The 144179-nt window shown below is 28.9% G+C and overlaps 7 protein-coding genes and 4 long non-coding RNA genes across 12 annotated transcripts; 8 read left to right on the plus strand and 3 right to left on the minus strand.

The window, feature by feature from the left end:
- Positions 1 to 18629: 18629 nt before the first annotated feature.
- LOC135959015 (uncharacterized) lies at positions 18630 to 19098 on the minus strand. The gene is made up of 2 exons (XM_065509999.1): positions 18876 to 19098; positions 18630 to 18793 (listed from the first exon to the last, which is right to left on the minus strand). The coding sequence occupies exons 1-2, from the start codon at positions 19090 to 19092 to the stop codon at positions 18780 to 18782; spliced, it is 231 nt and encodes a 76-aa protein (XP_065366071.1). The 5' UTR covers positions 19093 to 19098; the 3' UTR covers positions 18630 to 18779.
- Positions 19099 to 49695: 30597 nt separating this feature from the next.
- LOC135958868 (probable WRKY transcription factor protein 1) lies at positions 49696 to 59354 on the plus strand. Of its 2 annotated transcripts, none has more exons than XM_065509801.1 (3): positions 49696 to 50875; positions 53271 to 54825; positions 59165 to 59354. In XM_065509801.1, the coding sequence occupies exons 2-3, from the start codon at positions 53442 to 53444 to the stop codon at positions 59209 to 59211; spliced, it is 1431 nt and encodes a 476-aa protein (XP_065365873.1). In that variant the 5' UTR covers positions 49696 to 50875; positions 53271 to 53441; the 3' UTR covers positions 59212 to 59354. The 2 variants fall into 2 exon arrangements, with proteins under 2 accessions (XP_065365873.1, XP_065365874.1); XM_065509802.1 differs by having other exon boundaries at positions 49696 to 50858.
- Positions 59355 to 60138: 784 nt separating this feature from the next.
- LOC135957489 (uncharacterized) lies at positions 60139 to 61044 on the plus strand. The gene is made up of 2 exons (XM_065508238.1): positions 60139 to 60445; positions 60509 to 61044. Exons 1-2 carry the CDS (start codon positions 60151 to 60153, stop codon positions 60763 to 60765), a joined length of 552 nt encoding a protein of 183 aa, XP_065364310.1. The 5' UTR covers positions 60139 to 60150; the 3' UTR covers positions 60766 to 61044.
- A 4390-nt stretch (positions 61045 to 65434) lies between these two features.
- Positions 65435 to 66194, plus strand: LOC135957110 (uncharacterized). The gene has a single exon (XM_065507785.1). It carries the CDS (start codon positions 65481 to 65483, stop codon positions 65979 to 65981), a length of 501 nt encoding a protein of 166 aa, XP_065363857.1. The 5' UTR covers positions 65435 to 65480; the 3' UTR covers positions 65982 to 66194.
- A 4165-nt stretch (positions 66195 to 70359) lies between these two features.
- LOC135958229 (uncharacterized) lies at positions 70360 to 70947 on the minus strand. Its single transcript, XM_065509117.1, has one exon. It carries the CDS (start codon positions 70940 to 70942, stop codon positions 70421 to 70423), a length of 522 nt encoding a protein of 173 aa, XP_065365189.1. The 5' UTR covers positions 70943 to 70947; the 3' UTR covers positions 70360 to 70420.
- A 10455-nt stretch (positions 70948 to 81402) lies between these two features.
- On the plus strand, positions 81403 to 81925 carry LOC135956720 (uncharacterized). The gene is made up of 2 exons (XR_010576382.1): positions 81403 to 81686; positions 81758 to 81925. It is a non-coding gene; the product is annotated as an uncharacterized LOC135956720 (long non-coding RNA).
- Positions 81926 to 86832: 4907 nt separating this feature from the next.
- LOC135959014 (uncharacterized) lies at positions 86833 to 87395 on the plus strand. Its single transcript, XR_010576490.1, has 2 exons — positions 86833 to 87118; positions 87233 to 87395. It is a non-coding gene; the product is annotated as an uncharacterized LOC135959014 (long non-coding RNA).
- A 1766-nt stretch (positions 87396 to 89161) lies between these two features.
- LOC135956276 (uncharacterized) lies at positions 89162 to 89716 on the plus strand. The gene is made up of 2 exons (XR_010576369.1): positions 89162 to 89434; positions 89514 to 89716. It is a non-coding gene; the product is annotated as an uncharacterized LOC135956276 (long non-coding RNA).
- Positions 89717 to 94672: 4956 nt separating this feature from the next.
- Positions 94673 to 96104, plus strand: LOC135958913 (uncharacterized). The gene is made up of 2 exons (XR_010576474.1): positions 94673 to 95023; positions 95869 to 96104. It is a non-coding gene; the product is annotated as an uncharacterized LOC135958913 (long non-coding RNA).
- Positions 96105 to 99133: 3029 nt separating this feature from the next.
- LOC135957963 (uncharacterized) lies at positions 99134 to 99884 on the plus strand. Its single transcript, XM_065508811.1, has 2 exons — positions 99134 to 99667; positions 99736 to 99884. Exons 1-2 carry the CDS (start codon positions 99253 to 99255, stop codon positions 99738 to 99740), a joined length of 420 nt encoding a protein of 139 aa, XP_065364883.1. The 5' UTR covers positions 99134 to 99252; the 3' UTR covers positions 99741 to 99884.
- A 13587-nt stretch (positions 99885 to 113471) lies between these two features.
- On the minus strand, positions 113472 to 116579 carry LOC135959275 (uncharacterized). Its single transcript, XM_065510401.1, has 4 exons — positions 116355 to 116579; positions 113849 to 113962; positions 113639 to 113791; positions 113472 to 113576 (listed from the first exon to the last, which is right to left on the minus strand). Exons 1-4 carry the CDS (start codon positions 116577 to 116579, stop codon positions 113472 to 113474), a joined length of 597 nt encoding a protein of 198 aa, XP_065366473.1.
- Between the last annotated feature and the right edge of the window lie 27600 nt (positions 116580 to 144179).

Here is a 144179-nt window from a genome sequence, read left to right on the forward strand (position 1 = left end):
ATCAAATATTTTAATTGGTTTAACTAAAATAAATGAGAGTGTTGGTGTTCGCTTGTACTCATTATGTATAGTGTGAATGCTCATGCATTTGACTTTTCTGTTTCTATTAGTTTTCAATAATGATTTGTAATTTAAAATGTTTAATTCATTTTTGTTTTAATTTGCCGTAGTGTCACGTTATTTAAATTAGCGGTTTTTTATAATTAGATTTCAAATTAAATGCTTAAATCGATTGTGGAAATTGGTTGTTTGTTATATTGACCATTTACGCGTTTGCAGTATGTGGAAATATGTATATGGAAAATTAAAACAATTAATTGGTTTTCAGGTAGCAATTGAGCAGAAAAATAATAATAAGAAAATTGCTATTTAATTTGATCTAAAATGAGTCATACATTATATTATATTTGTATATCGACTACCGAAAAGAAGGGGGAGAAAATGATTTTGTATTTTCCGTATAAAAGACGATCTAGCTATGTCCGTCCGGCAGTACGATAGGGCATGGAAGGAAAGATTATGGACTTAGGAGGATGCAATATTCATCGCTGATCACAAAAATGCCACTGAATGGGATTTATGTAGCAAAATTTGAAACAACCTCCAAAAAAATTAATTTTTCTTTATATAGCTCTATAATATCTCATAGTCTGGATACAAATTTCTTCTCGAAATATTTTCCAGCATCCACAACAAAATTCAGCAAACATAAGTTTCATGTAAAAAAGGACATCACAAAACGATTTTTTAATTTGGATCTGTTAAAGTGTAGAACGGAGCCCCTAATTGGTAATAGCCCCCATAGAACTTCCACTTCCTAAAATCACTTAAGTTATCAGGTTAAAATTCGATACAAATAACACAGGTCAAAAGCAAAAGAAAAGGCTTGACTAACCACTATATAGATTTATTGCACCATGGCTACCAAAGTACCAAAATGGTCAAGTTTTTAAATTTTATATATAGATTTTTTTTAAAAAAATGTGTAAGTAGAATTATACATTTTGTTAGACTTTTCACAACAAAATTAATGATAACTCTAAAAGTGTTAGTCCGATGTTACTAAAATGAACTTAGAAAATTTTAGACTTACATAACCTATAATCCGTTTATATATTGCGTTTCCATTGGCTCAGTATTTTCGAAGATATAATAACAAATTGAAGCAAAAAACATATTTTTTATGAGAAAATAGGATATAAAATAAAAAAAAAATAAAATCACGGTTTATTGTTGGTGTTTTGTTTAAGCTTTTATATTTTTACAAATAAAGCATGAATGTCTGTAATCCTCAAACACTCTATAGTTTTATTTGTATAATATATTTAGTTTTTCTAAATCCTTTTGGGAAAAGGTTTCCTGAAGATCTGGTCTAAGCAACCAGTGAAATGCGCATAGGAACTAGTTTATCCCCCAACAACAAATTTCAGTGAATTTATCAAATTAAAAATTGGGAATTTAGCATAAAACAATTTTACTAAAATACTAATTTTGTATTCCCGAATAGCCTTTTAACGGCAAATTGTTTTGTTCTAAAAACTCATGAAAAACCGAAAACAGCAGAAATTGCTCAGCTTTATTATTTTATCGCAAAGCCAATAAAATGAGATGTCGATTAAAAAAATCGATTAATTCTTTTCGCATTTATTCACAATTAAGTGAATTCTCTCATTTTCACAAAATTTTAGTTTTTTTGTTTGATATACATAAAATTGAGTAGTTAATGATCCTCTTTCAAATGATTGAATTTTGAAAGCATCTTCCCCATGCTATGTTTAAATTTTCACATATATATTTTGTTTCAATTGGCTCAGTAGTTTCGGAGTTATAATAACAAATTGAAGCAAAAAATATATTTTTTTACGTGAAAATATAAAGTGTTTTTGTTTTAAAAAAATCATGAAAAATCGAAAACTGCAGAAATTGTTCAGCTTTATTACTTTATCGCAAAGCCACGTATAATAGGAACATTAGGGTGGCCCTTAATAAACGAAAGTTGGATTTTGGCCATTCTCACCACCCAGTTTGGTGAACATTAGTAAAAAAATCATCCTGAAAAAATTTTAGGTAAATCGGTTGGGGTTAAGACGTGCCGCAAGCACGTAATTTAGAATTATCTGGACTATAATATTCAGAATAATTTTTGCTTAAAATTCATAAGAGTAAGGAAATAGAGCTCATTCGCCTAAAAATTGCCAAATAATTGGTTTTTCTCGAAAATTTCAAAATTTAAATCGCAGGTACGGAAAAACTATAAGAAATGTTTTCATAATTTTTTCACATTTTTATTCCCTATTATATTCTTAATAAATCACAATGAGATGATCAAAAAATTCTGAAATTTGTTTAACAAAATTTTTAAAAATTTGAAAATGGAGTTTTGAAACTGCCGTTAAAAAATTTTTATTTTTTTCTTCATACCTACGAATAGGTTAACGATATCCTACGAAGACAAAAACTCATATACAAGTAAATATAATATGTCCATATTTACTTGTATATGAGTTTTAAGTAAAAATGAGCTTTTATTTTAATATTTATCAAAATATATTAATTTTGTTCCTACCTTTCTTGTTCTAGTTGCCTGAGACACGTTAATGGCCTGGCGATTTTTTAATAACTTTAACATTTTTTGACCAATTTCTGTTTTTTATGTCTCATTAGAACGACAATTGTGTACACATTTCGATTCATTTAAATTAAGTTGCAAAAGTAATTTTTTAATGGCAAAATTTTTACAAAAACTGAAAAAAATGCATTTTTTCCCATTGTAAATGCATCTCAAAACTTCAGAGGGCTTGCGGCACGTCTTTTCCCCAACCGATTTACCTAAAAATTTTTCAGGATGATTTTTCTACTAATGTTCACCAAACTGCAGGGTGAGAATGGCCAAAATCCAACTTTCGTTTATTAAGGGCCACCCTAAGGAACATATCAGATATCGATCATAAAAATCGATGGATTCTTTTCGAATTTATTCACAATTAAGTGAATTCGTTCATTTTCACAAAATTTTACAAAAATTATTTGTACTACTGGAAAGTGAAGGGTATGTAGAATTCGACCATCCGAACTTGTTTTTGTTGCAATCACTTTTTTAAATTATTTTTATTTATTTTCTATTGCCAATAATGTACGCCAAATTCAAACGTATGCAGTATGTGTATCTTTTATTATTTATTCATAAATCATACGCACCATGGTACCAGCAGCTTTATCTATCTCATCATTAGTAAATATCCATTTGCACCCAATACATCATTATAAATGACAAAATTTATACACAAATTTGACAATATTTGAAAAATTTGTTTCACATGCTGTCAGAAGTTTTTTGAAAATGTTTACAAATAATTGTGTAAATACATACATGAACCGACATAATTTTTCATTAACACTCAAAAAGTTCACACCTTCTTTTGTCGTGTTCAAATTCGTAACATTATTATTTTTAACCGTTCAAAAGTGACATGTTAATTTAAAAAAAAAACTAAAAAAAGGAAACGAAATAAACAAATATAAATACATTTTGTGTTGACAGTTAAATGAAAAAGAGAGAAATATACATATGTACATATGTATAAATGAAACAAAAAGTGAGGAAGAAGAAATAAAGGGAAATGAGAATAAAAATACACATTAAAACGTACAATTTTAATGACTTGACACACGTTAAAACGTGATTCGAATGTATACGATGTTGTAGTAGATTAATGAATATATATACAGAAATACAAATAAAATTTATTTACACATGTTTAAAAACATAGTACGAGTTAATACTTTGTATGCATGTTACTAGGATAAAGTCATTGAAAGTTATAAATCGAAATACATCAATAAAACATGAACAGGTTGAAAATTAATATTTAAGAAAAAACAAGCAATTTTTTATCGACTTTGAAGTATTTAAATAGAGTGTATCCCTTAATGATATTTGATTTGGTGTTCTTTTTATGTATGACTAAATAAAATAATTAAATTAACAAAATAATATAGAGAGGAGACAACCATTTTCGAAAAAACTTACCCGTTCCAAACTTTTGAAAACTGATTACACAGGTTCTTTATGATTGCTCAAAATATTAAACCAAAAAAGCAAAGAACATTAAAAAAGAGATCTTTCATTTTCTATAGACTATCTGATTAAGTAGATAGAAAAAAGTCAAAGTGGATCTCGAGATAAAAACTATTTTCCTATATATCAACAAATAATCAAAAAACTTCAAATGTACATTGCAGACCCAAATTTTTTTAAAATTTCCTTTGTAAAATCTTTAGAATAGTGTTATCTCCTCTTTTTATGAAAATTAAGATGTTAATACGAAACATTTCGTTTTTTTCTCGTGCTATAGTGTGGAATGCAAAAGTGCTTAGTCCATTTTATTTTTTTAGAGTGTCACAATTTTTGTTATCACTGCTTTATTTAAGCACCAATTTAACAGCTGATAGTAGCTTTTTGTTTAGTTTGCTTCGAAATTTCATTTGCTGAATTCACAACAATTTGTATCGTGTATCTTGTATTAAATACAATTTTTGTTTATTAGTTTGTGAACACCCATTGTATATTGTATGAATGTTTTTGAAAGCGTAGTATGTATAACAAGTAGACCGACTCTCATTTTTTCAAATTACTCTCTGACATATACGGGTACTATGTGCGCTCAGAGAAATTTATAGCTGTAAACCAATACAACTTTTTAAAAACATACAAAATAAAAGTGTATACGTGTATTTAATTTCTGTATGAAAATTTCCAACAACAAGCTTACACTATTGTATTTGAATTCAATAATACACTCGATACAATGATACAAGGGGTTTTGTGAATTCAGCAATTATGAATTTCAAACAACCATCGTATGCGCCGCCAATTCGGCGAATGGGCAGAAGCTAAAATTGATTTTAATTTTCCATTAAAAATTGTATTTTCCGATGAAGCCTATTTCTGGTTGAATGGGTACGTAAATAAGCAGAATTGTCATATATGGAGTGAGGAGAATCCACAAGCTTTTGTCGAAACAACATTACATTCACAGAAAATTACTGTTTGGTGCGCTTTATTGGCTGGCGGTGTCATTGGCCAATATATCTCAAAAACTATGATGATCAGAATGTTAATGTCAATGGTGAACGATATAGGAACATGATTCGAAATTTTTTCGTACCTCAATTACGTGGCATTAATCTTGCTGATATGTGGTTCCACACAGCGGGCACTTCAATTGATTAAATCAAAGGAACTTTTGATGAAAAATAATTTCTCTTAATGACCCAATTAATTGACCACCAAGATCGTGTGATTTAACCCCATTGGATTATGTTCTTTGGGGTTGTGTTAAGTCACATGTCTAAGTCGATAAGCCACAAATAATTGAACACAATTTGAAATTTGTAATTAGGAATCCCGCAATTCCCCAAAAAAAAATTAAAAGATTCCAAAAATGGTATTTTTTAGCTTTTCGGCTATTATATCCATACCAAGGGCGAACATATTTTTCCATCTAAAAGAGGTTACTATATTTTGATATCGACTATGCAATTTGAAATATTTGCCCTAATATTGAATTTTATATAAATAATAGGCGTTTGGATGAACCTGCTTCCCACGCTATCAAAAATTTTAAAATTTGTTTAAATTTAAAATATTTAATGTAAAGTTAGTTAAATCCCTAATATATCTTTTTAGCAGTTTTTTAGATAACTTAAAATGAAAACAAGTAAGAGAGCTATATTCGGCTGTGAAGAATCTTATATACCCTTCACCAAATTATACTTAAAAATATTTTTTTTTTTAAATATTTTTATTTAAACAAAATCAAAATTTTTTTTAATGTTTTAAAATTTTTAAAAAAATTTTTTTTCCAATTTGTTTTTTAATTTTTTTTAAAAAAAGTTTTTTCAAAATTTTTTTTTTAAATTTCTTTAATTAATTTTTTTGGAAAAAGAATTTATGACAAAAAAAAATTTTTGATGAAAAAAAAATTCGGGTTAAAGGATGACCCATTGTATGTCCAACTTACTATGGTCTTATATACGTCGTTGCAAAGGTCTTTGAAATATCTATCATTACATATCCATATTGTCTATATTAATGACTTAGTAATCCAGATATAGGTCAAAAATAGGTCAAAAATCGAGGTTGTCCTAGTTTTTTCCTTATATCTTATAGCCATTTGTAGACCGATTTTCTCGATTTTAAATAGCGACTGAGCCGGAAGAATTTCGGAGATATTGATGTATGAATCGTGTATGTAAGTTATTTGGGGGCTTCGGAAAGTTGATTTCAACACACAGACGGACAGAGGGACAGACGGACATGGCTATATCGATTCCGCTATCTATAACGATCCAGAATATATATACTTTATGGGGTCGCAAATGAAAAATGTGGAAATTACAAACGGAATGACAAACTTATATATACCCTTGCCACTCATGGTGAAGGGTAAAAATACTTTTTTCCCAAAAACTAGCAACATTTCAACTGTTTTCAAATTTTTAATTTCAAGTACAATTACTTTGTAGTCAGTCACGATTTTCAAACAATTCTATTTTTGTTTGAATATACATTGGTTGTTAGTCCAACAAAACAAAATGGAAAAATCGGGTTATATTCGGAAACGATGTTATCAAACAAAATGTTGAAAATTTAATTTTCAAATGCGAAGTTATATGAGATAATTGATAGCTACTCGTGAGGAAATTAGTGCTCGTGAGGAAATTCTATATGTGTAATATTTTTGAAATCGGAACACAGACAAAGAAATAGAATCGTTTTAAATATTGAACATACCCGAGGTGACCTACTTTGGGGACCTCTGGCCATACCCCTTGTGGGCACATGCGTCCGTACGTCTGTACTTCTGATCGTTTGTTAATCTATCTATCTGTGAAAAACAATTTTCGACAAATACTCTCTGTTGAAAAGGTTGGTTTATTTCACCTAGGCCCCATACTAATGTGCCCCCCGTAATACTGTTTGAGCAGTCATAAATATGTTGATTAGTCTATATTAACATATTTTGTTGATAAATATTTATGATATAATATGTACTTATGACAATTAAATATATTCCTTAAATTCCTCAATAATAAGTCATCGAAATATATAAAATACATTTAATCAATAATACCTGCATAGAAATGCAAGTTCAATTATTTATTACAAATATTTATTAATGGATTTCTTTAAGAATTTTCTTTATTTTTTTCCTTATCGGACATTGTTAAGTATGAAATCAATTTACCACCTTCATTGAAAAAAAATAAACAAACAAAGTTCTTATGTCTTTTTTTACAACTTCAATAAATAAACAATTTAATGTTCTATGCATTATTTTTATTGTATTGTATTTAGTTTTTGTTCTTGTTTTTTTAATTTTATTGCAATAGTTAGTTTACAATTGAAACAATCATTAAGTATTTCAATAGCAGTGCAGAGCAGAGTGCACTGAAATAGAGTCGAGTAGAGTTTAGTTCATTCAAGTAGTTTTGTTTTAAGTTTTGTTCATTTCTTTTTGATTTCAAAGGTATCATTAACCCTTGAATTTATTTATATATATTTTTCTCTTATAGTTTTTTTATAATTTTTTTTTTTTTTAATTTCAACCACTACAACTTCTTTTCAGACTTGTTGTTCAGTTTTATATCTAGTAAAATCACAAACTGTTCATTTAAAGGTGAAACAAGTAGCAACATAAAAAATGGTGGAGTTGGAAAAAACGTATAAGGGATGAAGGCTTATTCTACAAATTTCAAAGGTAGATTCTAGAAATTACATCATTAAAAAATTAATTATTAATTTTATGAAATTGATATGTTTTAAAAAATCTTTCAAATTAAAATTGGTTAAAGATTGTTAAATATTTTTAGTTTGGTTTCATTCCCTAGCAATTGTGTTCAACTATCGTTGTTTTTAATAGTATTCTATATTCTATAGTCATCACAAAAAATTTTATAATAAAAATAAAAACTCATTGCAGTCTTTTATAAAGTTAAGTTTTTCAAACTTCATTTATTTTCGTTTTGTTAAGAGTTAATTTCATTTCATTTAGATTTTTCTATGTTTTTTTGTTTTTCTAAAAGGAAATGATATTATGTTACAAATGAAAGGTAATACTTATTAAAAAGTCTCGCAGATAAAAGACAAAGATTAGAACATGAATTAAATATAAAATAATTTAAGGTAATTCAGGATATTTTAATTTAAAATTTTAGTGCTAAAAGAAGAATTATTAATATTTTCATAAATTTTCTTATATTCTTATAAACTATCAAATTATATTTTTGGCATATTTAGGCATAACTAAATCATAATCATACCTTTTATACAATTTGTTAATAAATTTATTTAATCGAAATATTGAAACAGTGCTATAAAATTCATCATATATTTATAGCTCTAAATATTTGTAGTAGTAAAACTATTACAAATATCCAACCATCTGACCTACACTGTTGTCGTTATTATTATGACAAATTAATTTGTTAAAATTCTATATTTATACCCTATACCACGTTAATTGGTTTTGGCAGATGTGTGTAACGCGCAAAAATATGAGGCTAATTTAAAGTATACCGATCGACTCAGAATCACTTTCTGAGTCGATTAACCCACGGTTAGTCGCAACTGATCTTGTTGATACAGGCAAAAATTGTTTTATTGTAAATTATTTTAAACACCCTAAGTTTTAAGCTATTTTTTGAAAAAATTTTATTTTTACTGCAATTTTATTTTTATTATTCTTTTAAATACTTTGAATTTAATATTGTTTTATGTTTTCGAAAAAAAGGTGAAGAGATTATTTTCAAACGTGCCTTTCTTTTGTTGATATCAATTTGATACATTACGACTAGTCTCGATTGAAAATGATTGTTACTAACGGAGGGTTAAACGATGTCCGTCCATCCGCCCATCCGTCCATCTGACTGCCTGTCAATGTAAACTTTGTGCGCAAAGTACAGCTAGCAATTTTGAACATATTTCGATAAAATTTCGTACTTACAAGTTTTTCGGCCCAAAGAGCCAGCCTATTGAAACTGGCTGTAATTTGTCCATCAAATGTCCTCCCGAAATTGGACTTTATCGGTCATATATGTTTAAGATATATGGGTATCTACACTAGTTTTTCTCCAAATAAGTTTTATATATACAGAATTCATGTCACCAAATTTTGTTACGATCGGTCCATAATTACTCATAGCTCGCATATAGACCCGCTTCGAAAATCATTTTAACATGCATAAATCTCTTAAAAATGTTGGTATACATAAAAAATTCAACATAAATAACATTCGTATAGACATAAATCACACGATCTAATTTCATTGTGATCGATTCATAATTGATCATAGCTCCCATATAAGGCCCACTTCCGAAAATCACCCATGAATATTAATTATTGAAATTTTAAAAGAAAAATGTTTTTGCTCATTTACTTAGTAGGATATTATATGGTCGGGCTTTCATACTTGTTTAAATAGGCATTACTGATAATATTTAATATCTAATTTAAAGAACGTCATGTTTTATAAATCATTCGCATTAAAGCAACAACAAAATATTTTCAATTGTTAACATTTTTAAATCAGTCATAATGAAATCAGTCACTAGGACAGGTAATATTAGCAATTAATTGTAATACAACGTTGAATTTCATTCAATAAAAGTGTTTTAAAACGTCTGCTAAATTGATGTTTAGTATAATTCTTCTCCCAAACAAACACTGCCGCTGCTGCTTCTCTTATTTCTACATATTATAAATTATAGACTCTCTAAAGACTATTTTGTTTAACTCCATGTCACTAAATAAAACCAAAAACGAAAATATAGTTAATCATTATTAAAATGGACATTTAAAGATAAAATCACAAATACTTACATCGATTAAAATTTAAAACTTTTCTACAACGACTTCGATGATCTAGTAAGTAACCTTTTTGGCAGGGTTTGCTGAGATTCTGGGTAACAAATAGCTCTGAAGTAATTATTAAAGCTTTACCGTAGAATATCACTTTCTTGGCCTCAGTTGGGGCATTTAAAGCACCAAATAAGCAGATCGCCAACAAAACACTTTTACAAACGTTTAAGAAATGCATTTTTTTATAAATTTTTATATTAATTTAAAATATAAAAAAAAAAATCTTATAAGATTTATTTTTTAATTGGACTTTTAGGAAACTTTTACACTAAGCAAGGTAACGATAAACTTTTTCTAACGAATCGCGCATAACACCTTCTTCTGAGTGTTATTATTATCGTTTAAATACAAAAATTTATATTGTTCAGTTGTAGGCATTTTTGTATTTATAGCCTTAAATGTTGTATATTGGTTACTTTTACGGGATATGCCTTTTTTAACATATGTACATATTTTACATAATTTAATAATTATTATCATAATTTGTTTTATTTCGATTAGATAAGGAAATACAAGAGCTGAATGACATATGTTCTTAAATATTTAAAGAAATTTATAACACTTGGTTAAATTTAGAAACAATATATTTCAGTTCTTCATTAACTATTATTAAAATTATTATTACAAATAATCTCTATTGATCGGAAATGTTTGGTATGAAAATGAGCGAAATTGAAGAATTTTATGAGTTATGAACCAAAATGTAAGACCACCCAAAAATTTTTATATTTTTTTAAAATATTTTACTGTTTTTTCTAAATAAATAGCAGATAAAATGAAATTTTGGACACGTTAATTCTACAAACCCTTTTAAAAATGGTAGGAATCGGTAAATATTTTTTTTTGCCTCCATACAAATTTCTTCCCGAAATATGGCTTTACGTACATAAATACCCAGAGAATAACAGTATTCATAAAAAATTCAACAAAACTAAGTTTTTTTTTCTTGGACTGTTCATATTTGACCATAAAATCGTTATTAACACGAAAAAATTCATTAATTCGCATAAATGTCGATATAGATACAAAATCCATAACTATACATAGCTATTTCCTAAGGACCACATTTTGGCAATACATTACCCTAAACCAAAAATATGGTTGTCATTCCGTTTGTAACATATCGAATTATTGGTCGTAGAACCACAAAAGTATACATATATGTATAATATACATATATACTTTGTTCCTATAATAGTGGCTTTGCGATAAAGCAATAAATCTGAAAAATTTCAATTTTTCCTGAGTTTTTTAAAACAAAAAAATTTGCTGTTTTCACATAAAAAATATATTATTTGCTTCAATTCATTATTATATCTCCGAAACTACTGAGCCGATTAAAACTCAATATATGAATAATTAAAGGTTTTGTAAATTCCAATTTTTTTAAGTTTACTTTAATAACGTTTAATCGTTTTTGATTAATCAAAAAATTTTACTTTTTAAAAAAAATCCGTCATAAAAACCGATTTTCACAAAATTTGTTGGTGCGAGTTCGGCAAATATAAAAATTATTCGTGCTTAATATACTTTAAGAATTAAAAACAAATCTTTGAAAATAATGTTTGTAAAAAAATTTTAGGTGAAAAAAACATATGAAAAAAATTCGCTGTTTTTTGCTTATATCTCAGTCATTTATGAGGCGATTTTCTCAATCTAAAGGTAGGGTCAGACTACGCAAATTATTTGACACAAGATGTTTCATGTGTTTGATCAAAACTACATCAAATAATTCATGGGTTGATTTTATGTTCACACTGTACACATTTATTTGCCATATTTGTTTAATCAAACTACACCGAAATACTATCAAACACACAAAGGGGAAAATATATTTGACTTGTGGTCACATTTATGGTAATATTTGTTCTAAATAATTATTAAATAAAGCTGCAAAACAACTTTAATTTCTTTCATCAATAAATAAGACATTTCTAGAAAGTAAAATATTACCAGATTTTGCTTTACATTTGAAAGAATTATGAAATTTCAGTACTTTTATTTAAGCGTCAAATATTTTATGTTTCTAGTTTGAACACAAAATATTTTTGCACTGCAAACAAGAAAACGGCTGAATTTGGTCAAACAAATTTATTTGCCAATATGAAAACATTCTTGTAATGTGACCAATGTGTGACCACTAAACAGCAAATATTTTCCTGAATTTTGGGTATTTTTTTATTTGATCTTGCAATTCATTTGCAAGATCAAACAGCGTCAAATAACAGCTGTTGCATCATGTGTTATCGCAAAAGTAGTGTTGCTATATCTTAAATTAAAAATCGCTAAATAATGAAAACAAATCGCGAAAAGAACTCAACTTGAACAATTTAATAATATAATTATTAAATGTTTATTTATTAAATTATATTACTATCACAATTCATAATTGAAATTGAATGGAAATGTAATCATGTTTTATACTTGAAAAATATTTGAAATATTAAATATTTTTCAAACAAAAAACATATGGCTTGAATTTATGTTTCCTTTTTACTGGAGAATGCTATTGAAATAAAGTGTAATACAACTGTAATTCAATTGCTTGACTATAATTCAAGGCTTGAATTACACTTGCTATCAACTTGAATTCCAGTAAAAATGCTTATTGGTTTTTTAATACATATTATTAATCGAACACGACTTTTTCCAAATTTTTTTTATTCAGAATAAGAACATGTTCACAAATATTGTTAAATTTTATGGAAATGTTTACCTTTTTTACATAAATTTTTAATTAATTCCAATTCAATCGCATTATCTAAAAATTTATAATAAAAATTTTTGTATGATACTAAAATCAGAAAAGTGAAAAATGCTATTAGACATATTCTTCTTCTGCAGTAAAAAAAAAATTAAACAGATCATACTGTTTAAGAATTATTTTTTAATTATAATCAATTCATACTATTTATGTATGTATACAAAATTGTCTTTGATTTTAAATTCAATCTGTATATGAGCAATTTTAAATTTTGAAAATAGACAAACTCCATGTGTAAATAAAAAATAATCAAACATCAAACTATGTTAAACGTATAAAAATATAAATCGCATAAAATTGCAAAAATCGCAACATAGACTTCATGTCTTCAATTAGTTTTTCTCCCAGTATGTCATCCTAGGCTGAATGACTTTTATGTGAAGAAGAAGACTTCATTTATTGATGCAATTATTTAGTGAAAATAATTTAAATAACAAATATTCAAGAAATATTGAAGATGTATTTATGTTTAAAAAAAAAATAGTGAATTTGTGTCTTTAATTTAGTACGAAAAATATTTAAATAATCTCCTCTTATTTTTCCGCCATGCTGAGCAAATAATTTTCTGTTTTTTTCTATTTGCTCAAACAATTATTTTATGAAAGTGTTTGATATAGTGTGACCACACGGCAAATATATTTACTGATTCTTTTTCGCAGCAGTTTGGTCAAACAAAAAGTGAAAAATTAAATTCAATATATGATAACAAAATTCAATAAATCTCTAATAAAATGATTACTTTACAATTCGAAATAAGTGCTTTAACCTTAAAAATATTTACAAGATCAAATTATATATTTTTTAGGTATTTATGTAGCTAGTGGTCACACTTTGTTCACATTAAGAAAATATTTTGTTTGCCGACAAATAATTTTGTTTGACTAAAATCATCTGTTTTGTTGTTTGCTCTAAATTTTATTTGTGGTCAGATTCAGGCAATGAAATATTTGACGATAAACGTCAAATATTAGCTGTGTGTGACCGTACCTTAAGGTGGACAATATAAATACATAGATGTATAGGTTATTTTGTGGCTTCGGAAAGCTGATTTCAACATACAGACGTTATCTATAACGATCCTTTGGGAAAAATTTTTTTTTGCTAAAATCCATTTGTATTTTATTAGTTTTTTCCTTTTAAAGAAAAATAACACTCTGCTACAAAATAACACTTTTTGTCAGAACTTGAAAAACCACCTAATGGACGTTGTAGGCCTAGGTGAGGACATACTAAAACCGTTTTCAAAGATTTTGAAACACCCTCAAAATTTTGAGTTATTTTAAAAAAACTGTTTTAGGGTAGGTCGTTCGTACTTTAGTACCTCTAACTCACACATTTTTAGAACGATTTAAAAATTTTAAACAATTATGGATAGGCAAAGAATTAGTCTTTCATAAATTGCATGCTTAAATTCTATATTTTAAGAAACTGTGTAAGTTTTTATAAATAGTTTCGCTATCTTTTTTATTTCTTTTGTAATTTTTCAAATTCAACAATAGTTATTTAAATTTTTTTATATGAAATCCTATATTTTTTGCACAGTATTTTAAAGAAAATTTTATGTAGACAAAAACAAGACATTATTTGTTAAAATAGGTTTATTCTTGCAAAAGTTATAAAACTTTTTCGAAAAAAGTTGGACAAAATTTACCTTATAAATTAAAAATTGTAATACATTTTTTTTCTATAGTTTTTTGTTTTTTTTTTATTCAATATTAAAAATGCTCTTAACAAAAAGTTGAATAACTTTTACAATTTTCATCCGATTTGAATAATTAAAACCATTTTTTGTTAAGAACTAAATTTCCTTTATACATTTGTATACATTTTTATAAGCTTCCATATCAAAATAAACAATGAATAGCGACTAAAATTAAAAAAGTTGATAAATTTTGTTTTTCTTTTAGATATTCTTAACAAAAACAAACCCGTTAAAAAATATAAAGCCAGACAAAAACTGACTGAGTTACAGATCGATAAGTTGACGAACATCACTGAAAACTGTTTTTTTCAGAATAACTTCTGAATTTGGGGGTGTTTCTGAAATTTTTGTGAACCAACTTTTGAAATCAATGTCTTCCGGTATGAAATATGCACCAAGGTTAGTCCTATTGGATAGTAATTCAGACACAATTTTTCAACAAAGTCAAGAACTCTCTGAGTTATATGGGGTCAAAATTTAGCAAAATGTGTCCCAAATAGTTTAGATTTTTGAAAAAAGGGCCCATTTTGAAAAAAACAGTTTTTTATTTCGGGAAAAAATTTAAAATTTTTTTTATTTTTAATTTTTTTGAAAGATTATTTGGGACAATATGTAATAAGTGAAATGGATAACCGATCTTGTTAAAAAATTGTGTTTAATTTACTATCCAATAAGACTAACCTTGGTGCAAAGAGGTTTGTCATATTTTAAAAGGCAATATCCAAGCAGGGGCTTAATTTACAACATGTAGTCCCTCTGTTACAGGTCATGGAACTAACTCAATTGTTCTTAATTAATTGCGGTACAAATCCTAATGAAGCCAGATTTAATAAGTAAGTTGTTGATGTTTTATTAATATTTTAGGCTTAATTTAAGTTCTTACAAATTACATTTAATTATTATTGTTTTAAGAAGTTTTCTATATTGGTTATCACAACAAAACCTATATTGAAAATAAAAACTCATACACGTCTTTTAAAAGTTCAGTTTTTCTAATTTCATTTATTTATTCGTTTCGTTAAGGGTTAATTTCAATTAATTTATTTTTTTCTTCGTATTACTTACATAATTAATTTTTTTGTAAATATGTATAACGGGAAATAATATTAAATTACAAATGAAACTTAATACTTCTTTAAAAGTTTGAAATATTATTTTAAGAATTTTAAAATGAATTTAGGATGAATTGAAATTGAAATACATATATATAAAAAAATAACTTAAGTGTCTAAATCATGTAAAATCTTCAAAAAAAAAATAAACAATTGTTGTAATATAAAAAATACTGTATTTAAAAATATGAATAAATATTGAATTATTCTAACTAATACTACTAATAAATACATTTTGTTCAATTTCATAAATACATACATCTATTCTTATAAATAAAAAATAAAAAAAGCAATAAATATAAATTAATTAATACTATTTCGAATTTGTTAATTTTAAGTCAGCAGACAAATTAAAGTATGACATAAAAAAGGTATAAAATTAAAACTATTTTGAAATTTTTATAATTGCCATTGCGATAGAAACACACACACTTTTATGATAATTTATATAAAATTTCTGACAGCAAATTTTTATAAAATTAGAGTCACATGGCTAATATTAAATCAAGAAAGCGTAAACACTATTTTTAGCACAAATTTGGTTGATATTGTTTACTCTTACAAGTGTTTTATATTTGTATTGAATATTAAATATTTGTATGGAATTGTATTAAGTAAAAGGAGTTTTTGAAATAAATGAATTAAAATATAATTTATTTAGTGTTTACGATTTTTTCCTCAAATATTTTCCATGTGTGTCCCTCCCTACCTTAATTTTTATGAATTTTATTGCATTTACTGGTTATTTAAAAATATCTGTACTATTCCGTTGAATTTATTAGCTCTTAATAAAACATCCATCATATTGTTTTTTTTAACTAATAACAAATTTATTTGTTTTTAACTTTTTCTCTTCTATTTGTTTGTATTTTTGATTTTGCCAACACAAATTAAATCAAAAACAATTCTCGCTCATATCTTTATAAGTTTATATCGCATGCGGTCATTTGATATAAACAGACTGATTTTTGTATTTTTCTTATTACAGTGGTGAGCAAATCAGAAGCACTTGAAATAAACCAAAAAATTTACATTGTTTAGCATTTTCTGTTAAGCTCTTCACACAATGGAGTATTCTATCAACAGATTCTCAAAAATGCTGTTTCTCTGAACACTAATTAAAAACTGTCGCAATTTTTACTTAAATTTGTAATACTTTTCTTTAAGGCAGATTAATAAGAGAAAAACCATTAGTACTATACTTTTGACATCGTCCACTTTCAAAATTTTACAAAGTGGACGAAAACAAAATTAAAAAAGTTAATATTTTTTAGGTTTTATTAAAAAGAACTAAATATTATTGGGTGTATGACTTAAAAATGCGGGATTTTTTCAAACGTTTAGCTTTTATTTGAAACATAAATTTATTCAAAGCATTGTTAGCTATGAACTTTTCCCGACTTTCTGGCAACATATGGATTCCGATCCAAAATAACTACTCATCTTTTGAGGCCAAGAACGAATCAAGCCACTTTTGTATACTCTGTCCTGAAGTAAAGCTTATCCCAGAGAGAGTGTTCTGAATCTATCGAAACAAATAGTAATCGGACGGGTCACGTTCTGGACATAAAGCGGGTGAGGAAAAACTTCCCAACCACTTCAATCTATATACTTTTTACTATCCAATAGGACATGTGGCCAATCGTTGTCATGATGCAATATTTATAACTTTTTCATGTCTGACTGACAAATGATCGCTTCAAACGAATGAATTGCGTTCGGTACAGGTGATGATCTGGCCATATTTCAGCAGCTCATAATAGATAGCACAGTTTTCACACCATATACAGAGCATTACCTTAGCGCAGGCACGGATCCAGGTCAATCATTTTGGGGGGGGAAATAAAGTAAAATTAATTTGTTATATGAAAACTGACTTAGCGCCATGGATATTTGGATTTGGTGTCGATCTGGGCCTCACATACGCTTCGAGTTATCGTAATGAATCCATTTTTAATCGCAAGTAATGATTTTCTTTTAAAGCGTTCTAGCATCATTGCGGAAATCGTCGTTCAAGGTCTCTCGGCTTCAATTCGTATGGTACCCAATTTCTCTACTTTTGGATGAATCATGCTGCTTACAAACGTTTTGAAATTACTGCATGGGTTGCTCCTAATCCCAATCTTCATGGAGTAAAGGCCTCAATCCTTGGTCTTTCAAACTTTTTGGGTTGCCTGGGCGAACTTTGTCTTCCTCGTCAAAATCACCACCGCACAAACCATATTTTACTAAATTTTTAATTAAAGAAGTAAAGCAAAACTTCCCGCATTTGACGATTCGTTGGTAACAAATTCGGCATTTTCAAAGGCAAAAAAACGTTGTTGTTATGTTAATGTTCAAGAACTAAGTGAGAATAAATGACAGATATGTATCTTTCAAAATGTCATATAAGTTATTAAAAACAAAAACCGCGTTCAAAAGATACGCCATTTATTGTAAATACCGAACTTTTCGTCATACACCCAATAGTTTTAAAGATAAAACTAGTTTTGGATACCATTAATAGAATACAAAAACTTGTATTATTTTGTAAAATATCGAACCAATGATCTAAAATTCCAGATCAGAATTATGTTTTTGTTACTTTTTAATCAATTTTAAACACACCTTTTACAAAATATCAAAACATGTTTCTTTATCGATATAATACAAAAATGTTCCTATCTTTATAATGCCAATAATGTCTGAATATAGAAAGAAGTACTTAAAATTCTACTGCGGAATTTAACAGACAATTTACAAATATATAAATTCACCTCAGAAAACGATAAAAATCAAAAAGTGTGTTTTTTTTCATGTGGCGTACAAATGAAATTTTTCTATTGACAGTGTCACTAACCTACGATATTTTCGCTTTTATCAGGGCAAATTAAAATGTAGAAATTGTCTAATATTTTATATATTAAAAAAACACTTAAGATAATATTTAACATCTAATTTACAGCAGAAGCCTTTGAAAACGTCCATTATAAGTGGATATGTTTGTTAAAGTTTCTAATAAAAACTTCCGCATTATCGCAGCCACTGAATATTTCAAATTGTTTACCTTTTTTATAGTTGTCAGGTTGCAAAAAAAATTATCGTCTTTTAATATTTGCAATTCATTTCAGCTATGATTGAATTTCAATCAATAATAGTATTCCAACGGCTAGTAAATTCCAGTACAGGGTTATTTTTTTGCTAGTCACCAACAAAAATACCTTAGAATACCTTACATCCGCTGCTGACACATGTTTTTCTTATCACTAGAACATAATTAGAGACTCTTTAAAGGTTTTTTAGCTGCGTGTTACTAGACAAAACAGAAAACGGAAATAATAGTAATAGTTATTGAAATGAACTTTGGAACCACAAAGGAATTCACAAACACTTACTTCGACTAAATGTTAAAACTCTTCTGCAACGATTACGATGATCTAGTAACTGGCCTTTACCGCAGGGTTTGCCCCGATTTTGAGTGATCAATAGCTGAGAAGTTAGTATTGAGGGTTTACCAAAAAATATCACTTTCTTGCCCTCTGTTGGTGCATTTAAAACACCCATTAGTAAAATCACTATCATAAAACTTTTACAAACTGTTGAGAAATTCATGTTTTCGGTAAATTGTTAAAACTTTTTTTTTGTATAATTAGAATCTTTGTTTCTTTGGAATAAACTTGCACACAATTTTATTTAACTTTCGCAAAAAATTCAAGTTAATTAATTTGTTTTATTTCAGAGCCGTCCGCAACACCTTTTTGTGTGTGTTCTTGCGTTTATAAACTAATTTTAAATAAATATTAGTCGCGGTTAGTTGAGTGTATATACCCTTAAAAGTTTTCTTAATATTTATTATTTATTTTTTTGTTTGTTTGTTTCCAGACCAGACCTACATATCATGAAATGTATTGATAAAAATGGTAATAATTTCTTTAATTTTGATTAGATAAGAAAATACAGTATTTGTACTATTAATAATGTTTAGTGGGGTTCTATTGAATTTTCGCTGACTTTGTGTTAAAATTGTCGCATATTCATTGGCTTTTGTCTGTTTCACACTTCTTTTTTCGTACATGTTTCTTTATCATTAAGTAAATCCCAAAACGTAAAAATTCTTTAGATAATATTGTTGTTTCAATCGATGATGATTGCCTTGCTTTACACTTTTTCATCACACAGTACAACGATTTATTTATTAATTTAGCTAAATATAATATTTTTTTAATATTGTTACTAAATTACTTTATGGAACATTTATTGTATTTTGTTTGAACATTTTACCAAAATGCAATTTTTAGCAATTGTGACTTGCCAAAAAATTTAGAATGCAAAAGAAATATCAAAAAAGTAACAAATTTGGTTTCAGAAGCCCCATATGAGCAAATTCATGAATATGTATGTCAACCACGACTGGAAAAATAAAACCCTTGAAACCATAGAATAAAATATACATTGAAGCGTTACTGAGAGACAAAAAACCTGTTATCAGAAACCAAAGTACTTGATGAAGCGATTCTGGACGTCCAATTTTGGGCCACTTTTTCGAGCATAGCCGGCCGTATGTCATGAATAACTCGAACAATGTTGGCCTCCAAGGCTTATCAGCATAAATCAGTGACGTGATCACGTGGTGCCACATGAAATAATCAAGAGGTGTCAAATCGCACGACCTTGGATTCCAATTGACAGGTCCATTTCTCGAAATTAAGTTATCGCAAAATTTTGATATCAATATGGCGCGTGTCGCCACCCAGTTGAAGCCACATCTCGTCCGGATAATATCATCGATATTTTCAAACAAAAAATCATTCATTAATGTGCGGGAACCATCTTCATTGACAGTAACGCGAATTCCAGCTTCACTTTTGAAGAAATAAAATCCGAAGATGTCACTAGTATGGTTTCACTCCATATGTGGCAATTTTGTTTATAGGGCCCATACACAACACCATATAATTGTGCAATCAAGTGATTGTGCCAGCTGATTGACCGTGTATGAGCTTGTGGTGTGATTGTACCAGCTGCTGGTGCTTTACCAAAAATAGTTTGATATTTTTTTGATTGTATCAGCATGATTGAATCGTGTGTTGTAAAATTAGCTCATAAAATTTAGATCGCCATGGCATAAACATCAACAAAATAAAAAAAAAATAAATATGAATGCCAAAGAAAAAATATTTTGGGGAGCATTTCTTGAACGAAAACAATGCCTTGCCTATGGAAAGTTAAAAGTACGGAATGGTAGAACAATTAAAAGAGGTGGACCAAGAAGCAAATAGAAAAAGTGGTAAAAAGAACAAATTTCAAACAAACTACAAGTTTTTCGACCAAAAAAAGTGAAAAATCTGCTGCAGGAACAAATTTTTGGAAAATTAGAAATGTTCCAGAGAAGGAAAATTTACCATCATCATCTGCGCTGATTGTCAATTGTTTTAGAAGCTTAGTACGTTCTAGTTCCCCTTTGTTTTCTATCCATTTCTTCATCCAAACACGATTTTTTTGCTCATCTTTCATTTTAGGATAATAGCAGTAATAAGTGCACCACAAATTTTATCATTATTCATTATAACCGTTTCCACACAATTTTTGGTAAAAAATTAAATTTGTACCAGCATGCTAGTGTAATGTGTGCTTCTAGCTTAATTGCACAATCACTTGATTGCAGCATCATGATGGTATGGGCCCTATTATTAACAATCCCGTTAAGCCAAAACTGAGCCTCATCGCTAAACACAATTTTGCTATAAAACAGTCTTCTATAAATTATGCGAATCGATGACTGATTTTCAAAGTGAGCTCAGAATGACAGTTCATTTGACAGTTACGCTCTATCTGACTTAAAAAACAACCTTTAGTATGTATTGGGTATAACTTAAAAATGGGGGATTTATATCAGATGACTTTTATTTTTAACACGGTTTTGGTCTTTAATAAATTGTATGTTTTTTTAAAGGGTACATATCTGTCATTTATTCTCACTTAGTTATTGAAAATTATAGTGCAAATAACAAAGTTTTTTTTTTACTCCGAAAATATCGAATTTTCTGCCAAAGAAATTGAAAAAAAGCTTATGGTGAATATGTTATATCAGTATCAACAAGCGAGATTTTTGCGGTGATTTTTGATTTTGAGGATTTATCAAAAAGCTGGGAAATTGGATACCATACGAATTGCAGACGAGAGACGTTGAAAAACGATTTTGCATTTCCGAAATGATGCATGAAGGCTATAACAGGAAATTATTTATCCGCCGTGATATTGTTTCCCAAAATTTTATTTCACAAAAAAATATTTTTATATCAATGCTCAACACTGTGCTGCTATTGTTTGTCATATTTTGTGTATAGGCATTTAACTCATACTCATGCTAAAGTAAGAATTTTAATTTACAATAAAAAATTCTTTCATATAAATAACATTTCAATTTCCTCGGTTGAATACTCGTAATATCTATTTCCGATTTAATAGTTATAAAAATTATAAAAGAAATGCTATCTCATGGCGTGCAGTCAAGTTACCTGACGCCAATTATTACGTATTGTACAATATTTATTTTTAAATATTTAGTGACTATTATTCTAAAGAATTTAACTGCAAAATAACTTATTAAAGGTGGGAGATAATGTTTTTATTTGCTTATCAGTGACGTTAAGATTGTTTTACTTATGGGTGAAAACTATTAGCTTGACAACAGGGTACTTGGAATAGGAATCCCCGCAATTATGTGAAATAGATAATTATAGAATGATGTTCTTATAATACTTATGTTGTACTTTGGAATGTTTACTTTCTTACTTACTGCACATGTTAAAATTTAATGAAATGATTAAAAATGTTCAATAAAAACATAAGCATTTTACTTATTATCAATTTCTATATTTTACAAAATCGTTTAATTTCAGTTATATTAGGGCAGAACATAAAACTTTATCAGCTTATGAGGCCATGGTTCTAAAATTTGCATTAGTTAAATGCACTGAGTTTAGTATATGTAGCATAAAAAAATCATAGTGAATTGTTATAACCGCAGCCATTTATGGATATGCTAATTTACAAATACAAAATTATCGAATGAATATCTGACATATATAGTCGTATGTTGTGAGCACAAATAATAAAGTTTACGAAACCTTCAAATATCTTAGGAAAACTTTGTAAAGCTTGTAAGCTGTACAAATATGGACAGATTTCAATGAATAACAATTTCCAATAATGTAAGAGCGAAGGTAAATAAATGCCAGTTTATATTACTAAGTTATCTCTTATATTTTAGAAGATGTTTAATTTTAAATTTTGAAATTTTTGTTTTTTTACCTTGACTTTTTTTCGAAAATATCTTCGGTAATGGATATTCAAATATTTTTCTAAAAACATCTTCGTATACAAAAATTTCGAAATAACACTTAAAAAATTTGTTGCCAATATTTCAATCTGCATAGTCGTGAAAAATAATCAAATCATAAATTTGGAAATGAGTTTGAAAAATTAAAAATTTTTACAAAAATGGAGCTTAATTGTTTTAAATATTTCTCAAAGACTTTTTAAAAAACTTGTAATATATTTACATATTTTATAAGACTTGGATTTAAATATTACTAATAAGAAATTTTAAAGTCATCCTACGATTACAGGCAATGGTCGAAAATAGTATTTTTTAAAAAAAAATTCTAATTTTATCATTAAAAATGTCACATCTAGTTTTTAATTTTATTGGAATTAATCAGGCATTTAAACGATTGCAGCCCATTCAAACACGTGGTCAGGGGAGCACATTTTGTAAAAATAGTAAATTTTTCAGTAGCAATTTTTTAATTACTTTTTGTTATTTATTTTATCTAAACGGTCATTTTGCATGAGCTATCAAATTTTGATTTCGGAATTTAAAATGTAATAAGTTGGAAACTTATTTTGTAGACAAAAAGTTCTTAATTATAAAAACCGGATAACCGATAAAAACAAGTAAGAGAGCTATATTCGGCTGTGCCGAATATTGTACTTTAAAATAAATATTTTTAAGTAAAGAAAATTAAAATTTTTTTTTTCGAATTTTTTTTTAAAAAGTTTTTTCCAAATTATTTTTTGCAAATTATTTCCAATTTAAAAAAAAAAAAAATTAATATTTTTATTTTTGTAAAAATAATTTGACTAAAAAAAAAAATTAATGAAAAAAATTCGGGTTAAAAAATATTTTTCGCGAGTTTGACCAAATTATTTTTTGTAGGTCCAACTTACTATAGCCTTATATACATACATCTTTGCAATGGACTTTGAAATATCTATCGTTAGATATACATATAGTCTTTATTAATGACTTAGTAATCCAGATATAGATAAAAAATTGATCAAAAATCGGGGTTGTACCGAATTTTTCCTTATATCTCAGCCATTTGTGGGCCGATTTTAAATAGCAACCGAGGCGGAAGAATTCCTGATATATTGATATATGTAAGTTATTTGGGTGCTACGGAATAACGATCCAGAATATACATATCGATGGCTTAATAGAAAAAGGCCCTAACTCGAGTTTTTTTTTGTAAGTCCAGATTTCCGTTTATTTCGATAAATGGTCCGATCATATATCATAATTAGCCAAAAAAATCTCGACTTAAAAAAGCACGAGTTAGGGCCTTGGTTTCGGGTTATTAAATACTCTTATAATGAAGTTATCAAAATAAATTTGAACAAATTGTAATTCGATGACACTTGAATTTTTCTGATGGGTCTTTTCGTCACTATTTTTGGAGATCAACTTCGTATATTGCTTTAAATGTATCCACTAACTCTGAACAAATCCAAATGGCAAATTTGAATGTAACTGCATCTCCTCTGTATTTACAAAATTCGGAAAAATGGACTAGGCAAAAATATTTAATTTGGCACGAAAGGGGTAAAAGTAGCCAGCCTAGTGTTTATATTTGATGAATTCTTTTTAATTTTCATTTCCTAAGTGATTTAATGTGAATAAAGAACAAAATTTTGTATTTCATTTTTCAATTTCTTTCACATATGTATATACAAATAATAATATAATTAAATATATAAATTTAGTTACTGAATGCGCATTTTAAATTTTGTCTGTGATAAGTCAGGATATTTTGTAAATCTGACCTCAAGCTGATTTAAAAAAAAAAAAAATAACAAATACATTGGCGCATATTCAGAAACCATAACTTAAGTCGGAACTAGTAAAACAGAAACTAAAAAATAGTTCATAGATAGTTGTAGATCTTATTCACAATTCATAACTAGCTTAGTTACTACTTTGACATATAGAGAAAACTAAATATCGATAATATTTTGATCGATATATACTGTAATTAATTAAAAGGCTTATAAAGCTATTAAAAACTATTTTGGTTCTCTAAAAAGTACATACAAAATTTATAGTTATAGTTTGTATGTAAATCAATTAAAATAAGGGCATGTAAAATTAAATTTTTCAATCGAATGTTGTTGACAAAAAAAAAACACATCTCTAGATTATTTTCTTTTTGTATACATTTATTAAAATGAAATCAATCATCTGTTTTTTTGAATGTATTAGTAGTTGGCATTTAGTTACAACTTTACCCATGATTAAGTGCTAACTAATTGTGCTGAAAGTAACCAATTGTGAATAACTTAAATAGGTACTTAAAAAAGTCAACACTTGGTGATCGTTTATGAATATGCGCCATTTAAATTAAGTAATTAAATATTGAGATATTTTTTTAAGTGTATAGTTCCATTTAGTTTTCCGAAAAGCCTAAAAGTATACTAAGTAAATATAAATATAATAATTAAAATAATTTTTATTTGTGGAATGTATTGCTGAAAAATATCCACGAAATTTTATGTGACTGATTTTTAATTACTGATCAAATCATAAATCTTCACAGCGAGTCTTCAATAATGGGTTAATTAAATCTTAACCAGTTTTATGTATTAAGCATATGTCAAAACATTTAAAAAATTAGTCAAAAATGTTAAATTATTTTTACACCACTAACTTGTAGTTTAATTTAACCAAAACTTTTATTATGATTAAATTTGTAACATACAATTTTAAAATAAATATAAATCATGTAGTTTGTGGTAACTTCAGGTTAAGATGATTGACAAATATACATATAATGAAATAGTTATTGTGATTAAGTAAATAATTTTGTATTTCAGCCATACTGCATTTTCTCAATGTATAGTTTGTTCTCAATTAATAAATACATACAAACAATGGACTTATCGTATTACAAATACGATCCTTTAATGGTCACTACCTAATAGTAATTTACAATCATTTGCTAATCTTTAAATATGAAATATGTATTGAAAACATATTTTTAAAACCATTAAAGTGTATTTTCAAATCAATTATGCGATAAGGCTATCTTCTAGTACATATGTTAGTCTGTTAGTAGCCAAGTCCAGTTGAAAGCTTGACGATTAATCGTAATAAATTTACGTCGTAGGTAATGACATACATATTTCAAATGCTTAAATGAAAAAATCATATTCATAAGATAGAGTGGCTAGAAATATAATAATTTTGTTAATCTGAATTCAGTAAATGACACTAGCTTACAAGGTTTTTGTTCATATCGTGAAACATATTAAAACAAATCGAGGACATCAATCTTATAAAATTTGGAACAAAAAATTAAAAATGAACAATATTAATTATGTTTTTATAAATATTTGCATTTATCTTCCTCAATTCACACTCCAACAATAGTCATCTAGCATATGCTGGTCTCAAAAACCTTGATAATTCCGTTCATATGCGGTACAGTGGAGTCGATGGAAAACTGCGGGTTCGAATGCAAATTATGTGTAAACCAATCATGCACGAGAACATGAGCTTTCCAAATTTAATACAAGATGTCAAATTTTAAATACTTACACTAACGAAAATTGCATATTCAATTGTCAAAATAATCAAATTCAAAACTCAAAATTCAATAGAAAATATCAAGAAATTTTGTTTTTGAGCAAATGAATACTTGATTTAATTATGAAATAATTGAAACCAGTTCAATATGGGATAAATGTTTGAATTGAAATATAATTTTTTCTGTGTATATTTTCTCAACCTGTTAAGAAAATATATATTTTATGAGAAAATTCTTTTCGAATTTATTCATAATTAAGTGAATTCGCTCATTTTCAGAAAATTTTATGTGCTAAACGGATTAAAGGTTATGTAAATCTCAACTTTTCGAAGTTTATTTTAATTACATCAGACTAACCCTTTATGTGGAGAAACGTCTAACAAAATTTATAATTTTATTTAAAAATTTTTTTTAAAAAAAATCTATCCATACAATTGAAAAATTTTTTGTACTTAGGTAGCCATGATGCATCAATTATATGTAGTGGTTAGTCAAGCCTTTTTTGCTGTTGACCTGTATTATTTTAGTTGTTTTATGATTGTTAACTGCTTTTTTTATTTCCAGTTCTGCAATTACTTGAATTTTGAATTCAAATATTGTCACTGACCACATAAGTTATAGTTTTGTTCATTAACAACACTATGCACGAAATTGACACTTTTTTTCTGTCAAGAGGGGTATGCTGAATTCAGTGGTGCTAACCATTTTTTTAGGTTGGCTCGTATTTTCGAGATATACCGTTATTTCGAAAATGGAGGAGATTGCACAACATATATTCGCGTAACTCAAAAACAGTTCAGTTTATTGAATAAACTGAAAAAATTAAATTCCGCAAAGAAATTACCTTCAAGAAATGATTAACATGTTTATAATCTTCGCAGTCGTTTTAGAAATATAAATTTTTTTTTTGCCAAAAAAAATAATTTTTTAGAAAAATTTCGAAATTTTTAGCTTTTAAAACGGCATTAAAAATTGAAAAATGCATATACATTTAGAAAACGAAGTTCCAAATAAAATAAGCTCTAAATAATTAAATTCTGTCCACAAAAAAACTTACACACATAGAATCTCCTCATCGAGCACTACAAAAAACCTCATCTATCAAACCTCATCGTGGCTATCTCTTACAGCTTAGGAGATATTCGCATTTTAAAATTAAATTATCAACCTTTTTACCCACCATACTCCAGTTTTTTGATAAGAGCGGGTCCAAATATTTCCCGATTTGCTCATTTTATTTTATTGGACTAACTACAAATGTATATGTCAAACAAAAAAAGAATTGTTTACAAATCGCGACTGACTCCAAAGTTATATGCATTTGAATTTAAAAATTAAGAGCGTAAATGCATTTTCCAATTTTTACAAAATTTCGAAATTTTTCTAAAAAAAATTATATTTCTAAAATGACTGCGAAGATTAAAAACATGTCAAGCCCTACTTAAAAGTAATTTTTTGGCGGAATTTCGTTTTTTTCAGTTTGTTTAATAAAATAAACCGTTTTTGAGTTACGCGAAATAACGGTATATCTCGAAAATACGAGCTAACCTAAAAAAACGGTTAGCACTACTGAATTCAGCGTACCCGAATTAGCTTAACCCATCGAGTGCTCCGCTAGACAATTTTTATACCCTACACCACCATAGTGGGGAGGGTATTATGCGTTTGTGCAGATGTTTGTCACGCCCAAAAATATTAGTCTAACACCCACCTTAAAGTATACCGATCGACTTAGAATCACTTTTTGAGTCGATTGAACGATGTCCGTCCGTCCGTCCCTCCGTCTGGTTGGCTGGCTGGCTGTCCATGTAAACCTTGTGCGCAGAGTACAGGTCGCAATTTTGAAGATATTTCGATCAAATTTGGTACATATTACTTGTTTGGCCCAAGGACCAAGCCTATTGAAACTGGCTGAAATCGGTCCATTATTTCACCTAGCCCCCATACAAAGTCCCCTCGAAATTGGACTTTATCGGTCATAAATGTTTAATTTATCTATGTATCTACACAAATTTCGCTCCAAATAAGTTTTATATATACAAAATTCATGTCACCAAATTTTGTTACGATCGGTCCATAATTAGTCATAGCTCCCATATAGACCCGCTTCCGAAAATCACTTTAACGTGCATAAATCGCTTAAAAATGTTGGTATACACACAAAATTCAACATAGTTAAATTTAATATAGATATAAATCACACGACCTAATTTCAAGGTGATCGGTCCATAATTGGTCATAGCTCCCATATAAGGCCCACTTCCAAAAATCACTCATGAATATAAATTATTGATATTTTAAAAGAAAAATATTTTTTAGTCATTTACTTGGTGTAGGGTATTATATGGTCGGGCTTGACCGACGATACTTTCTTACTTGTTTTCAACTAACACGGTGCAATTATTAGATAATCTAGCTATGCCGTACGCTAGTTACCCAGTTGGAAGGATTATAAAGGCTAAACGTAGGTAAGTACTAACAATGGAGGGCAGTTTTTTAAAAACCATTAATTTTAAACAAACAACAATTTATAAATCCTTTCGTTATCTCTCTTGCAGAAGCTGAATTTCGTGTATCCTTTCTTGATTAGGCACGTTTGCTGATTGATTTCCTATTTTTTAAGAGATTTTCAAATAAATTAGTTTATAATGGCTAACTCAAGCACTTAACCATGAAAACCCTCAAAAAATTACACAAAAATTGCGTTTTTATTTTCATTGGTTTAATAATTTTAATCATTTATTTATAAATTACTTGCAAATAAACACTTAACTTAACTTTGTTATTGTCTTACGTTACTAATTTTAAAATAATTTAAATCTTAATAATACTGAATAGAGTTGGGTTGTAGTTTTTTTTAATTGCCTTAAACAGTCTTAAGAGATTCCATCCATCAAATAAATTAGATATTTATTGCGTGGTTTTTAACATTTTTGATCTAAAAATAAAACAAATAAATTTATTAAATACACAAATTACAATGTATTTTAAGAATAGCAGTAACAATACAAAAATATATTGTATTACTATATTTGATAAGATATTATGGATTCATATGGTAAAAAAAATAGAAATAAATTTTGTAAATAATTGATTGTTGCAAAAGCAAAACTCAATCATTGATATGAAATTGAAGAAAATGCTAAAAGAAGGCATGACATTTCAATACATATAGATTACAACTGATAAGAAAATGTGAATGACCATGATTGCAAAGGTATTTATGAGACATTGTGTGTGTGTATATATTTAATACAGAGAAGGTATTCCACATTAAGACCAGGATTAAAATCAAAACTATTTAATTTAGCTGTCTTTAAATGAAACTCCCCTACAATTCACACATGCACACTCTCCCATATCTACTTAAATATTTGCAAAGACAAATAAATTGCAGGTGAAAGCATAGTTTCGAATTAGTTTAAGTGCATCTTTTGCAAAATAATTATATTTACCTGGATTAAATGATATTATACGACGACAACGACCACGATGATCTCTCATTTGACATTTTGGACATGGTTCCATTTTAGGTGATGTCGAAAATAATTGTCCTCTCTGTACAGATGGTTTTGTATAAAATATAACACGTCTTGCTTCTGTTTCCGATGGCATCCAAAAAACTATTAAAAGCGTCAACATTAATACTGTTGCAAATACTTTATGCACTTTGAATGATAACATTTTGTTGTGAGTGTGTTTGCTGTTGTTTGTCTTAATATCCTTGTTAAAATAGTACTTTGTGGTTTAGTATCGGTTATGTACACGTAAATTCAATTAATATTTCATTCACCAACTTTAGAGAGGAGAGGTATCAGTTGTTTTATATTTAATAATGTAGACAATTTACGCGGTTTCTTTCACTTTAATTCGAAAATGTAGAATATTAATGTTACTTGTTCAAATGCCGGTGTTTAACTGATTACAAATGATAGAAGTTTTTTCAATTATATATATAGAAAATTGTTTCTGAATGCATAAGGTGGCCAGAGTTTCTTTAGTATTTATAATTTTTTTATTTTTTTAACAATGTTTTTGATAATGAATTGTAGGGGGAATAAAACGTAAAGATATCAAAAGTTGTTTGCCTAATATTTTATTTTATAATACTCTTCAACTTACTCTGCAATAACTGCAAAAAACCGCCTCATATTTGGGTCGATCTGAAAGAGTGATAATAAGTCCCCATCTTCTAAACTACTAGTCAAATTAGGTACCAACGTATCATACATATTCTTATTTGGATTTGTAAACTCACAAAAACATTACCCTATCATAATATCACAATAATTTCAAAATTACAACTTAAATTATAAATATATAAAATACAAAAAATGTTTCTACCTATGTATGTCGTTATAGGCTCTGAACCCATGCAACCGATTAGCTCCAAACCGGTTTCATTGGAAAGGAAAATTTTTGAAGATGGTTTTAGATACCTAACATACATCAGTTCCATTCTTAATGCCGTATATCAGTTCCATTCTTAAAGCCGATTTTCGAATTTTCCCACACAAACATTTTTCGCAAATTTGAACTTTTTGTATCACACGAAGGGGTAATACAAAAAGGGGTAAAGTCGGCATCTCTATATATCCGGAACTAATAAAGCTAGCACTAAAACTCGAATTTAATCTAAATTTATGGAAAAAATAAGTGGACAGGTGAGTGGTACTTTTTGATTTTTGTACTTTTAAGGCGAAACCCAAGTTTTAGTACTTTTTTGTATCCCATATCCAAGAAATTTAATTTAAATGGAATTGCAGTCCTTCTAAAAAAATAGAAATGGATTTTCTCAATTTTTAGAAAGTTTAACGTATAAGGGGTTAAATTTATCCATCTTTTTGGTACTTTTTGTACATTAATATGGTATAAAAATGTTTATTATGAAATCCACTAGTTAAAACTTAAATAAAACAAGTTAGAAAGTTTAAAATTTCAATAATTTAGTATCGTGAGTAATATTGGAAAATGGGCCTTATATGGAAACTATGACCAATTATGTACCGATCGTCATCAAATTAGGTCGCGTTATTTATTTCTATATGAAACTTCATTCATGGTTCGAGCGGAGGTGTTTCCGAGTTGATTAACAGTTGTTCAGCTTCCTAGGGGTAGAGTGGGCCAAAGCGTGGCCCCTCAAAGTTGGTCACCTCGGGTCTCACAATAGAAATTTAAAATATTACTAACCCTTTATCTCTTTTAGTTGAAGAGCTATTTAGGTTTATTATACCCATCACCTTCGTGAGAAGGGTATATATAAGTTTGTCATTCCATTTGTAATTTCTACATTTATCATTTCCGACCCTATAAAGTATATATATTCTGGATCCTTATAGATAGCGGAGTCGATTAAGCCATGTCCGTCTGTCCATCTATCTGTTGAAATCGATTTTCTGAAGACCCCAGATATCTTCGGCATCCAAATCTTCAATAATTCTGTCAGACATTCTTTCGAGAAGTTTGCTATTTAAAATCAGCAAAATCGGTCAACAATTGGCTGAGATATGAGGAAAAAAGCAGAACAACCTCGATTTTTGAACTATTTTTATATCTGGATTGCTAAGTCATTAATATAGACAATATGGATATCTAATGATATATAAGACCATAGTAAGTTGGACCCACAATGGGTCAAAATCTTTTTTAACCCGAATTTTTTTTTCACCAAAAAAAAAATTTAAAAAACAAAAAAAAAAATTTTTAATTTAAAAAAAAAAATTGAATTTAAAAAATTTAAAATAAACAATTCTATTTTTTTTAAATTATAAAAACTGGAAAAAAAAACCTAAAAAATCACCTAAAAATATTTAAATTTTTCATTTTGAAGTATAATTTGGTGAAAGGTATATAAGATTCGGCACAGCCGAATATAGCTCTCTTACTTGTTTTTTTTTAATTTAGCTCGACCTTTTTTTGGTTTTTGAGATATGGCGGGCCTACGTAGGATCGAATTTTTTTCTTAAAACGAAAGATAAAATTCTAAATAAAATAAAAACAACTTGTTAAAAGTTATTTTCTCCCTATAAAATGTTTACGTTTTCTCCTAGAAACTGGACTATATAAATCTTTTATATGATCCGAAAAGAAAACTTAATGCAAAAGCGTGTAAAGTAAAACTTGGTTCACTTAAGCAGACCTAGTTCCAACCACACCTATCCAAACATAACCAATTTTCAATAAAAATTTTAGGTTTGAGTAAAAAATGTAAAGCACCGATCCTCGAAAAAACGATATTACTATTCAAATTTTATATTTTTTTCTTCATTAAAAATCACCATAATTTTTGGAGTTTTTAAGGTAAATGACGTCCGAGACATTCATAACATTATTTCATTTTACCAAAATATCAACCTCCAATTCCTAAGTTTTTCAGCAATACAAATACTTATACAAAAGTCTATATTTACTCTTCAGAATCTCTACAAACCTTTCAAAAAGTTTTTTTCATATATTGCAAGCATTTTAAAATTAAAATTTGTTTCTTTTTCATGACTAGGCTATTTGAGATATTGCACAAAAAGGTTTAAGAAAATTTAAACTTAATTGTCATAAAAAAAAATGGATATTCTATATTTATAACATACTTACAAAATTCATTGAAATTGTACAAGTTACGTGATGTTTTCTAAATAGAGGAGATCCACTTTGATACACTATATCGTACCTTGTTTTATAACAGGTTGGCCAGTAATTTCATGTCCTCCAGCATGATTCGTTTATATTTTAAGATGATATAGCTATTTCCATCCATCTGTCTGTTGAATGCACGATGGGGCCCAAACAAAAGGAGCTACCTGGCTCCTCTGTTGATAAGGTTTCTTTGGTATTGAATATCGGTCCATGATTTCATCTAGCCCCCATACAAATGTCCCTCCGAAATGCTGTTTGAGCAGCAATAAAGGTACAATATTTTTTCAAAAGATTTCTTTAAAAGCCTTATATAAACATTAATAACAGCACAAATATGAATTGATCATGTTTGATAAGATACTTGTCGCCGCATTAAACAGTTCGATATTTGCAGCTTTTAATTTTTTTTTGTTTAGCAATATTTGAAGCTATTTTTAACATCTTCGAAAGTAATATCATTAAAAACGAAGCTGCAAGTTCGATTCCTGACTGAGACCCTGTTAGGTTTTATTACCATGGAAAAATATACTTTGTTTTTTTTTTTTTTTTCTTTTTCCGACAAATTAATCATAACCCTTGTCTGTAATTAAAATCTGGTCACTTAAATTTCCATTACGTAGACAACATTCAACTAACATCGAAGATAAGGTGTCTGATAAAAAATATATAACAAATTAATTAAACTTTAACCAGGTACTCAGAAGAAACTAACTGCGGCAATAAATAGCAAACTCTTAGGACACAATGAATCATTAAATTGTAACAAATTTAACAATACAACTTCCCAGAATGTCTAACATTATTCAAACAATGTTACAAATAAAATTAAAATACACAAAAAGTCTGAATTACATTTAAATTACTTATTATTTGTTTTACTTTTATGGTCACCCTAAAATGAGCAATGCTTTGAAAATAATTGTGAAATTACAATTTGTTTGTTTATTTGTTTATTTAAATTTGCTGGTAATTAAATAAACTTTGCCATTCTAAATACATACATATATACATACTCTAATTAACACCCTGTATTTGAATATTTTATCAATGGGCAAAGAGATAAGCTATAAAAATGACAAAAAATGTATGTATAATACTCGTAATTACTTTTTTTAATCTATTTAAGAACATATACAATAAAATAATTAATTGATTAACATATCTAAACTGTGAACTACTACACATGTCTTAAAAAAATGATATGAAATAAATTGTATGCTACAGTTGATTGCAACGACTTTTGTATGTAATACAGAAAGTATACAAATTTCACAGTATACAAATTTGGTTAGAATCGGTGCATTATTTCTCCCTTACTACTGCCCTATATAAAACAAGTTAAACTCTTATAAATATCTTAATTATATATATATGCAAACCAAATTCAGCATAAATAAGTTTTATATAAGCCGAACTCGCACTACCAAATTTAATACCGATTGGTGCACAATTTTCAATAGCTCCCATATAAGCACCATTCCCAAAAATTTCATTAATGAGCATAAATCTCTGAAATATGTTAGTATACAAATAACATTCAACATAAATAAGTTTCAAATATACGATAATCATCCCACCAAATCTTGTGACGATTGGTCCATAATTTTTCATAGCTCCCATATAAGGCCCACATTTTAACGAACATAAATACAAATGTTGGTATCCAAATCAAATTCAATATAAATAAGTAGCATATATAAAAAAGTCATGCCACATAGTTTATGGCGATCGGTCCATGATTAGTGATATCTCCCATATCAATTTAAAAAAAAAAACAAGTAAGAAAGTAGGTCGGTCAAGCCCGACCATATAATACCCTACACTAAGTAAAAGAGCAAAAACATGTTTCTTTTAAAATTTCAATAATTTATATTTTTTAGTGATTTTCGGAAGCGATTTATGCACGTTAAAGAGATTTTCGGAAGCGGGTCTATATGGGAGCTATGACTAATTATGGACCGATCGTAACAAAATTTGGTGACATGAATTTTGTATATATAAAACTTATTTGGACCGGAATTTGTGGAGATACATATATAAATTAAACATTTATGACCGATAAAGTCCAATTTCGGAAGGACATTTGTATGGGGGCTAGGTGAAATAATGGACCGATTTCAGCCAGATTCAACAGGCTTCGTTCTTGGGCCAAAAAAATAATATGTACCAAGTTTGATCGAAATATCTTCAAAACCTTGTGCGACCTGTACTCTGCGCACAAGGTTTACATGGACAGCCAGCCAGACGGACATCGTTTAGTCGACTCAGAAAGTGATTCTAAGTTGATCGGTATACTTTAAGGTGGGTGTTAGACTAATATTTTTGGGCGTTAAAAACATCTGCACAAACGCATAATACCCTCCCCACTATGGTGGTGTTGGGTACAACTATTTATAATCACATACTCGGTGTAAGGTATCATATAGTCGGACATGACCGACTATACTTTCTTACTTGTTTAACTTTGGAAAGCTTTTATGTATATTCAATATTTCCATCCAAATAATTTTTTTAAGGAAAAAACTTCCGAACTTGGCTATATATCTCTGTAGTGTTTAAAAACATATTAAACAAGTAAGAAAGTATGGTCGGTCAAGCCCGACCATATAATACCCTACACCAAGTAAATGATTAAAAATATTTTTCTTTTAAAATATCAATAATTTATATTTTTGAGTGAGTTTCGGAAGTGGGCCTTATATGGAAGCTATGACCAATTATGGACCGATCACCTTGAAATTAGATCGTGTGATTTAAGTCTATATTAAAGTTAACTATGTTGAATTTTGTGTGTATACCAACATTTTTAAGCGATTTATGCACGTTAAAGTGATTTTCGGAAGCTGGTCTATATGGGAGCTATGACTAATTATGGACCGATCGTAACAAAATTTGGTGACATGAATTTTGTATATATAAAACTTATTTGTAGCGAAATTTGTGTAGATACATAGATAAATTAAACATTTATGACCGATAAAGACCAATTTCGAGGGGACATTTGTATGGGGGCTAGGTGAAATAATGGACCGATTTCAGCCAGTTTCAATAGGCTTGGTCCTTGGGCCGAAAAAGTAATATGTACCAAATTTTATCGAAATATCTTCAAAATTGCGACCTGTACTCTGCGCACAAGGTTTACATGGACAGCCAGCCAGCCAGCCAGCCAACCAGACGGACGGACGGACGGACGGACGGACATCGTTTAATCGACTCAGAAAGTGATTCTAAGTCGATCGGTATACTTTAAGGTGGGTGTTAGACTAATATTTTTGGGCGTTACAAACATCTGCACAAACGCATAATACCCTCCCCACTATGGTGGTGTGGGTATAAAAATCGTGTCAAGTGTTACAAATGGCATGATACAATTAATGTACCTCCTCTTTCTTATAATAATCAACAAAGTTATTTTATTTTTAGTAGTCAGTCATAGACGCCTAGCACGTGTTTTTTTAAGAATTTAAGCCTTTGGGTATGCAATCGAATTATTGGGTATTTTTATTGTATAATAAACTAAAGCAGTGATCATCAGCATGAAATGATAAGAAATAACTAACTATACGCTGTGACGTTGCAGCGCGTTGTTAATTGCACGTCAAAATATTTGTACATACATCAAAATCACAGCAATATTTACACACTCATATACTTTGTTATCAGTGGAAGTGTTTAAAAAAAAAATGGAAGTCATAATTTAAATTTGACATTGTAGAATTCTAATTTATTTTGTGGTGTCGTTTCAAGAAAATGTTTACGTCTGCTTGTTAAAGTAAGAAATATGAGTAATGTCTACCAGATGTTTGGCTAAATATAAAATTTGTATTGTAATGATATTGAATGCCCTATACAGGGATACCCTACGTTAAATACTAAGTTAAATAGTGAGTTCGTTTTCAAAATATATTAATGGTAATAAATATTAATTCTCTAAACTGGAATGGATATCCATATATACTCTGAATACTATATCTATAATGAAGTTAGGCTTCAATATAAGATTTAAATACTTTGATCCCACATGCAAAGAAAAGACATGGTTACGATATGTTTGCCGTAATTATACTATGTTCTATGCAATTATAAATGTTTCTGGCATATAAATAATAATAAATACTTAATTTTATATGATTGATAATAGAATTAAATGGTTAATAATAGAAGTGAGTTTGAACTATGCGCGATATTATGTGTGTGAAAATTCTAATTTCATCTAAATTATGATAACTATGACAAAATATTATTATATTTATAATCGTAATATGATCACAAATACTCCATTATATGTCATGAATCATGAGGATAAAAATATAATACGATCATATAAACTAAAAAGTTGAATATGTATATTCATATAAGAGTTGAACTGTATAATAATATGGTTGCTCACAACCACAATATGATCATATCACCAGTTATGTGATAATGTTTTGGTTAAGTTGAAATCTTAGTTGGGCTCAGTAATAGTCTAATTGTACTACTACTGTACTAAGATTTCAAAATAATCACATTAGGATTGCGCTGGAAAAATAATATGATTGTACAGTAACCATAGTGTGATCGACACAACCTAATGTCTTATATTCTGACCATAAAATCCAATCACAATTTAACTCTGTTCGATTATGGTCACAACAATCACATTTTGATGACTCTTGATGACTTGACGCAGTTTTTAAAACGCCATTTCCACATAAAATAGTTTTACGTAAGGTGTGTTTTTATATCTCTATTGATCTTTTCGTATCAATAAATTAATTCATAATCACATTGGCAAATTTTACAAATTCATATTCAAAATTCATAATTCACACTCATTTTGTCACCTACATAGGTTTTAATGTAAGTAAATATTATCTACTTTGTGGTATTTTTTTTAGAAAAATAATATCACTAACAAATAATGACGAAATATTTGAAAAAACTTTGGAACTAGAACGTGATTTTGCAACATACACATAAAAACCCCGAAAATAATTATTCACACACAGCTGAGATATAAAAAGTAACATGGTCCCTAAAAAAAATAAAAAAATAAAAAAATAAAATAAAAAGATAATTATAAAACTTACCATTTCGAAAAATGGAAAAATTAAATATTTAAAATTTGTATGAAAAATCAGAAAAGAATTAAATAATTTACTTAAGACAAACTAAACTTTTATTTTAGTTGGGAGTATCTACTACTTTTGTATGCGCCTTACAGACAGGGCCATACTAATAATCAATTGGTAATTTTTATATAATAAACGTAAACTTTCTTAAATGGGGTAAATTATTTTAAAGTCCAACTACATACTAATGGACAACAAATAAAGCATGATTGATTTAGGAAATTTTATTATGCACACTTATCTATTTTTTTAAAATTTGTTTCATCAGTCATTATTTAGGTGTCAGTATTTAATTCTGGGTATTTTAAATACTCATAGTGTTAATATTTAGAAATAATTATCAATAATACATAGTTTCACAGCTATCCTTAATACATATATGAATCGACTCGAAGAAAATTTATGATTCGTAGGTTTACGCCGATCTAGGTATTTTTACAGTAAAATGAACAATACTAAATTAGTAATATTTCGGAGCAGTCCATTGAACATTCATTCAATATAAGGTTTATTCTAGAAAATCAGTGCATAAAACTCTTACAAATATTCGAAATGAAACTTACCTATCTTTGTGAAAAAATTATGTGAAAAATTCGAGTCCCAACTTGCCAAAATTGGTAGTTTAAATTTGGATTGAATGGAATAAGAGCGTATATATAGAAATAAATAATTTTTGTATATAGTTATTATATATCAATTTATATATGACTTGAATAGACTCCATATAGGTATAATTTGTTAAATTTGCTTGATTATCCTTTTAAATTATTTAAGGACAAAAGATAAATTTTTTCGAATTTTTATTGAAGGGAGACACTAGATTAGATATCGACAAACTAGATCTGAGCTTATATCATGGACGACGACTTCTATAAAACTATGAGAAAGAACAGAGTAAGAGAAAATATAAAGTAACAATAAACAAAACGTTGTAAACTTATTTGCTAATTTCTTAACAAAATCGGCTAGCATTGTTTTCAAATATGTAACCATAGTTAGTCCCCTTTTACAATGCAGAAATTGAAAGGCAGAAATTTTTCTCATTCTCTTTTGAACTTGCCTAAACCTTTTAAAACCGCAAAATTAAAAGACATACAGAAATTTGTCGTTTCATTTTTTCATTATTTTTCGTTGTTGATGCGTATGAATATTTGCATTGTCAAATGCATTTAAGATACAAAAAATGTCTAGTACAGATGGTCGTGTACTACACACTCTGCCTCTTCAACCCCTCGCCAACAAACTTCGTCTATCTGCCTTTCAATTTCTGCATTGTAAAAGGGGACTTAGGATATATTTTTTCTTGTTCTCACAACAAACCAGTGTTGTTTCTCTCTTTGGTTGTTAACACTCCGCTTTGCCGACATCAATTGAATAACTTGATCGAGATTCACATAATCCATGAATTTTTCTCAATCTTAAATTATGAGGGTCGTGTGATTTTATATTCCGGATTTTTTTATTACATCACTATTTTCTTCATATTTGTTGAGCACTTGTTAGTTAGGCCAAGAACGAAACAAGCCAAATTCGGATACTTTGTTCTGAAGTAAAGCATGTCTCAGAGAGAGCGTTCTGCATTGTTCAAAAAAAATAGTAGTCGGACGAACCCAAGGTTTTTACAATAAAGCGGGTGAGGCAAAACTTCCCAACCACTTATTTCTAAATATCTTTTAACAGGTATAGCAACAAGTGGATGAGCGTTGTCATGATGGAATATTACTGTTTCATGTCTGGCCGCATATTCTGGACGTTTTTCGGCCAATGCTCTCTTCAAGATACTAGTTTCTTGCGATGGTCTGACCAGATTTCAGCAGCTCATAAAGCAAACTTTATTGTTTACACTATAATGTTCAATAACTAAGTGAGAATGAATGATAGATATGTACCCCTCAAAAGGACATTTATTAAAGACATTTATTTTTGGAAAACTTGTATTTTCTTTTTAATTTCTTTGCTTATGAAAGTTGTATTAGGAAAAAAAGGGTTTACAAAAATGTTACCGTAAAAAAATTGTTGGTGAAAAAAAATCGGGTTAATAATTTGTTTCCCGATTTTTAACCCATTGTATGTCCGAATTACTATGGCGTTATATACATCGTTGGAAAGGTCTTTGAGATATTTTTCATTAGGTATCCGTATTTTTTATATTAATGACTTAGTAATGTAAATATAGATTCAAAAATCGAGGTTTTTGCTTATTTCTCAACCATTTGTTGGACGATTTTCTCGATTTTAAATAGTAACCGAACCGGGACTATAGCAAATGTTTTGATGTATGAATTATTTATGTAAGTTTCTGGAGGGCTACGGAAAGTTGATTTCAATAATATTTGAAAAATTATGTAGTTGAATTTAGTTGATTTCAGATGCATTTGTAAAATCATTATGACTTCTTTAGATTACACAGTTAAAAAAATATTGTTTTCAAACAAAATTTATTCCTAATCCGAATGTATTCTTGGAAATATGTATTCTCTCATCACCTTAAATTTAAAATTTTGGTGTTTTCAATTAACTATTTTATTCAAAATAGTTCTGTATGTTATAACCGAACACCCATTTAATCAAACGATTCAGTCTAAATGTTGTGTCTGAAAACTATAGTTGGGGTGACAAAAATTAGGTTTTCTAAATCATAATTCTTCTATGTCAATTGATTTTTTGTTGCTGTATCATCAAGAAGTCTGTGGATTTTTTCGAATTATTGGATTCGCTGTAATTTTAAGAGGAACGTTTATAAAGCAATTTCCCATAAATTTCTAAAAAAAATATTCCCAGGAATTCTCCGAAAACGAATTCCCGATTAGGAAATTTTTATGAAAACATGCTGTAAATTATGGTTTTCGTAAACATATGAATTAAAGCTGAATTCACCCATGAGTTTCTGAAACATTTTTTGTTCGGAACAATTTTTTTTTTTATATGTAGTTTGAAGTCTCTCTCAAAAATAGAACGTCAAACTACATATAAAAAAAAAATGTTCCGAACAAAAAATGTTTCAGAAACTCATGGGTGAATTCAGCTTAAGGTACGTTTTTATATCATTTGAATTTTTCATCCTATAGATTTGTATTATTTCATTCACTGCCAATATCTGGCACTAATACGAGTAGTTCCTAAAACATATTCACTTTTGATTGGCATTTGGCAAGTATTCTGCAGCTATAAACTTTTTTCAGCACATTTACTATGTTTTTTTAGTATAAATAAAATAAAATCAAGTTATAAAAATTAAATAAACATTTTTATTATACCCCTGTTATGGCGGTGAAACATACATAAACAACTCTTTTTATATTCATAGTTATTAAAAAACATTTCAATTAATTAAAATATTAATAAAATTTTATATCACTTTATTTTATATTTTTGGATTATGTTTGATTGAATTTTAATATATAATTTATTGTTAATATTGGATTAATTACGACATCTGCCTTTATGATCCATTCTCAAACATCTTCGTGTAATGGAAAATATACTGGCTTCATCCACTTCCGTTTTGTTGGGATTAAAAAATATAACTTTTGCCGTACTGATGGGAGTTATAAAGTTATTTACACTTAATAATATTAAAGTTAATAGCGTTAAATGTATAAATTTCATTTTGCGTATTTTTAATTATTTTCTTTTTTTGTTTTTTTTTTATAAATTGTGTTGTTTAACCGACAATGATTTAATTTGTACTAAATTTTTATTTAATAAAAAAAACAACAGTAATTTACTGATAATTTTATAATGAATATGAGAGAGTAATTAACTAACAAAAATCTCTTAATACAATTTATTAAAGGGGAATTTTGTAAAGACATGAGTCATGGATTGCGTTAAATGGCACGCATCACAATTTTTTTTATTGGCAAATGGTTAATGAAACTTGTAGTATAAATATAAATAAAACAAGATAATTTAATCATAATTTAATTTGAAATCAAACCAATAACAGATTTTTTATATGGAAAACCATTTTATTGTAAATATGTATAAAGAACTATTGAAATCTGTGAATACAAAATTTTTAGGAAATCTTAAATAAATAATAAATAAAATCTAAGCAGATCGATCAATCACTACGTCCGGCTTTTCTAAAAATCACATATTGCCTGGAAATGTTGCACAAAAAACAGTTCGTAGACAGCTAAATTGAGAAGTCGTCAATTTGAGTAACCTGAATGGTAAGTAGGCTGCATAAAGACGTTCTTGAAACTCAATTTATTCTAAGCCACCTAGGGGTTGTTGGCAGCACATCACTAGGATCGGATGCTGTGATCCAATCAACTGCACATCTCAGATTTAACTGATTAACGAAACGGCAATGGAAATAATATCGGATAAAGACAAGAATCGGAATATGGAACGTAAGAACACTGGCGGAAGCTTCACGTCTTGCTCAAGTATGCAGAACAATAGAAGATTACCACATGGATATTCAGGGCCTTTCGGAATTAAGGTGGATGGGTCAAGGAGAGCAGGAAACTAAACTACAAGGAATCATTCTTGGCGATATTAACGCTAAGGTCGTTAATAATCCAATTACCTTGTCATGGGTAACAAGGTAATTGGATCAGCTCGCATAAAATCCTAACATTTAGTTAAAGCGTAAAATCGGTCTTTCTATTCGGAAGTGAAACCTGGAAGGTTACAAACATAATCTCCAAGAGTCTACAAGTATTTGTGAACAAATGTTTAAGGCGAATTCTCAAAATAAGCAGAGTATACACTATTGCCAGATTTGCCGATTTATCGGCATTTTGGCGATTTTTGATTGTAAAATTGGCAAAGTGCGATTTGCCGATTTTATATTTACATCAAGGTTTTCATATAATTATTTAATTAACAAATATAATGAATACAAACTGAACATTAATGGTTTTTGTAAGATAGAAAATATAATCCGAATTTACAGTGCATAAATTACTTGATTTTAATAATTTAATGAATCAAAATGAAAAAAATTTTGTTAAGATTTAAAAAAAAGAAATTTTTAATTTTTATTTTTAGCCGCACCAATATTTAGCCAAGATAATATTAATAAACAATTAAATTTTTTGTACAAAAATTACTTGAGGGATTGTTATAATCAGGGAAACCAAAATATGCAAATGCATGTTTTTTCTGGTGAGTCTAATGAGCACATGGATAAGATATTTACACGTTTCAGAACTATTTAAGAATTTTGGCATCGATTTGTTAGTGCATATTTTACCCTTAAATACATATTTTTGCATATATTTGTTTTAAGAGCATATTTATGTCATATTTTGCGTTTTTAGAGCATATTTTACTGTTTAATAGCATATTTTGAGTTTATCAAAAACAAATTTTGTCTTACTTATTTTTCGCTGTTGTGTTACAGGTTTTTACTTCCTTTGTTTAAAATTCAAAATTGAAAAATAGATGGCTTTTCACCAAAAAAAAAAATTTAAAAAACAGAAATTTTTTTTTAAAATTTAAAATAAAAATAAAAATAAACCTAAAAATATTTAAATTTTTTATTTTGAAGTATAATAAGGTGAAGGGTATATGAGATTCGGCACAGCCGAATATAGCTCTCTTACTTGTTTTAATATAAAATAAGCACTATTTTAATAATAGCTCCATCTAAATATCAAATTTTAGTTCTAATTCAAACTTAACCGTTCTAAGTGTTAAAGAAGTAAATTTTTTTTGGTTAAAAATTATGTAAAAGTTTGTTTTTTTAAGAGCATAATTTCTAAATTTTAAGAGCATATTTTAAAGTTTTTACTGCTCATTTAAAGCGCCTAAAACGCTTTTTTTAGAGCATATTTCCGGTTTCCCTGGTTATAATCCTTTACTTTTTCAAAATGAATTAAGCCTGATTTTCCCGAAATTGACACATTGTTGGTCTCACTATCGTATACGTCGTTGGGATGTCTTTGAAACTCTTTTCGTATGATATCTGAATTGTTTATGTGCATGACTTAGTATTCGAGATATAGGTAAGTCATAGCTTTTTGCATACGTGAATTATTTATTGGATTAGATTTTTCTAAAAACCGAAAAATTTCACAAAAACTAGGTATTTTTATTTTTCCGATTTTTTTGACGATTTCAAAAATATTTTGCCGATTTTGACGATCTGTTAGTCCAATTTTGACGATTTTATTCCAAAATTATCTGGCAACAGTGGGTGTATAAGAAAGCTCTAAAGTTGCAACTCAATGCCAATATAAATAGAAATCCCTCGAAGAAAATGAGAATTTTTCATAAACTATATTTTAAGCATAGTTCTAAAGTTTTCTATTAGTAGATACTAAGATAAAGGAATTTCCTTTTGGATATTTGTAAAATTTACTTACAAACAGTTTGTTAAAACAAGCCCGACCATATAATACCCTACACTAAGTAAATGTGCAAAAACATTTTTCTTTTAAAATATCAATAATTTTAATTTTCGGAAGTGGGCCTTATATGGGAGCTATGATCAATTATGGACTGATCACCATGAAATTAGGTCGTGTGATTTATGTCTATTATTTATGTTGAATTTTGTGTGTATACAAACTTTTTTAAGAGATTTATGCACGTTAAAGTGATTTTCGGAAACGGGTCTATATGGGAGCTATGACCGAACATAACAAAATTTGGTGACATTAATTTCGTATATATAAAACATATTTGGAGCGAAATTTGTGTAAATATTTATATAAATTAAACATTTATGACAGACAAAGTCAAATTTCGGGAGGACATTTGTATCGACTAAGAAAGTGATTATAAGTCGATCGGTATACTTTAAGGTGGGTGTTAGACTAATATTTTTGGGCGTTACAAACATCTGCACAAACACATAATACCCTCTCCACTATGGTGGTGTAGGGTATAATTAATATACATATGTAGCGTCCTTTGTTTATAAATAATATATTAAATCTTCAAAAATTCATAATATGTTAAATCTTAATCTCAAATCCTAAAATCATACAGCACAATTAGAGATGCCAAACGGGGAATCCCGTTCCCGAAAATTCCGGAGTTTTCGGGATTTTCGTACCCGTAGCCCGGGATTTTTTAATTTTAAATCCCGGGATTTTCCAAATCCCGTTTATCATAAATAAATAAGGGTAATTGTCATTTTTGTGTGACTTTTTTATGCATTTTGACATTCTACATGCCCGAATATCGAAAAGTGATGTTCAGCAAAGTTGTTGAGTTCAACTCCTGCTACAACATAGTTAATAAAGGAAAGCGGTATTTTTGGTTTTCCTAGAGTGGAACTCTGAAAAATCAATTCTTCACATTTTTTTGTAAGTTATCTAACAAAACTCAATTAAAATCCTCTTCAAACGAAATTGATTTTATCTCAGATGAGGAGCTCGAACAAAATGAAAATATTTCGATTGCTAAAAGGCTAAAAGATATTATTAATAAATGTAAAAAACCCAAATAACAATAACGAAACCAAGTTATAATGAAGATTTGCAACTTGTAAAAGAAATAGCTCACTTTATTTCGAAACCATAGATGCAATAGTTTGCTTTTTAGTGTCTAATAAAAATTAATTGCTAAATGAAAAATTTACTTTCAATTGTAAAGACATAATTATGTACGTTTCTTTCTTAAAATTTTCGGGATTTTAGATTTCCCGAAAATCCCGAAACCCCGGGTCGGGATTTCGGGATTCTTTACCAAATCCCGATCCCCGGGATTTTCAAAAATCAGTCCCGATTAGCATCTCTAAGCACAATACACAAGTATTTATCGATTTCAATCATGAAGACCTTGCCTTGTAAATTATTTAAAATTTACAATATTAATTATTTTGTTCTTCTTAGATAATAAAAAAATGTACTTAGTTTTATTTTACTATATACATAATTGAAAAGAAATATTTTTATTACTAAAACATACTACAAACATAAATGTATCATTATGGTCGAGCAATAAAATTTATGAATCAAACACCCTCAATCCGTAAATGGAGATCTAAATTCATAAAATCCTACACTTAAAATTTAAAAGATTTTCTTTATACTTTTGTTTAACAAGAATTTTGTTTTATTAAAAAATTATGTTAAAATTTATGTATTTATATATTTACTATAGGAAAATGTTAATCCCAGTGTGAATAATAGATACATTTTAAATGATTCAGAAAAGTTAATATAAAGACGGACAATTTGCTACTTAATTAAAATCATCAAAAAATGTATACGTACATATGTATTGTATATTTTTGTTTATTTTTATATATAGCTACATACAATATTTATATATTTATTTATAAATCAAAAGGTGTACCATAAATTAATAATAAAAACAAAATGATAGAAATAAAATTATGTATTTATATTTGTAAAGACAAATACTCGTCGAACGGTTCACCATTTGAGCATATTAATTAATCAGCAAACTACCATTAAATTTTCAGATAAATAATAGATTTAGCTGTTTGCTGTTTTTAAATCATAAACACACGAAAATTCTTTTATTTTCTTTTTAATAAGAAATGAGAATAAAATAATTATTAAATAAATGCATAATCAGAGTAAAGATTTCAGATATTTAGTCAGCAGGTTTCGGAAAATCCAAAAAATATATGTACATATACTTTAACTGTTTGAGTAAAGTTTAATTTTTCAACTGATATGGATCGTCAAGCAAAATTCTAGTAGTAGCCACCGAAGAATAATTTCGGTTGAAGCAATGGTAACAAAAGTGTAATGTTTAAAAATTTAATTTATGATTAATGATAATTTGCAGTAATTATTAAGATAAATGGGCAATATTGTTCTATTATTTCACCTAGGCCCCCTGGTATACTGTATGCGCAGTCATAAATATGTTGATTATGCTGTAATCCTGATAAAATTTTGCATACATTAGTTCTAAGTATTCTGAAAAATACTGTAAAGTCATCAGAAAATGACTTGAACTTTCATAATTGTTTTATAATAACGCATGTAAAGAGCAAAAAAAGGCTTCACTAACCACTATACAGATTTGATGCATCATGGTTACCTAAGTACAAAAATGGTTAAATTTTTGAATTCTATGAATAGATTTTTTTAAAAAAAATTTTTTTTCTAAAATTGTGAATTTTTAAATGTTTCCGTCCGATTAGTCCGATTTAAAATTTATATAACCTTTAATCTGTTTAAATATTGCGTTTAAATCTGCTCAGTAGTTTCGGAGTTATAAGAACAAATTTAAGCAAAAACAAATAAGAAAGTATGGTCGGTCAAGCCCGACCGACTTACACTAAGTAAAAGAGCAAAAACCATTTTCTTTTAAAATTTCAATAATTTATATTTTTGAGTGATTTTCGGAAGTGGGCCTTATATGGGGGCTATGACCAATTATGGACCGATCACCATGAAATTAGGTCGTGTGATTTATGTTTATATTTAAGTTAACTATGTTGAAATTTGTGTGTATACCAACATTTTTAAGCGATTTATGCACGTTAAAGTGATTTTCGGAAGCGGGTCTATATGGGGGCTATGACGGATCGTAACAAAATTTGGTGACATGAATTTTGTGTACATAAAACTTATTTGGAGATGAATTTGTGTAGATACCTACATGATTTAACCATTTATGACCGATAAAGTCCAATTTCGGGAGGACATTTGTAAGGGGCCTAGGTGAAATAATGAACCGATTTCAGCCAGTTTCAATAGGCTTGGTCCTTGAGACGAAAAAATAATATATACCAAATTTCATCAAAATATCTTCAAAATTGCGACCTGTACTCTGCGCAGAAGGTTTACATGGACAGCCAGCCATCCAGCCAGCCGACTAGACGGGCGGACATCGGTATACTTTAAGGTGGGTGTTAGACTAATTTTTGGGCGTTATAAACATCTCCACAAACGCACACTATGGTGGTGTAGGGTATAAATATATTTAAATATCACATTTTTTTGTTTTAAAAAAATCATGAAAAATCGAAGACGGCAGAAATTGTTTAGATTTGTTGCTATATCGCAAAGCCACATGTAATAGGAACAAAATGAGATATCGATCATAATAATCAATGAATTATTTTCGAATTTATTCATAATTAAGAGAACCAACTAGGAGGTGCCATTTCCAAATAAATTATGTTTACGCAATATGATAGCCAAGTTCAAAGATAAAAACATACATTTTTTAAAATTTTACGGCAATTCTTTAAAAGATAAGGTCATGTTATATTCATGATAATTAGTCATCAACAAGATCTCTTAAATGCTATTGTCAAAATTGTATTTGAATATCTGTTAAAAACTGAAAAATTTAAAAAATCACTGAACTTTGGTTTCACTTGCACCACATAATTGTCCACCAAGAAATAAACCCATAATTATTTATAGCTATACAAATTTTCAAAATCTGTAAAGTAGAAACTGTTAGTGCAGATATCAAATCAAAGAATAAACTCTTGTAAGTTTGAAAGCATATTTTTAAATGTTCAACTTTAAGAGGTAAATGAGATGGTCTATGGTCGAATCCACAGCATACCTTCTCTTTTATCTTGAAGCACAATCGATTCAGTTTTGTCTCTTATGAGTCAACGCCTAGAATTATAGATTGCCAATTCTATATATTACATTTTTAACTGAAGAACTAATGTCTACGTTAATTTCTATAATTTTACAGATGCGCTGTCTAACTCAACATATAAGTAGTTCAATAGTGAAAATGTTTACTTTTTTTTTGAATATGGACGAAAAAATTTAATAAAAAAAATCTTATAGACATAAACCTTTAAACCAGGGTAAACACTAACGGTTATAAGATAAACTATTGTGTAGACTCTGTGGTCTTTTCTGAGGAAATCGGGATAAGGTTGTCGTAATATATTTCAGATGAAGATTACAAATAAACTGTTAAGTTATGACAAATTTAATACATGACAAAGTTAATGTTGGAGGTATAAACGGTCATAAACATCCTTTCAATTGAATGCATGAATATGTTACTGATCTAAATAGTGTATTGGGAAGTCCGGTTATCGTTGATCAAATCTAAGTTGGAGAACAACTCGTGCGACATCGTCATTATCTTATAAAGACGATGAGGACGATTTTTGTTGTTTGGCTTTCTGGTGGAGGACCCAATAAAACTCAATTGAGCAAATTCTGGTGGTGGTGATAAAATCGGGAGGACGACCATGCAAAAGTCATTTCTTAAGAGTAACCTGATGGAGCACCATTGTTTAAAAACTGGAAATCAAAACCTCATAGTACCTCCTTGTTATATGAAGTTATAAGTCGAGATAGGCTAACTGTGGACTATCCTGGCATATAGCTTTAAAAGCTTGCCAATTCATTTTAAAGTAAAAAAAAGTAATTCCAAAATATGGCAAAATTTGCAATTTTGTCTTGTTTATATAGATATTAACCACTTTGTGTTCAAATTCTTAGCCACTCAGCAAATCTGCACCCTGTCTATAAAATATGATGAGTGCGAAAATACAAGAATTTTATTATTGTGGGAGCGTAAAATAATTTCATTAAAAATTTTTGTTTTTATTTATATTTTTTTTTCATATTTTTTTTTTGGTTTTTGTGAAAAATACATATGTAGAATGTACGAAAATGAAAAATGTATACTGTAAACAAGAAAATAACAACAAATAAATACAAGATTTTTGAAAACTTCTCAGACAACGAGAAAAGCGTATAATAAAATAAAAAAGAACACATCTGAACACATGCTGATGAATGATACTTATGTTGCTTTCTGATACAAAATGCTCATAACAGTTGGCCAAAATGGCTGAGAACGAACGGACGGTTAATTTTCGGATAAAATAAATAATAATTTCTTAAAAGATAAAAAACGCACTCAAACGATAAATTAAGAAAACAATAACAAGTTGAAAAAAATTTAAAAAAAAACAAAAGTAATAAAAAACACAAAATTGTTTATAAATGTCACACATATGTTGAAGACTAACAAAAATAAACAACAGCAACAACAACAAAAATTGAAGAAAAACGAAGCCAAATCACACAACATATAAAAATAAATAAATATAATTAAGATTTCAAAAAACAACAACAACCGAGCACAATTAAAAACTAAAAAAAATATCGAAAAAACACATATGTACGAGTATATTCTAAAAGAAAGTGAAAATACTTAAGAGCAAAAAAAAAAGGCATTTAAAAAGTGTGTTTGATGTGCTAATTGTATTTAAAAGTTTGGAAAACAAACAAAAAAAACACGACACTTTAAGATAATTCTGCCAATAAAATGAGATAATTTCAAAGTGTTAAATGATAAATTGAGAAAATGTGTGTTTGAATTGTCTACAAATTAAAATTGTTTTGAAGTGAATGAAACCATTACATTTTCTTTTTTTTTTTTTAAAAAAAACTATTGTTTCTAAACGCATACTTCGCTTGCCTCTTGAACGTCATTATCTTTGTGAATTCTATAAATATTTAAACGAACAAAAAAAATTTAACTATAAAAATAAACTACTAACGGCTCATTGAAATTTTAAATAAATAAAAAAATAAAATAAGAAAATTATTTTTCGTTTGCTAGTTGGCCTTTAGCCAGCGGCTAAATGTTGATCTTCATAAACAAAACGAACATTTTTGAATTGTACTCGTATATAGAAATATAGAATACTATAGTTCTCTCATACTACATTAAGCAATTTGATGTCCCCTTATTCCCGTTTCATGTGGTTTTCTTTGAATTTATTTGGGTGACATTAAAAGTCATAATTTTTTGCGGAACATATACATAAATTGAGTTCAAATTGGATGACATCGGCTACAAAATTGTTTGACAACAGGTGGATTATAGTATATGGTAAATGTTTTTATAAATAATACACCATTCTAATTGTATTTGAAAACTGTCAGCTTTTTTTTTGGATTATAAACATTATTGGTCAAAAAATTCGTGTTATAAGTTTTTTTCAATTCCAAAGAAAGTAAAGATTTTAGAAAAAATAAGTAAATCTAAATTAAAACAAGTAGGAAAGTATGGTCAGTCCGATCATATATTACCCTACACTAAGTAAATGAGCAAAAACATTTTTCTTTTAAAATTTCAATAATTTATTTTCGTAAATGATATTCGAAAGTGGACCTTATTTGGGAACTATGACTAATTATGGGCCAATCGCCATGAGTTAAGGTCGCGCGATTTATGTCTATATGAAAGTTATTTCTATTGAATTTTATGTGTATCAACATTTTAAGAGATGTTTCGTGTTCGATTTTAACTAAAACCGTGGTTTTTCAAGGCCTAAAACCGAAAACAACAATTATTCTTCGGTTTTTACTTTTAAACTATTTTCAGTAGAAAATTTAAAAATTTAGAAATTTCCTTAAAAACAAGTCGATGTAAAAATATTTTACTTTAAGTTTTTATAACAAAGTCTTAGTTATTTTCAAAAATACAATAAAAATATGGACTACTAGTTGACCCGGTTCGCTTCCCCATATTCAAAAAGTACAAAAAAATTTCCCGAGAATTCCCGGGAATATTTTTTTGTAAATTTTTGGGAAATGTTTGTCGGGAATTTTCGGGAATTTCTTTATAAGTTACAATATTCAGATTCGTTGCAATGACCAAATTTGTTGCTAATTGAATTATTGATATTATTATTCAATTATATCCAAAGATTTTTTCGATTATAGCAACAGATAGTCAGTTGGCAATGAAGTATTACGGTTTAAATAACCAAATTTTGTTCACTCAGCTCAAGTCATTCGGTTATTAAGAACGAATCAAATTAAATTTTATGTTCTTAATGGAATTATTAAGGTATCTAACATTACTTTTAATATACATTAACTTCTACGGATATTCATATTTAGAGAAAATGATATATTTGTAATTATTCGTTGCAAAAATGTCCCTGCTTTTGGACGAAACCTACTGCTTGCAAACGATTTGAAATTACTGCTTGAGTAGCTTCCAATGATTTTGTTGTTGTGTTTTACAACATTCATTATGGAGTAGTGCCTCCAATTTTTGGTCTTCAAACTTTTTTGGCTGGCCTGGTCGATCTTTGTCTTCTGTGTCGTTGGTACAAAATTCGACATTTTCGAAGCAAAAAAACTTTGTTGTCTATACTATAATGTTCAATAACTAAGTTAGAATATATGATAGATATGTTCCCTTTAAAATGACATACAAGTTATGAAATACAAAAACCGCGTTCAAAAGATACGCCACCTATAGTTCAGTCTTTGTATAATATGTTTTGACCGTTACAGTATAAGTTTACAGTAAGTGCTGAAGTTTATAACATGGCAAACAATTACTTGTTAAATGTCCTGGATTTATCCAAAATCTTCAAACTCTTAAAGATTTCCAAAGCTTTAATTTATTGACCATTTTAAATGCTGGTTGCGCTATAATTTCAGTTACATAATTCTAAATAAAACCATTTTTTAACACAATTTATTAAATTTGATTGTATGCTCATATCTCAGCCGTTTATACACCGATTTTGTTGGTGTATCGTATACATTCGATATTTTTATTTAAATCTTACTATCACATTAAAGTTCTTCCATTAGCTCCAGAACGAGGCCTATTGAAAATCCCCATAAATATATGCAGATATCTTACTACAAATTGTTATAAGTATCCTAAATAAAGGCATTGATTAGTTAAATAGAAATCAAACTTCGAAATTTTGTAAATATTTATCAACAATTAGCTATAGCTTTCATATGAGGTTCACTTCTAAAATATATATTTAATGTACATTATGTTGTATTTCTACATTTCCGAGGATTGTTATGATCAGACCATATAAGATATTCCCAAAAATTTAAAAGGTCTGAAATAGAATTATAAGTGTCGAAATCAAATTCAACACAACTAAGGTTTATCATAATACATATTATTTACATTATTACTGAAAAAATAATATGTCCTATAGTGAACTACGGTCATAATTCAAATTTTCTCTCGAAAATACTTTGATATTCATAAAGTCAGAAATTTATAAAAAAATATTTTTGATTTTTTCAAAAATCTCGTTGGTAAACTATCACAGTGGGAAAAAAATTTCCTCCTGTTAAATTCCTACTTGATAATTGAAACAAATTTTTAATCGAATCCCTTTTTTCTTAACAAATTATCATTTTATGTTTGTAAATTCCTATCACAAATACAATTAGAAATGGTGTTAATATTTTTTATTGTTACTTATTTCAAAACTGAATCATATTTTTGTTTCTAGCTTTTCAAATATTTAAAAAAAAACATTTAAAGAGATTACACGAAAGAAACACAAAGCACTCTAAGAGAGACACAAACTGTCACATAACACAAGAGCGGAAAAAGTTGAGTTTCGAAAATAGAATCGCACAAGTGTTTCCTTATGTGATTTACATACAACAACATTTCAACAATGTCAGATTTGTTTATGGATATGCATCGCCGTCGTCGACGTTGGCATACCCATCAAACCACACCACCAACGTCCACATCGGCAACTACAACAACCTCAGAATCGCCAAGTTCAACACAAGATACAAACGATCACAACACATTTAGTCATCATAATTATTCGACTAGAAATGGTGCAGATGCAGCAACTAATGCCAATTATAATTATAATATTCGCATAGAAGGTAAAGAGGAAAAACATGACAACAATGATAATGATAACGATGACGATGACAATAATGATGAATTTGCAAATATATTAAGTTTGAAATTACGAAAACCCAAACATTGGAAATGGGAGCTATCTACCTCAAAATCATGTTCTAACATAGCTTTACCACGTATTTTACTGTACGATCATAAAGGTCAACTTTTAGTAGATGCCCAGGGTGATGATGATGAAAGCGTTTATAAGCAAAAAGATTACGAAAAACCCAAACGTGATAAATCTAAAAAGCGTTCACATCACTCAAAACAGGAGCAATCCCAATATCAACAACGTTCTGCCACCACAAATCTAACGCATTCCATACGTAAAGCTTTGGAAAAGGAATTTAATGGTTTACAAATCCAAGAAGCTACCCCTTCTCCTGAACCCTATTCGCACATGTCCAATCATTCATCACATCGCAGCCGCAAAGCAATTGACTTTAATACCACTGATTTGCCGGACTATGGTCTCTCTAGGAGATCATCGTCTTTAAGAGGCGTACGCTTCAATGTAGAAGACGACGAAGATCCAGACTATTATGAATCACAAATACCCGAATTTTTACCTACCCCACCATCGACCACAACACCTACATCTTCGTCTTCGGGTCCTCGAGAGAAACGCAAATATCGTCGTTCTCAAAGTTCCGGCAGATCATCAGCGCACTCGGGCTCCATACTCGAACGATTCAGTTATCAAAAAGGACGCTTTTCTTCACCCGAATACGCCGAAGAGAAAGAAGTTATACATGGTCCACGTTACTTTTTGCGTACTAGCAAAGCTGGCACTTTGGTAGTACAGGAAGATAGTTTCAGTCAACATCCGCGAAGAAGAAGGCGAACATTGAAAAATCGATCAACCGAGTCGCTCCAAAGTATGCAGAAATCATCACTCTCTTCCACCCCTCCTGCACAACAGCAGTCTGCTTGCAATAGCCCAACTCCAGGCGAGTTAAATTGTAATAGAAAACAGCAACCCATACGTCGTCATTTGACTGATGGAAATATTTTATTAAATAAACAATTATCCACATCTGAGGAAGATGTTGCAGTTGCGGCTGGCCAAAAACAACTAATGGATAATGTTAATTCAAGACATTTACGTAAATATGTACAGGCACGTAATCAAGCAAAAGGTGGGTATTTAATATTTTAACGATACATTGTATTGTAGTCGTATGTAAACATTTATATATTAGAGTACACCAATGCCTTTTTATACAATTATTTATGAGTTTTTGTTTGATATTAGTAGCATTGCGGTAGTAGCAGTTTTCGCAGTCACAGCCACTTTTTAATCATCTGCAACTGACAGAAATTCAACAACTAAAACCCCCCCATCCCCCCCAAAAAAAAAACTAAATACTGCTTACGGAATTACTTTAACGCCACTTCTAAAGTACTACTTTAAAACACGCCAGTAAATGTGATCACGACCTAAACTTTTAAAGAATTTCCGATTTTTTTAGAAAATGTATGCTTTTCGCGAGTTTCATTCTCATCTATCTTTGAACTTGGCTATCATATTGCGGTCATTAATAACACCTCCGAGCAGGAGTGCAAAAGTTTTTGTGCATTTTTTTAAAATTTTTAAGAAATTTTGTCGTGATATGAGAATATTGTAAAATACCTGCAAGAAATCGTGGCGACGCGTCGTGACAATAATCTGAGGATCTTTTCATTCATGTCCAGTACAGTCTTTTAAATATTTTAATGGATTTTTTTTATCAACCAAAATATTATTTTATAACCTCAAAATGTATCCTTAAGTATTTCGAATTTAGCATTAAATACAGAATTCTGCATAAAAATAACATTTGCCAAATACAACAAATACAAATCGGTGAAGCATTATTATTATACCCTCCACCAACAAAAGTAGTGAAGTTTGCCATTCCGTGTGTAACATTGACAAATATTCATCTAAGACCCAACAATGTATATATTTTCTTGATTCTTATGAAATTGATTGAGGTATGTTCAGGATTTCAAACAAAATGTTTGCTATAGCCCTAAGCAGACCGTTCTCAACGCCCAGTTGAGGTCTCTGCACCCGAAACAATTGAAAAAATCACGATATGGTGTTGACCGATCGGAGATTAAAAGTGCGAGAGATTGTGGATGCCATAGACGTCTCACATGGCTCAGTGGTTTCAATTTTGTTTCAATACCAAGTGATGGGGTATGAGAAAGCTTTCCGAAAGATGGCTGGAGCGTTTGCTCACAATTCATGGCATTTTGCCATAAATTAGGATACGAAAAGCTCCCTCTTCCGCCCTTTTCACCGGATTTAGCACCGAATGATTATTTTTTGTCTCTCACAGCAAAAATACCTATTTTGAAGACTCCAAAATCTTATTTTTTGGAAGGAATAAACAAATTGGAGAAACGTTGGACAAAGTCAACCATTTGGAGGGGAAATAAAGTAAAATTTATTTTAATTTTTTTCTTTTTTATATAACAACTTTTAGGTTTGGAGAGGGGGGTTTTTGGATGATTTCCTCTACCCGTGGATCCGCACCTAGAGAAATGGCATAGAGATCAAAAGAGACTATGTTGAAAAATAAAATGAATTCTTATCCAAAAACCTTCATTCAAAAAGGAACGGATTTTTTCACCCACCGTGAAAAAGTTATGAGGCTGAAATTCGGCATGCATAATATCCACATTAAACTAAAACAAATATGTATTGAAACAAAATAATACACAGATCACTATTTTGTATCCAAAAATAATACTACTGGATCATGGACCATAATTGGCCACAGCTCCAATATAAGCCCACTTCCGATAATCACTACAATACCCTTAAAACTCTTGTAAATAAAATTTATTAAGATGAAATTCAGCCAAAATAGGCCTCAGAACATAGAAATCTTGTTATAACATTTTATTACAATCTGCCCATAATAAATTAGAGTTTCGTGTTCGGTTTTAATCGAAACCGCGATTTTGACTTTTAATCTATTTTCAGTAGACAAATTAAAAATTTTGAAATGAGTAACAAACTTTTTTATCCAAGTATTTCCTGACAATTAAAATTCAAATGACTGTTTATTTTTTTAATATAAAAAAGTGGTTTTAATAAAGACTTAGTTATTATCAAATATACAATAAAAGTATGGAGCACTGGCTGACCCGGTGCGCTACGCCACCCCAATTAGAAGAAAGAAATAGTACTAACAAGTCTCCCTTTGTAAATTAATAATAATTTTGGATAATATGTCGCTAATTTCAAGTTTATTGGTTCATTCGAAACGTATTATTAGAATTAAAAAAGTACCATAAAGACCTCATTTTGTCTTCCCACTCAGCATCAGAAATGCATAATTTCATATTTCTGAACCCATTATTATTGCAAATGCAAAAGAAATGTACCACTTAAGTCACCTTTTGCGAATTGTAACTCATTCAGAATCATGTGTGTCTAATTTTCAGGTTTATAATATTCCAAAAGTTATATTCCAATAAAGAAATAGTACTATTGCCAACTATTATGTACACAAGTAAAAATGTGTTCTATCGATTTTAAAAAAAATAATTGGAGGCATTACTCCATGAAGATTGTTGTAAAACTCAACAGGAGCTTGCAAAATCATTGGGAGCTACTCAAGCAGCAAAATCAGGGTTCATCCAAAAGCAATATCAAAATATACAAAATACTATTACATAAGTTCCAATAACAAACATTGAATATGGATATTAAAGTGTTTATACCAATTCAATTTCTATAATTCTCATCATATTTAGGGTAACAACTAGGGTCCCTAATTTCCCAGACTTTTCCTTTCCCGGGAGGAAATTAAAAAATGTTTTCATTACCGGGAATTCCCGGGATTTTTTTAATACCAAATTAAACCAAAAACCTAAAATTGTTTTCGAATAAATTGTCTTACAATTATATAATGTTGGTCCACTTAAAAATTGTTTCTAATTTAATAGTGGCATTTGATTGGTATTGTCATACTCGTAGTTTTAATCAGCAAAAAATCAATAAATTTTTTGTTTAATTAAAAAGTTTAAGAATTTCGACTATGTTAAATCTATAAAACATGGATAGTTAGCTTCGAAAGATAATATTTTCTAATCAGATTGTAGATTAACCAATTTAAATCATTATTGTTATTACTTTCAGTAAATATGAATATATCTAAAAGCTGTAATGTTAGGCACCTTAACAATTCATTTAAGAACAAAAACTTAAAATTTAATTCTTTCTTTTTTTTATTATTTATTTTCAACAATCTAGCCTTATTCGCCATAACCGGTTATAATTTTTTTTTTTTACTTAATTTTGAATTTATATATTTGTATGAATTTTTCTAGTGTAGCTGAGTTGAGAGAAAAAATTTGGTTATTTCAACCGTAATGCATCTTTGCCTACTGAATATCTGTTGCTAGAACCGAAAAAATCTATGGCTATAATAAAATAATTCAATTAGCAACAAATTTGGCCATCAAAACGAATCTGAATATTGTAACTTTTAGAAGAAAAATTATAAAAAAAATTCCCGACAAACATTTCCCGAAAATTTCCAAAAATATATTCCCGGGAAATTTTTCCCGCGTATGTACTCTAGTAACAACATTACTTTTTACCTCTCCATATGAAGTGAGTTGCTATAATACACATACATATGTATATCATATGTATTTATTATATAATCAAGCTGAAACCTCTGAACATATTCTAAGCGACTGCCCACGTAGAACAAAATGTCTCGAAAGGGCCTTTATGGTCCCAGGGATGTAATCGATGTCTCATCAAATAGAATAATTGGCTTCATACGCAGTCTAAATCAGCTATGATGAAACTTTAAGGCTGCACGAAAAATCCAGTGGATCGTAATGCGTGGAGACCTCGCTAATAATACTAATAATATTTAATCTACAATACATTAAATAGGTATTTGAACAATTTCGTTTGGAGAGAAATAATAAGGAGAAACACATTCGTATTGAAATTACGAAAGGTAGAATGAAGTCTTCCATTAGAATCTATATAAGAGTGTTCTGTTTAAATCAGAATTTGTTTACGATTTTGCGTTACAATAAATAATAAGGAATAATTCATATAAACAAATTAATTAGCAAAATAGCACATCTGTGTCAACGTACTTATTAATGACACAAGTGTCTGGATAGGGAGGGAATCACGTATGTAGAATATATAATACATTAAGTATATATACACATAAATACATACATATGTATATGATATTTTAATGTTTTTCTTTTATTTTTTTAACAAAAAGAAATTAGCTTGAAAATTAAGTTGGATGTGGTCCAAATGCTAAATACCAATTTTCATAAAAATTTCTTTCTTTAACAAAATATTTTGATCAATTATTCAAAAACCTGTCACAATCTAAATTTCGATGTGACAATAGAATTTTTTTTAATCCTTAAGCAGAAATTTTTGGGCATAATAATGTAAAAATTGAAATTCTGTATATCTTTTTTTTATTTCAATAGATTTGGATTATTCACCCGATGTTCATCAAAATGGAAAAGTTAGATGAAGATATTGGTAGACGTTTCGGAACGAGTATTGTTCATAGATATATGATGTATATTTAAAGACATGGTTGTGACACATTAAGTAACTCAATGAATTTAATAATGTAAAAATATGTGTAAATAAAATTATAAAATAATTTAAAAATGTATTTCAATTAATTTTTTCATACAATGGGGTTATAATGTATCGCGAATAAGATCAACTTTATTTAAATTACATTTTTTAGTACTAATACAAAACCAATTTGGACATATGGAATCCAATTGTGGGGAACGGCCAGTAATTCCAGTATTGAGCTTATACAGAGGGCCCAATCGAAAATCCTTAGGACCATGACGGGTGCACCATGGTACATAGGAAATGAAAACATGCAAGTGCCACTAGTGAAGGATGAGTTTAATAAAGTCCGCGATAAATATAAACTGAAACTGCAATCCCACCCAAATCCGCTTGCTCGGCTTCTCGCACAGAGCCAAACCAGATCAAGACTTTGTAGAGGAGATCTACCACCCCGCTAAGATGCATCAAGCAATGCTCTCTTTAGAGAGCAATTAGTTTTAATTTTAGTTATAAGATTTATTCACTTATTGTTAGGCCCAATGATATAGGCAGATTCAATAAATAAAAAGTTAAAAAAAAAGTAAAAATATATGACAGTAAGTAAGTATATATTTTCATATATAGACATACTATGTAAATAATTGTTATAATTAAAAATAATTTATAAATTATTTTGTTGCACCTAGAAGTATGCACTAAATTTATTTTATATATCAAACAACAACATCATGTTTAAAGCAAATCAGCGATCTCCATCCCAAAGATCATGATCTTAATTTAAATTATCGCAAAAGTAAATTGTCTAGTTCGTTTTCATTTCTCATATAAAGAATCAATACAATTTACTAAAAATTTCATTCATCTGCTAACAATCAACGAAATGTTTACAAATAATTTTCTAAAACTTACGCTCGTTGTAAGCGTTCTTCTGTATACACTTAACGTTCTGCAACAAGTAGAAAGTGTAAAATTAGATGAAAATACTCATCAATATCCAGTTGTATATCGCCGATTAATAAGACGCAGGCCACCAATGCATCCACATGATAAATATATGGAGGAAATTTTAGAAATCTTTCACACAAAAGAAAAGCCTCCTTCCAATGGTGAGCTAATGACCGATGAAGATGTTGATAAATTTATATACTGTGATTTCAACAGACACTTGGAGGAATGTGAGTAATACATACTGCAAAATTAATGAGATTTATTAAAATTGTTAATAAAACTTGTTTTAGGTAAACAATATTGGGATTCTCAAAAACGTAAAAGACCAATAGCCCCAACAACTTCAAAACCTTTAATTATAACAAGCACTACAGCTAAAACTACAACAACAACTTTTGCTAGTGAACCTGAACCAGAACCAACAGATGTAATTCCTGGAATTCCACCCCTGGACGTCGACGGTGAGTATGTTAATTACGAACTAGAGGAAGATGAACACGAACTAGAGGAAGATGAACATGATGATTATGAGTACGTCGATAAGTAATTGTAGAAAGATCATGAAACAAGATTTATTATTGAAATTTTTATTACATGTAGAAAATTGTAAAATTAAACAAAATAAACCTATCGATTTGAATCAGTTTACCTAATCTCAATTAGAAATAAAATTTAGTAAAATAAAATACCAATAAATTTTAGTGAAATTGTCTTGCTGCTAAATTTTTTAATTTGTTTAATAGTTTCGGAAATAATCAAAAAGTTGTAGCAATAAAAAATTTTATGCAAAATTGTTTAATTTATAAAAAATCGAAAACGACAAAAACATCTTGTTTTTATTGTATGGTCATAAAAACATATATGTAATTCCAATCACCACCGTCGACCTATATGCCCTTAAATGATATTGGGAGTTTCTTCAACTCAGACTTGAATTAAGGCTGTGTCTTATTCAAACAAAAATTGCGAAATGAATTTATTAGTAACACAGTTGCATTTTATGGTACTGAATTTTGTAGAAATACAGAACGTTCGGTATCTACTGTGCTTGTACGGCCACAACGAAACCCAGTAAACAACTTTTTTACCATTGAAATTGATGGTGCCGCGTTCTCTTAGTATTTTTCCGCAAAAAATAATGCTAAATGAGCTGACGAAATTCACTTTTTCCAATATCTCCTCAAGTTCGAATAAGTCTGCTATCAATGGCTGTCATATACAAACCAAACCAGCTTGTTCCAATTTTGGCAGGAGTCAACTGACAGATATCTATTGACACGAGCACTATTGGCCTTTCTCCTACCCTTGAGTAAATAATAATAAATATTTTATATACATTTGTAAGATTAGAAATCATGTTTTTAATTTTTTTTATATCAACAAAAATCGGTTCCAAATTGTCTCTGGTATTCAAATATTACCGCTTGGTTGGGTGGTTCTATTGAGAAATATAAAAATGGAAAACATATATTTTAAAAACATATGATTCAGATAATATAATTCTGCAATTCCAAAAAACAAATGCAAAATCCAAATTTTTTTTTTTTTAATTTCGCTAATAAAGTCCGCATTTGACCTGCTTGAAACTGGTTCGAAATACATCATAGTATTTAAAACTATATTCCGTTTGGTTATTTCACTTTCGAGATTTCGGAACAAAAAGCATTTATTCAGTATAAAATATAATAATATAAAAAAACTTTTTTCTAGAAAAGTTATTGTTTTTCGTAACGATATATTTCCAAATAATATAATTTTTATATAAGAACAGTCAGTATTTTGAAAAGATTAAAATAATATAATATGTATACTAGGGTGGGTTGATTTTTTTCACGAAAAATCGTATAGCAGAAACGCATTCTACGGAAAATTCTAAGAAATTTTCCTCAAGAAACCATAGGTCTAAATTGAAATCCTATCTTGCGCATTTCGTCTTTTATCCAATAATATTTCTGTATACATTTTTCTTTTAATAGGTTTTTTTATTGAATAAAAGACGAAATGCGCAAGATAGGTTTTGATTTTAGACCTATGGTTTCTTGAGGAAAATTTCTTAGAATTTTCCGTAAAATGCGTTTCTGCTATACGATTTTTTACTTTTTGTTCGTCCATACAAATGGACCCAGCCTAAGAGGGTATACAAAAAAAATTTTTTTTTAAAAAACACCAATCCAGTGCAAATTTACTTATTTTTCTTAAAGTGTATATAAAATTATCCACCTTATGGAATTATTAAAACTCGGAAACTCTGAAATATCTCAAAGATTGTGAGAAAAAAGTTGTATACATGTGGAATTGCCATATTTAAATTTAAACAAAAAGGTTGGTGTCTTTAATAAATACCATTTTTATATTGTGAACATCAAGGTTTATGTCTGTGATAGAAAAATTGCGATTGATTCATTTAAACAGGGTGTCGCTTGATTGGGTACTAGGGTATTCAATTAATCGGGTTTCTGGTTTAATCGGTTAATCGAGCAAATAATTAATCGAGGTTTAAATTTATTCGGTTAATAATCGGTTAATTTAAAATTATTCGATTAACCGAATAATTTCTATTTTCATTTTAAATTGAAAATACAACAACGAATTTTGTGTACAAAAACATAAAAAACGGCAAATAAGGTATTTGAGATCATTTTTTAAACATATCGCCTATTTCCTGCAACAACGTCATAACTCAAAATCCGTGTTTTTTGAACTGAGTAATACAAAATATGCGCTGTTTTATAATCTTTCGTATAGTTTTATCAGTTTTCAAAAAAATCAATTATTTTTTGTGTGAGAGTGTATATTTCACAATTAAAAATTTGGGTTAAATACAGATTAGAAAGATATTAACATCTACTATGTATATTTCTGAAATCGCATGATTTGTTGAAAATTTATTTAAGAAATAGTAAAAAGTCATAAAACATTCAAAGACGTTTTTCTCGAAACGACTTTTTTGAATTATGACGTTGTTGCAGCAATTGATTGATGTGTGAGTTTTTTAGGGTTTTAGTGAGATCTTCTGAAATAAACTTTTATAAAAAGAATATAATTTAAATGATTTTTGCTTTAGATTTAATAAAACTTTTCTTGGAAAAAACTCTCTCGCTGATTGTATATGTTTCAGAAATCAAAAGCATGATAAAGAATATTCCTTTTGGGATTGTTTTAGATTTTGATTAATTTAATAGTTTCGTTTAGTTATGATAAAAGACTCATTTCAAAAAATGTAAATACAAACAAAGTTTAAAGACATGTAAATTAAATACGTATGTCAGTTGTTATACATACTCACTAATCATGTTTATTGGATGTTCAAAAAATGTCTAATTTTAATTTGAAATTTGTATTTGAATTTTAAAGTGCAAAAAAAAGGAATTTCGGTTAATCGGTTAATCGACACAAATTAATCGGTTTATTTGTTATTTGAAAATCGGCAATTTTAAATTATTCGAACAGTTAACCGTCCAAAATTAATCGGTTAACCGATTAACGGTTAATCGATTGAATACTCTATTGGGTACTGACATTTAATTATCTACTTAAAAACTTAGTGAGTGTCATACTAAAATGTTTTTGAAATTCATTGAGAAATGTATTTGGTCTGAGCAACTGGGTCTTCAGACCATCACAAGGAACCTGTACCAAACGCAACTGATTCATTTGTAGCGAGCCAGACATGAAACCTTAATATTCCATCATCACAACTCTCGGTCTGTTTCGATCCATGCAGAATACTCTCTCTGCGATACGCTTCACTTTGGAACAGAGTATCCGAAATTGGCTTGAATCGTTCCTGGCCTCAAAAGATTAGCAGTTCTTTTTGCTCGGAATCCTTATGTTTCCAGAAAGATGAAAAAAGGTCATAGCTAACAATGTATTTATTTGTATGTATTTTCATTCATAATCTACGCTCTACCCTCGTACATTGCTCACTCATAACATTTACACCCAAACTAAATGTAGCACCGGCTAATATCTATAAGAAAGTGAGAACTTTTGGCGGAAGCAAATAAAAGTATGCACTTATTTCAGCATGAGATTAAATATGACTCATGTTCGTTCGACTAAATAAGAAATTTTTAAATATAAAAAACGTAACTTTTGTTTAATTCCCTGAATGAAATAAATACAAACTAAACATGTAAGAATGTAGAGTCGGCCAAGCTCGACCATATAATAACCTACAAATACCCTAGCCTATCATTATTCTACTAAAATATTTTTTTTTTTTGTGGATGATTTTCCGAAGTTGGACTTATATAGGAGCTATGACTAATTATGAAATTATATCGTGTGGTTTATGTCTATATGAAACTTATTTCTGTTGAATTGTATTTGGATTCGAATATATGGGAGCTAAAGTCAATTATGGATTGATCAAAACAATAAAATAAAATGTGAAATATCTTTAAAATTGCGTAAAGTGATTCTGAGTCGATCAGAGAAGATGGGTGTTACAAACATCAGAACAAACGCAATATACCCACCGCAATATTGTGATGTAGGGTATAAACATTATACTAATAAAAACAATGTCCGCATGTTCATGTAAGTATTTCTTTGTATCAAAAATCTTTTCCTAAAATAAATGTTTAAATTACAAACAGCGTCACAAATAATACAGTCAGTTAGTTATTTAGTCATTCAGTCAGGCCGTCAATCAATAGGAACATAATAAAACTGTGTGCTGAGAGAAATTTTATGAAATGTTAAAAATAAAATTTTACTCTCACACAGTAAATAAACAAACGATGTATTTGAATACACTCAAAAAACTTAAAAAATATTTGTATGTAGATAAGGAACGAAAATTCGAGCAGTTTATATATTGTGATACAATTTTAAAACTTAAATCTCTCTTCTATATTTCTACTAGATTTGATTTTATGCTATTTATTTAGCAATATTAATTACTTTCTTCGAGTGTAAATAAAACAAACGTACAAATACAAACAATTTACACTTCACAGAAACTGCTCTACATGACGCATGCGAGGAGTAGGAAGGAGAAGATAATTTTCTTGATTGAATTAAAACTTAAGTTGTACTCAACAGCCACTTAAATTCAGATGAACAAAAACACAAATTTTAACAAACAAATTGTATTTGAAGGCGACTAAATAAATAAAGTGTTCTGTTTAAAACTGTCAACATAATACAATCAGTTTTTCGCGATACGCCAACGGAAGCATACAAAAACATATCGACTACATCTGCTGCATTTTAAGTCAAATATAAAATTTGAAGTTAAAAAAAAAACATAAAAACATGAAAAATTTCATAGCTCTAAGTATTTTAATACTTTCACTCTTGATAATTCCCTCAAAAGCTGATCTTTTCGAATGTGATGAAAAAGTTCTACCCTCACTAAGTGAGATACCCGGCATTGGACCCAAAATTGCTAGTGCAGAAGATTCGGGTGAAAAAATTGGCGATTTCTTTAGGAAACTTGGCTGTGAAGTGAAAAAGGGCGCCAAGAAATTTGGTGAAAATTTCAAGCAAAACGCCGAAAAACTAAATGAAAATGTTAAGGAGGGTGTCAAAAAATTCGCCACAAAAGCCAAGGAAGTTGGTTCTGATATCAAAGTAAAATTTCATGATCTGAAGGATCGTCTGCACAAAGACTCTGATGAAGTGGTTGTCACCGATAAGAAATTCTTTTTGGAAAATGTTGAGTTAATAAATCCCGATATATTGAAAGCTGATCAGGAATGTGGTCATGGTCATATATTGGATTCATTGGGCAATTGCAGAAAATTACGGAAGTAGGAGAAACATTGATCTTGTAAGAATGAGAAGTGCAGTTTTATAAGCTGAAAAAAACCTAAAAGTAAACCAAAGTTTCTAATTTACATTAGTTGCTAAGAGAAATGTGTGTGTTTTTATATAGATATATAATATGTAGTTGAAAAATAAAATATTTAGAGTAGAATATACATATGTATGTAAAATTTTAAGAAATATATTCTGAATGTGTCTAAATCTTGTTTTTTATTTGCTAATAAATAATTTATTTTATTAAATCAGAGAAATCATTTATGATTTTTATGTGTAAGGTAAACGAGATAATAGATATACTCTTTTTATTGCATTTTTACTTTAATAAAGGTTAGTTTATTATAAAAAGTAAGAAAAAATTAATCAAAACATGAAAAAACCAGCCCATTCCGGGGTTTTTTGTTGAGTGAAGTGGTTAGTTTACTAACCATTGCATTAAAAAATAGCTCTTTTTGACAAAATTTTCTGACCAAACAACCGAAATATCAAAGTAACACTGGATTCGATGAACAATAAACACTCTGTGCTTTTTTATTGAAAAAAAAACTGAGCACCCTGACGGCAAAGTTTTGCAAAAAATCATAAACGATGACTTCAAAAAATATAATTGTTTAATAAAATATGTTTTAAAGACTATAGAAAATGTGGTTAGTAAACTGACCATAATAAATAAACTTCATTAGTTCCACTACTAGTTCTAGATCGCATGAATAATTTTTGTTTCAAATTGTCATCTTCGTAACAAGTTCGATGAAACTGTTACGAAGCCAGTACCCATTACTTTATATACCCACCATCAAAAAATAAGGGGGTATATATTTGGTATTCCGTTTGTAACAGATCGAAATATTCATCGCCAAAATTATATATATTCTGGGTTCTTATGAAATTCTAAGACGATCTAGCTATGTCGGTCCGTCTATCAGTTGAAAACTCTGTAGGATCCAATGAAAGGAGCTAGCTCGCTGACATTTTTAACAAATACTCTCTGTTGATAAGGTTTGATTGTACTGTTTGAGCAGTCATAAATATGTTCATTATCCGGCAACATTTGTCCCTAATCCCCATACAAGGCCCCCTTCCAAAAATGACTTGAACATTCATTATAATTAATATCGTGATGAAATTGTACATAAACAAGTTTTGTATGAACCTTAATTTTTCTATCAACTTACGAATTCAGTACCCATTAACTGGAATGGTTATAGAACTAGTTCCTTAATCCTTGATATTGTCATAATCGGAAGTAGTTATATTGAAGCGTCAAATAGCTAACACCCTTTCTTAAGAACGGTTCTAACTCTCATTCATCCATCAATGTTAATAGTTCGAAATTTTCATTGAATTGTTATTGGAGGTATGACTTAAAAATGCGTGATTTACAATAGATGGCATATCTTTTGAATGTGGTTTTTGTGTTTAATAAATTATATGTTGTTTTGAACATTATAGTATAAACAACAAAGCCTTTTGTTTTGCTTCGAAAATGCGGGAACAAAGCTCATATGCGGGAAGTTTTGCTTTAATTCTTTAATTTGTCTGCTATGAAGCACACCGATTGTCGACCAAAGCTTATGGTGAATGTGTTCCATCAACGTGCGAGTTATGGTTTGCTCGATTCAGAAGTGGTAAATTTGACACAGAAGACAAAGATCACCCAGGTTAGCCAACAAAGTTTGAAAACCAAGAACTGAAGGCATTACTTAATGAAAATTGAGTAACAAGTGCTTTCAAGATTATTGGGAGCTACTCAAACAGCAATTTTAAAACGCTTGCGAGCAGCATGATTGATCCAAAAGCAGAGATACCTTGAATGACGATGTTATATGTCAAATGATATTCAAACATCGCACGGTGGTCAATTCCGGCCAAATATCCATAACTTCTTTATTTCTTCATAAAAATATTTGAAATTTTGTATTTGTATTAAGAATAATATAACCGATCGATCGATAAATATTTCGATGTTCAAATACATGGTTTGGCCAAAAAAGCATGGACGTTCTAAATGTATTAAAAAAATTGCATGTAAGTGCTGAAATTTAATCCAAAAATAAAGAATAAAATATGTGATCGAAAAAAAAAATTTGTCTTTCAAATTTCGGATTACATTTACGGGGTTTGGTCAAACAATCATGGTCATTTTAAAAGCATTGAAAAAATAGGTTATTCATGTAAATGCCTGAAAATTAGCCCAAAAATGAAGAATAGCATAAGTGATTACCAGGGAAACCAAAATATGCAAATGCATGTTTTTTCTGGTGAGTCTAATGAGCACATGGGTAAGATATTTACACGTTTCAGAACTATTTAAGAATTTTGGCATCGATTTGTTAGTGCATATTTTTGCATATTTTACCCTTAAATACATATTTTTGCATATATTTGTTTTAAGAGCATATTTATGTCATATTTTGCGTTTTTAGAGCATATTTTACTGTTTAATAGCATATTTTGAGTTTATCAAAAACAAATTTTGTCATACTTATTTTTCGCTGTTGTGTTACAGGCTTTTACTTCCTTTCTTTAAAATTCAAAATTGAAAAATAGATGGCTTTTCACCAAAAAAAAAATTTAAAAAACAGAAATTTTTTTTTTAAAATTTAAAATAACAATTCTAAAATTTTTTTATCCAAAAAATTAAAAAACTCAAAAAAAATTTTTGTTCACCTAAAAATATTTAAATTTTTTATTTTGAAGTATAATTAGGTGAAGGGTATATAAGATTCGGCACAGCCGAATATAGCACTCTTACTTGTTTTAATATAAAATAAACACTATTTTAATAATAGCTCCATCTAAATATCAAATTTTAGTTCTAATTCAAACTTAACCGTTCTAAGTGTTAAAGAAATATTGTCTTTTAAATTTGCTCCTGTAACATCAGTTGATGTCGAAAGAACATTTTCTATGTTTAAAAATGTTTTCAGATCCAATAGACAACGGTTTTTATTTGAAAATTTAAGTAAATTTTTTTTGGTTAAAAATTATGTAAAAGTTTGTTTATTTAAGAGCATATTTTTTAAATTTTAAGAGCATATTTTAAAGTTTTTACTGCATATTTAAAGCGCCTAAAACGCTTTTTTTAGAGCATATTTCCGGTTTCCCTGGTGATTACACAAATGGTCCTACAAATTTCGGAATACATATACGGGGTTTAGCCAAACAATCATGAACGTTTTGAAATTATCGGAAAAGTTAGTTGTGTACATTTAAGAAAAACACACTTGATCCATCGCAAAAAATATTAGAAATTGTATACAGGAGTTGGCCAAATAAACATTGACGTTATAAATGTATCGAAAAAAGTATGTAATTTTTGTAAATGGCTTCAATTAGGTTTATAATTAAAATAACATAAATGAGCCATTGAAAAATGGTTTGGCCAAATCAGCATAGACGTAAATAACTCTCAAACTTACATAATTTTTGAAATTGACCAAAAAAATACAAAAAAAATGTGTAAAATATGAAGGCACTGAAATCGTTCTGGTTATTGGAATGGCAGATAATTGCAGCTGAAAGTTATAGTATTTACTCTTGATACTTTATAGTATTAGATGTAATTTACACTTAACCTCTAATAGCCCCTTTTAATTTGTTCTGGCCTTTAAACTTTTTTTAATTTAGTTTCTATAGATTTAAAACTAGTTCCTAATCATTTCACATTTATATAAGAAGAACACGCAAAAACTCCTTAATAGCTATTAAATTAATATGCTAATTTTCAAAAAAAAACTTTAAAGAGAAAGACCACCGTTTGAAGCTAGCATTTGCCGAAAAACGTCCAGAATATTACTTTTTCAGACATAAAAAAGTAATATTCCATCATGACAACGCTCGGACAAATCATGCAATACCTTTTAAAAACAATTTATAATGAAGTGGGAAGTTTTGCCTCACCCGCCTTATAGTACAGACCTTGCCCCGTCCGAATACTCTTTGTTTCGATCGATACAGAATACTCTTTCTGGGATACGCTTCGGCTAATAACATAATATTCGAAATTGTGAAAAGAAAAACAAATATTTTTGCCATATGTTGACATTTTTATAATTTCTCTATTTTAGTAAAATTATTTTTCTGAATGCAGAACTCCCTAGGTTTTTGAATAATTACTTTTTAATTCAGTTAATAACTGTAATTTCAACAACTATACATATATCTATGGGTCAAAATTACCAAATATTTTTACTCCATAACTAACTAAGCACTGATCGATATCTTTTTGTTGAAATTACGGGCATAAGTTGTCTAATTTTGACATAAAAAATATTCATACTACATACTTTCAAATATAATACTCTGTAAAATGTATTTTCCCATTGGCCCAACTGTACACTGTTTTTAATTTAATACACTTGTAAGCTTTTAAATGTTTGTTTATAATTGTCCATATATTTATTAAAAATTAACACTTTAACTTGATTTTAATCGATACGTTCACATATACCATTATGATCTGCTATAAATCCTTCAGGACACAAATACTGTGAAATTTCTTCACTAACAATTTCCGTTGAATTGCCTGAATTCTCTGCAGTAAGTGTAGAATTATCTGGGAAATTTGTCGGTGTCTCAGCATTTTCTTCCACCAATTTATCAACAAATTCACCGAATGAATTTAAGATGCCTAAACCTAAAAGTTTAGCAGCTTCTTCCAAACGTTTGGCTTCCTGTTGCAATTCAGCCACCCAGGGTTTAGCTTTTTCCAAAGTACATTGTATGTTGTGGAATAGTTTATTTAATGAATTTTTATTTCCTTCTCTGTTGTTGTTGTTGTTATTTTTGACATCGTATTCATCGGTGCTATTGTCTGCAAGTGCTTTATGGTCCGCCAGGTCTACAGTTGGTTTGCTTTCAGGACACAGTACAGCAGCTGCTTGTACATGGCCCACATCCTCGAATAGGAGAAATATGAAAATTCCTATAAAAATGAATAGTGTTTTCATGTTGTATCCTTGGTTCGTTAATTTTTTTTTTGTTCTTTGGCAACACAAACTGCTGTAAGAGTAAGTATGTTGTTTGCTTTTTAAAACTTCAATTTAAACTGTTTACTTGCAGTTTGTGTAATAGCAATAATGGCCAAAAGAATAATGATGATGTTGATGCTGCTTTCACAGTTTGGTAAGAATTTTATAACAGCAGCAAGTAGAGATGCTGAAAAAAAGTGGTTAAGTAACTGTCATGTTTTGGTGGTTTATGGTCAAATCATGATTTTTACCTTTTATTGTGTTCAATTTCTTTTTCTCTTCTCTTTCATCGCATTATTAACATTGCACAGTGGGCTAATTGCAAAAGGTAATAAATATGTAACATATAATGTTCTTCGTAACATTTTGCATAAATTTGCTGAATACATGTTATACCTAAAATGTTCTTTAAAATAAAATTCTTAATAAATGCGAAATTAACCCTAAGCTCTCTTTTGTTGTGTCTTATTTCTGACTTTCTGGTTGAATTTTCCGTTTTGGTGTATTTAGGGACCTATAGTAAAATTTTACGGATAATATTTTTGCGGAACATTTTAACCACTTAAATCCCTGCTGTAATGGTGTTTTTTGCTAATTTTTAAAAGAAGGACAAAAAAGACCCATGCCTTGGGGATTTAGAGGGTTAACATATTATACAAAAATATTCTCAGTAACATTTTACATAACTTTGCTGAACACATTTTATACCTAAAATGTAAGGATCACATGGTTTCTTATGACGATTTACAATAAGAATGTGCCAGAGTTGGGAAACTTTAACCCCCCCCTCAAATGAAATTTAGATGTAAACTATCAAAACGCCTCTATCAAAATTTATTGGTCGGACCTCGTAATTTTTTTTTGTTGTTGTATAGTGTAATTAAACTATATCAGAATAGGTCGTTATGGACCTTTCGGAACCTGTAGAAGGATCTTATGATCCTAACTCTCTAATAGAAGAAATGGATGATCTTGGTGTTGGGGGACTCTTGTCTCGAATCATGTATTCCAACAGATGAAGAAGATGCGTTCAATCCGCCAATACCGTTGGCAAAAAGCAAAGAAGTCACATATTTATCTATCATTTACATATTTTACGTAGGCCCCACTGTGCATTGTTATTTTTGCAGCAAACATAATCGTAAGTCATCTTTATTTGTTGTACAAATACTTGAACTGAGATTCAAGTTTTGTTCAATCGTGTTCCACATTTCTTATTAATCATTCACACAACAACTTTTATTGATTGAATTTAGTTTTAGATGTAACAATGAGCATAGAAAATAATTTATTTAGCTATAATAATGCTTCAAACATATGTTAAACTTATTATCTTCGCGAGCTTTATACTAATTCTAGCTGGTAAAAGAGTTTTTATATCCACCATCAAAAAAGAGGGCGTATATTAATTTTGTCATTCCGTTTGTAAGACATCGAAATATTCATCGCAGACCAACAAAAGTGTTTATATACTCAAGGTGGTCCTTATGAAATTCGAAGACGATCTAGCTATGTCCGCCCGCCTTTCTGTATGTCTAGCTGGCAGAAATTTTCCACAAATACACTCTGTTGATATGATTTGTTTGGTATTGAAAATGGACAATATCGGTCCATGATTTCACCTAGCCTCCATACAAATATCCTCCCGGAATAATGTCTGAGCAGTCGTAAATATGTTCATTATGCATCAAAACTTATTGGTACAAATAAGTTCTATATAGTCTGAAATTATACTGTGAAGTATGACGAAAATCAGAAACATTTGTCCCTAGTCCCCATACAAGGTTCCCCTCAGCAAATGACTTGAACATTCATAAGTTTTTGTGAGGATCGGTCCATATAACCACTATATCATATTTTATTGTCACATATTGATGGTGGGTATACAATATTCGTTACAACCGAATATAACACTCTTACTTGTATAGCCTTCACCTTCGTGAGAAGGGTATATATAAGTTTGTCATTCCGTTTGTAATTTCCACAATATAATTTTCCGAGCCTATAAAGTATATATATTTTGGATCCTAATAGATAGCGGACTCGATTAAGCCATGTCCGTCTGTCTGTTGAAATCAACTTTCCGAAGCCCCAAATAACTTTCATACGCAAGCATACATCAGTATCTACGGAATTCTTCCGGCTCGGTTGCTATTTAAAATCGAGATAATCGGTCCACAAATGGCTGAGATATAAGGAAAAAACCAGGACAATCTCGATTTGTGACCTATGTTTGACCAATATCTGGATTACTAAGTCATTAATATAGACAATATCGATATCTAATGATAGATATTTCAAAGACATTTGTAACGATGTATATAAAAATTTTAATTAAAAAAAAAAAATTCGAAAATGTTTTTTTTCAAAAAATGAAAAAAACAACTTTAAAAAAAAAATTTATTTTGTTTACCTAAAAATATTTAAAATTTTTATTTTGAAGTATAATTTTGTGAAGGGTAAATAAGAATCGGCACGGCCGAATATAGCTCTCTTGCTTGTTTTTAATAATTCTTTTTATTTTAACATCCAAAAAATTAACCTCAAGGAGTTTTATATTTTATATTAAAAGATTTTTTTTTTAAACACTAACTGCGAAATATCTTAATAAAAACTTGATAATGAATCATTGATTTGCAAACTCTTACTACTCATATTGACCATTTTACATGCTTGAGAATTTCTTTATAAAAGTTTTAAAATAAATGTAGTTAATATAAAGTCAATAACCAAACACAACACTAGTCTTAATAGAATTGCTACACTAAATAATTTTAAAAATAATTTCTTAAGAAAAAATGATCAAAGAGCTAATATTAATTGGAGTGATGTTTGTCAGTATAAAGTTCGACTTTATAAGTTCGTCTTCAGCTACTGAAGACGAAAATTCGTTGCGTCAACCAAGACTTCTGTTGGGAATGCCTTGCAAATACATTACACATACTGGAAAATGTATTGACAATAAAAGAATTGATACAAATCAACAAAATTTGCGAGATTCAGACAATTCCATCACACAATTTCGACCATTTGAGAAGCCAAAGGTGAGATAATCATAAATATTTCTGAGAGAGTTGAGTCATAATGGAGTCTTTAAACTAATATGCACTATGAAGCCTATCGCACTATATAAATATGTAACTACTTAACTGCTTTAGATTTCTTTAAAAATTGGAACGTCAATAGATTAGTTGAGTTGAACTTCAAATATTTGCTTAAAATTTCTTTAAATGGATAGGGCTACAGTGGAACAATTTTGACATAAGTGGCAAATTGAACCAAGTAGTTGTAGTATTTCAGGTGTGAACTCTACTCCCCGACTTTACACCTTCATATAGATTTTTATTATGTTTAATATAATTTTATTGTTGTTTTATTTCTCAGAAGTTATTATATGTACTTTAATAAATATGATTTAATTTTTTGTATCATTGCAGGAAATTGCGCAGAAACCTATGGGCTATCTATTGCTAGAGGGTTTATTTGAATTATTTGGTATAAAACGCAATAATTCCTTGGCTGCGTGAATAAATATTAACTGAAAACTTTTCTAAAAAAATAAACGGAAGACATACTATTTAAAATAATAAATTAAATTAATACTAAACAATTTTCTGTAGCATTGCATGGTTTCAATTTTATAGCTACTTAAATTTTAATTTTACTTAATATTGAATGAAATTATTTTTAAAAAATTAAAGCTAGCTAAATCATAATAATCTAAAAAACATACAAAGTCCAAATAGATAGTCACATACCAGTAAGAATTCTTATAATTTTAGGAAGCACCAATTAAAAAAATAACGAGCAACACTTTGCTTCTTAAAGTGTGGATGGTCACACATGGCAAATATTTACCTAAAAAATCTAAACCACTTTTTTTAGCACAAATTTGTTTGAAGTTGTTTACTCTTACAAGTGATTTGTAAGATCAAACAGCATCAAATCAAATAAAACTAAATATTTGTTTTGAATTGTCCTAAATCAAAGGAGTTTTTGTAATAAATAAAAGAATGAAAATATATTTCATTTAGTTAGTGGTTACGTTTTTATCATATATTTGCCATGTGTGGCACTACATTTAGATGAAGAAATAAGCGAATGATCCATTAATTGTAAGCGTTCGAAGTAATTTCGAATACTTAAACATTGGTCTGCAAAATTTTGTGAAATTATATGATTGAGAACAAATAAAAATCCAAAACTTTTTTATGTCAAATATATTAACATTTTTATATAGTTTTACGAAAATTAAAATAAACTGCACGAAATTTTAAGTATTAAACAATAATTAAGAAACAATTTTGTGAGTTTTAGTAATGGTTACTAAGTAGTTACCACATGCATTATATTGTAATGAGTGATCGTTACCTAGCACATTATTTTATTTAGAAGAGTTGGTACTTATTTTTATACAGGTTGGTAATGAACTTTTGCATTTAGCACATCTATCTAGAGTGTTTGTCTGAAAAACGAGACGTTAGTGGTTTAATACCAGTAGCAGCCATTCATTTTTTGTTCATATTATATTAATTAACATATGGACAATTCCTTGTCATCGGACGTGACATTTGTAAACCTATAGAGTGAAATAGATTTTGCAAAAATAAGAATATCTGAAAAATAATTTGGTCTTCATGCTCCATTCAGAGGGTCCTTTTTTATAAAAAATAATAAGTTCTTTAGAAAAATGTTTATCTAAAATAAAGATCAAAATAAGGGTATATCGTACGTGATATAAAAAATAGTCAAAAAAGTTTTTGATTTTGGAAAAAAATGTAAAATTTTTTTAAATTTTCTTTTCTCGAAAAATTAAAGAAATAGCTAGAAATACGTAAACTATAAGAATAGCTACACTATTTGTGACACATTTTGCTAAGAATACGATTAGCCTTGGTGCAAATTTCATACCGATCGGAAGACACCGATAGCAAAAATTGGTTCTCTTGACAATCCCCATATACTTATGTAACAAGATATGACAGGAAATTGTACGTAGAGTGAATAAATAATTGATGACAATTTTTTTGAATTTTTTGAAATTTTGTTAAAATAAATTATGAAAATAATAAATTTGAGATAAACTTGAATTTGTATGTTTTTTTTCTTAACAGATGATTGATGTCAGAAAATGTATATATTTAAATATCTATGGTTAAAAAAAATACAAAAACTTATTTTTATTCGTATTTTCAATATTTAATCAAAATCATCAAAGATGGATAAAGTGCAAATAAAGGGCGACCCTATATACATATTTATGGGGTCGTAAATGCAAATTGTAAAAATAGCAAATGTAAAACTTTCTCATGATGAAGCCTATAAATATTTATTTTTTTTTTATTTCATGATATTAACCACATAGAAATTATTTGTGATACCATCTCTTTGTATTAATCATGAGTGTTTAAAATATATATAGTATTGGTAATTAAAATTATTACACCATTTTTTAAGCAGAAGGCAAATGGAAAATAAATTATTAATGCATCCCCTTCGATTTTTTTTTTAAATCTTATTTTGTGGTACATTTTTAAGTATGTTATTGTACATCAATATTGATGAAACATATATGGTTTAAAGGGTTTTTCTCTAGATGTGCACAATAAAAACAATATTTAAAAATTCTTTCCATAAAAGTGCTAAAAAGCGTTTTAAAAGTGGTCAAATTTCGGCCACCGGGCGATCTTAGTTATTATAAATAACCGCCAGTCACTTTTTAAGTTATACTAGGATTGTCATATATGTTTATTTGATCTCACCTAACATAATTAATAATGTTCACAAAAATCCCCAATTGTTGTTTTTTTTTATTCTTATAAAATGAATGTAATATTTTTAAATTAATAAAATTCACTGATATTGAAATCACGGAACACTTTTTTATTCATATTCTTATATAAAAACATAACAATATTAACAGCAATTTCTATTAATAATTTCTTAATTTGTATTTTTTCAATATTAATTTCGATTTCTCAATTTTAATTGCTTTTTCTCAATACTAATGTGGATTTTTTAATTTCTATTAGATTTTTCTCAATATACCCTACCCTAGCTTTTCTGAATTAAAATTTATATTCTCTCAATAATAAATTGGATTTCCCATTTTAAATTTTTATTTTGCAAATACTAATTTGGATTTCTTAATTTCAATTTTGGTTTTTCGCAATTTCAACTTATAGTCTAAAATCCAGATAAAAAGTTATTAAGTGATAATGAAATCATAAATAATATTAATAATCGCGGCAATGTTTTTGATGTACAAGATCCATACGTGAACGATTGTTGTTGTAGCAGCAGTGATTGCTGAGTTGACATACCTTGGCCGAGTGAACTCGGATCATTCTGGTGAGTTCAAGCGGCTGTGGTGGGAATGCATACGTGATCGGTTCTTTGCTTTGATTGTTAAAAGAGCAGAAAGGTTAGATTCACAGAGATATGTCGATTACAAATGTATTAATAGCTTCATTGCGTCAGATTTAACATTTGAGAAAACTTTGTAATATCCCAGCAAAAACTCTACCTAGTAAGTCAGCAAGTAATTTTTAAGCTAAGTAATAACTACTTACACAGGGCAACAAAATCGAAACCTAAAATTGGAGGCTTTTTAAACCACTACACAATTTTGATGTACATATTGTGGTTCCAGTAGTACAAATATGGTCCAAATATTAAATTCTATGGAAAAGTTTTTTTTTATTTTTTTTTCTAAAATTGTGAATTTTTTTAGAAGTTTCTGCACATAATTTATGATAAATCAAAAAGGGATAGTCCGATATTATTAAAATAAACATAGAAAAGTTTAAATTTACATAACCTTTAATCCGTTCGCCCATTTTGCGCACAATGTTTACAGCCGACCAGCCAGCCAAACGGACGGACATCGTTTAATCGACTCAGAAAGTGATTCTTAGTCGATCGGTATACTTTAAGGTGGGTGTTAGACTAATATTTTTGGGCGTTACAAGCATCTGCACAAACGCATTATACCCTGTGTAGGTGGTGTAGGGTATAAATATAGTTTTTGCTTCAATTTGTTATTATAACTCCAAAACTACTGAGCCGATTAAAACGCAATATGTATGTGAAAATTTGTACATAGCATGGGGAAAATGTTTTCAAAATTCAATCGAAAGAAGAACATTAACTACTCAATTTTATGTATATCAAACAAAAAAGTAAAATTTCGTGAAAATGAGCGAATTCGCTTAATTGTGAATAAATTCGAAAATTCGAAATCAATCGATTTTTTATCTTTGATATCTTTTTTTGTTTCTACTACATGCGGTTTTTCGACAAAGTAATAAACCTGAACAAGTTCTGCCGTTTTCGATATTTCATGAGTTTTTTAAAACACAAAAACTTGCTATTTTTACTAAAAAAATTTATATTTTGCTTCAATTTGTTATTATAACCTCGAAACTACTAAGCCGATTGAAACGCAATATATAAACAGATTAAAGATTATGTAAATTTGAACTTTTCTACGTTTACTTCAATAATATCGGACTAACCCTTTTTGAGTTATCATAAATTATATCGAGAAAGATCTAACAAAATTCACAATTATAGAAAAAAAATTAAAAAAAATCTATGTATCTATAGAATTCAAAAATTTTACCAATTTTGTACTTAGGTCACCATGATGTATCAAATCTATATAGTGGTTAGTGAAGCCTTTTTTTGCTATTGACCTGAGTTATTAATTGACTGAAACACTAGTTATTTTTGTTCACGATTTGATAAAATTAATGCGTTTAGCTTACAAATTTACTTTCAATCACTTACATTCACCTCAATATGTAGCTAAAAAACAGAAAAAAAATATCATGCGTAGGAATCGAACCGGCATGTTGATTGTTTTTTTTTATGGTGTTTGAAACTCTAGCTGCTTACACACTGATCCATGTACTCAGTAAGTTAATGATGGTTTCAACATAAACATATAAATTAATATAAAAAAAAATTAATTTCTTCGATTGGTGTTGAACAACTAACGTCTCGTTTTTTAGTCAAACACACTAGAGATAGCTGTGCTAAATGCAAAAGTTTATTACCAACCTTTATAAAAATAAGTACCTACTCTTCTAAATAAAATAATGTGCTACATACATTAAAATATAATGTATGTTAAGTAGTTGCCTTTACTAAAAATTCAAAATAAAATTTAGCACATTTCATTTTTTTATTGTTTATTTATGAAAACTTAATCTATAATAAACACTAGTTAACAATATTAATTTTAATTATACAAAGTCCATTAATAGAGCTCTCGAGTATTATTAGAGAAACAAGTGATTTTTATTTACAAAATTAATACTTGATGTACTTCAAATGAAGAATACAGAAGGATAAAATTTATTTAGCACATTTCATTTCAATTATTCTACAAGATACAATTATGTATCTTCTCGAATTATACATATCAGATATTTAATAAACAGACAGGATTTTAAAGTAAATTATTTTGCCAGGTATGTAAAACACCGTACGACACTCAATATTAGACACGAACCGGAGAAATGGAGAAAAACTGCGTTTTCAGTTTTTCATTTCGTAATCCTGTTTCCTTTTAAAAGGACATCAAATTTTCAGAGGAGTACATTTTTAAAAAAATGTTTTAAAATACTTCTGATCATCCTACTATGTCAAATGATCAAGAGGAGTTGTAAAATATTTCGTATTATTTTTATTTTATCCTGTCAGGATCAAAAGATGTCAAAAATGTACTTTAAAATTTTTATCCTTGAATATCCTTTGAGATTTCCAATAATTTTTTTTTTTAAAAATAGTGAGTTAAAGATCCATATATTGAATACCACATGCCAAAATTGCATCCTTCTACCTTAACTACTTAAGTGCTAAAAATATTTTAAATTTGAATTATTTGATTTTTTATATTTTATTTTAATGTTTAATTCGAAAAAAATATAACAAAATCCGTTGTGAAAAGCAACGAAGAAGACTTTTTAATAAACAAGTAAAATCGGACAATCCCGACCTTATGATACCCTACACCGGTTATATGATTATAAAGAGTTTTCCTTGATATGAAACTTATTTGGTGGGATGAATTGCGAATATATGGAACATATTTGTGTTGAATTTTGTTTGGATACTGACATATTTCAGAGATTTATGTATATTAATGACATTTTCGAGAATTTTTCTTATATGGGAGCTATGGAATATTGTTGACCTTACATAAAACTTAATTGTGCTGAATTTGGTTTGAATATGTTTATAATTAAGATATTTATGAGAGCTTTACTATTTTCAAATAGGCCAATTGATGGTATGGGGGCTAGGATAAATAGCCTTTATCCTTGAGGCAATATAAATGTTTGTGCCAAATTTTGTCGAATTATCTTTAAACCGGCGACCTGTAGTTTGATTACAAGATTTACATGGATGGACGCACAGACGGACGGACATCGCTTAGTCGACTCAGAAAGTGATCCTGAGCAGATTGGTATACTTTAAGGTTGGTGTTGGGACAATATTTTTGTATGTTGCAAACAACTGCCCTATCCCATTATACCTTACCCACTGTGGTGTAGTTTATAAACATGCACTTTTCTTAATAAAACTTTTTTGTATACTAATAAATTTTTTTATATTTTAATTTGACCTTTATATATATAAAGGATGAAATTTTGACATTTAGTATAGAATATTTGGGTCTTTAACGCACTATTTTTTTAAAAGAAATTTATTGGCAATCTTAAAGGATATTAAAGGATAAACATTTTAAAGGACATTTTTGACATCTTTTGATCCTTACTGGATAAAATAAAGATAATACAAAATATTTTACAACTCTTCTTGTTCTTTCGATATACAATTTGTCATTGTTGGAATAGCAGGAGTATTTTTAAATATTTTTTGAAAAATGTACTTCTTTGAAACTTTGAAGTCCTTAAAAAAGGACACAGGATCACGAAATGAAAAACTCAGTTTTTCTCTATTAAATTTATAGTTTCAGACGTATATCATCCGGTTCGTGTCTAACGAATTTTTTCTCTATTTTTCGGACGGTGAAATATAAACATGGCTTTCAAAATATTAATGTAAAGAAGATATTGTAAATCAAAGTTGATCAATAGGAAATTTACTTTTTTTGGCAAATCAGAATTGGAAAATAATATTTAAGCTTAATAGCTTCTATAGTTCTTCGCGGCCCCCTAATCAAAATTAACGAAACAATATCTTACAATGAAACAAAATACAAATAAATACTTTCATTGGATAAGCGGAGTAACATTTTTTTCGAGTCGATCTAATGTGTTTTTAAAATAGAATTTATTTCCATGGGGTACATCACCACCAATGTTGTAAATCATCTCTTTAGATTAATCATTTTTACAATATATAAAAATAAATTTACTGATAATCATATAAAGTAGTACAACTTTTAAGCTGTAGATAAACGGACATTAAATTATATTTTTTATAATTATCAATTAACTTATTTTATTTTATTTTTAAAATGTTCCGGTTATGTTTTACAATACTCTTAATTACGCTTTTAATAATTCAGTTGCAAATGGTAGAAAGTTTTAATTCAAAACGTGCTAAACGTACCGTAAAAGACATATTGGCAAATTGTAAATATCTAAAGCACGACAGAACATGCATTAACAATGATAACAAACAATTAGGAAGTCTAACGGATAGATTTTTAAATACAAATGTTAAACCACAACCATTTAAAAAACAGGTAGCGTATACATTTTTTAATTAAAACAAAAAACATAATTGAAATTATTTATATTTATTAATTATTTTAAGACTAGTGCAGCTAAAACCATCGAAAACGAGGACGAACCTTGGTATAAGATATTTGGTTAAATGAGCGTCATTGAAATTACAACAAAAATTTTATACTCAATATTTTGAAAACAGTTTGGCAATATGTTCGACAATAGTTATAAATAAAAAATATAATTAAACAAATTATTCATTAAATTAGTTTAATTCGATAAATTTATTTAAATTTTTTTTAAAAAACTCTAAAAGAATAAAGCTTTTGCCTAAGAGAAATTAAAATTCTGTCAATTCATAGAACTCTCTCGGAACTATGTATGTTAAACAAGTAAGGAAGTATGGTCGGTCAAGCCCGACCATATAATACCCTACACTAAGTAAAAGAGCAAAAACATTTTTCTTTTAAAATTTCAATAATTTATATTTTTGAGTGATTTTCGGAAGTGGGCCTTATATGGGGGCTATGACCAATTATGGACCGATCACCATGAAATTAGGTCGTGTAATTTATGTCTATATTAAAGTTAAGTATGGTGAATTTTGTGTGTGTACCAACATTTTTAAGAGATTTATGCACGTTAAAGTGATTTTCGGAAGCGGTCTATATGGGAGCTATGGCTAATTATGGACCGATCGTAACAAAATTTGGTGACATGAATTTTGTGTACATAAAACTTATTTGGAGCGGAATTTGTGGAGATACATATACATATAAATTAATCATTTATGACCGATAAAGTCCAATTTCGGGAGGACATTTGTATGGGGGCTAGGTGAAATAGTTGGCCGATTTCAACCAGTTTCAATAGGCGAAAAACTAATATGTACCAAATTTCATCGAAATATCTTCAAAATTGCGACCTGTACTCTGCGCACAAGGTTTACATGGACAGCCAGCCAGCCAGCCGAACAGACGGACGGACGGACGGACATCGTTTAATCGACTCAGAAAGTGATTCTAAATCGATCGGTATACTTTAAGGTGGGTGTTAGACTAATATTTTTAGGCGTTACAAACATCTGCACAAATTCATTATACCCTCCCCACTATGGTGGTGTAGGGTATAAAAATGAATTACATATTAAATAATAATGGTACTTTTTCGATATCTTAAAAAAATTACCTATTTAAATACTGTTTTTTAAATCTTTGCAATAAATCTAAGCTTCTAGAGAAAATGATCTTTATAACAAGGTATAAAACATGAACATCGAGTTAAAAATAACCAAGTTATTAGCATTTCCCTACGTCATATATACAAGAAAAACGAAATTTTTGTATTATTTACTAACTTTTTTTCATGCAAAAGTTATGTAAACAACTAGTACTTTTTGCTCAATATTTGGTCAGATAAAACTAGCATAACTTTGTTATTTTTAACGCGATATTCATGTCTTATACCTTGTTAGAAAGATAATTTTCTCTAGAATTCATTGAAGAAATTTATATTGTAAAAGCGTTACAAAATAAAAGCTAAAAAAGTGAAAAAATCCCCCCACGACAACTTTTTTAAAAAAAATTAATAAACAGTTTTAAAATTTCACAAAATTTTTAAAAGGTGCATAAAACTTTCTGAAATTTTGGAATTTGTTAGTGGCCATACGACTGGTACGTGCCATTTATGAAGAATGTTGCAGATGTTCCCTTTTAAAATAATAATTTAATTCCTTCTATGATACCGTAACTCCAAAATGTTTATCCTGGCGTCAGTATTTGGTGAGCTATTGGTACAATGTGAAAGGTGTTTCAAAGGATCTTTCAATGCCATATCTGAAATTGTCGTGTAAAAATTATTATTTTTTTTCCGTTTTTCAAAATTCAATCTAATTCGAATTTTTAGAAACCAATTTTCTTCTAACAACAAAAATGTTGTACGTGTCCCTGCGTTTCGCTGGGTCAGGTCTAGGAATCGAGATATATCGATTTCGTATAGGAACATTTTTATTTTTTTGCCTTTTCAAGCATTTTGACCATCTAAATGTCCGAATATCTCAAAATTATGTTCAGTAAAGTTGTTAATCTCAACGCCGGCTACAACATAGTCAATAAAGAAAAGTGGTATTTCTTGGTTTTCATTGAGTGGGATCCTGGAAAATCAGTTTTTTATCATTTTTTTCGTTAGTTATCTTACAAAACTCGATAACACTTCCTCTTTTCACATGTTACATTTCATTAAAATCGGATCAACCGTGTAGAAATTACAGATTTATTTCCCTCTTTTTTTTCTACACCACTGTGCAGCGTGAGTTTTAGGTAAAATAAATATCAAAAATGGATTCCCCGACCCCAAAAATAGTAGATAACATAACTTTCCGTGATAATAAAAATAAATAGGCATTGTTTTATCAAATTTTTAATGATTTTTTCTTGTTAGCCAGCGTTCCAAAATCACTAACTTCAAATGCGTGTAAAAAAATCTAGCGCTGAACTGAAAAAAAGCCTTGAGGGTTTTGTTATGGAAAACGTAAGCTTTTATTTGCTTTTGGTTTCATCCCATTCCGATTTTGGTTGTTGCACAGTGTTACCAAACCACCCCTTAACTGTATTGAAAACTTCTGCATACCAGGGTAAATTATCAGTGTTTTCCGTTATTTTAACACCACTTAGCTGTAAGAGAATAAATCCTTTTGAAATTAATGTTTCATTAACTTGATAAAATTGTGTTGTAAGCACACTAGCAATCATGTACTGTCTTTCAGACAGTCTTTCTGATAAAATTATATGCATACTTTACCTTTTTAAATGGGGTTGCATTTTTAATAAGCCCTTTTTTTAAAATTTCGATTTTTTTCACACATGATCCATCATGTTTAAATTCAATACAGTTTGGTTTCGCCGCGTAAATTCCAGAACAATTTACTGTGTGGAACTCAACTATTAATGTCGTTATTAATAGTAACGCAAAGAGTTGTTTGAACATTTTCAAAAATGTTACTGTAGATAATTTCAACTTTATGTAGGTTTTTTTTTATGATCCCCTTATGTAGAGTTTCGATTAAGTAATAAATTTAAATTTTAAAATGCTGAAGTTTATATACATTTTTAGATACATGGATTAGGGTTGCCAGAATCGATTAGTCAACTAGACATTTGGACAAAAGGAACTTGATTTTCAAATAAAATAACTTTTTAGTTTATGTGAAGACATTTTTGAATTACAAAATATATGAATATCTTTATTATTTTTTTTTTAAAATCGGGTAACTCTAATGTGGATTATTTCGGTAACAGTAACGGCTGCTTAGCGGTAATGGTATTTTATTGATAACCTTAATTTCATCCCGAATTAAAATATTAATAAAATTTATTTTCAACAGATTTGAGTATTTTGAATGTTTTGTTAATATCTTTATAATTCTTATCAAAATTATTAATTTTAGCTTAACATATTCTAGTTCAGCTTGCAACTGTGACAATCAAGCCCATTCAGAGCCGTACGGCAACTCAGATTTAGATACATGAGTAATGTGGGGAGACGTTTACGTTAACAGAGGTGATACATACTTTGGTTGGTTATTTTTAAATTTTTTTAGAATTTTTAGGAGTGCGGTTTGGAATAGGATCGGATGATGTATTGGCTGAAACATGCAGCTTGTAGAGCCCTTTTAAGTAATGAGTTGTTTTGAGATAAAATACAAATAAAGATCACGAACGGTTACTACTAGAGCCAAAATATTTTGGGAAACATCATAAAACATACAATACCATTGTTTATTTTGAGAGGGGTAACATAAATTGTTTTTTCTGTAAGCTATGGTAAATTACACTGCGGTATAGCAAAAAATATGCAGAATAAGAAAGAATTCTCGATCACTTCGTTTAGTATGTTTTTTTTTATTAGCAAATGTAGTGAAATATCAAATATTAAAGTACAACTTCAAAAAATCATAAGTATGTTGTTTTGAAATTGAAAATCAGTTAGAAAATGTCTGTATTACGATCGTTTCAGTTTAAAAATTTTTAAATATTAAGGTAAATGGGCAAATTTGCGCGACATGTTTCATGAACCCACCTTTTCAATTTTGTGCAAGTTTATACAGAAAATTTATATTTGTCAAATAAAAATACATAAATTCAACAAAAGCTTTAATAATTTTTTTTCAAATTGTATAAATTTTAATTTGATGTTGAATGAAAGTTAAATCTTTGGAACAAACGGTGGTATACATAGTTTGGAGGACTTTGTTTATGTTCTAGCTGTTGGTTAATGTTTTCATACACAATGTCATTTAATACAATCATTCTGTTCCAAAGTTACACAATTTTCACATGCACAAAATTTTTATATTTTATTTGATTTTTATTTCTTATAAATAAAAGTAAACAAAAGCAGCTGATTCATCAAATATTTCACAATAAATTCAAGTTTGCGAGTCTAAATTGTCGCGCAAACTTATCGGAGTTGTGCAAACGAATTTCCATACATTTTTTGACAGTTCATTTGCGAGAGTGTAAAAATGCACAGATTGCACAGTTTGCGAGGCATTTAAGCGTTTACATGAGGACCCTTATTGAGAATCGTTAAATATCGTTAAAAAATTATAAATAGAAACAACTTAATTTTCTTTGAATTACATTTTCTTCAGTTTTGTGGTTTATTATATCGGTAGAATATTAGTGGTTTCATATATAGCTAGCTTAGTGAGCAAAAGTGCTTTGATGAAAATTGAGATTTTAATAAAAAACATCCGTTTTTTAAAACTGTAAAAATACAATTTACGTGTAAATGCGCTTTAAAAAAATGCGAAATAAGTGCTAAACCAAAAAAGGTCTTATAAATCGCCAACGAACTTCTTCAAAACTGTGATGATTAATCTCTATAAATCTTACCAAATATGAAATTAAACTGCATTAACAGATTTAAAAAATATTTAAAACAAAGGATTATAGTATATAAGTATATAACAAAGGGACTTATAGTATATAAATCCAAAGCTATAATAACTTTTACTTAGTATGTAGATATAATCATATATGTAAATAAGAAAAAATAAATCATCTCTATTAATTATAATATCATCACATTACTCATGATTTTTCTTTATAAATACGTATATAAAATACTGCATTGATAATTTAAATTAGTACTTACCCTATACTCTATATGAGCGGATCATAAAAAAAACTATAGAAGTAGTTTAAATTATTGACAGTAAAATTTTTGAAAAATGTTTAAACTACTTTTTGCATTGTTAATAATAACGGCATTGATAGTTGAGTTTCACACAGTAAATTGTTTAAATTCAAAACTTTCAAAACGTGGAATATACCAAGGATCACAAAAGTGTGAGAATATAAGACATGATGGATTATGTGCAAAACAAACCGCAAATTTTAGGAAACGAATTAATAATAAAAATAAAAAAGTATCCCCATTTCAAAAGGTAAAGTATTCATATAATTTTTTTTAAAAATAGAGTCTGATCAGCAGCACTTGATTGCAACAATTTTATCAAGTTAATGAAACATTAATTGTAAAAGGATTAATTTTCTTTCAGCTAAATCCTAGTGATGTTAAAAAAACGGAAAAAACTGATGACTTACGCTGGTATGAAAAAGTTGAAAACACAGTTAAGGGGTGGTTTGCTTGATGGAGAATGGAAGAAATTTTTATCAGAATCTGTCAATAAAAAATATATCTAAATAAATCGTTAAATAAAATTTGGTTTTGTTTATTTTAAAAAAAAAAATTATTGAAATTTATTGAAACAACTAACTGAAATCAACAATAAAAAAAAGAAGTTTAAAAAAGTGGCCCATCTTCTTTCATATTTAAAATCGAGTAGCGTTTTACCAGCAAAGACTTAAATAACTAAAAGGTAGTTAGATCGTTGGATTTTTGAAAAGTTTTATAGCCTGCAAATATTTAAATTAATACTTCTTTCACTACAAGTGAAACCATAAACTTTTTTAGTGGTTAGTTTTTTAATAGATCATGAGTGTATTAATCATATAAAATGTTGATAATATCACTTAAAAGATATTGGAATGAAACATTATCAGTTGTTTTATTTTATTTAGAATAAAAAAACAAAAAATGATCGAGCAAAATTAAAAAAAAAATAAATCAATAAACCTCTTCAACTAATAGAGATAACCTACAGATGCAAGCGTATTTTTTGTAGATCTTCTCGAGGACTATTTGTATTTTAAATTTTAGCTCAATCGGATCATAAATGGAATTTTGTGGGTTTTTTAAATAAATTTAAGACCAGAAGTGACCAATATCTTTAATAGTTCTCGAGATACCGAATTATTTCCAAAAAAAACATTATAAACCACTGGCTAACGGTTAATAAGGAAGGTATTCTGATAAATTTTATTAGAATCGGAGAAGACTAAACAGATATATGTGTAAGGAGTTTTTTTAAAGCCTGATAGAACATAAAATTGTAAAAAAAACTAAATTTTAATTCAAAATTTTTTTTTTATTTGAAACATCCTTAACATTTGAAAATGATTTTGGGCATATGGCCACCGTGGCAGATCTTGGCGAAGCTCATTCTGGACATCAAATTTTGGTCCACTTTGCTGGCCGTATGTCACGAACAATGTTGGCCTCCTAAGCATCGATTGTTGCTAGTTTATCAGCATTAACCAGTTACATCTCGTGGTCCCACAGGAAATAATCAAGAGGTGTCAAATCTCACGACATTGGAGGCCAACTGAAAGGTCCATTTCTCGAAATCATGTTATCGCCAAGTTTTGATTTTAATAAATTGATTGTTGCTGTCGCCGTATGATACGTAATGCCATCCTGTTGAAACCGCATCTCGTAGGGATCAATGTCATGCAAACAAAATATCATTGATCATGAGGTAACAATCTGCAGTAGTGCGAGTTACGGCTTCATTTTTGAATAAACAAATTCCGATGATTTCACCAGCGTGTAAATCACTCCAAACGGTTATTTTTTCTAGATGTAATGGAGACTGTAGGGTCTGCTTCATATGCGTAACATTTTATTTATTAACAAACCCGTTAGCCAAAAATGAGCTGAACACAATTTTGCGATAAAAAAAGTGTTCTATAAGTTGCGCGAATCGATGACTGATTCTCAAAGTAAATGTGGATAATTTGGTAGCGTTGTTCATGGTGATTTGCCATTGTATACTGATCATAAATGTCAAAAAGTGAGCGCAGTATGACAGTTAACCCTTTCGTTCCAAATAGCCAAATTTCTGCAATTTTTTAATGGATTCTAGAATTTTCTTCGTAATGAGAGAATCTTCGATATTACAAATACATAGTTTTTTAAGCTATATTTTTAAAATCAATTGAAGTAAAGTAAAACCACTAAAAACGCTTTAGTTTCTACAATAATTTCTTAAGCATATAAATATAATGTAGCTTTTCTCATTAGTCATGAGTCCATATAAAATAATAATTTTCCACTCAATATAAAAATCATTACGTTTTCAAAGCTCTTAATGACCAGATCATATATAAATTATATATTTGAAATTATTAAATCATTTGCGTTTTGAAAAATGTTTAAGCAAATGTTTACGCTACTATCATTAATCCTTTTAGTAGTTGATTTCCAAACGGTGAAATGTTTAAACTCAGAAACATCTAAACATGATGTTAAAAACATCATGCCAGTAAATTGTGAATGGATTAGACACGATGGAAAATGTTTTAATAAAAATGAAAAACATTTAAGAGATCCCCATAGAAATGTGCAACCATTTAAAAAGGTAATGTCAATAAAATCCTATTTAATTAACCAACAAATAAAATATTTAGTAATATACAAATTTATTTTCTTCTTTAAAGTTGTCTGCTGCTAAAGCTGAAAACAAAGTAAAAGAATTAGAAATTGAATTTCCCTGGTTTATAAAATGGTTACCAACATTTACCAACTTACAATAACTAAAATTCTGTTCAATATATTCAATAAAATTCTGTACGGATTATAAATAAAAACAAGTAAGAAAGTACGGTCGGGCTTGACCCTACACTAAGTACAAGAGCAAAAACATTTTTCTTTTAAAATTTCAATTAATTCATATTTTTGTGTGATTTTCGGAAGTGGGCCTTATATGGGAACTATGACCAATTATGGACCGATCACCATGAAATTAGGTCGTGTGATTTATGTCCATATGAAAGTTTACTATGTTGAATTTTGTGTGTATACCAATATTTTTAAGCGATTTATGCACGTTAAAGTGATTTTCGGAAGCGGGATTAAAGCTGGAGCTATGACCAATTATGGACCGATCGTAACAAAATTTGGTGACATGAATTCTGTATATATAAAACTTATTTGGAGCGGAATTTGTGGAGATACATAAATAAATTTAACATTTATGACCGATAAAGTTCAATTTTGGAAGGACATTTGTATGGGGGCTAGGTGAAATAATGGACCGATTTCAGCCAGTTTCCTTGGGCCAAATTTTATTGCAATATCTTAAAAATTGCGACCTGTACTTTGTGCAAAAGTTTACATGGCCAGCCAGCCAGATGGACGAACGGACGGACAACCTTTAATCGACTCAGAAGTCGATCGGTACACTTTAAGAATGGTGTTGGGACAATATTTTTGAAAGTTACAAACATCTGCACAAGCCCAATATACCCACCCCACTATGGTGGTGTACGGTATAAAAACGCTTTTTATACCATTTTAAATTGTTTTGTTACCCCACAAAATATTTATATTCTCGATCGTTATAGTCAGCGGAGTCGATATAGTATGTACGTCTGTATGATGAAATCAACTTTACATAGTCCCCAAACAACTTACATGCATGATTCATACATCAATATATCCGTCATGGACATTTAATGATAGATATTTCAAAGACCTTTGCAACGACATAGTAATCCGGACTAGCAATGGGTCAAAATCAGGAAAATTATTTTTTTTTATTTTATAATATTTGTTTACAAAAATAATTGGCATAAGTTTTCACTAAAAAATTAAAAAAAAAAATATTTTAAAAAAATTTTGAAATTATTTTTTTTTTTTTTTTGGAAAAGTTTTCATTTGCTGAATTCACAAAACCCCTTGTATCATTGTGTCTAGTGTATTATACAATAGTGTAAGCTTGTTGTTGGAAATTTTCATACAAAAATTAAATACACTTATACACTTTTATATTTTTTAAAAAGTTGTATTGGTTTACAGCTATAAATTTCTCTGAGCACACATATACGGGTATATGTGAGAGAGTAATTTGAAAAAAATGAGAGTCGGTCTACCTGTTATCAAGGTTGCCAATTTAGCCATTTTCCGGCTAGATCTAGCGATTTTATTTTCATTTAGCCATAAAAAAATGGCTAGAATTAATCTAGCCGGAAGATCTAGCCATTTTATTTTGTCTTAGCCTTTTTTATTTTATACTTATCTTGAGCATTTTTGGAATTTTTTAAAAATAAAACAGTATTTTTTATCAAATGACAAAGAAACAGTCTTTTTAAACAAATTCGTCTGTTGATGATTTGATGAGAATATTATTGGTTTTATGAAAACAGGCTTCGAAATTGTTTCCAAAGCAAACACATGAGGCATATTCAAAAATCAATTTTACATTTCTTCAATGGATCCGATTTTGAATGTAAGTGCCCAGAAATATGTTTAATTTATCAAAAAGGAAAAAAAAATATTGATATTACAATATTTATCCGCATTTTCTCAATCTCTGGTTATTTTTCATCGTGACGATATACTGACAGTTCTCATACAAAAATTCTATTTATTGAAAGTATATCGTTACGTAAAACGATAACCGGAGATTGAGAAAGTGGGGGTTAATCTGCTAAACCCCATTAATACGAAGTCGGTAAAAATTATTTTTCAAAACTGTCAGTATTACTATTAGTTAACACATAACCAGACTCCGTGGTAATGGGGGCAAGAAATGTAATATTTATGAATTTGTATATTTGTATTATTTTTGGGTTTTAGCCATTTCTAGCCATTTATAATTCAAAATCTAGCCATTTTCTGAGCTGAAGAGTTGGCAACCTTGCTTGTTATACATACTACGCTTTCAAAAACATTCATACAATATACAATGGGTGTTCACAAACTAATAAACACAAATTGTATTTAATACAAGATACACGATACAAATTGTTGTGAATTCAGCAATTGTATTTTCAAACACTGTATACTAAGGAATTTATTTAAATCGGAATACGTTAACACATTCACCAGTGATATCAAATGTAAAATTATTTAATATTTGAGATATTTCACGAAAATTTACCAAAATTATTAGTAAACAAATTGGTACATTTTGTATAAATTTCCTAAAAATGTTGATATACACATAAAATTCAACATAAATAATTTTCATATAGACCTAAATCACACGACCCAATTTCATGGTGGTCGGCCCATAATTGGTCATAGCTCTCATGTAAGGCCCTCTCCGAAAATCACAAACGAATTTAAATTATTGAAATTTTAAAAGAAAAATGTATTTGCTCATTTATTTAGTGTAGGGTACTACATGGTCAGACTTGATCAACCATATTTATACCCTACACCACCATAGTGGGGAGGGTTAAACGCGTTTGTGCAGATGTTTGTAACGCCCAAAAATATTGGTCTAACACCCACCTTAAAGTATACCGATCGACTTAGAATCACTTTCTGAGTCGATTAAACGATGTCCGTCCGTCCGTCCGTCCGTCCGTCTGGTTGGCTGGCTGGCTGGCTGGCTGGCTGGCTGGCTGGCTGGCTGACTGGCTGGCTGGCTGTCCATGTAAACCTTGTGCGCAGAGTACAGGTCGCAATTTTGAAGATATTTCGATCAAATTTGGTACATATTACTTTTTCGGCCCAAGGACCAAGCCTATTGAAACTGGCTGAAATCGGTCCATTATTTCACCTAGCCCCCATACAAATGTCCCCTCGAAATTGGACTTTATCGGTCATAAATGTTTAATTTATCTATGTATCTACACAAATTTCGCTCCAAATAAGTTTTATATATACAAAATTCATGTCACCAAATTTTGTTACGATCGGTCCATAATTAGTCATAGCTCCCATATAGACCCGCTTCCGAAAATCACTTTAACGTGCATAAATCACTTAAAAATGTTGGTATACACACAAAATTCAACATAAATAACTTTCATATAGACATAAATCACACGACCTAATTTTATGGTGATCGGTCCATAATTGATCATAGCTCCCATATAAGGCCCCTTCGAAAAATCACTCAAAAATATAAATTATTGATATTTTAAAAGAAAAATATTTTTACTCATTTACTTGGTGTAGGGTATTATATGGTCGGGCTTGACCGACCATACTTTCTTACTTGTTTTTACTTGTTTTTGCTTCAATTTTTTATTATAACTCCGAAACTACTGAGCCGATTGAAAAGCAATATATGTATATGTGAACATTTTTACATAGCATGAGAAAAAACACGAATTTTCATATAAATCCGGAGAACGTTCAGAAGACTATAAAATTTGTCATGGTCTCAGATTTATATTTTTAATCTATAATAACAACTATTTATGAAGTTACTGATTCACAAGTAAATATCTATAAATTTAACTTTTATATTTTACAAAATAGCACTATTGACCACATGCTTCAAATATTGAAAATGAGAATATACTATAATTAATTGTAAGGAGTGAGATCGAAAAATTCTTAACATACATATATGTTTATAAAAAAGAAACCACTAAACTTACAGCTTTAATTTTTTTTTTATTTGATTGAAATTATTATTACAATTTACAAAAAAAATTATTTTTATAGTTTTAATCACTAGTGATGAAATTTTGAACCTTTTTCGGAAACCCTTCCATTAACGTTTTTATAGTGCTTTCTGTCACTTTGCTCGAACATGTAGTCCATCTCTGTTTAAAATCTACCACACTTTTGGACACCTTTTTTGTACTCTTCAATTCTCTTTTAACAAGAGCCCAATATCTCTCCACTGGCCTTAGCTCCGGGCAGTTTGGAGGATTTGCCTCTCTTGGTACAAATACCACATTATTGTTCTTGTACCACTCAAGGGCTTGTTTGCCATAGTGACAGGATGCCAAGTCAGGCCAAAAATAAGTGGACACATTATGAAGTCTTATGAATGGAAGCAGCCTTTTTTGTAAACATTCCTTGATGTAAATTTCGGTATTTATAGAGCCCGTTGTAACAAATGAGTGGCTTCTTTTGCCGCAACTGCATATTGCTTGCCATACCAAGAACTTTCTGGGAAATTTTGTCTGCTTTTGGGTCCTAAACTTTTCTTCAACATTCCCTCGAGCATCAGCAACATAAAATTTTTGACCTGGAAGTTGCGAAAAATCTGCCAGAACATACGTTTCGTCATCCATTATGCAGCAAGAATATTTTTTTATAAAACTTGACTTCAATTTCCGTGCTCTGTTTTTGGCCTCTAAATTTTTAGTAGCGTTCCTGTCAGGAACTTTTTGAGCCTTGTATGTTTTTAAACCTGCATTAGCTTTAACTTTTCGTACCAAATAGTCCGAGCACTGAGCTAACCGGGCTGCTTTCCTACCGGATGTGTTGGGAGCTCTTTTGAAAATGCGTTCTATTTTTTTGGCTTTAGAAACATCATGTGGACCATTCCTTCTACCTGAACCAGGTTTTCTATCAACTGACAAGTTCTCCCGGTACTGTTTAATAACATTGGAAACAGTTTGACGGCAGACCTTTGTATGCTTGGCCAACTTTTTGTAAGACCAAGTTGGGTTTTGTTGAAAATATTTAATAATTTCAGTACGCACTTTTTTCTGGTCACTCATTTTAATCAGATTAACAAAAAAATTAATATAATTGACATTACACATAATAACTGACATGTTTTTCAAAGGTAACTTGATCAAAAAAAAATTCAAATAATACTTGGGTTAAAAAATGTAATGAAAAACGTGTGTTAAGAATTTTTCGATCTCACTCCTTATTTAATATACATATCTGTTTAGCAGTTCTCTTCATTAAGCAACTAATATGATATGAAGAAAATAAAAAGAATAATTAAAAACTGCATGTTGTCGTGGATAAATGTGTCTTTTAATAAACGTAATATAGTGTAGATAAAGAAATGTGGAAATTATTTGGTGCATTGGCGGTTTTATTCATTATAATTAGCAATGGGTTTTCATGGCCCAGTGGCCTTGAATCAAGTGTGAGAGTAAAGAGACTGGTCAGACCAGGTGTAATGGATAATTGTCCATTTGGAGAAAAACATTCTGGTGGATGTATTGAAGAGCCATTGTATATTAAAACCAGCAGCATGAAAGAGAAAGGAACGAAACAGATTAAAGCCTATTCAAGTGTAAGTAGAAATAAATCCGTAAGTACAAACAGCTGATGAAAGAATATTTGTGTAGGAAAACATAAAAGATTGATCAATCCAGCATTAAGAAAGATTTAAGATATTTGAAAATACTATATTATTTTTTGATTTAATTAGATATTTTCGAAATTTTTCCAATTTATTTTCTCAACACACAGAGCCAGCTAAAATTTTCCACTTCTTATTCAAAAAATTCTCACTGTTTTGATATCAAACAGTGAGAATTTTTGATATTTTCTGACGTTGTTTATGGTTCAAGTTTAAACTAGAACCCAAAAACATCAAAATGATTAAACGTTTTATTTATTTGTAAATTATCTAATCTTATTATTAATTTGCATTTGATCTTCATGTAAAAAACTAGCCCTAAGTGATTCGGGAATACGCAATATTTGACAATACTCAATTTCGTCCCCATAATAAAACAATAGTGTATAATTTTTATGCCATCTCGAAATAATTGAGTTTAAAAGTAGACATCTAGAACAAAAGTAATATTTCAATTGATCTTTTGACACACTTTGTGGAAGTAGAATTTCACCAAATTTCCACCACATATAAAATCAGATATGTAGATTCTTATTATGCAATAAATGTGTATATGCATATTACACTATTGTTTTATTGAGGGGGCGATTTACAGCATATATTTACTGAAAATTTTACTAAAATTTGAAAACGTTAACCCTTCACAACCGGGGTCTAAAATACAATTTTACAATATTTGTTATTTTTCAGCGAAATTTGTGTTGAGAAATAAATAAAATATTTAACTAGTAAGTCGATTGAAATTATTTATTTATTAATTTTATTTTTAATTTCAGATTAAAACTACAGTTAATCAGACTGAAGAATTACCATGGTATTCAAAGTGGATAAATGGCTAAAACTTAGTAAAACCCGTGAATATTTAATGATGATGAGTCAGAAATTAGAATATGTAATTTGAAATAAATAATTTGAACTTTTGTTTAACTTTAGTTTTTTCTTTAATTTTTCATTAATTAAATTAAACACTTTTGCTTATTACAAAATAATAAATATGTATTTCCACACAAAATCCTTGATAATCATATAAAAATAGAATATCTCAATATTAAGGGCAATCTTTGATCTGAAGTATATTTCGATACGGCTTGAAAATGATACCCAATATTGGTAGGAATTATAAATATTTTCAAAAAACTAATCTATATGTATATACATATAAAAACAAGTAAGAATGTATGGTCGGACAAGCCCGACCATATAATACCCTACACTAAGTAAAAGAGCAAAAACATTTCTCTTTTTTCAATAATTTATATTTGTGAGTGATTTTCGGAAGTGGGCCTTATATGGGGGCTATACCATGAAATTAGGTCGTGTGATTCATATCTATATCAAAATTATTTATGGTGAATTTTGTGTGTATACCGACATTTTTAAGAGATTTATGCACGTTAAAGTGATTTTTGGAAGCGGATCTATATGGGAGCTTTGACTAATTATGGACCGATCGTAACAAAATTTTGTATATATAAAACTTATTTGGAGCGAAATTTGTGGAGATACATATATAAATTAAACATTTACGACCGATAAAGTCCAATTTCGAGAGGACATTTGTATGGGAGCTATGTGAAATAATGGACCGATTTCAGTCAGTTTCAATAGGCTTGGTCCTTGGACCAAATTTGATCGAAATATCTTCAAAATTGCGACCTGTACTCTGCGCACAAGGTTTACATGGACAGCCAGCCAGCCCTGACATCGTTTAATCGACTTAAAAGGTGATCCTAAGTCGATCGGTATACTTTAAGGTGGGTGTTAGACTAATATTTTTGGGCGTTACAAACATCTGCACAAACGCATAATACCCTCCTCACTATGGTGGTGTAGGGTATAATGAAACGGTCCATGTATGTAATGGCATCAGGTGAGAACGGCTGGAGCGATTTGGCTGATTTTTTTTTATTCGACTCGAAATTTTCTGGAGATGGTTTGTAATATATTGCCATCTTTTTTTCACTTCACATTTTACTTAATAAGAGACATTTTTTTTTTAAAACTTGAAGAACTAACATTAGTAAATAACTACCGGGCGAAGCCTAGGCGCTCTTCTAGTAATATATATATTTAAAAGCGGCAAGCTCAAGAACTGCTAACATTTTACCAAGGTACATATATTTGAGGGGATAATAAATTGTGTATTTCTTATGCATATTTATGTAAAAAAAAGTGATCGTTAGGTGTAGTTATAAATACTTTTACTGAACAAATATTTATGTAGCCCCTAAAGTATGCCTTACATATTAAATATTTTATCGTAAATTACCCTAAAACATGATTATAACGAACCCGTACGATATCAGTCAGTACAATTTCTTACAACAAAAAAACAGTGTTAAAAAAACTCCTCAGTTTATAGTTTTATTTTTTGAAGGTAGCAGTAGTTTTAGAAAAATCAAGAAAACGAAAATAGATAAATGCTACTGCTAACGCTACTGAATATTTTTGTGAAGCAGTAGTTTAACAATAGTTAAAAATTGGCGATGGTCAGATCTTACAATATTGTCAGACAAATTTTCAGAAAATGTCTAACAACTGTGTGAACTTAAAATTTTTGTCGTGCAACGTTGTCAGAAAAAGCATTGTACATTGTAAAACAATAATATTGAGAAGCATATGACAATCGTACGAACACATTACGTTGCCATTGTCAGATTATTGTTAGATAATACGGATCTGGCAATCATCTGAACTAACAATTTACCTTTTGCTAATAATTTTTGATCGTCAGTACATTGCTTTCACCTCAATCAAATTTTCGGACAGTAGAATATTAAACAAGTAAAAGAGCTATATTCGGCTATGCCGAATCTTATACACCCTTCACAAAATTGTACTTTAAAATACAAATTTTAAATATTTTTAGGTAAACAAAATTTAAAAATATTTTTTTTCAAAATTTTTTTTTTATTTTTTAAAACGATTTTTTTTATTTTTTTTAATGTTTAAAAAAAATTTTATTTTAAATTTATTATTGAAAAAATATTTATGAGAAAAAATTTTTTTGTTAAAAAAAAATTCGTGAAAAATTTTTTTTTTCAATTTTGACCCATTGTAGATCCAAATCCAAATGGTTTTTTTCTTATATCTTAGCCATTTATGTGTCGATTTTATATAGCAACCGAGCCGGAAGAATTCCCGATATATTGATGTATCAATCATGTTTGTAAGTTATATGTGGGCTGCGGAAAGTTGATTCAACAATACATCCAGAATATTTTAAAAATTACAAACGGAATGTCAAACTCTCATGGTGAAGGGTATAAAAAGAAAGGAATGTTGTTGTATACTTGAGAAATATGAAGCAATATAGAGTTTTCTATAAATAAGTTGTTGTTGTGTGTGCAAAATGTGAAAATGCTTTTAGAAAATTTGCGTTAAATGAAAAGTTGCTTTCAATGTTTTTGAATTTGCCCATAAATGGTGGGGTATCGGAAAAAAGTAATAAATCTGTATATTTTAAGTTACTAATCCGATTGCAATATTATGCACGAGGAGGACATAAACTTTAAGAAAGTTAAATTTGTGATCATCCTGTGTACAGGGTGTCAAAACTTTATACAGATCCTAATTTGTAAGGAGTGAGTCAATCAAAACATATACACACTATTCTAGCCAAAACATATCCTTGGTCCAACAAAATATTTTATATTAAATACGTAAGCTTCTAAAAATATGTATGTCAGATATTATACTTTCTAAATCACTCATTTACAACTGTTAAAAAAATACTTTTTTTAAAGTAACTTTTAAGTAAAAATCGTAAATTTTGGAAGGCCTGGTCTTAATATTCCTAACTTACTTATTTCTATAAATATAAAAGATTTAAACTGATAACAACCCCAAGAATATGCTCTTTTATACATCTGCCACGCTGATTTAAGAGATCTAGAAAAACGTGTTTCGTTAACTTGTGAATTGATTTAAATTAAATTCTCTTTACTTGTGCTCACAACAACACAGTCAACAATACGAAATTTCATTTAAAATCAAGCAACAGTTACTTTTACCGACTATAATTTTGAACACAATAAAATATAGAAAACAGTTTAGAAAAGACAGTGCTACTGAAAACAACCTGCAAAAAATAAAACCAGACAAAATAAACAGATATTTAACAAAATCAAAATAAAGTAATAAAAAAAAATTAACTCAAAATGAAATCTTATTTTATTTGGGCATTTTTGGCATTGATTGTCTTGTCCGCAACAAATGTTAAGGCTGACTGCGGAGATGATGCTAAAGATGACGACAGCTGGTTCAAAAAAGTGGGTTGCCAAATTAAGAAAGGCGCCGAAGATACCTACGAGTCGGTCAAAAAGGGAGCAGAAGATGGCTATGAAGCTGTTAAACCTCTCGGAGATAAAATCGCTACATCTGCCAAAGAATTCGGTAATACAGTGGCAAAGAAATACGACGAAGTCAAGCATAAACTAACAGACGAAAATGTGTCTATCGATAACAAGCCCGCTGAAAATCTTCACGCTAATGAACCCACTGAGAAGGTACCTTTGGCCCCACTGCCCGGACAAACTGATAACAAACCCGAAATCGCCGCTAAATCAACCACAGGTGAGCAAAACACAACCGATTCGCGAAATGTTGAACCAGTAGGTTTTGATGATCGTTTCCTTTTGCAGAATAGTGATCCCTGTCCGCCAGGCCAAGCTCTCGATCATACAAAGAAACATTGCCGTACTGCAGTTTGATGAATACTTTTTTAATTGTTTTCTAAAAAATAAAATACTTTTGATTTTTGTGATTAAAAATAAAGTGTTGCCAAAATGTGTATGATTGTGTCTTAATTTGTGTCGTAATCGCGATTTAGCTTCCATCGCTCGTTTAACTGAGAAAGGAGGATACATGACAGTAAGTATGGAAGAATGGACGCATGGATTCACAGCAAATCAACAACTGCATGCACTTGGAATACAAATTAAGTTTATTGTACTTCGTAGTCGTTTATTGTACCTACAATATAATTTTAACTGACTGACATTGAGTAAAAAAAATAAAATTGCTGTGTAGTTAGTTGTTGTTTGAAAATTAAAACAACTAAATTAACAGCAGCAAATTTTTACGACAAGCCAGACCGGTTTCAATAGTAAGACAGAGACTTAAGTTTACATGTTGTTTTTGTTGTTGTTATTGCTTTAAAGTAAATTGCTCATTGTTGTTTTTTTAGTTAATTTTTTTTACTTGTTTGATTTTATTATTATTCTACCGTGATAAACAAACATGAAATTCTCAAGGAACGTCATCAATATTTTGTTAAATTGAGAGAGTTTTCAAAATTAATAAATATTTATCATGCAAATGTTTGAAATACATTGTACATATAACAATTAAAACAAAATATTCTCAATAGCTACAAAATTTAAATCTGTTTAATTTGTACTCTACTGATAATTACTTGTGAGTGTAAACATTTAGTAAGTTGACGTTTATTTACTTTAAAGTTTAATATTTTGCAGTGAATAATTTCGTAAAAAATGTTTTTGGAAATCTTTATCTTTTTGATCTGTTTGTATTTAAATAATAAATTAACAGTATGCGACATACTACTTTATATATATACATTAGGGGTCCTACGCGGGAAAAAATTCCCGGGAATATTTTTTAAGAAATTTTCGGGAAATTTTGGTCGGGATTTTTCGGGAATTTCTAGCAACAATTTTTTTCACTCAACTACAATTCTTCAGCCACAGCAGATCAATTTTATCATTTAGAATGACTCATAGGAATTATTAGTGCGCCTAACATTGCATCTTCTAAGGATATTCATATTTAGAAAAGATATCTGATTTGCGAAATGTCTATTTCGAAACAAACTACGCATGTTTTCCAGATTTAACATAGTCGGAGTTTGTAAGTTGCTTACTAAAATAATATAACTTATAACTATATAACTTACTACGTGTGTGTGACAAGACATGTCAATTGCCACTATTATAGTATAAACTCTTAAGAGTTGGTCCAATATTGTACAACCAAATAGAGTTATTTTATACTTCTTTTAAAACGCTGGTAAAATTCTAAGTTTAATTATTCGAATAAGAATTTTAATGGTTTTTGGTTTAACTTATTATTAAAAAATTTCCCGAAACGAAGACCTTTTTAAATTTCCTCCCGGGAAGTGAAAAAGTCCTGGAAATTAGGAAACCTAATATACAAACATACAGTGGCTCACAATACAATTGAAACTTTTCCAATAGGTTAAAATCCAAAAATATTTTATGACATTTGTGGTTTTATTTTAATTTTATTAATAAGTAAAATAAGAATGTAAGTAAATTGTAAAAATAGAAAAAAAATGTTTTTACAATATAAAACTTTTAACTCATTCAATTCGTCACTGTAACGAAACAAATTTTGATTTCATCTTTATTAAAATAATGTAATATTTTTCAAACGAAATTCTTTGAACATTTTGATATAAAAGCAAGTAAGAGAACTATATTCGGCTGCGGATCTTATATATACATCACCAAATTATACTTTAAAATACAAATTTTAAATATTTTTAGATAAACAAAACTAAAACTCAATAGTGTCAGTATGTAGTTCTTTTTTAGTTATTATTTGGAAAGATTTTAATACATTGTAATTGACCGTACAGGTCTGATTTGGCAAACAATGACTTCCTTTAATACAAATAAATTGTTTTCAAACACATTGAAAAATGTATGACAAATTTTTTTTATCTCGAAACGTATTTCAGCACAAATGAATGATTTAGTGTGAATAGATTGTAAGCGAAAGTTTACAAAGCATCACCAAAATAAGGAACATATATTTTGCTAATAATTAAACCAAATATATTCAAGAAATATGGAAGACTTAATTCAATATTTGAGGAGTAAATTCTGAAGATCCGCTTCTAAGCAATGTAAATCAATGTTCAAAAAGTACCGATTGAAGCAAAGACTTTTTTCTTTGCGAGATGGTCATTCTATCAACAATGTTACCATATTTTCCAAAAATTACATACTTCTTGCTTTCAAATTTGAAATAATGAGTAACAAAAAATAATCGTCTAATATAATAAATATGACAATCTTTAGATATACAGAAACTAAGAAAGTGTTGATTGCAGTATTTTCTTTTGTATCCCTCATTTATTATTTGGTTGCAAAGGTGAGACACAGTTTAAACAAAATTTTAAACTATTGATAATTGATTAATATGGCTGGTAAAGAAGTGTCTGTTACTGGTGCTCGATGTCCCGACATGATAACAGAGTAAATTCTACCTGATTTGGAAGACACGTAGTATCAACAAGACGGTGTCACATACAATAAAACCTGTGGAACAATTCCATTACTGCATATGAAATTTCCTGGTCGTGTACAAACTCACTTCAGAGTTCAGAATGTGCCTCCTATTCGTATAATTTAACACCATTGAATTTATTTTGATGGGTTTATTTGAAATCAAAGGTCTATGCGCCTATGACAGAGAAAAGAAGTAATGTTCCGAAACAGTATCAACAAAAAATATCGCGAAAATTGCATAAATTTGCTTGTTATGTTTATTTATTTTGAGGATATTTTGAAGAAAAATGTCCTTAACCTTTAACTGTCGAGGTAAAATTTTGGGACATAGTTAATGACGTGGTGGTAAATTTTACCCCTCTTAATTTTACCAAAAAAATTCAGTAAAAACTATTTTTTTTATAATTATTTGCTTTTTAAAAATAATCTACCACATTTTTAATTACAATAAATAAAGAAAACAATAAATATTTTTATTTAATTAAACAAAATAGGTATTTCACTTCACAAACCTTTTTTTTAGTATAACAAAAAGCGATATATCAAAAACTTATAAAAAACTAAGAATTTAAAGAAAATCAAAAACTTAAAGGACTTTTTCTCACAGCCAAATGTATACATTTAAAGATATAAAAGAGATCATAAACAAAAATAATCAAGTGTAGAAACTACAGGTCATCCTTTTTGGTGGATTTTACTCATCAAAATCTGTGTTCGCACGTTTTTCAAATGTGGTAAAATCATTTGTCTTGCAAGTCTGAAAAATAATATAAGAGTTGACACAACAAATATCCAAAATAATAATTCTATGAAAATATTACGTTAATTTTGATGTGGGGTAATTTTTTTTCTACTGAATACTTACGCTAACACTGACGTGGTGGTAAAATATTTTCAAAGACAAAATTACCTAAATGCTGACGAGTGGTAATTTTTACACCAGGATGTCTGTAGCTCCGCTCGTGAAATGGGTAGCTCTGCCAAAACACAACTGAGTAACAACGATCACGATATGAGAAGATACTAAGAGAATTTAATTGATAGATTGCAATGGAAGAGAGTATTTTTAAAAAAATGTAAAGTGAGGGTAAAATTTACCACCACCTCAACAGTTAAAGGTTAATCAATAAATTTACAGTTATCCAAAATTGAACAAAACACAATCATATTTAGTATGTGATTCTGTGATTTGGGCCTAAAAGAAGCGAGACAGTTATACTATTTGATTTCATCTTAATTATACCGAACATTTCTTATGAAACTCTTTACTGTGTCTTTGCTCATTGTGTCTCAGCTAAATGAATTCGAAAATAAAATGGCGTTTATGCTGCGTTTACACGATTTGTTTTAATTGGGCTGTGTATTGTAGAAATGACAAATCACGGTTTACTATTTAATAGGATTTTTATTTAATAGGAGGAAAAAAGTTCACATAAATATTTATTCGAAAGTCTGCGCTATGAATTTATACAATGAGTCTCAAACACTTTGTTCGTATGAATTTATAAATAAATTTAAGATAGTGAAAATGCTGTTATCACAAGGAAGCATTATAGTCTTTGGCTTAATGAATTAAATTAAGTGCAAGGTTGCTTAGTTTTAAACATGTTTTATTATTAGTTTTTTTATAATTACTTTGCACTATTATTTAGTGTTATGAATCACAAGTAATTAAACTGTACAATAAATTTCATTTATTTTCAAATTTGATTTATTTTTCCGTCAAATTGTCATTTAATTACGCCGATGATTAAATATTATTTGAAATTTTGTTTAGTGTAAAAACTTTTAATTGTTTACCTTAATTATAATAAATAAAATTTGAAAATTTTTCAAATAATTTTCCAGTCAACTTTTATTAAATAGTATATAGTATTGATATAACTCAATTAAATAAATCATTCAATTGTTTAAAAGTCATGTTTTTATTACGTTTTATTCATTGTCATAATTGCCTATTTAATAAATTATATATAGTGAATTTGTTGTTCAAATATTTAGGTATTAGTCACTTTCAATTACTGAAGCAGATTTGCTACTAGTGATGAATGTGAAATACATTTTAAATTAGAGTAGTACTAGAATGTATTTGTTTTTATTATGGGAAATTTGTTGTTAAAAATTTGTATATTCTCCATAATTTGAGAATTTATGAATACGTGCTGAACATTAATAATTCTATTCTAAGATTAAGAGGTGCCAATACATACATATATACATTTACAAATTAATAATCATTTTACATTTGAATCTTAACATTTTTACAATTGTTTGCATGTTGAACCTTAGAATACTAAACCTCGCTTTCGAAGCACAACTACTTTCGTTGTATTGTATGATCTGACCTGTAATCGTCCATCGCATGATATTTTTTCATTGCCGATATATAAGCAATAGTATCGCCTTATGAAGCGATAAATGATTCTATCCGACTTCCTAAAGACCACTAGAACGATTGCTAATCAGGAATAATGAAAAGGAATAGTCCCATGTCATTGGCATTGTCTAAAATTAATTTACAGTGGTATGCTGTGAATTGATGAACTTGAACCAAATTAAAAATATACTTTCAAATTATATAAAATAAAAAGTTCAAATAATTGCCAAAAATCTCTAAAAATAATTACTTCCTTTTAATTTTAATTATCTCAACTAAAAAATAAACAATGAAAACGAATTCTACTTTGTTTGGTAATTAAATATTGAGACTTTTTAAAAAGAGAAATTTGTTTATTTAAAAAAGGTTCAAGGCTAAAAAAGATTTAGTATTGTAGGGAAAAATAAAACGTTTGCCATCTATGTATTAATAGCATAATTTCGCAGCAGTAGCCGAATCGTAGAGTATTTAAAAATTCTACACCGCCAACTAGAGCACTTCTCTTGAGTTTGATTTACTTTACTTTCAGGAAAAAAATGTGAAATCTCTTAAAGTGCATTAATCACATCAAATTATATTAAATTGATATGTTTACAAAGAAATATATTAATTAATTTTTACAATCTGAATTCCAACAAAATTGTTGTTTAGTTAATGTAGCAGCGTGTATATACATATTTCGCTTATTAAAATAGATCTTTGATTTGCAAGTAATGACATTTTCTATTAAAGGTTATCAATTGTTTTCTGAATTAATTAGTTCAACCAGATTTCAGTTGTAGTAGAAAAGAACAATTTCAACAATATTATATGTACACAATAGAAAAAGTAGTATGACCAGATAATTGTACTCGGAGTGGTTTTTGGTTTTAGGTTTTCCATAAAAATGTAAGTATTTAGTAAGAATACTGACTGAGATTAGGGAGATTGGATATATTTCTACGACTTCCTAAGGTTTTATATTGTTTCCAAGCAACCAAGTATACTCGATTAGCTAAAGCTAATTAGTTAAACAAATAAAATATAGCAATTATGTGAACTGACATCACACTGCACAGGAATGTGACAATTTGAGAAATCTTCTATATATATTTATAAAAGAATAACCCAAAATATTGAAACTATAGTAATGAAATTTGAACCACATGTTTTTCTCTCAAAATATCAGGGATTTTTGGAAATTCTAATGTTTAAGGAATAAAAACGGATAAATTTGGTAACCATCTTGGCTTCTAAGTTAATGTTGATACTCAAAACATTTCAAACATATCCGCATTCATTTAAAAACATATAAAAAAAACAAGTATGAAAGTCAATCGGTCAAGCCCGACCATATAATACCCTACTAAATCCTACAAAGCAAAATTCTTAAAATTTCAATAATTTATTTTCGTTAATGATTTTCGGAAGAGTGCCTTATATGGGAGCCATGACTAATTCTGGACCTATCGCCATGAAATTAGGTCGTGTGATTTACCCAGAGTCTTAAATGGAGTCCGCAAGGGTGTTTGTGTAATAATCATAAGTAAATATTGGGACACTAAGACCCATTTCACACTAGGCAATTTAGTTGCGCAAGTCTCTTGCCCAACAACATAACAGCATGCTATATTTTCTTCTCCTTAACCCGACATTACCTCTGGCATCTACAAACACAAGAGACTTGCGCAACTAAATTGCCTAGTGTGAAAGCGGTCTAAAAGATGTTATGATATACGATTTTTAGTGCTGTGTAAGTTTCGGTACAACTTACATTTTATTTTCAGCTTTTTATTATATTTTAGCTGATATGACAACAATTATTTAAGTCTGGTAGCTTTTCTAGTTCATAAAGATCTTGCATACATATTTTTCATTGCCTACCTTAAGGCTGAATTTAATTTATGAAAAGTGTATTTTACACATAATTTATGCAGCCTGATTTATTGATAGAGATCGAGGAACAACGGTCTAGTTTTACAAATTGTTAACGTCAAAACAGCTAAGAGAAAGTAAGAACCATAAAGTTTTCTTTTGCCAAAAAAAGCAATAGCTTTTTCTTTTCTATGACACATAACATGTAGTTTGATATTGATTTGATAAGTACTTGTTTACGAAATTAAGAATTATTTCATTTAACCTTTGAATGATTACATTTTTGCAAATGCATTTGAATTAGATTTAAATTATAAATTTGTTTGGTCAATTTATTTTTTTTAGTATCTTAACACAACTTATAATAGTAATTAATAACTTAGTAATTAATAACTTAGTAATTAATAACTTATTTTAGTCCCTATTTGTAAGCGATCGTGGTAAGAATTTGCCCCCAATGACATCGCCGTGTTAAAATAATGCGTCCAAGTGCCAATGTATAAATAGTGATGATTTTAGATTTTAACTCAATAGTTTGAAAATATAGTTTTTGGAGGGTATTATTATAATACGAAAAAATAATTGGTCCGAAAATTTAGTGGAATGATTATTGAAAATGAAAAAGTCCTTTTTATTTTATTGCTATAAACACAACTTTTTAAAATACTTTTAAAATTCTTGTATAATATCTTAATTTGCAAATTGGCCTTTAATAATCAATTGACCACTACTTTCTATAAACTATTGGCTTTTCAAATTTAATACATATGTACATATATTTTCCCAAATAAAACAAAAACGCAATATTGCTGTCATAATCACAGCTTAGTGGTCAAAAAAGTTGTCAAAGAAAATATAAAGAAAATCTTTACCCTGCAATACTCCTAAATACATACAATACATATGCAGACAGGACGACTTTAGGAAAAACCCGCATGTCAAAAAATCAATACTCATACCTTACTCGGCCATCAGCCTCTGAATGATATGCTTGGGAACAAGATGAAAAAAAATACAATACAAAACTTTATGCAATGCCTTTAAATTATTACAAAAACAGAAAATAGAAACTTAATTGTTGGTCTATGATGGTTGGGATGATAATAAGCAATGCAGCTGTCTTTTGAACTTGGCATTTCCCAAAAATGCACTTGGCAAAAAAAAACAAAAATAGCAACAGCATTGCACAACTGCAACGACATTTTTTTTTAAGAATAAACCACAAGAAACTAAAGATAGAGAAAAAAAACTTTACTAATACTTCTACAATACAAATCCTTTGGCACGAATGGATGTAAAATATAGAATAAATGTGTATTTGCAAAGTTTTGCACTTTGGTAAACATTTGTGTAAAAGTTTTGGCAATGTGCTGTTACTGTGTTACCAGAGCTGTGGCACAGTGGGCAGATATGTGATATTTTCGTATTTTTTTTTTTATTTTTTAGCAGTTTTTTTTTCAAATTTATTAGATATTAGGGATGTCAATTAATCGAGTTTAATTATGATCTAATAAAACGTTACCATTTTATTATTACTAGCATAACCCGGTGCACTTCGCTACCCCTACGCTAGTAAAATTAAAAAAATATGAATGGATTTCTGCTAAAACCTAACTACATACAAAATATTGAGAATCCCTCAATTACAGTTCACTTGATATTATTACAATTACAGTTCACTCCACTGCTCTGATCCCACTCATTTTTAAACCTTTTCTGTAAATATCAAGGCTTTACTTTAAATTTTCTTTATAAGGGAGTGGTCATTCCTACTAAGCCGATCATGCTTAGCTAAACTTCGAACAGGGATCAGAAATAAATTTGTTTTTAGCTAAACTCTGTAGAATGATAATAAATTGATTGATGCAGAATTTAAATACTTTTAGAATTATAGTTCTCCATATATTCAAAATTAATTATCTACTTTGTCCCACGACCACTAATGCAATCCCGACCATTATCAGCCAATCTATGTAAAATGGTAAGAGAGCTATGCAGACAAAGTTTAAAGAACCTTTCAATTATTACTTTGTATGGGAGGTGACTCACCTCCTTTTCCAACTCCTTCCATTTTGGTTCCCCAGATATTCGAAATCAATATTTACTGTGTATGGGAGGTGCTACGCTCTCTAATCTAATTCCGTCTATATTCAGCTAAACTCCACACAGTAATAAGAAATTCATTCGTAAAAAGTTTAAACACTTTTACAATTATAGTTATCCAGATATTCGAAATTAAATTTTTACTTTGTATGGGGTGTGCCACGTCCACTATTCCAATCCCGAAAATGTTCAGTGAAACTATGCAAAATGATAAAAGAGCTATTTAGACAAAATTTTAAAAATCTTGCAATTATAGTTCACAAAATATTTAGAAATAACAATTTACTTTGTATGGGAGGTGACGCACCATTTGTTCCGACCCGTCCCATTTTTGATTAAACTATTTACTTATGTATGTACAATTACATATTTATCCCCATATGTATAAACAGTTTTTAAATTTGTCAAAGGTTTATAAAACAATTTTATATGGAAATTTAGTTTTATAAAACTTTGATAAATTTAAAAATTGTTATGCATATGGGAGTTGGAAAATAAAAAAAACACCTTCAAAATATATTTTTTTAAGTGACTTTAAATTACTAAAGTCTTCTTCTTTGTTTACTATAATAACTCTCACTTAAAACAGAGCGAAATCAATACTGTTTAATTGTTTCTCTTATTTATTTACAACAACAAATTGGACAAACAAGCATTGCTTTGTTTACATTTTTGCTTAAGGTTCACATGTACACGTTTTTGCATATGTGTTAGTAACATCTTTACACGCTTATAACTCTTAAAAAACTGAACCGATTTCAATATATATTCTGCACTTCTGTGAATAAATCCCTTTAAAATGGTATATTTCTTTCCCAAATTGAATGTATAATGTGAGCGTAAAAGGGGTCTAAAGAAATCGACTTGCCTATTAATATTATGATTCGAGTGATATATTATTTTTTAAATTGCCTCGATAACAATAAAAAATATTATTCGAATAATTTACTAAAATATGTTAACAAGATGTTGCAATACGGTGTTCGCTTTTTTAATTTTTAAATTGTTGCGTGATCTTGAGATCTTAATCCGAAATTTATAAAACTAAATGTTGAAACTAGTTTTTAATAAAATTTCCAATAATGAGAACTTTTGCATGTATATTCTATTAATATAAACAATTTTTATCGACAATCGACAATTATTGATAGAATAATTTTTTATTTTTCGAATAAAAATTATATTTTTTCTTCGATTATTCGAATAATTTTTATTCGAATGACAACACCAGATATATTTTATTATAAGTTAGTGAAATAAACAATTTTACTACTTGTTGAAAGACCCTTTCATTTGAAATGAATAAAATAAAATCTCAATAATATAATATGTTATTTCTCTCCATTGACATCCACTGTACTGTGTCTGTCATACTTCTAAACTTTCCCTCTGCTACTGCTGTTGTTTGTCACTCACTGTAGCAGTAGTAGTAGCTTTACTTTAAAATGTATATTCCAATTCCTTCTTCCTGTTGCTGAGCAGTTGAACTGGTTGATATCTAACTACTAATTCTCCTTTGCAGATGATTCAGACGTCTCGTGGGCATCGAATTATGACACTTTTAGTGGTTTTTAAAAAATAATGTAAAAACAAAACTTTTGCCTCATTTTATGTGAAGGTATGTACATTTCTGTTGTATACTTTTATTTCTTTAAGCCGAAAGTAGTTGGGAGAATATTTCCTTTATATATGTTTTGTTTGTTTATTTTATGGGAATTTTGTAAGGAAATGAAAAAATGAACACAATGGAGGAATAATATTTTTATTATTTATTTTTGTTGTTGTTATTGTCATTATTTTATATGTATTTTAGGTGACCGGAATTTTTCATGGCATCGACATCAAATGATGAGGGTTAATAAAAGTATATCAATTTGTTGGTAACATCCTATTGTGTTAAGAAAAATTGTATGGGTTTTATTGGATTTTAATCAATTGAAATGGTTTCTTATTAAAATGCTGATATAGATTTCGAATGCATATTTTTGTTACAGTTTATAACACATGTGAGTAAATATTCATTAAAAAGAATTTGTTTTATGTATGATTATAATAAACGAAGAATACAAAGATAAAACGTTGTCCTAATAACTAACCTTAAGTCTAGTTCTTGTTAAATCATAGACAAATTTCAAAACTGTTATGTTTTTACATTTTAAAAACGGTGGTTCATTTCTTTTAAATAAACAATATTCTTCTAATTTCAAATAAAATCAGTTTAGTAGTTTAAAATTTTAACAAATCTTTATTTATTTAAATTTACTCAACAATTTAAATAGTCACTGTATTTTAAAACACACGTCATAATGTACAAAAATACAGTTTATGTTAAATCTAACAACGCATACAATACTCTGCTACTTGCAGTTACTATTTATATACACAGTAGTTTCATGAATTATCTATCTAACGGACAAAACTAGAATATTATATTTCTAGAGCTTTTAATGTTAGCAGCTTGAACAGTTAATTTTATTAAAAGTTTGAAACATTGGAAATCATTAGTGCAAAAGTATATTTATAATTTCAAATTATTTATAGTCGTAGAATAACGATAGTCGAGATGAATGGTTATTTTATGAGTAACAGTAGCAAACCTTGGTTAAAATATTTATCTTCGAAATCAATATATTTTTTGTTACTTATTGCCTACTTTAAAAAGGGTATTTGAAAATTCGTTCTTGAACTCTGTCTCTTATTATGAGTTAGTTCTTTGCATTAAAGTTTTTCGTTTCTTTATAGTATTTATTGTTGTTGTCTTTTATGTTTTTACCATTTCGTTAATATTTTATATTTCGCTGGCACAAACAAAACGAGTTGAAGCGCTACAAAAATAAGGAAAACAGCAATAAAAAAACGAAGAAAAAAATATGAAAATAAAGTTTACCAATAAAATTATGACAAAAAACTTTTTAATTTGATGCAGTTTTTTCTTCTCATTTGGTGTGTGATTGTGGTGAATGTTATTTTAAATTGTTCAAAGAAAAAGTTAAATTGTAGATGTATTTAGTCTTGATATTTTTACCGAAAATGAAAAGCGAAAATAAATACATAGTAATGTTTTATATTATTTGATTTTAAATACATTTATTTATAAAAAAAAGTACTAGAATTTATGTATAAACTTAATTAGAAACTAGAGCTTATCACAGCATTAATATAGAAAAACAAAAAATAATAATATTGGCAAATAAGATAAAATGTAGGAAATGTACAAATTAAATTTAACTTAAATTTTTACAAGATTTAAGATTCGTTTGAAATTAATTTGTGAAATTTTAAATGTTAAAAATATTGTAAAATATAGATACATCACGTTAGAAATATGTAAGTATAAACAACGTTTCTGACGAATCTGAAATTATGAATAGGACAAAAACTGCCTAAACAATGACATGACAATGACATAAATTTTTGGAATCGAAAATTTCTCACTGTAGCATTCAAATTTGAGGATCATTCAATATAAGCTAAATACAAAACAAGTAAGAGAGCTATATTCGGCTGTGCCGAATCTTATATATCATCCACCAAAATATACTTCAAAATACAATTTTTTAATATTTTTAGGTAAACAAAATTTGTTTTTCTAAAGTAATTTTTTAAATTTTTTTTTTAAATTTAAAAAAAAAAATTTTTGTTTTTTAATTTTTTTTCTTATATATCATCCACCAAAATATACTTCAAAATACAATTTTTTAATATTTTAGGTAAACAAAATTTGTTTTTCTAAAGTAATTTTTTAAATTTTTTTTTTAAATTTAAAAAAAAAAATTTTTGTTTTTTAATTTTTTTTTGTGAAAAAAAATCATTTTAAAAAATATTTTTTCCGATTTTGACCCATTGTAGGTCCAACTTACTATGGTCTTATATACGTCGTTGCAAAGGTCTTTGAAATATCTAGCGTTAGATATCCATATTGTCTATATTAATGACTTAGTAATCCAGATATAGTAGGTAAAAAAAATAGGACAAAAATCGAGGTTTTCCTCGTTTTTTCCTCATATCTCAGACATTTGTGGACCGATTTTGCTGATTTTAGAAAAGAAACTTTTCGAAAGCATGTCTGACAGAATTTTTGAAGATTTGGATACCGAAGATATCTGAGGTCTTCAGAAAATTGATTTCAACAGACAGACAGACGGACATAGCTTAATCGACTCCGCTATCTATAAGGATAGGGTCGGAAAATTATATTGTGGAAATTACAAACGGAATGACAAACTTATACATATATACCCTTCTCACGAAGGTGAGATAGTTTGCATGCAACACTATATCGAGTCTTCGCTAACTTGTGTCTGGACTAAATTGTCTTAGTGTCTTAGCTAAATATGTTCGAAAATAAATGTGTTTTTGAAATAATTTTAAAAAATGACTTAACAAAAACACAATTTTCTCGAAATCCTCCAAATTCAAATCGAAGATGACTATTTTTTATCCTTTTTTATTTTTAAAATCGTCTCACAAAGAATAAAATATAAATTTTAAGTTCTAAAAGTTTTTTGTAGTGATTCTGTCCTACTTATTTTAATTTATTGTATATAACGAAAATGTTCTTTTAATCATAATTTCAGTTCTTATAATCGAAGTATGATTTCAATTTTGTTTTTCTTAAGATTTAAAAAAAAAATTTTTTTGCAAATTCACAAATTAATTTCGAAAAAATATTTATAACTTCGACTCCATTAAACTATGAATTATTAACTTTACATATATACACTATTACACAAAAAGAAATAATAATAAAACCCCATTTCTAAATTATTTAACCCTTTAATGCCTTAAGTTGATTTTTCTTTTCCACCGCTAAACTGTTGGCAAATTGTTTGTTTGCCTCCGCCTTGTATTCCTGTATATTGTAGTGAGATTGCTGAAAGTTTAATCAGAAATTTAACATAAGTTACAATTTCTATTCAAATAAGCTTAACTCACATTCAATGCATCCTGAAATTCAATTTCCTGCAAACGTTTTAAGCCCCGGAAATTACGTCCCAAAATTCGACCCAATTCATAGCGGGAGATACGATAGGGCTCGGTAGTCGTAGTCACTTCTGAACTGTCGGTGGTTTCTTCACTGCTGAATTTCTAAATTTGCACAGAAAATATTAATAATTATTTAAATAGTAGATATAATTTACTAACCGAAGATTCGGTGGTGCTTGAAGGACCTCGGGGTTTTTCAGCTGCAGGATCACTGAATTGATCGTTGATTAAATTATAAACTTCGTCAAAGGTATTTCGGGTATCTGAGTATTGCTAAGAAATGTAATGAGATAATTGAATTAAAATTAAGAAATATTGTGTGTAGGGGGTGGTACAATTAGATGTTACAAATTACAAGTTATTTTGACGTTACACACAGTAGGGTCGCTTGGAAAAAGAGTGTTAATAAATTCGAATCTTTTAAACTACTATGTAGTCCCATTGCAAAATGATGTATGAATGAAACGTCAAGATTTAAAAGTGATGAAGGATAGATGCTAAGGTTGTTGGGATGAACACATGATGACATACAATATAAATTTATTCAAAGTTAGCTATGACCGAGCCAAAATAACAGCTCATCTCTTGAGGCCAAGAACGAATCAAATCAATATCGAATATTCTGTTCCAAAGTAAAGAGTATCCGAGAGAAAGCGTTCTGCATCGATCGAAACAAATATTATTCGGACGGAAAAGTCTGGAATATAAGGCAAGTGAGGCAAAGCTTCCCAACCACTTTTTTACAAATAGTTTTAACAGGTATTGCAACATGTGGCCTAGCCTTTTCATGATGGAATATTACATTTTCATGTCTGGCAGCATATTCTGATTGCTTTTCAGAGAGAGCATTCTGAATCGAATGAAACAAATAGTATACTGACAAGGCAAGGTCTGGACTATAAGGCGGGTGAAGCAAAACTTCCCAACCACTTCATTCCAAATAGTTGTCATGATGAAATATTACGGTTTCATGTCTGGCAATATTCTGATCGCTTTTCGGCAAATTCTCGCTTTTAACGAATCAGGTTCCATGTAATGGTCTGGCCAGATTTCATAAGTTCATAATAAATAGGATGCTTTTGCTTCACCAAATACAGAGCATTACATTAGCACCATGGATGTTTGGCTTTGGTGTCGATTCGTATGGTTGACCGGGCTCCATATACGATATCATACGCTTCGGATTATCGTAATCCGATATCCTTTTTCAGAGCAAGTAACGATTCAGTGCAAACATTATTTTCTTTTATATGTATGTCTCTCGGCTTCAACTCGTATGTTACCCAATTTCCCAGCATTTGGAGGAATCGTGCCGCTCCCAAACGTTTTGAAATTGCTGCTTGAGTAGCTCCCTATGATTTTGAGATGAGTTTGACAACAAAATTCACCTTCTGAACCGAACAAAGCATCCCTCGTGCATTGAAACCGATGGAATACATTAACCATAAGTTTTGATCAACAATCGGCGTGCTTTAGCGGCACTTTTTTTTAAAAATTAAAGAAGTGAATCAAAACTTTCCCCATATGACGTTTTGTTGGCTCAAAATTCGACATTTTCGAATCATGAAACATTTTGTTCAATAACTAAGTGAGAATAAATGCCAAATATGTATCCTTCAAAATGACATATAAGTTATTAATAAAGAAAACCCGGTTCATAAGATACGCCATCTAATGTAGATCCCGCATTTTTAAGTCTAAAAATTCGTTATGTGTACAAATTGTAATAAAATCGAACGGTAATTTCAAAAGTTCCAATAAAATAAATTTAAAAATTTCAAATGTCTGATATCACTCTGTGTAATTTTTTGAATCATGGAAATATAACCACATACGGACACCACTACGTGATAAAAGTCCAAAAAAAAGACCAGTTTTGCGCAATGCACTTTTTTTATGGGCCCCCAAAGATTTGGGGCCTCGGTGTCATTTTCTCAGGCTCATATCTTGCAAAAAGTTCGGAATTTTTATTTACTCTCTGAGGCAAAGCTATAAATCAAAAAAACTTCATCTTCAAGATCAAAATCGCAAAAAACTTGCCTCAGAGATTAAATCAAAATTCCGAAATGGAATTTTGTCTTTGAGCAAAACTGGGAGACACTTGTATTTTTTATCTTTTATCACGTATTGTTGACCGCATATGGTTATTTTTTTTCGTGTTACACTGTTAGAAAAAATGAATGTTGTCTTTTGGAAATACTGGGGCTGAAAAACTTAAGTAGTTTAAAGTTGGGGAGAAAAAATATTTTTGGGGTTGCTGCGCTAGTAGTATTGAATTTGTTAACCATGGTAGAAAATTTAAGTATTTTTGTTATAGCAAGATGGTTCACCTGTCCCTCAGTCTTTCGAACAAGTGACTAACAGGTAATAGTGCTCGGAATAATCAAATCCAAGCTGAGATTTAACCTGAATGAAATCTTGTTTCACAAATAATTTGAATATTTATTATTTCTAACAAAGTCAATTTATTTAATTTTCAAAATTAAACTTCTATTTGGACCACCTTTTTTATATTAATGATTACGTCGGGCTAATGAGTATGTACTTACTTATGTTTGGTGTGTAAAGGGTTAAAGTGAAATGTAGGGTTAAGGAAATGTAATTTATTTTAATAATATTTTTAAATATTTGTTAATTGTAATATATTTTCTTTGGTATTACTTACATCAACAATTAAATTTTTGGTTATAACCATTTTCTGAAAGAAATCCCAAAAAACTCCTCTTTTCGAACGTAACTTGGACTCTGTGGGATCGTACGATTGTGTATCACTATTTATGGTTAAAATTTTAAAATTATCCTCATTATCGTTAAGGTTTTCATTGATTCTCATGTGATTTGTTTGTGTGGCACAAACAATGAGGAATGCAAAAACTATTAACAATTTCATGGTGTATTTGCAGCTAAAAAAAATATTTTTTTATATAAATTTTATTTTTTACAATCATTTATTTATAAATAACAATGAATTAGAGAAATGCTAATAACAAATTTTAGTTTTTTTTTTGTATATCAATAATTGTATTAATCTCATTAAAGTAGATTTAATTTAATTATTTAAATTGATTAAGCATCGATTTTGTTTGTGATTTGCTTCTCTTTTTTTAATTTATGCATAATTTTGTATGGGTTTATACACAAATAACAAATAACATGTGCAAGTTTTGACACTTTAGGAAATACATGGAATACATACATAGTTGCTTTTTTGTAGTTTTTAGGTAAATAAACATTAGAAATAAATTTAGTAAATTTGCAATAATTAAATTTAACATAAATTAAGTTTAATAAATATATCTCACTACAAACTCTTACTTAAAAATCTTCCTTATTCGTATCACTCTGATTCTACATTTTATTTTTGTTTCAATTCCCCACAGATTTTTAATTAAAATGTCTGTAAAATTCTCAAAGAAATTAGTGTTTGCACTTAAAAGCCATCGATATATTCATCTCCATCTAATACATATTTAATCATTCATCAATAATTTACAATAAATACATACATATTTCAAAAAATAAATTAATGACACTTGAAATAATTTGCAATGAGTTTTAATCTCATGACCATTTTAATAAATTGCACTTAATTGATTTATCTCACTTTAAATTTAATTTGCACACAATAGACTAATTAGTTTGTGTAATCAGGCATGTAATAAAACAATTGAAATACTACTATATTTATTATAAAATCATTATGAATTCTAAAATACTTCTGCCACATACATATGTATGTAGTTGCAAAGTGTTCATAAGTTTGTTTGATTGTAATAGGGGTTCACTAAGAAGCAGAATTTATTAAAAACTTTGTTTGAAATATGTGGGTTGAATTTTGTTTAAATAAATTAAAAGAAAATTTACAGAAATTTTGCAAATAAAATATTCAATTTTGTTCATTCATACATACAAGTAGAAAACATGAGTTTTATTTGTTTTTCATTTGTAATTCAATTTTTGCAATAATTTGCATTGATTTCATTATTTTGAGTTATTTTTTGATTAACAACACATCATTTTAGCCACATTGGAATTTAAATCAAAAATGTTAGTAAATATTTTTTCTTCCATTTGGAAATTTGCAAAAATTAGGCTACATCTAAATATGGGAACATAGTTTTTCATCCAAAATAATAAACAATATAAAGTTGCATCTTTTCGTAGAACAAGTCGACTTAATACACAGTGGAAATGATTTAATTTTTCTTAAGTGAAACAAAATATTTTTCTATCAATTTCTAACTGGGTAAACCGATTAAAATTTCACATGTTGACTTCAGACCAACATATACTTCAGGAGCGGCACTGTGGGGCCTCACAGTAGGACACCTTTTTGTGGTTTATCGATTAGGCCGATAAAAACTTAGTTCCGAGTGCTAGTTATCTCTTATAGTTATTGAGTTATACGCACTGGAAAATTCAAATCTCAAAATTTCTCCACATCTTGGCTTTGTATATCCATAGAATCGGATAAAATAGATAAGCGATTTCATGAAAATTTAGTTTCAAAGCAATATATTTTAGAAATCCAAAAATAATCAAATTTAAATTTGAAAATATTCACCTCAACATGGATATCTTTAACACCTAAAATTTATTAACAGAGATTTCCCTAGTTCCTTCCGAATTTAACCATTTTAGTTTCGAAATATTAAATTTAAGCAAAAGGCTTTATTCATAATCAATTTTTAAATTTATTTCAATTTAATAAATGAAATTTTCAATAAAACAAGTAAGAGAGCTTCAAATAATACTTTAAAATATAAATTTTAAATATTTAACTAATATAAACAAAATTAAAAAAAAAAATATTTTCAAAATTGTTTTTGAAATTTTTTTTAAAAAAAATATTATTTTACGAAATTGTTTTTTTTTAATTTTTTTCCAAATTCTCTTTTTATTAAATTTTTTTAAAAAAAATGTTTGGGGAAAAAAATTCTGGTTAAAAACTATTTTTCCGGATTTTGACCCGTTATAGGTACAAATTACTTATATACATCGTTGCAATGGACTTTGAAATATCTATCATTAGATATCCATATTGTCGTTTTTTTCCTTATATCTCAGCCATTTGTGCAACAGAGCCGGAAGAATACCAAATTGGTATTTATTAATTAAGTTTTGTGAATTGTACACCAAAGCACAGTGGGCTTTGCTTTACTTCTTTAATTTGCTCACCAATGCTTATGGTGAATGTGTTCCATCGGTTTCAACGTGTGAAAAATTATTTGTGCGGTACAGAAGTGGTGATTTTGACACTGAAGAAAAATTAGTAGCTACTCAAGCAATAATATCAAAACGTTTCCAAGCAGCCTTGAAGTCGATAGACTTTGAAAGACGATATTGCATGTCTGAAATGATGATTGAACGCTATAAAAGAAAATCATTTTTTTTGTACAGAATCATTACTTGCGATGAAAGATTAATCCATTACGCTAACCCGAAGCGTAAGCGATCGTATGTGAAGCCCAGACAATCATCCGATTTGACAATAAAGCCATAGAGCTAATGTAATACTCTGTATTTGGTGGGAACAAAAGGGTCCTTTCTATAATGAGCTGCTGAAATATGACCAGATCACCAGACGGTTTCCCTGTATCGAACACAACTGATTCGTTTGAAGTGAGCAATGGCCGACAAACGCCCACAATATGCGACCAGATATAAAACCACATGTTAAAAAGTATTTAGAATGAAGTGTTTTGGGAAGTTTTGCGTCAGCCGCTATATCCTCCAGACCGTGACCCGTCCGACAACTATTTGTTTCGATCAATGCAGAACGCTCTCTTGGATTCGTGCTTGGCCTCAAGACATGAAAAAATCCTGCATTTTAAAGTCATACAAAAAATAATTCAAAAAATTAAGCAACTGTGCAACGTAATGAATTTCATAGCTATATGTTATCTGTCAAATCTTTTATGAATTCTAAAATTTTATGTATAATCAAATTGTGGGTAGTATAATTGGAACCGATCATGGCCTATTGGCTAGGATTCGGTAACTGAACGAATAAATAAATTAATCTATTTTTGTGAAAATAGTTTTTTTAATATTGCGGACAATTTTACTTCGATTTTTTTTAATCAGTATTTTTACGTGTTTTCAACACAATAGATGACTTTAGTTGAATTTTAGTCAAACCCACAATTTTTAGTAAAAAACTCACAATTTATTCAAAAAGCAGTGGGTCCCCTATAGAACACAGTTTATTTATATACACAAGTATTCCAGCAATAATAAAAATCAACTGAATGAGAATTATAAAAAATAAAAATAAACTGTATGAGAATTATATCAACAAAATTTGTATAAAACCAGTTTGTTCGAATTACTCACAAAACGTTTAAAGTGACTACACTCCAGATTACTTAGAGACACTTTAGTGACAATTTTCTTCACTCTAAAGTAACCAATTGTCTTCTCTTTGCACTACGTATCAAATGACACACGTGTAAAATGACAATTTTCTGAAGACCCCAGATATCTTCAATAATTCTTTCAGACATGCTTTCGAGAAGTTTCTTATTTAAAATCAGCAAAATCGGTCCACAAATGGCTGATATATGAGGAAAAAAACCAGGACAACCTCGATTTTTTACCTATTTTTGGCCTATATCTGGATTACTAAGTCATTAATATAGACAATATGGATATCAAAGACCTTTGCAACGGTGTATATAAGACCATATTAAGTTGGACCTACAATGGGCCAAAATCGGAAAAAAATATTTTTTAACTAGATTTTTTTTTCACCAAAAATTTTTTTTTTTAAAATTAAAAAAAAAAAATTAAATTTAAAAAAAAAAATTTCCAAAAAATGAAAAAAACAACTTTGGAAAAAAAAATATATTTTGTTTACCTAAAAATATTCAAAATTTGTATTTTGAAATATAATTTGGTGAAGAGTATATAAGATTCGGCACAGACGGATATAGCACTCTCTTTCGTCTAAATTACTCCTACAGTATGATGTTGCTCTGAACGTTGGTTAACCTGACACAGTAGTCTTCAATATCAGTGATAGCAATATCGCGACTTATGGTAGGGTCACACATGAGAAATATTTGAAGAAAAAGACGTAACCACTAAATTAAATACATTTCAATTCTATTATTTATTTCTAAAACTTATTTTACTTAGGATGATTCAAAACAAACAAATTAGTTTTATTTTATTTGATGCTGTTTGATCTTACAAAACACTTGTAAGAGTAAATACGTCAAACAAATTTGTACTAAAAAAAGTGGTTACGCTTTTTTGAGCAAATATTTGCCATGTGTGACCCTACCTTTAGAAAACAAAAATAATCTATTTATAAATATTTTTCTATCGGTAACATTGAGTGAAGTTTCTAGAAATCGTTGTGGAATATAATTCATCTACAATGTCTATCATAAGTATGTTATATAATACACCGATAAAATTATTGAAGATTTTGGAAATTTTATATACTTAGTCAACTATAAGTGGGAGTTAGATTATTTATTTAAGTAAAGCCACTTAATAATGTATACCTTATTACCTTAAATAAATCATTTACAAAACTATGTCCCAGTCTAATAGAAATCGCACTAAAGGGCAAACAAATATATAATTAAATGTTTTATTCTGCATATCACGATTTTAAATCTCTGTTTGTTATAGTTAAATAAAATAAAATTTTCTATACATGAAACACTGCGCGTAACTTAAACAGTTGCATGCTGATTATCAAAATGCAAATACAAAAAAAAAAAAACAAAAACGCCAAAAATGCAATTGGCTCAGTTCGCCAAAGTGTGTAAAAGTCATCATTATTGCCGTATTCAATGATTGGCCATGGAATAAAAGTCAGCAGCCAAAATGATTGGTATGTTTTACATTGTTATTTTGCATTTTTTTTTTCATGAAAATATATTTTTCAGAAAAACCCACAGAAACAAAAATTTAAAACATTACATTATTATATCTGGTTGTTGTTGTATTTGTTTTTGTTGTTGCATGTGTTATTGTTGTAATCGCATACCCGTTCGTTATTTCAAATGATTGCGTACTAATTAAATGCATATATTCGTACAAATGTAAATATGTAGGTACATACATATGTATGTGTGTTTAAATATATATACAAGGACGATTTGAAAAGTACTTTAAAAAAAATAGGAGAGATGCTGCTTTAACTTGCTTAAATTGTTCTGCGATATCTATAAACCAATTACTGAAGATTTGGGTAATTTCACAAAATTTAATAAACTAAAAGTTGTAACAGAATTCTTAATTAACAATAAGAGTGATATATTCGGATAAGAGTGATATATTCGAATCTTGTATTACCTACATCAGTATGCCTAGGATTCTACTTTACAATATGGCCTTCTTTGGGGACTTGGATCGGTTATGGTCCGACCTATGAAGAATACGATAGAGTGATTGGAAATTAAAATTAGTTCTACATATTTTTTTGGTTGCCATAATCCATCATTTTTAAACAATTTCACAGCCTACCATCCTACTTAGATATTCAGATCAACAACAGTATTTGCAAAGAACAAACAAACAAACATACCTACCTACTGGTACATACAACATTCAAACAATTAAACGTTAGGATCGCATTTCATTTTCTAGTAATTTACATGGTTTTGGTAAAATGAATTTTATTTGGTAGTAAATATGTTTGCAAAATACCACTTACTCTCCCATAAACATTATAGAGCCAAGTATTTATGCAGCTTTATATATTATTAGCCTGTTTATGCAAACACATACAGTCACACGGACATGGACACGGACACGGACTGACAGGACATGCACGCCTCTGTGTTAATAGTATGCATAAGTATATGTTCAGGAGATTGCGAGAGAGTGTGTGTGTGTTTCTGTGTTTCTGTGTCTGTTCAAAGGACTAGAGGCAAATTACCACTATAGTGTTATACTGACTGACTTTTATGCTGAGGCATTTTGGCCCCCAGCATACGCACACACTCATGGGTACATAATAGTAATTATCACTGTATGTGTGCATTGAAAATGAGTTTGTATGTGTGTGTGTGAGGATATGCCTGTACAGCTGTCAGTCTGAACTCGGAGGTATTTATGCAGATTACATTTGATTTAAATAAATTGCTTTGGCATCATTGCGATTTCAAATGCATTTTAATTATTATTTTTTTTTTAAATACACTACTATTGATCAATATGTAGGAGTAGGGAAATTAAATTTGTTCGTCAGTTGGCTCTTGGTTGGATCTTCGAGAAATTAATATTGCAATTTTAAAACCAACATGATTTAAGCGGAAATTACATATTGTTAAATAAATACTACTATGTAGTATTAATTTACTTATTCATTTAAAAAGGCATTTTAACATGGGTTGATAAATTAATGATTTTATATACCATATCAACTCATTGTTATACCCTTCATCATTAGTGGCAAGGGTATATAGTATGTTATTCCAATTGTAGTTTCTATCGTTGTAGATATCAGGATCGATTCAGAAATTTCCCTCTGTTGAAAAAACCTTCCCGTAGCCACCAAATAACCTATATACATTATTGACTCATCTATACATCTGCTATATTCCTGGTTCGGTTGCTATTTAAATTCGGGAAAATCCGCCCATAAGTGGCAAAACAACACGATTACCTCGATTTTTTTTTATATATTTTCGATCTATATCTATATGGATATCTAATGATGGACATTCTAAATACCTTTCCAACCACGTATATAACATTATACACGTTATATCAATACTTTTGTAGCTTCTTAATTTCTTATTTTTAAATTTAAATGTTAATATATAAAAATAACAGAGTAGAGTAGAAATGTGTAATTAATAGTTGTACTAAGAGTATCATGTCACAATGTCTGTGGGCATTGTAAACCTGTGGATGCTGAAGCATAATTTTGAACTCATTAACAAAAGTGGTTTATCATGAAGGTTTACAATTAAACTAATTTTTATTACAACAACTATTATTATTTTTGGTTTTATGTAAATATCTATGTATATTGCTGATAGAACTTAATACGATTTTAATTTAAATTTCTTGTTTATGTACTAGGGTGGCCCTTATATTGGATTTTTTCGACTTTCGATGTTCCCGAGGTTCAAAATTGTTTTCCGTTATCTAAAAACCAAATGCTGAAAATTTTTAGCAAATTCGGATAACATTTAGCGGTTGCACATTTTGTTTGAAGTTTCGAATTTTATATTTAAAAAAAATTTTAAATTTAATGTTAAAAAATCCAATAAAAAAAATTTCATGCATATCTCAAATGCTAAATTTTACATTTTCAAAATTTGTTTGAAACATAATTTAAAATAAATGAGGTTTCAAAACGCAAATTTTTATTTATTATAGGTTAAATTTGTTAAAATTATTTCAGAAACAAAACATTTCGTAGTTATTTTCTAATAAGTATATCATTTCAAATTGTTTCTTGTTAATATAAATGCTTCCTTAGGTATTTACAGGCGATATTACTGTGTTTTAATACTTTTCAAATTTAAAATGTTATTAAATCCATTCGATTGTTCAAGAAATCATTTTGAGAAATACATTCCTTGTTTACACCGTAGTATTAAAAATATTGTTTTGTTTAGTATTATGTATTTATACCTATAAATACATACCCGATATACATATATGAAAATAAAAAGTTTTTGAATTGTTTTAAAAAATGTATGAATAGCGATAGTAAATCAAAATAATCATTTGTATTATTTGAAAATCTAATAAAATTTCTATTTAGACGATGAATTGTATTATAATACATAATTTTCTAACATATATGTTATATATATATTAATACTTTTATTAATTGTCATCTGAAAACAACCTCTATTATTGAAAAATAGTTTTAATCATTATATTGGTTGCTAATTTCAAAGTGTAACACTATTAATGCTCTAATTAATATTGAAAATTGTTTTATAAACAGTATTTTTCTGTTCTAGTTATCTTGGCTTATTGAAGTTCAAATAAAAACTATCAGCCTAACTATAAAAGAAAGTTACTTTTTATTTTAAAAAGAACTTCTGTTTTTGTTGTACCATAAGAAATATTTCAAAAAAAGCTTTCAAAACTTTTTCCAATGGAAAAATCAAAAAATTTAAAAAAAAACAAAATGTACATAAAATTTCAAAATAAAGAACTTATTTTAAAATAATAAAACAACAGTTTGAATTATATTTGAAATTTGTTTTATGGTATGAATTTTGAAATAATAGTCAACTTTATGGACTTAAAATAGACTTTAATCCCTTGTGGACCAAGGCTTTAAATCGTTGAAAAAGGTTTATTTTTTTTATTAAGTATTAAAAATAAGGACTTCAGGAAGTTATTTACAAAATTTTAACTTTGTGGAGAAACTGCAAGGATTCGAAAGGGACCTGGTACCGTTAGGTCAGCATCAGTCAAAAGATAAAAAAACTCATCGATTTTTGTTTAAATTTTATTAATATATTGATTACTTATAAAGTTACAATAACATTTTCTATTACAAGTGGATTTTATGGTATTTTACGAAACAGTATTTTTTACCATTACAACATAAATGAACATCACAATGAGAACATGAAATAATTCACCATTATTCTGGGTAAGCGAGTTTGCCAATAGCAAAAAAAATATATTATTCCAAAGGTGATAGTGTACTTCAAAGTACTTTTGGGCAAAAAGGGTCAAAATATGTTTCTTTTTCATTTTGTAAGCTTATTATTGTTATGGTACTTATAAGTACAGTCGGTCGACAAAGGGTTAAGGCTTTTGTCATAGAGAATTATACATAGAGACGAGACACTCCGATTTGTCAAACAAAAATACAACAAATAATATTTCTGATACAACAACAAAATACATTGTCTAGCATGTATTTTGTTGTTGCAAGAGATAGGTTTTTGACAACAGACTTAGGTTTTTGACAATTCCGACTCGTCTCTATGTTACCCTATGGCTTTTGTGGTTAGGCTGTATATTAATTGTTTTACAGTTACGATCCAAGTACAAAAATTTATCTTAACAAATCAATTTCATCTATTTTATATTTTTAATCATGCTTAATTTATAGTTTGGCTTCGAATTAAATATTATAAAATAGCTTACGAAATGTATTTTAACATTATGTGACCAATAATTAAGTTTTCTCCAAATTTCAAATCGGACCTCACTCTTACCTTTAATAGGTACAACAGTTTTAATCCTCATTTAGCGATTATTAGAAAAGAATTTTAAATTTTTTGGATGTATAACGTAAAAATGCGAGATTTTTTAAATTTTTAGCTTTTATTTTTAAACAATTTTGGATACTCTGTTAAGTGAAGCGTATCCTACAAAGAGCGTTCTGCATCAATCGAAACAGATAGTAGTCAAACTAGGGAAGATCTGGACTATAAGTCCAACTAACCAATTCTAAGTAGTTTTTAACAGGAATTGCAACATGTGGCCTAGCGTTGTTATGATAGAATATAGCTCCATTTTTCATCGCAAGTAATGATTTGGTGCTAAAGTTTACTAATATGAAAAAATTTTGGTAATTGAAAACACATTTTTGTTATTTTTTGTGTTTTAAATTACGAAAATTATACATTCAATAATTTTTGTATTTAAAGTTCAACCAATAACGAAAATTGTATATTCAATTGTCAAAATTATCAAATTCAAAACTCAAAATTCAATAGAAAATATTAGAAAATTTTGTTTTTGAGCACATGAATACTTGATTCAATTACACAGTACAACACATGATTTTGGGACTCAGTTCTAACAATTGCACGTGAAAGTAGCCCCAAAAATAAGAACTTATGCCATAGAAATTACTCAAAAAAGTTACACATACGAGTGTTGTTTTTGTTTTCACATAGTTTTTTTTAATACATATAATACATTCTCACCACTTAGGTTTTTGACAACTGAGTTAGGTCTTTAACAGGAGAGTTTCCGCTCTATGTGTTTTCTCTATGACTTATGCATCATTAGTTTTGTCAATTTGGATGCAGTAATAATTTATTGGCCATACGATTATTTTTCCTCAAGGTGGATTTTTATCACTTTTTCTATATTTTAGCACGGTTATATCTCGTATACCGTACGGAATATCTCTTTTGTGGCTGAAGCAAAGTTGTATATATTGAATAGTAGAAGAAAAGTACGGAACATACCTACCCGAAAAAGTTGCATCCAGTGCCTTAAAAATCGCAAAAATGCCCATTTTTTTTTACCAATTTTTCACCTTTTTTGCTCAATAACTGGATTACAAATCCAATTATGGACTGAACACCATGAAATTAGGTCGTGTGATTTGTGTTTATATGAAAGTTATTTTTCATGAATTTTGATTGTATACCATAATTTTTAACAGATTTATTCACTTTAAAGTGATTTTCGGAAGCGGGTCTTATATGGGAGCTATGAATAATTATGGACCGATCATAAAAAAAGGTGTAAATTTTATATGGAGAATTGATTTTTGTTGGCAAATATTATGAGTTTTAAAACTTCTATTTATTCTATTTTATTTTAATATTTTTTTAACGTCTAAACTTTAGTTCATCCTAATAGTAGGTAAACACATACACTTCAAAATAACTCAATTCATCCATGCCTGATATGTGTAGAAGAAATTTTCTATTGCTAAATGCCAATAGACAGAGGTATCATTAAACATTATTTAAACTTTAATATATTTACACTTTCAAGTCATACAAAGTTCATGTAACTAACCCGACATAAAACTCTGGAAGGGTCAATAAGAAAAGAAAAGTATGTAATAATGCAGGAATGACAAACACACCTTAAGTGTTTTTAAAAACTTTTTGAAAAAAAAAACTATCCAACAGATGACTAAAAAAAACCACATCAAAGTACATACATTCTTTGGTGTGTACTTAGCAGTATTTGCAAACTGCTGTAATCGATTCCATAAAAAGGTAATAAATGTTTTATAAAACAGAGGTGTACTAAACTGCAACTGTAAGCACCATTTTTCAAACTCTAGTTATAGTTTTTCGTGACGATTTAATTCCGATTAATATAATTTTTGTATGAGAACCAGAGATTGGGGAAATGGGACTTAGTCTGAAGAATAGCAAAGGTCCCATATTCATGGTTACACATTTGATGACAGTCCAGAACACAGAACTGCAAGAAGTAAACAATTATTAAATGAACCTATTTTTAACTATTTTGTAACACAAACAATATAAATACAAGTATTAAGCTTCTCCTTGTGACACGCTTCTGGATTTTTTCAAATATTTTTTTTTTTATATAAAATGATCTAAATAGATTTCATTGCATTACGCCACTATACTTCCAGTTACTATCTGCCATACTCACTCAAACCTATTAAGTCCAACACTTATACAAACCTACAACTTCCAATATTGCACCTCAATGACTTCCGCAATCATGAAACAAAATGTTCTTAAGTAACAAACCTACTTTAATAAAGATTTTCAAAATATCTAACACAAAAAAGTCCTTATTTTATTTGTTGTGGTAACAGTAAGGAGTTGTTGGTTTTTTTTTCTGATGGCATACTTGAGAATTTTAATTATACCCTAATGGTGTATAATAGCTGGTGGCTACTGATGCGGCCAATGCAAAATTAGGGAAAAGAAGAATTGAAGAAAACTGTTTGCAGTTGCATTATTTTTTATTTGACTTTGGCGTTGTCCTTTTCTTAGTTTCAAAAGTTCTTATTTTTCATTATTTTAACATCTGTTTTCTTTGTGTTTCCTTTACCTTCGTATATAGTTGGTGAACTACTGCAAGATGATAAAAATATTAGCAGTATATAGTTATACAAAACCATTTGGTTTCATTATAATTTTCCGATATAAGAAAAAACAAAAAAAAAAACTCTGAAAGAAATCGAAGCAAAACTTTATGATGGTTTTGATAACATTTTTTATTTTACATTTTTTCCGAATGTTGCTCAGATGTTTGAAAGGATAGATTCTTTAGTACCATTTATATCCGTAAGAGTAAAAGTTATATAACTCTTAATAACTCTTAAAAAATTCCCTCATTAGCTAATAATCCTGCCCAGATTGTCTGTTCAAAGGTGGTCTGACATTGAACTCAAAAATAAGATATTGCGCAGAATGTTTAATTATGTTTCTTAGGCATTGCGTTTAAAAGTAAGATGGAGAACCTCACCACAAGCTGGAATTGCAAGGAATATGAAGAAACATTCTTTCGTTAGTTTGAATTTGAAAAAAAAACGTTTGCAGTATAGGAATGAGAGCTTCAAACCAGGGTTTCGAAGAACTACTAAAAGCAGTCGCATTTTACTGAATAGTTGACTTTTAACAGTCTCATGCTTAAAAACAAGTAACTAGTTTCAGTTTTTGATCCCATGGTTACTGAAAACAGTTGACTGTGCACACACATTACAACAGCAAGCAGCAATCGATTTTGTTTTTTTCCAGCAGCCAAACGAATCAGCAGCCGCCATGTTTCAGTTTTCAACTCTACCGAACTGATTACACGACTTCAGCAGCAAAAACATTTCTGTGTGTGCTGCTTACGCATTGTCAGTTTCGAGTTTTGTTTTTCGTACTACGCAGCGTAACAAAAACTGCTAGCTCGACTGAATAGTACGACTGGCTAGTTTGGCTGGTTGTATAAAATGTGTGTACAACAACACACACTTTATGAAGCTAGGTTGAATCGTATGATTTTTTGGTTTTTGTGTTTACATATCACAGAGGAAATTTAAATGTTATTATTGTTAATAGAAATAAATAGGAAATTCTTATATTTATTATATCTTAATTAAAAATACTAAAAAATAAATTTAATAAAATTATTAATTAATAAATTTAGAATAAAAAATTATTGATATTTTTTTATTATATTTTATATTGACTAACACAGTACAACATTTTTCAGTCCATTGCTTTGGGACTCAATTCTGACAATTGCATGTGAAAGTAGCCCCAAAATAAGGACTTCTGTATCATTAGTTTTGTCAAGTTGGCTGCCATAATAATTTAATGGTCATACGAATTTTTTTCCTCAAGGTGGATTTTTATCACTTTTTCTATATTTTAGCACGGTTATATCTCGTATGGAATATCTCTTTTTGTGGCTGAAGCAAAGTTGTATATATTGAATAGTAGAAGAAAAGTACGGAACATACCTACCCGAAAAAGTTGCATCCAGTGCCTTAAAAATCGCAAAAATGAAAATTTTTACCAATTTTTCACCTTTTTTGCTCAATAACTGGATTACAAATCCAATTATGGTCCGAACACCATGAAATTAGGTCGTGTGATTTGTGTTTATATGAAAGTTATTTATAATGAATTTTTCTTGTATACCATAATTTTTAACAGATTTATTCACTTTAAAGTGATTTTCGGAAGCGGGGCTTATATGGGAGCTATGAATAATTATGGACCGATCATAAACAAATTTGGTACATATAATTTTCTCGGCACAAGGACGAAGCCTGTTGAAGTTGGCTGAAATCGGTTCATTATTTCACCTAGCCCCCATACAAATGTCCTCCCGACTTTATCGGTCATAAATGTTTAATTTATATATGTATCTACACAAAATTTCGCTCCAAATAAGTTTTATATATACAAAATTCATGTCACCAAATTTTATTATGATTGGTCCATAATTATTCATAGCTCCCATATAAGACCCGCATCCGAAAATCACTTTAAAGTGAATAAATCTGTTAAAAATGATGGTATATAAGCAAAATTCATGATAAATAACTTTCATATAAACACAAATCACACGACCTAATTTCATGGTGTTCGGTCCATAATTGGATTTGTAATCCAGTTATTGAGCAAAAAAGGTGAAAAATTGGTAAGAAAATGGGAATTTTTGCGATTTTTAAGGCACTGGATGCAACTTTTTCGGGTAGGTATGTTCCGTACTTTTCTTCTACTATTCAATATATACAACTTTGCTTCAGCCACAAAAGAGATATTCCGTACGGTATACGAGATATAACCGTGGTAAAATATAGAAAAAGTGATAAAAATCAACCTTGAGGAAAAAAATTCGTATGGCCATTAAATTATTATGGCAGCCAACTTGACAAAAAAAATATATCAATGTAAAAAGGGTAAATATATTTTAAATGAGAAATAAAATGTGAAGTGTCTTCTTATTCAAAATTGCATTAAAACTTTTCTTGTGTCTAAAATTTTATGGATTTTATTAAGTTTTTTCCTTCTCCAGTAAATTAACAAAAAATCGAGTTACGCCTTTTTTATATTAAGCCATCGATATGTAGTCATTTTATTTATTAATTTAATTTTTAATAATGAAAAATTATGAAATTTATAAATGTAATGAAATCAAATTTAATGTTAATCGAATATATATATGCATATTGAATTTTTTTCTGAAAAAACAAGAATTTTGCATTTATCTCTATTAACAATAACAATACTTAAATTTTCTCTGTGAAATGTAAACACAAAAACCATACGATACAACTTAGCTTCACAAAGTGTATACAAAAACAAATTCTAACCAACCAGCCAAACTAGCCAGTCGTACTATTCAGTCGAGCTAGCAGTTTTTGTTACGCTGCGTAGTACGAAAAACAAAACTTGAAACTGACAATGCGTAAGCAGCACACACAGAAATGTTTTTGCTGCTGAAGTCGTGTAATCAGTTCGGTAGAATTGAAAACTGAAACATGGCGGCTGCTGATTCGTTTGGCTGCTGAAAAAAAACAAAATCGATTGCTGCTTGCTGTTGTAATGTGTGTGCACAGTCAACTGTTTTCAGTAAGCAAATTGTTGAAATTGAAGACTTAAACTTTTTTCAGTTCAGTCGTTACATGAGGCTATTTATTTTGGTGCTGAATATTAAACCCTGCTTCAAACCTTTACATGATTTACTTTGTTACTATTGTACATTGTTTTGGGCTGATATAAATAGTGGACAATAGTATCATTTCCCAAAAAATAATCTTATTTCTAAAGAACTCAAGGGTCTTTTGAAATTCACACAAGGTTTGAATTTGCCTCCTTTTGTGCAGTAACATGTTGATAACAAAAAATCAATTTGAAGCCCAGGAACATCAATTCATTTTTAGCTTTTGAAAAAATATCGTGTGCTATTTATCTCTTATAATTTCCGAGTTATAGGCATTTCAAAATTGAAATTTTCAAATTGGGTCTTACTTTTGTACCGATTGGACTCGAATTTGTACGACTAAATTATTAATAACACAGTCCAACAGTGAAAAAAGCACACGATCATGACTATATAGGTTCGACTCTACTACCAAAGAGTAGTAAAACCCTATACTCAGTTTGTCCATTTTGGTGACAGATTTTTTTTTATGGGTTTCTGAAAATCAGTGGGGCCTCTAAAAAAGGTGTCATCAGTTTTTGTTTAACAGCTAATTCAGACTTTGTGATACGGCTTAACTTTATATGGAAATAATATAGCTAAGAGTCCGCCAAATAAATGTAGTTAAAATTTTTTTCAAAAAAATAGCTTTTTCGTGCACTTTTGTTGAAAAAATATGGAAGAAATTTTTCTCTTTTTACTTTTTTTAGAATAACTTCCAAGCTCTCCTAATTTTTCACTAACAAAATTCTAAAGAAAATAAAACAAACCTGATAACAATTATTTCGTCCGTATAAAAAGTTACACGCATCCAAAGTGTGTTTTTTAAGTTTTTTTCCCAAAAAAGTCACCATATTTTTTCTTTTATAAAAAACTAATTTTATTCGTGGCTATATACAGTTTTTTATGATCTGGAAAGAGAACTTAATGCAACAACGTATAAAGTAAAATTTGACTAAGTTAAGCGGACATTGTACCCCCCAGCCCTATCCAAACTTGGCCAATTTTGAAACAAAATTTTAGGTTTGAGTAAAAAATTCTAAAAACGCAAAGCACCAATCCTCACAAAATTGTCATTATTGTATAGCCCTATATATTGTTTATATACATACAGAACGTTTTTACTATCATACTGTAAATAACGTCAAAGTGGGCTATTTTCTAAAAAAAACTCAGTTTTTGGAACACATTTTCCCCGTTTTATGAATTTCGATGTTTGAAAACCAAGAATGGCAACATTACTGATGCCATTGACTTAAAAACATTTAGATCTAAATTACTTAAAAATTTTATTGTGATGTCTGTAACTGTTTAAATTTTACATTAATTCAAAATTTTTATTTTTCTTGATGGAAAATCACCATTTTATAATATTGTTAGTTTTTAAGGTAAAATACGTCCGAAAAAACATAAAATTAATTCATTTCACTAAAATCTCAATCTCCAAGTCATAAGGTTTCCACTGATATCAAAAACTTATATAAAAAGCTTATATTTACTCTTCAGAATCTCCACAAACCTTGCCCACTTTGAACAGTGAAATACAACACATAGTGCTGAATACCCTACCCTCAGTGATAAGAACTTTCGCCCTCTCCTTTAAGCGGTCGAGTAACTCCAAACTCTTCGATGCACCGGCCCATACAATTGGTGTTAACAGTAAGGGAATCAGTTGGAATTAAGTATTTCCTACAACGTCACATGAAAAATGTGTTTTGTCTATCGGACATCGCACTGAATGCCTTGAACATCAAGAGCTTTTGATTCTGTAATATTTACACAACCCATAAAAACAGATGAATCATACAAAATTGACCCTATTCGTACAACCACATTCAGAGATTGTCAGAAGATCTTGTTTGAGCGTATCATTCATGTTTTGATTCATTGCCCCAATCTCCGACAGGCTTGGTCTATAATTGAATGCATATGAATGGCAAATGTAGCTGTCATCTGCAAAAGAATAGATATGGTTGGAAGTTTAAGGTAGAAACTCATTTAGAAAGATAAGAAATGGACTAGGAGAAAAGTCGGAGCCTTGCGGTACCACTGAATTGATATTGAACTCGTATAATGAAGTTCAACAACTCGAATAGTGCGATATCTGTCAAAGCTCGATATAAATCGTGAGAAGTTATTACCGACACCATAAAATTATTATTAATGCATAAAATGATTGTTAAATTATTGCGAGGAAACCGAGGAAACTGGATTTTAATTTTTTAATGCATATCTATAATTAGGGATCGTTTACAGAACCTGTTGAAATATCATATATATACCTAGTACCGTTACAATTTTATAGTAAAAACAATTTAACGTCTAATCCACAGCGTCCATATATTTACATTGAATTATAAGCACAATATACTAAGAAGCCTCCTGTAAAGTTTGCTGTTATGTACTTAATATATTTTCGTGGTTATGGATCGATATCTTGCTTTCTTCTAGCTTCAGACTTTTTAAACTTAATAAGAAGAAGTCATTCTATCAAAATATGCTTTGTAATAGTTTGAGCAGAAAATTAAAAGATACTACTTGATTATTTTATTACCCTCTTTTTCTAATTCTCTTTTTTTCTTAGCATACAAAAGGTTTCATGCCATGAACTTTTTGTCTATTTAAATTGAAACACAATTCGAAATTAAAGAAAACAAGTAAGAGAGCTATATTCGGTTGAGCCGAATTTTGTAAATTTTTTTTCGAATTGTTTTTATTTTTTTTATTTTTTTTATTATTTAGCGAAAAAAACTTTTGATGAAAAAAAAATTCGGCTTAAAAAATATTTTTCCGATTTTGACCCATTGTAGTTCCAACTTACTATGGTCTTATATACGTCATTGCAAAGGTCTTTGAAATATCTATCATTAGATATCCATATTGTCTATATTAATGACTTAGTAATCTAGGTATAGGTAAAAAAATAGGTCAAAACTAGAGGTTGTCCGGGTTTTTTCTTTATATCTCATTTGTTAACCGATTTCCTCGATTTTAAATAACAACCGAGCCGAAAGAATTCCGGAGATATTGATGTATAAATCGTGTATATAAGTTATTTGGGGGCTTCGGAAAGATGATTTCAACATACAGACAGACGGACGGACATCTATAAGAATCCTTAATATATATACTTCATAGGGTCGGCAATGAAAAATGTAGAAATTACAAACGGAATGACAAACTTATATATACCCTTCTCACGAAGGTGAAGGGTATAAAAATAGAATAATAAAAGTACTACATATCTCAAAATAGTTTTTAATTTTGCCAATAATGATTTCTTTTGCTTTTTTGTAGTTTGCTAATTTTAAATCTTTATGCTTTGCAGTTCAGGTGTTTCATTGATATTCTAATACGAATTCAATGTTACGCACACAATTGATAACAGAAATAAATTACAGCAAACAGTAATTGTTCAAAAAAAAAGACTTCATTTCATTATTTTATGTCTATTGATTTTGAACTTTGTCATTGTCCTTTGTAATTTAACTAATAAAGGATCTTAAATACATACAAGTCACACATATAGTTGATCTACTTAGGAATAGTTTATTACAGTTTGCAATTATGATAGGAAGTGATTTTGTGTGAATTTTGTGTAATTTGAGAATTTAAGAAGATGTCAGGGAAATGTATTAGGGTTATCTTTTAAGAGGTATTAAATATTAACCTTACCTAGGTTGTGTTGCCCAATTTATAATAACATTAAAAACTTCACAGTTTTTCGGAATTTCAGAAAAGCTTTCTATTGCTTCTGTACATGTCGATATAATAGTTCACTGTAATTCTCATGAAGTCTGGAAATTGTTGAATTACTTAGTAGCTGCAAGTTTATTATCCATCATTTTGGTTGACTGTGTTTTATTAGTTCGATAAAGAAATCTCACAGAAAAACACCCGTTAAGTAAGTCCAAACAAAGTGCAGCAACAAAATTATTGATTAAATTCCAACATGAATTGTAAATGCAAAGAAGTCATTGGAGATTATAAATTGCTTATTTATATATTCTTATTGGAAAGTGCAAATATCTTATATGACACTTGCATTGAGTTAGGAAAGTGATTACATTACATATTGGGAAAATGAATGTGAGACAGTAAATTGTAAGCGAAAATGAAAGGACATTATTAATAGAATATAAATGTTAATTGCTTTATATATAAGGAAATACTTAAATAAAACAAGGGAGACAACTACACCATTTATAATTGTATTTTAGAAGTTTCTAATTGTATTACGGAAATTTCCAATTGAATATTACAATATTCAAATTAGGTTTCAGAAGTTTCCATTTGTAATTCAGAAGTTTCCAATTGTATTTCAGAAATGGTGTAGATTTGGCTGTGTCGTATCTTATAAACCCTAAACTTACTAAGCACTAAAGAAAAATATTTATTATTGTTGTAGCGTATCTGTTTCAACATAAAATCTTTGGAGTATTTGGAATATGTTTGAATAAATCGGATATATATGGCCCGATCTGGATTTGAGACATATTCTAGAAAGTATTTTTGAAAAACGTATGTCTTAGCCTTTGCTTGAATGTATTAAAACACAAATTCCTATTCACCCCCTCTGGATCAGAGCCTGCCCTATACTGAGTATAAAATTGCTGACTTTTGCCATGACTTCTGTATATATGAAACATATTTGTTTTGAATTTTATTTGGATGCCAACATTTTAAAGAAATCTATACTTTTTATACCCCACACCACCATAGTGGGGAGGGTATTATGCGTTTGTGCTGATGTTTGTAACGCCCAAAAATCAGAATCACTTTCTGAGTCGAATTAAACGATGTCCGTCCGTCCGTCTGGCTGTCCATGTAAACCTTGTTCGCAAAGTAGTACACAAGGTACATATAATTATTTCGACCCAAGGACAAAGCGTATTGAAATCGGCTGAAACAAGTCCATTATTTCACCTCATATTCCTCATACAAATGTCCTCCCGAAATTGGACTTTATGACGTGATAAATGTTTAATTCATATAGGTATCTACACAAATTTCGCTCCAAATAAGTTTTATATATACGGAAATCATGTCACCTAATTTTATGATGATCGGTCCATAACACTATACAACAAAATCAGATTTTTTCCAAAATTACAAGGTCAGACCAATAAATTTTGATAGAGGAGACAAAAAAAAAGACACGTGTATCGGCGTTTTGAAAGTTTACATCTGAATTTCATTTGAGGGGAGGTTAAAGTTTCCCAACTCTGGCACATTCTTATTGTTATTCGTCATAAGAAACCATGTGATCCTTACATTTTAGGTATAAAATGTATTCAGCAAATTTATATAAAATGTTACGAAGAACATTTTTGTATAATATGTTAACCATCTAAATCCCCAAGGCATGGGCCTTTTTTGTCCTTCTTTTAAAAAAGAGCAACAAACACCATTAAAACAGGAATTTAAGGGGTTAAATTGTTCCGCAAAAATATTATCCGTGACATTTTACTATAAGTCATTAAATACACCAAAACGGAAAATTCAACCAAAAAGTCTGAAATAAGACACAATAATTAGTCATAGCTCCCATATAATTTTTAAGAGATTCATGCTCGTTAAAGGGATTTTTTGAAGTGGGCCTTATATTTGAGATATGGACTAATTATGATCGGATCGTAACAAAATTTGGTGTGATGATTTGCAAATATATGAAACATATTTGTGTTGAATTTTATTTGGATATAACTAATTTCAGAGATTTATGTTAATTAAGAAATTTTCGAGAGTGGTGCTTAGATTGGAGCTATGGAAAATTATGGACCGATCGGTACTAAATTTGGTAGTGCGAGTTCGGCTTATACTAAACTTATTTGTGCTGAATTTGGTTTGGATATGTTTATAATTAAAATAATTACTATAATTAAAATGGACCGATTCTAACCGAATTCAATAGACTTCGTCCTTGGGTCAATATAAAAGTATGTACACCATATATATGGTTACAGTAAACAAATATATGTTTGTGATAACCATTCATATGATGAAGGACTTATCATATTATGTTGCTCTCGGCTTAAGGCTTATCATAATCTGAGAACAACAATTATGATAAAATTATTCATCATAAATATGGTTGCCACAAACATATATATGTTTACTGTAACCATATATGTATATGGTTGAGACAATCATGTGAATCGTAAGTTAACCATATTATGGTTACCACAATCATGTAAATGGTTACTGTGACTATAATATTGTTAAAAATCTTGTAACACTATTTAAATGGTTACAGTAACCATGCCCAATTATATTTTTTCTCTGCGTGTATGTGCCAAATCTTGTGGAATGATATTTGATAATGCGACCTGTCGTTTGATTACAAGGTTTACATGGACGGACGGAAGGACATCGCTTAATCGGTTCAGAATGTGTTACTGAGCAGACTAAAGTCAAAAATATGAAGTTCATAGAATTAAACCAATATTTTGTCTACAAAAAGCTTTTAATATATTACTATCAGAATATTAATATTATACTACAAGAATCATGTTCCTAAGTAAATCCTAATTAATGACATTTAGACATTAGAAATGTTTGTATATACTAGCATCTATGTATCACTAACGTGAGAAGAGTATCTATGTATGTTTAAATATTTAGACACCCATAAATACCTACATAAAACATATTTGTCTTAATTCTTGCAAAATAAAATTGTATTTAATCTATTAACATGTTTCTTCGCTTTTTTCCTACCGCTTTACATTATATTTATTAGTTTAAGTAGTGAAATTTATGAATTATTACATTAAATAACACATCACGTACGGAAAACATAATGCAGTGTGTATATTAATGTTAATATTTATTAACAATTATTATGAGTAAGTGTATGTAAGAAAGGTAACTAATATTTAGTTACTTTATTACACTCAGCAAAAAAAAAAAAATGGGAAATGAAAATATTGCAGTTGATGTTCAAAATTGAACCCACTACTAATTTGTGTACACAGAAAAAACTATATTTCAATTCAAATATTTTTCACATATTGAACTGGTTTCAATTATTTCATAATTGAATCAAGTATTCATGTGCTCAAAAACAAAATTTTCTGATATCCCGCATTTCCTATTTACAATTTTGCCCACAGGATCCTCATTTCCTTCGGGGCTGGGGAAATTCTTTGGGGATAAATAGGGAACACATCAAGGTTTCCAAAGATGCTTTCCGTTTTCTGACCCCAGTTCGGGGATTTTAGAACATGTGGCCCAAAGTTGAAATTTTGATAAAAAGTAGTTCAAATATTCAAAAAATAGCACAAGTTTTTTTACCAAAATGTTCTGCGTAAAGATCCTTACAGAAAACATTTATTCCTAAAAAAAGTTTTGTTTTAATACCAAAAGAGTTAAGTCACATTTTCTTGCAAAAAACAGCAAATATCTACTATTTTTTTGAATTTTTAAAATGAAAATCTTTTATTTTTGGATCCATAATTATCATAGCTATGAAATATTTTGTTATTTTTGGTAATTTAGTTGTCCAGTATATATTTAAAATATCGGACCAAGGTATAGCAAAATATTAAAATTTGAGTTTTGAAATGCTTATAACTCGAAAATTGTAATAGATAAATAGCACACGCGAGCATGTGTTTTCAAGAAATAGCCGAGCGCTTTCCAAAAATATAAAAATTTTTGAAATCGAATGGGGAAAAAGTTGCATGTGTTTAAAAATTTTACATGTTGAATGTACCATACTTTGAGCCCTCATAGCGCCGCCCTGAAGAATTTGTAGGGCCCATTTTAATAACTTAAACTCGAATACTCCTTGTCTACCCCACGTCGTTTAAAAATATCAGATTTATTTCCAAAAATTTTTGTTTTGCACCACTTTGCATCATTATATGACAATAGGGTCAATTATGAATCGATCCTCAAAAAAGGTGGTAATAATATTTACGTTCACATAAAACAAGTTTATCACGATATTATGACGATTGTATTAATATAAGACAAGTCATTGTCTGAGGGGAACCTTATATAGGGACTAGGGACAAATATTTTTCGATTTTCGCCATACTTTACAGTATAATTTTAGAGCACTTAGAAATAATTTGAGCAAAATTGTATCAGGATTGCCTCGTAATCAACATATTTATGACTGCTCAAACAGTATTCCGGGGGGTCATTTGTATGGGGGATATGTGAAATACAGGACCGATATTGGCCATTTTCAATTCTTTCGTTTGGGCCCTATTGTTATTCAACAGACAGAGGGACGGACATAGCTAGATCATCTTAGAATCTTATGAGGACCCAGAATATATATACTCCTTGGTTCTACGAACAATATTTCGATATGTTACAATCGGAATAACTAAATCAATATACCCCCCATATTTTTTGATGGTAGGCATTAAAATTGTAAGCTCCAGTTTTAATATATTTTGCATGTGTATTAACTTATCTTCTTAATATGCTGTATTAGTTCGCAGTATGCAATATTAAAGTTTTAATTTAGCATAAGTAAACATTTGTTTAGCTAAAATATGCTAATGTCCATGTAATATAGATTATACTTACATAATTGTAGTGCCGCAAATGAGGTTTTAAAATAAAACCTTAATAAATATAACTCACACCATAAGCATAACAAGAATAACCAACTATAAATATGATTTTGGGTTTAACACATTTGTGTGTATAAAAAAAGCACCACAAAATATAATTTCTTGCTATATTTTCAACCCTTCTTCTCTAACCAAGTGAGCTTTTAACTTAGTTTTCACTTATGGTTCTTATTATGTATTATATTTTTTTTTTATAAACTGTTTCATGTATGGTGTTCATGGTCACCTTTTAAACTAGAGGCTGTCGTCATAAATACATACCCGTCTCCACAAAACACATGAATATGAATAATTTTTTAACTAGCAGTCCTTAACTTTACCGACTAGTAAATATATATGAAGGTATGAAAGTTACTGTTTGTGATAGCATTCAGTGTTCAGATTCTGTGTATAACCTCTACATTTAATAGAACAGAATTTTACATTATGTTTATATGTATATTCGGTGCTTTTGTATGTAAAGTGTAAACGCCATAAAATTCTAATGTATTATCACTCTTCAAATGATATAAAAGTAAAAATATGCAGGGAAAAACATTGTAACTACATATTCAAGACGAAGTTAAGACACCCTAAAGAAATATTATCACACCTGTCACAGCATTCCATTTTGATTGAAAGTGGAATTTTCTTTCGGAATGAAACCACTTTCAGTTTTCAAAGGAGAATTGATTTTTCTTTGTAATTAATAGTTTTTCTAAAATTTGTAATCAATTCATGTACCAAAAACTTCACGTTTGTTTTAATATATTGTAAAAAAAGCTCTCAAATTAAAATCAGAAATATTGAATTATTAAATATTTTTGGAATTAATAAATTGCACGGAATCTGAAGAACTTAAAACGAAATAGATCGGAATAAAATCTACGGTATTGAAACCATTACGAACAAAATTTATGAAAGGCAAATATACATATCGTGCGATTTTGTTAATATTTCACCACTATATTTTAATTTTTTTAACATTTTTTTGGAAAATATGTATACTTTAACAGAAAACTCGAAACTACAAAAAAACTGTGCATCTTCAAAACATTATCCAATTTGGCTCAAATTTTCAGCATTTGGGTGTTATATGACGGAGAACAGACGCATCTAAACGAAGCTAGACATTGGGAGCGTTGAAAACGTGTGAATAAAGGAACACCTTAGTGCTAATCTGTGACTACACAGAAAAAACTATTTTTTAAACCGTTTCAATTCAAATATTTGTCACATATTGAACTGGTTTCAATTATTTAATAATTAAATCAAGTATTCATTTGCTCAAAAACAAAACTTCTTGATATTATCTATTGAATTTTGAGATTTGAATTTGATTATTTTGACAATTGAATATACAATTTTCGTTATTGGTTGAATTTCAAATACAAAAATTATTGAATAGATAATTTTCGTAATTGAAAACACATTTTTGTTATTTTTTGTGTTTCAATTACGAAAATTATCTATTCAATAATTTTTGTATTTGAAATTCAACCAATAACGAAAATTGTATATTCAATTGTCAAAATAATCAAATTCAAATCTCAAAATTCAATAGAAAATATCAAGAAATTTTGTTTTTGAGCAAATGATTACTTGATTTAATTATGAAATAATAGAAACCAGTTCAATATGGGATAAATGTTTGAATTGAAATATAATTTTTTCTGTGTACTCTTGTTTAGTTACAAAATAAATTTTCTAAATGACGATTTCATCCACAATATTAGTTCAGAAGTTTAGAACAAATAATAAAATATTCCAACAGCATTGAGGTGGCATGTTGAGTAGATGTAGAAGCCATACACAGAAAAAAACTATATTTCAATTCAAACATTTATCACATATTGAACTGGTTTCAATTATCTCATAATTGAATCAAGTATTCATGTGCTCAAAAACAAAATTTTTTATATTTTCTATTGAATTTTGAGTTTTGAATTTGATAATTTTGATATTTGAATATACAATTTTCGTTATTGGTTGAACTTTAAATACAAAAATTATTGAATAGATAACTTTCGTGATTAAAATAACAAAAATGTGTTTTCAATTACGAAAATTATCTATTCAATAACTTTTGTATTTAAAGTTCAACCAATAACGAAAATTGTATATTCAAATATCAAAATTATCAAATTCAAAATTCAATAGAAAATATAAGAAAATTTTGTTTTTGAGCACATGAATACTTGATTCAATTATGAAATAATTGAAACCAGTTCAATATGTGACAAATATTTGAATTGAAACTGAAAAAAACGAAATTCCGCAACGAAATTACCTTCAAGTAAAGCTTAACATGTTTATAATCTTCGCAGTCGTTTTAGAAATATACATTTTTTTTTGGCAAAAAAAAATAATTTTTTAGAAAAATTTCGAAATTTTTAGCTTTTAAAACGGCATTAAAAATTGAAAAATGCATATAGAAAACGAAGTTCCAAATAAAATAAGCTCTAAATAATTAAATTCTGTCCACAACTTTTCATTTTATTCACAAAAAATAATACAAATATCCCCTAATATTTTATCAAAATACATAACTCGTAATAATTAGCTACATCGCGCAGTGCACAGAGGTATAGACAAAAAAGAGGGAAATAAATTTAAACCCTTAGTCCGATTCAAATGAAATTTGGCATGTACAAAAAAGAAGTGTTGGCGAGTTTAAGGTTTGGATTTTGACTGCATAAGTCTACCAGAGGTGCGGCCAGGGGTCCCCAAATTAGGACTCGGGTATGCAAAATTTTTAAAACGATCCTCTTCCTTCGTTTGCGTTCCGATTTCAAAAAACTTACACTCATAGAATCTCCTCGTCGAGAACTACAAAAAACCTTATCGTGGCTATCAACTATGTCTTATAGCTTAGGAGATATTCGCATTTTAAAATTAAATTATCAACATTTTTACCCACCATACTCCAGTTTTTTGATAACAGCGGGTCCAAATATGTCCCGATTTGCTCATTTTTTCTTTAATTGGATTAAATACAAATGTATATGTCAAACAAAAAATGAATTGTTTACAATTCGTGACCGACTCGAAAATCCGAACTAACCTAAAAAAACGGTTAGCACTACTGAATTCAGCGTACCCAAATTAGCTTAACCCACCGGGTACCCCGATTGACAGTTTTTTCAACTAGCACAGTGTAATTGCTGACTTACTAGGTAGACCTAATTTGTGTATTCTGGACTCAGTCTGCCAAAACCTTTTCGTATTAAATGACTAAAAATTCCAATTTTTAAGAAGTGAGGTGATAGAATATTTCCTTTTAAGTATTTCCTATGTAATTAACATATCTAACGTTTACAAATTTTGAAAATTAAGCAAAATATTCCTGAAGGAGCTTATCTGTATATTAGGTCTGAAATTGCCATAAATTTTAAATGCTTTGTATATGAGTAGCAGCAGTTTTTGATTCATTTGAACTACTTATGAAACATGAAAGTCCAAACAGAGCTCCTGATTATTATAACAAAGTCACTTTTGTCTGGATGTATTCAAAATACCCCTACCCATTTAAGACGAATAATAAAAATCTTGTTTTTCTTATTTTTTTTATAGTAAAACATCAACTTTATATATAAGTATTTTTATATTTAGAAGAAGGAAAAAAATAAAGAAGAAAATTTTGTTTCATTCTGACATGTATGCAATTTACCTTATTAACATTTATTATTCATTTACTATTATTTCGTTTTATGGTACGCTGTAAAAACAACACGTAATTGTGGGCTAGAGAGTAGGGGAGTTTATCTATACAGTATATATTGTAGATAGTACATATTTGTATTATAATGTTTGTATAGTTTGTACTCATATATGACACAAGTAAAACAACATTCATGTTCATATTCCCAGGCACACATTCCTATCGACTGACATCTCCTGCATCACTATAAAAGTTATATGTTCTTGTTTTTGTTCGTTCCTTTTTTTAATGTTTAAACTGATATGAACAATATGTATGAAGAGGACTTGTATGTGAATAGAAAAAAAATAGGTATTTGTAAGTGGGTGTATGTTTGGTTCAGTGCCCGGTTGACCGGTCATTTTTAATATCTTTTCTGTCTTTGTACATT

Source organism: Calliphora vicina, chromosome 4 (genome assembly GCF_958450345.1).
Source record: "Calliphora vicina chromosome 4, idCalVici1.1, whole genome shotgun sequence".
In the NCBI taxonomy this organism is placed as follows: domain Eukaryota; kingdom Metazoa; phylum Arthropoda; class Insecta; order Diptera; family Calliphoridae; genus Calliphora; species Calliphora vicina.

Excerpts from the sequence above, each read along its gene's own strand:
- LOC135959015 (XM_065509999.1), bottom strand. The coding sequence starts at position 19,092 with ATGAATTTCTCAACAGTTTGTAAAAGTTTTATGATAGTGATTTTACTA.
- LOC135958868 (XM_065509801.1), top strand. The coding sequence starts at position 53,442 with ATGTCAGATTTGTTTATGGATATGCATCGCCGTCGTCGACGTTGGCAT. Across the intron at positions 54,826-59,164 it reads GGCACGTAATCAAGCAAAAG|ATTTGGATTATTCACCCGAT; the intron begins GTGGGTATTTAA and ends TTATTTCAATAG.
- LOC135957489 (XM_065508238.1), top strand. The coding sequence starts at position 60,151 with ATGTTTACAAATAATTTTCTAAAACTTACGCTCGTTGTAAGCGTTCTT. Across the intron at positions 60,446-60,508 it reads CAACAGACACTTGGAGGAAT|GTAAACAATATTGGGATTCT; the intron begins GTGAGTAATACA and ends AACTTGTTTTAG.
- LOC135957110 (XM_065507785.1), top strand. The coding sequence starts at position 65,481 with ATGAAAAATTTCATAGCTCTAAGTATTTTAATACTTTCACTCTTGATA.
- LOC135958229 (XM_065509117.1), bottom strand. The coding sequence starts at position 70,942 with ATGAAAACACTATTCATTTTTATAGGAATTTTCATATTTCTCCTATTC.
- LOC135957963 (XM_065508811.1), top strand. The coding sequence starts at position 99,253 with ATGAAATCTTATTTTATTTGGGCATTTTTGGCATTGATTGTCTTGTCC.
- LOC135959275 (XM_065510401.1), bottom strand. The coding sequence starts at position 116,579 with ATGAAATTGTTAATAGTTTTTGCATTCCTCATTGTTTGTGCCACACAA. Across the intron at positions 113,963-116,354 it reads CCAAAAATTTAATTGTTGAT|CAATACTCAGATACCCGAAA; the intron begins GTAAGTAATACC and ends TACATTTCTTAG. Across the intron at positions 113,577-113,638 it reads AATTTCAGGATGCATTGAAT|CAATCTCACTACAATATACA; the intron begins GTGAGTTAAGCT and ends TTAAACTTTCAG.